Consider the following 144,179-nt stretch of genomic DNA (forward strand, 5'->3'; position numbering starts at 1 on the left):
TAATAGGCTGGGAAAGGAGTTCACTGATTAATTGTTGCCGTGTCAATGAGAGCACAGGGGCCCTGTCAAGGGTGGTGACTGAATCTCAGCTCTCTGAGCCACATCTTGTTACTAGCAGGACCATCCGTTTGCTTCAGAAGGTGGAGAAAATGGATTTGGATACCCTTTTAAAGATGGCTGGGTTTTTTTCTCCTTGTCTCTACAGTATATTGGAATTTCTCTCTCATGCTTACATCACTGTTCCTCAGTGACAGGCTGTGCCTTGTGTTTAAATGCTGCTTGTTGTTTCCCTGCTCATCTTTATATAAGAATAATATGGACTATATTGAAAGCCTGCTCTTAAAAAACAATTGCAAATGTTTTGATATTTCTCAGCTGTAGAAGTGTATATATATATATATATGAGTCTGTCTAATTAGAAACTTTTCTTTTGCTCTTTCATGGAATCTGTGTGTCTTTGCCTCATTTTCATATAAAGAAAAAGAGATGATTTGGTACTGGCAAAAATACTGTATTTTAGATCCTAAATAAGAAGTACTCTATATTTCCTTTTTGGATCATTCTAATTAAAATCATTGTATAAATTAATGAAAAATAAAAATCATGGTCAACAAATTTAAGGATTTTTACTCTAAGCAAAACATCTATTTATTTTACAGAGAATTTTTATTTAAGTAAACACAATTTTTTTACAAAATTTTTATTCATCCATTTGATATAGAACAATTTTTAAGAGAAACTCAGGGAGGCTCCATTAAATGAAATGCGTGTTTTCTAAGTAAAAAAAAAAAGTTCAAAGTAAAGGAAAAAAAAAAATAAAATAAATTACTTGAACCTACTTAGTGGTGCAGCATATCGTGTGCCAGTATTGCTTTAAGATGTTTACTCCAATGCGGTGAAAACCCATCTGAAATACTCTGCTCAGCTCTGGAGCCCTTAACACAAAGACCTTTAGGAAAAGGCCTGGAAGAGGGCCCAGGAAATGGTCAGAGGGCTTTTCCTATGAAAACAGACTGAGAGACTTGGGCTTGTTCAACCTTAAGACTCCAGGAAAACCTGACTGTGGCCTTACAGTACTTAAACATGGCTTATATGAAAGATGGGGACAGACTTTTTAGTAGGGCCTGTAGCAATAGGACAAGTGATGGTTTTCAACTCAAGAAGGGTAGATTCAGGCTAGATAGATTACATATAATTATATAAATTTATAATTAATTTATAATTCTTAATTTTGTACAACATGCTGACAAAAGTATTTCATACATGTTTAGGGTGTTCTATAGCTTAACAATGAAGTTCAGTTTAGTATTTAACTCACAAATGAGATTCTTCAGCCTTTCTGGTCAGGAATGATATATGTTTCCACTTAACTCATCTGGGGAGCTGACTACAGAGTCTAAGCCTATGTTCATTCTCCCCTGACCTGCATAAAGTGTAAACAAATAAAGGAGATAATGAGGATGTATGTTCATTACCTGTAAACTGGTATAAATTGCAGGGAGACTGAGTACCAAGTCTTCTTTCTTCTTTTCCTCTTTGCTAGTAAGTTTCTTTTAATTAATCATCACATAATTCTCATAGACTTTCCTTCTTTATTGATTTGGTTTCTAAATGTTGGTCTGGGAGTTGTACCTGGTAGAAAATTTTCTCTTCCTCAATGGACATTGCTCCAAGAGGTGGGAGATAGGGAATGGTAAACAAGGAATTGAGCCCTCTGTACCTTTCTCAGATTGCTACTCTGAGCAGTATTGCAAAAATTAACTTGAATAGGAGGCCTACTTGGGTGGTCCAGTGCATCAAGATAAATCTAAAATAATCAGGATCCAGTGAGTCAGTCACAGCTGTGCTTTCTGACTGCCAGTGACTTCTCATATGGCATGGATCTGGAAAGAGCAATCCAGGAAGTTGTCTCTAGAGATTCTTCAAAAACAAATTTTCCATATCTTTTTTCCCTACCCAAAGCAAAAGACTAACAATCTACAAATGGCATTAAAACTAGAAGAGAAATAATTTATGTTTGTCTATCACATAAACAAAATAATAAACCAATGTGCACTTGATCTGAACTTACGGGTTTTGGCTTATAATTCTGTCATTTTCATGACATCTACAGACTCTTATCTCTGAATTTTGTCCCACTACAGTTGTGCTGTGTGGGTATACCATGATCTGGTACACCATAACCACAATATCACATGTTTTATTTAATACTCCAGCCATTTGTTTGCTTAGTAGTGGCATTATTTTCTGGCAGTGGCAGTAAATACTGTATGGCCATTTTTCTGACAACTTGTCTGTTTATATAAATATTAAAAAATAAAAATTCAACAACCTAGGGCTAGAACTTTATTCTCTGTTTGATGTCTAGAGTGATAAGATAGTATTTATAGCTTGTTAGTACCTCTTATACATAAATTTCTCTTTGTGAGTTTTGAACAGCCTGCTGTTATTGCACTTCGCAATTTTCCTGAGTCTTGTATACTATATTATCTGCTATGAAAAATGTTACCTATGCACCACACAAAAATATTTGGTATTTGCTGTCACTCCAAGAATTTCTTCCATTCTAGCAGTGGAAAACTTTTTATTTGTAGAGACAAGTACATATTTTTTTTGGTGAGTCAATAAATAAGCAAAGATATCCATGTTTTTTTCTTTACAGTTACTAACAAGGCTACACAAGGTTACGTAGTTATTTATTTTAGTCATTCTATAACTTCCAGGTAACAACAAGCTTATCCTGTTTGTCTCTCATCTTAGAGTGAGAAGAACTTATTAATGGTCATAAACTTTAAGGCAGTTGGTCTCTTTTCATCTCTACCCTGTGCACTCTTGTTACACTCCAAGTCCTGGTACTGGGAAAGGAAGAATTCACTGTATCTATGGAGCTAAGGATTTATTGTTAATCCAGTTAATGTTTTAACAGACTAATAGTCAAAATTCTCTAACACAGAGAAGTCTTACAGTGTAAGAAGTTTTAGAGTGTAAATTGTTATAACAAAAAATCCCCACTCCAACACCCCAAAATTTCCTAGTACTTACCTGTACTTGCCCCTTCAGCGTTCTTCTAGCTCTTAAGGCGGAGACTTCCAGTTTTCTCAAGAAAAAATGTAGGTGGTGCTGTATTTTTAATGAGCTCTTACCTTCTGAAGGTTTCTGCTAGGAGAAGAGTGACATTAATGGTCCAGGTATCTTCCTTTTTAGTCCCAGGACCTTGCTTGTGTGTATTGTCATATGTTTCCCTGCCCCAGGCTGCTGCCTTCTGGCTGCTCCCAGGTGAGTGTGAGTACGGCCCTGCAGCCTGCTCAGGCTCAGCTTCCAGAGGCTCTTGTTTGCTGGGCAGACACCCCCTGGGTTTGTCAGATCCTTCTCACAGACACCGGCACAGATCTGGCTCAGGCAGGGCAAGCAGCGGGTATGTGGCCCCAAGGCAGGAGCTGACACCAGCCCAACCCAACTCGGTAAGCCCAGGCCAGTGCAGACCCTGGGTCACTTCGCTTGGAATGAAAAAAAGCCTTATTTATGCAGCAACAAAGAGCTTCAACCCCAGGAACTATTTTTAGATATTTTTTTTCCCTCTGCTGTGTTCTTTTCTGCTGTCACATGTCTTCATTCTCTTGAAGTGATCAAGGGCTTGACAAAACTGGATAATGTTGTGTGTAATAGGATGAGGAAATATTTTATTCAATTTTCAATTCAATACATCTTGTTAGTCTACATATCAATTTCCTGCAAAGGAGAAAACATTACTGGAGTGAGCTATTAGCTTTGCCTATTTATGCTGTACTGTCGGTAACTCCCTGAATGCTAATAGAAATATTTTAGTAAGTTCTGTCTGGATTCTTCTTTAAATCAGTTTTTGTCCTAAATATTTTGATGTTGATATTTCATTCAGTTCTGTTGCAGCTCTCTGCCCTGATGCTGTGAAGAGTTGCTCTTACAGTGCTTGTGGACCCAATTTGTCTCTTCTGTGATCTCTACCAGCTCTGAAAAAGCCTTGTAAGGTGACGTAGCCCACTCAGGTTTTTTCATGTCTTCTGCCAAATTATTTTTGCCTGTATATTTTGCCTTCATTTGTACTTGGCTGAGTTCATGATTTGATAGACTTTGGTTTTTTGAGTAGTACCCCGACTTTTTGGTCTCAAAAGGAAACTATAGGTTAGCATTTTATTGCATTTATTTTAATAATTCCTACATATAAACATTTTCATCATGTAATAAACTTAAATGACAGGCCTTTTTTCTTTTTGGTCACTGGTGGTTTTTTGCTTTAAGCATTCTGTACATTCTGGTTAAAACAAGCAAACAAAACTCAGAGCTTACCTAGCCTTTCTGGTAGAACTGCATCTATGAATATTTAGTCCCAAATAAAATATAATTGCTTTTCTCTACCCTTCCTTAGCTTGTGTATTTAATTCCAGAATGAGCAATATCCTTTTCCCTGAGGTCCTGTGTCTGGAAGTGTTGGTAAAATGGTAACTGTAGGTTGAACTGCAGAGTTACTCCTGGGAGTGAAAGACAGACCCAGTTCCTCAGTCTCAATGGTTTTATACTGGTGTAACTGTTTACTGCACACAGCTATAGTTGCAGTAGCAAGCTGCAGAGCTCTGCAGTGTATAGCAGACAAAAGTCCTGCTGTCAGGAGGGGGAGTGGAAGATGACAAGCAGGGTATGGAAAGAAGCTATAGCCAAGCTGAAAACAGGGTATCTTTTTACAATATAAAACAGTTACCAAAATGCCAGTTAAAAACTGTGCCACAATTATTGAACTGAGAAATCAACCCCGTATTCAGCATATGTGTCAGTGTCTGTGAACGTTCTTGGCAGAGTGCATTGACAGAAGTCAAAGCTTTCCACTGAAGTGAGGAGAGAGAAAACAAAGTGATTTCTAATCCCCATACAGCTTTTATGATTTGAATGAACTTGATTTTTTTCCCCTCCAATAAGCTTTTTATTTTCTGAATAAGAGTGTGAGGTTGCTTACACAGCCTTCGTTTCAAATAGTCTGGTGCCTGGGTCTCCTGTGGCGCATTGCCACAGAGGTGTACTTGCAGCAGATTAAGCCACACAGATCTGAATTTCATGATCTTTTACTGTTTGTCATCTCTAGCATTCTTCATTCAGAAACTGTTATGCTCCCCATGCATTCATTCCCTGATCTAAACATTGTCCCCTTGGTAGCACTGATGCAGGCAGTAGACTGAGTTGTCAGCACGGTTTACATCTCCATTAAGAAATACAGTTCTCTATTGCTGCTCAAGGTCAGCATACTCTTTATGAAAGATTTTACAAAGGGAACAAATGTCACCTGACAGAGAATATGAAGGCAGGTCATTTGCTGGAGTACACATTTTTAGAAGCTTGGGTATGAAAGTCTTAACCCTGTTCCATAAATTACATTGCAGAATGTTTTCAAAAATTACACCTTTTAATCTGACAAGGTTTTATAGAGAAACAAGTCTTTAAAGCACAACTTTATTTTTCTTTTAAATTTAAATAATAATGGCATTCATTGGTTAGCCTAATATTGGTAAATACTTAAGGACTGCAGCTTTGGGGCAGTAGAAATAGATATTTTAAAATTCTTGAAAAATATTAGTGTGCATTTCACTTGAAGCTCTAAAAATGACAGAAAGTAGGAATTACAATAATGCCTATGGAAAGGCAATATTCTCATCCTTAAACAAAAAGGAATCACTTCACTGTCATTATGAATCTACTCACCGTAGTCATAGAGACAAAGCTGTTAAAAAAACAAATTATAGAAATTCTGTTAGTAGAAGTCATAGTAGATTCATGTCTGAAATCCATTCTGAAAATGAAGGTTAAAAAGTGATAAAAGTAGATTTACTTAAGAAGCAATAATTTATTGAAGCTCTATTGCCTTGTGGGAAAAAATATATTTTCTTCTTATGAAAATGAAAGTTGTAGATACTGTTACAGTTAGAGAAAAGTTGAGACAGTCTAATTTTGGAGATCTACCATTTTTAACATTTTTATGCCCTGATTACTCTTTGACATGTTATCTTGTGAACAAACTGTTTTAAATAACTCTTACAGCTCTTAATAGGTTTGAGTATGGAAGACTAAAGTTGCTGGATTTGAGATGAATGAATACCAAATATTATAAGACTTCATTTAGTAAAATAACAAGATGCAGAAGGCCCAGAATGAGTTTCTTTCTTAGGAAAACTCTTCCATCCTTTTGTGACACTATTTTCAGTCTTGCAATGAGCAGTCTAAAAGAAGGGACTAATTTTGCTTCTTTGCGCACAACACTAGCCTGAAATCATGCCGACTGGCAGCTATAGCAGAAACTTACAAAATTAATCAAACTCAGTGATGAATTAGCAAAACTGCAGACCATCTAACCTGTAGGCACACAAAACTCAGGACAAACAGCTGTTCTGACATTTCTAGCTGGGAATCCTGCCCTCCACAAACATATTTCATGCTCAGACATGGTCTCTTGGCTGCTTGCACTCATCCCCATCTGTCAGGATGGCACTGTGCCCATACACAAGGTGGTATGTCAGCTTTGGTAGGGCATAGGTGCCAAGTAAATTCTGCTGTTTGCAAAGCTTTGCATGTGCTGGTTCTTCAGTAGGAAGCCTCTGCTCTGACACAGCAAGGCTCCCTCTCAATATGACTCCCTACACTTGATTACACCTGTTGACACTCCAGTAGCTAAGGAAGAAAACTTAAATAGTACATGCAGGAAAGATTGGTATGCAGGAATGGATTTAGGAATCTGTATTGCACATACACCTCCAGGTTCATCATTCTAGACTGGGGAGAAGAATATTGTCATAATTTATGTCATCATCATTAACACCTTCAATTCATGATTCCCCTGCCCCTCACCCCAAAAGGAAAGAATTCTAGTTTACAGCATGAACTCAGTCAAAAAAGAAAGTAAAACACGGTGGACAACAGTTGTTGAAGCAAGGAAAGAGAAACCTGTCTTTTCTGTCTTTTAGACTTTGTGGCGGTGAAACTGTGTTTACCACAATGGAATAATCCTTTCTTTATCCGAGTGCATGAACTATGAGGACAGAGAAAAGTCAGCCTGGGTATTGTGTTTCCGAAGTCTGTGAGCAGTCCATATATATGAGAAAGCAAGGAGTTTCCTTAGCAGTAAAGGACACATTCACATAGAAAGATAAGAAAATTCTGAGACTGCAGAGACTTTACTGTACCTTCCTCCTGTAATAGTTCACATAGCTGGTCTAGAGAAGAAGGCTACAGTGCCTTGGGGAAACTGAGATGTTCTGGGTTCAAATTACTCTTGAAATTATTTTCTTTGATGAAAATTTGAAAAAAAATGGAATTAAGTAAACTGTCCTTTTAAAGGACACCTCTATCTTTGAAAAACACTTCCTCTCATTCTCACATAAGTGGTTATTCATAACAGTCAGCAACATAAGTCTTCATCATTCCTTTTATATCTTGTATATTTTAAATTCACAGGAATGTTCCCTGTAACAACGATGAGACTTTTAGCAACTTTACCAGCTGCTCAAAATTCCTACTTGTCTTTTCTTTTCCTAGCTTGTTGCCATATAACTACTGTTTTATGTGTGACTCATCTCCCTGAGTTTCATTCTTTTCAATTTCTGCAGGTTGCATTGGAAAACTCACATAACGAGTTTTCAGGTATATTTACTCTTGTTTTTTCTAATACAAGAATCTATTTTACAGATACCTCTTTTATTTTAAAAACTGCTGATGTCCTGATTAGTCATAAACGTCTTTAAAGAGGATTTTAAAAGCTAGAAATATGCATAAATAGCTTGCCCTTCCAGAAACACACCCTTCTGTTTTATCTGTCTTTACTTTGTCCACCCTCTTACTGTAGTGAGATATTTCAGTTGAGTAACTCAGAAAGATTTAATCCAGAAGAACGAGACATAAAATGATTTTGTATTGTATTTTTCCCCTCCCTTGACATTAGGAGTATCCCTTTTTTTTTTTTCTTTTCTCAAATGTATTTTTCTAAGTGGTGTGGATTTTCCCTTCTGTTTGCATAATTTGGATTATATATATTCTTAGGCTTTATTTGTGGTGTATCAGAATAATTCCAAGCACTCATATTTTTCTAAATATTTCCCAGTCCTTTAATACAAAGCAGTGTTTTCCCATTTCTTTTTTCATTTTTTTCCTGTCCTACTAAGTTATCCTCCAGCACTATTTCATATTATTCTAACTAGATAGTGTATCATTCTACCTCACCTGCCCTACTACTCTCTTAGCGTCTTTGACAAATTATCACCATTACTTCCCTTCTAACTGTTCTTGTGCCATTCATCACCCATGACATTAAATAACTGCTCTTCTATCAAAATAATATACCTACATCATCTAACCAAGTGAATATTCAACCATTTTCTATTAGAAATGGCCTGAGACTGACATATCTGTCCCACCTGGCTATTCACAGATAAATGGATGAACTGAACTGTATTAAAAAGGAAAAAAAAAAAGGAAAAAAAAAGGTGTGAAGATTTTGGGTTCCAGTTAAACATTCCTAAAATGATTTAGTTTTCCAGGAAATTACAGTCCTTAGGTTCTTTAAACTAAAAAACTTCATCATGGAGTATGCTGTCACTGACAAAAAGTATTAAAGACATTTTAATTCACTGCTTTGCAATGTGAAAAAATTAACTTTCACTCTCTTTTTTGTGTGTATGTATGGCAGTATATTAATATTAGAAATGTTTGATCTATTGCAATACCACCAGTTTACACAAACTGATTTAAGGCAAGTTCATGCCCTATATGTAAAAGAGAATTAGCTAAAATGGAGGATTTCAGCACCACTTATTATTTGCATTACATTTAACTGCAATTTGAAAAAAAATTGGAAAAAAAATCTCTCCAAACTTTCCAAAGCTAGAAACATGAAGCCATGTTGGTCTTTTCAGCTGTGAAAAATTATAATGGTTTATGCTTTTTTATTATTTTATGAATTTAAAGGTTTGACGTTACATCCAGCATGTTTTATATATATATGTGTGTATATATATATATGTATATATATATTATACATTTTTATTCAATAAAGAAACAAGTTAATACAATCTGAAACTAATATAAATTAAAATATCTGGCCATTGCATTGAAATGCTAACATTAGATATTTAGTACTTTTAATAGGATAGTAAGTTGGGCTGTGAGTCTGTGAGTACTGAAATAAGAAATAGGTTTCTGTACTAAGAAAAAACATTTTAGGCTAACATTTTGAAAAGTGATGTTATAGCAAGTGTAGAGACCAGGTGTAAAAGGCTTTGCGACTCTCAGCACAGAGGATCGTGAAAATTAAGCACCCTTTATATTCTCTGTTACTGACATAGCATTTACCAGGCTGGCAGAAAGGGGGGAAATTGTGGTAGAACCTGTTCAAACCACACTTGTCCCAGGTTATCAGACCCAATCCTTAGCCATTAGTATAAAATTATGAATCTTGACTTCTGTTGGCTGAGTAGCATGCTTTGACAGAAATTTCCCTTCTCAAGGTTAATGTACAGTGACGGGATCTGAACATTCTTGATAATTCAGCTCCATTCAGGCTGAGCTGAACGTACTACTTTTATGTTACTAAATGGTAGAAAAGCTTTCTCAGTTCATGAGAGAAAGCTCTCCAGAAAAATGTCATAGATCTAAATTCCTATATCTTTTTCTGCATCCGTGATTATGGACTTATGCTGTCAACATGGTGGTTTTATGGGCTTGTCAAAGAACAGTCATCTGCCCAAAGCCATTTAAGGCAGAAAATGATATATATTGTTTGCATCATATTTACAGTATTTGTCTTATTTAGGCTTTTCATTTCATTTCAGTATAGGGTGTCACTGAAATGACGTATCATAACATTGACTTTAGGTTAGCTAAAATTCTTTTCTGATTGTAACTTTAACTTCTCCACTTTAAAAAATCAATATTTAACCTGTGCTGAGGCCTAATGATTATTTCCAAGAATCCTTATAAGAATACCTTATCTTTTTTCTATTCTGGTTTGAATCAGGCCAGTTTTTTAATTATACAGCATTTTAATGAAACTCATAAAATTCAAAAGCAAACTTTATGCATGCCTTTTGTGTGTTATTTTCCATGTACCGTCTCATAAATAATACTTCATTATTAATGACTTTATTCTTTTGAATTAAGGAAAAAAGACCAAAAAATATCCATTTTTCACAAAATAAAAAAGAATACATTTCATCACTGTTCTTTTTTCCTTTTTTTTTTTTTTCTCCTTTGTCAATAAAGAAGTGGTCCTCTAGAAAAGAAAATCTTAGCAATGTTTTTTTTAGGCATTGCTATTGAAGGCAATCATGATACCACACTGGGTTTTCATGTTCCTCTGTACATGGTGATACGGAGTTACGCAGCTATTATCAAAGCATGTGTCCTCTCTGTTGATAGTCTCTGGAAGCAGAATGGGTTATCTATGATTTCACTGATTTTTCTTCTAACAGATGTAAATGGAATGGCATTACTCAAAAAGCAGAGCTGATTACCCCTTGCTGTTTGCCATGATTGATCTCTAGAAGCAAAAGATGACTTTTCTTTCCCATCTTCATGTATGTGAAATGAGATCCCAATTAGTGGTGCATCACTGAGTGTGTGATAACGAACCTCTGTTTCCAGATGCACTTTGCAGTGTGTGAGAGGAGGGAAAGGCAGAGGTGGAGTTCCAGGCCATAGCCAGCTAACCTGTTGTTATCCAGCAGAAGAGAGCCTGCAGCCCCTTGTTTTTCTTCACATCCAGGTGAACCCCACCAACCTAAATGGGCAATCCATCAGTCATCTGTTCTGCCTAGCCAACTAACTGCTACAGGAGACAGCTAACTTTAGATACAAAGGAACAATGTCTGCTCTCTTCCCTATGGTGTTTGACATCTTGCCACACCTTCTCTGTTGAGGATTACATTTAGTGCAGGTAGCTCAGTTTGCGAGCTGCAGTGAGAGCTGCAGAGGGAACTCTGGATGTTGGGAGCCCCAGTCAAGAGGTAGTGAACTGATAATATTTTGCATAACATAAGGCATGGGGACTTGTGGCTCAGCCAGGTGAATGGACAATCAGAGGAGGCAGGACTTTCACCCTTAGACTGTGAGGGTATGAAGTCCATGGGGTTCCTCTGTTCGAGGTGCTTCCTCGGGGGCACCAGCTGGAGCTGTTACTGTGTTATTGCACCAGGAATAAATTAAGTCTTGAGACAACTGAGAGACTGCTGTGGGAAACCTGAGTTTGAGGCAATCAAGGAAAAGACCGGGTGTGCCTGAGTGTGGGGGGTGAACTGCGAAGGAGCCTCGGTCCCAGCTCAGGGGGTGGGAGTGTGACTGCCAGAGTGGCTTCTGGATGGTCAGACAGGGAGATTTCTCCAGCATCTCCTGTGCTATCCATTCTGTCAGACCCCTATTCCCTTCACCAGAACTGTCCTACTTCTTTCTTTCTCAAAAGAGTATTTTGCTGCTTTTGCTAAATGTATTCAGCATCATTCAAAATCTGTGACTTTTTTAAAAAAGACAATTTTCTGTTATTGGAAGAATTTTGAAAAATACCTCAACTATTAGACACTGAATTAAGAAGAGGAGAAGGCTTACAGTCATATATGTTATTGGGTCTTTTGTATTTAAGGGAGGTACCCCTTTTAATTCTCTGTTGCACCTCAACTAAGAAACTAGATTTGGGAAAAAGAAAACAAATTAAATGAAACCCAAACCAGAAACAAACAACCCATGCTTTCCTCATGTGGTTCCTGTTCCAGCATGCAAAACACACCCTTTTCAAAGCATCTGTCACATCTATACAGACAGATGAAGCCAGCCCAAATCCATTCTGCCCACCCTGCAAGCTGTCTGGCCTTACTCCAGCTCCCATCCAAAAACCATGTGGCTGTGGTGGAGCATCACTGAGCCTGGACTAATAAACCTGACCTCTCAGGAGCCAAGCACAGCACTATGGAGCTCTGAGGCTTCAGGCCAGGATGAGGTTGTCTGCTCAGAGCATGAACAGAATAGATTCAGGTCTGTCTGTGCTTGTGGTTAGAGACTCCTTTTGTGTTTCTCTGTTAGGTTCCTTTTCACATAAAAACCCACCCAAATAACAAAATTCCACTCTTTAACCCTTGGCATACCTTCATTCACATAATCTGGTGAGTATTTGTACTCATACATTGTTATTTACAGTCCAAGCAAGAAAACATCTGAAGCTAATTCTTATTTCAATCAAATCTGTAAATCATAAATACAGAAGTAACATACATGAGAAAAAAATTGCCTAACCATTCAAATAAAGCAGTAAAATAAGGAATGATAAAGGAGAAAATAGATGATTCTGTTCTTTACTTCTAATCTTTTTAAGAATGTAGTTGTTGGATCCCAATCTAGTAGTCTCACACATCTTCCCAAAATTCCTACATGCTCTCTACTCCCATACTGTGGGGCTAGAAAAACATCAGAATAATGGAGAGGTTCAGGAATTACAGGAGATTTTAATGAGTGATGGATATTCTCTGTAGATAAATAACTTTGAGAGCCCATAGGCCAGGACATGAGAAGTTCTTAGAGTTACTACTCTGCTTTAGTTTGGGATGGGTGATTTTTCATAGATATTACTACTCATAATAAATATGAGTTGAGGCTCTCATAATAGACAAGGATTCATTTCCAGACAGAATCCTTGCAGTTGTATTATATTGTATAGTTGTATTTTAACATCTTCACCAATCTGAGGAATCACATCAATAGTGTCAGTAAATTTTCCTGTTCACTCCAAGCATGGCAATTTTTTCTAATGGATTAAAGAGCTCTGTGTACTCTTAAGACACAGCTGTTGGCTGATGGCATGCCTTCCAAAATAATTATTTTTTATATGAATGGTGATTAAAATACTATCTTAAGACAGCACTTAAACTTAACCAAAGTTTATTTCCACAGTATTTTTGGAATATAATAGGAAATAAAAATTATTATTAAATAATTTATTAAATTTTGTTTTATATTCTATTAATACATTTATTAAATTAAATTTAAATATAATATAATATTATATAATATAAATAGTTATTTCCTAAAATATAGGAAATAATAAATCACATGATTTATTTTCTCTTTAATCTATTATCTTATTCTGGAATGCTATGAGAAAAAAAAATAAGTTTAGATCTTACTTATTAATTTTCTCCCTGAACAGAATACATACAAAATTTTAATGTCAGAGAAGAAAAACGAAAACATAAGAAAGGTGATTGAGACAGACCTGTTGGCAGGAATCTCAACATATCTAGAAAGTATAATCAGCTATATGGTTTGCTGTTTTGTGTAGTTCGTGCAACTGTGAGTAATAAAGTTAAATATGCAAAAGGCCTTTCACTTGTACGAAGGCCCTTTGACAAATCTCTTTAAGCTGAAAGAAGTAAAAAAACCTTTCATGTACTACTGAAAAGTCATAGAATTAGAACCAACTACTTCTGTCTTCCCAGCATGTGCTTGACAGAGGTCAGCGTCCTATCTGGGTACCACCAGGTTAGCACTGGCAAACTTCAGACAGACTGAAAGCAGCTCTAACTTCATCTGCATGCTGAGACACAGTTGGACCGTGGAAGTGTGCTGGACTTTCTGTCCTTCCACTGTAAAATTATTGAAGAAGGTGAGCATGTTTTACAGCAGCCTCAATTCCTATGTAGCCATTTGATTTGGGTCTCTGAAAGAATACAGGCAGGAAAGATTTGGTGTGGTACAAAAGTCTTTCCAAGCTTTGTCATCTACTTTATATAGTTAGTATAGAAAATAGTTTTAACTCTTACATTTTTCAACCCAGTGATGTGGAAAGCCAGTGATTTCTTACAATTGTCTTTCATAGAAATCTGTCCTCTCTTTGAATCCCTTGCTTTTGTTCACCATCCCATATCTGTAACCATAGCTGTCATGTGTTTCCACACCTGAAGGGCACCTGTAAACAACACTGTCATTCTGTATGACTTTTATTACAGGGTTAGAGAAACAAGAAAACAATAAATATATCAAGCAAGGGCTCCCTGAAGGAGGGAGTGTATGTTTCTTCTCTCATGTAGCACAGCAGACCTGTGAATACAGCTGATTTATAGAAAAACAGTATGTGGAAAACAAATTTTCTTGTTTTTACCTAAGGCTGTTTTCATCACAGATATTTGAATTATCTACTTGATACATGAAACAGGCTGTACAATTTGCAGAACTTGTAATTTGTTTCAATTAATGCAACCGTGTGGTTAGCAGTAATGACAGAGCAACAGAAGGAACTCTGTGACCTCAATTGTAACTTACAGTAGTTCTAAAGATTTGTTTTACACATTAAGAAATTAAATGAACTCAGATTATAACATGATTGGGTTGGATATAAATACCTTAATGAATATTTAGAAAGCTATGAATGAAAGTTGAGAGCTTGACTGATACATAATCACTATAAGGCTTGAAAAATGTTCATAGATGAATAACAGAGCTAAAGAATCACACTGGAAGTTTAGACTAATGAAGTTGAGGGTTTATCTTAAGGAAAAAAAGAAGTTTAATTTTTTTTTTTACAGATTCTAATGTTTATAAGTATAAGGCATCCTAAGGCCTGCAGGTTCATATTTCTACCCCTTTCATTAAACAAATTCTTTAGTGCTAAATGAAGATCTGTTTAGTGCAAATATTTTCAAAAAATTTTTATGGCATGAAGTAAGATAAACCTTTAGAAAGAGCCATTCAAGAGTAACTTATGTTGATCTTTGGCAGTTGTGGCTTGTAGACAGATCAATTTGATATGTAGGAAAAAATTTCAATATCAAAGTACACAACTAAATTAAATATTAAATATTTAATATTCAGAAGATGAAAAAATGCAGAAGTGCTAACCATAAACATATATACTGGAAGGGAATAAATGAAATTTTAAAAGCTTTTGTTGCTATCTCTAAAGCCTTCATAAATTGAAACACAGAGGAACAGGGGAGTTAGACAAATTATGAGAATATGTGCAAGGGTATCTTGGACAGAAAACTATTTCAGTTACCTTTTGAGCACCTTTCTTTTGTCAGCTTTAACATTAGAGCACTGGTGCTTAAATCTAATAAAAGGAAGAAATAAAAAAACCCACAACTTTTCAGAGAACAAGAATAAAGAAAATGTGGTAGTCAGCAACTGCAGGATCATGTCCAGGGAAGCTACAGTTTCTGGGAACCAGCATATAATACAAACGAGACATGTCCATGAAATCATTTATTCAGCATGGGAACAAACTCCTTCAGAGACAGAGCGCCCTGAACAAAGGCAGGGTGATGGGTTTTGAAGGACAGAACTCTTGAGGGTCTCCACCTTTGAGGGTGGAGTTCAGGGTCAGGGACCATTAGAAACACAACAAGGGAGAAAGCCCCAGGGACTCAAACCCAATCAGAACTCCTGGGCTACTCCTCCCAAGAGGTCTGAGGTGGGGTAACTTCATCTAGGGCTCACGCTGCCCATCCTTCAAAGCAGGAGGTCAAAATTTTCCTATCTGGCAAAACACCAAGCTTGCTAGCTTGGCTTACAGCCATGCCTCTCACGTTAACAATGCTTATCTGAAACTAAATATTTGCCTCCATGAGGCACCTCACAACAAGAAAATACCCAAGAATTGTAAAAAATGTTCTCTCAGTTAAAATAAGTAATCCTTTAAATTACATGAAGGATTATAAACCTTTCCTGAATTTCCTCGGACCCTTGACAGAGAGACCCAGATATGACTATTCAGCACCCATCAGGGTCAACACAAGACCCTTAATGAAATGCAAAGAGTTCACTGAAGGAATTGGTTGGAGGAATTAACTCAAGTTTTACTTTCAGTAGTTACAAAAATCATAGTGAATATTTTTTTTTTTTGGAGTTGGAAGGAATCATGGAATTGGTTGGCACATTTGTAATTATCTTTGAAGAAGAGAATCAGTTGATTCCCCGGAGAGGTAAAGAAAATGTTCCCACAGACATAAGCGATGTACTCTTGATAGAGCATAGTAGTTTTCTTCTGCCAGAAAATTCCTTCCAATATTTAGAGTGAGATGCATTCAGCAATCGTTCCTCTAGACACTGGCCTCTCCCCATGACTTAGCTTTGTGGTGTAGAGTGATGGAACCTGGACTGTAAAATGCATAAAGAATAAAATCCTGGGCAACACAAAACATGGAAACCAGAAAAAGAGTACAGATATGCTGTGAGGAGAATCTGATTGAAGACAGCCAAACTGCACAAATGCAATCCAGAAGAAGAAGTTCTCAAGGAATCCTCCCAGTTTGCAAAAATAAGAATTTGTGATGGAAAAGCAGCTGGAAGCCAAACACACTATCTTAGGGCAGCAAAAATAAATCCAGACACTTATTTAGAGACACTGGAATTGCTGTCCCTTAGGTCTTAAAATCCCAGAGTATATCAGACATTATTCACTACTCTAAACAGAATGTAAGATTCCAAATAAAATATTCTGGCAGACTGAATAAAATGAAGAGACCTGAATAGATGTTAGGATTAGTTTTAAGAAAATTCTCAGCCTACTCACAAGTTGGAACATAGAAATTGGACCCATTTTTAAAGTCTGAGATGTATTAATTATTAAAACTTCATATATCCCTCTTTTACCTCCTATTATAATAATTAAAGTGTACTAAATGAGATGGCGTTTTGTGAAGTTACATAAAAGAAAATTTTCAACAAAAGAGAGCCTTTTAAAGGCTGTTACTACTAAATGTGATTAAAGTCTGATTTCTTCCATCAGGACAGATGATGAGCAGCAAATTGCCTGCAGTACTTGCAAATTGAACAGAAAAACCTGCTTATTGACCACTTAAATTGTTTTAGAGCAGATTGATACATCTCAGTTATTTATGTGAAAAAATATCAAGAGAATAAGCCTCTCATTTACAAGAACTCCCAAGTGGTAACTGCCTGGAACACTGAAAATAATCACAATATCAATCCTCTACCCAACAGCATGTAGATTGGATACAAGCATCTCTCGAACAGCATAGCCAATAACAAGCAGCTTGAAAAGTGTAGCATAGAAGCAATTTTGAAAGTTAGGGTCAGAGTCTTCCACAGGAGCGTGGCTGAACATGAAAAACAAGCAACACTTTGGGGAGGCATGTTAGGTAAAACTGCAAATATATTTATAAAAACTAAGGAAGCATTTTGAGCAAAAATTTTCTGAAACCACAGGAAAGAAAGCACAGTCTTGGTCTTTTAAAATAAGAAAAAGATTAGGCTTGACACATTTCTGATTAGCACATTGGGAACTGATCCTCACTGTGTCATGACATAATGCTCAGCATTCCTAACACGTAAGAAAACTTCCTCATTCTACCATCTGCTACAAAGCTTATCAAGTATTGTATTATTAGCCAGCCTGCTAAAGGAATCATTGTTGTCCAGCAGAGAGAGAATTTATTAGTTCTTAAAGCTATATTTTTTCATTTAAACAAGTGCAGCAGCTGGTATTTGTCTAAAATTGCAACTCCAATTATTTTTGTCCTAATTAAAATACCTACACAAGGTACATAAGGAATGAACATCTGAAACATATTCCAAATATGTTATTATTTTACTGCTGAAAGATTTAGATTGATTTAGCCTCAAATACTAAAGTCCTCAATTAGTATGTAAATTGATAGACAGGTAGAGATAGATAGATAGATAGATAGATAGATAGATAGATAGATAGATAGATAGATAGATAGATAGATAGATAGAGAGATGATCTAATTGAACATGTTCCTCCTTATTGCCTATATTGGACTAGGTGGACTAGGTCCCTTCCAACTGAAACTAACCTATGATTGGATGAAAGGACAGATGGAAGGACAGAAGGACAGATGGACGGACAGACGGATGGATGGATGGATGGATGGATGGCTGGATGGCTGGATGGATGGATGGATGGCTGGATGGCTGGATGGCTGGATGGATGGCTGGATGGATGGCTGGATGGATGGCTGGATGGATGGCTGGATGGATGGGTGGGTGTGGCCTGATTGAAATCACTGCATCCACCTTCATGTCACTGGGAATATTTGGAGACCTTTCCAAAGAATTGTGGAAGACAACTTCTTTTCAAATGCCAGTGTGAGGAGTACTGTATGCATGGTACAGCTGCCTGGGGCCATACAAAAATGTTCCTTGGTATTGGCCTATAGCTTAAAGAATTTTAAGGAAGCCTAAAAATGCATCAGACAGTCCAACAACATTATCATGACCTGTGAAGATCTCTAGAAAACATTTATTTATAACAAGACCTCCTTTCAGCACTAAAGTTGTTCAGAATTTAAAAGACATAATACCTCAAATCTCTCAGACTCTTCAGCTCTGTCAAAGCTTTACAGAATGTCACTCCTGTACCATAAGGGCTTTACCATAATGTCTTCCTATCTGGAAAAATATCAATACTATTAGAATTCTTTCTATTACATAGAACAAATGCAGATAATAAACAGTAATGTGTGCTCAATAAGCCAGTATTTTTCCAAGACTTTGTATTGACTTTCTGTGGAAAAGCAAGGGAGCTACAGAGGTGACTTCTCTGAGAAGCTGTTAGATGCTTTCCTTATGCCTGAACCAAGGCTGTGACAATAGGTGACAGTGTTAGCACCTCTGGGATAATGTATTTAAAAAGGGGAAAAATGTCTGTGCAACAGCAGCTGGAGGAGATGTGTGAGAATATGTCAGAGAAACAGTCTGGCAGACACAGAGGTCAGTGAAGAAGGAGGGGAGGAAGTGCTCTAGAGATGCTAGAGCTGAAATACCCCATAGTCTGTGGTAAAGAACATGGTAAGACAGGCTGTGCCTGTGCAGCCCATGCTGCATGGTGGAAAGGAGATCCATTGGAAATGAACCAATGTAGCGTGTGGAGGACCCCACATGGGAGCAGGTGGATATCCAAAAGAGGCTGTGACCCTGCAGGAAGCCCATGCTGGAGCTGGAGCAGGCTCTTTACAGGACCTCTGGACCCATTAGAGGAGAAGCCCACACTGGGTCAGGTTTTCTGGCAGGACTTGTAACCCTGTAGGCGACCCCCATGCTGGAACAGTCTGTTCCTGGAGGACTGCACTCTGTGGAAGTGACACAGCCTGGAGCAGTCAATGAAAAACTGCAGCCCATTGGGAGTACTCCTGTTGGAGAAGTTCATGAAAGACTCATGAGTTACCCCATGGTGGAGCAGGGGAAGAGTGTCAGGAGGAAGGACCAATAGAGGCCAAGTGGGATGAACTGATCACAACCCTCATTCCCTGTCCTCCTGTGCTGCTCTGGGGAGAAGAGTTAGAGAAACAGGGAATGAATATGAGCCCAGGAAGAAAGGAGGAATGGGGAAAAGTGTTTAAAGATTAGTTTTTATTTCTGACTCCCTTATACTAACTTATATGGCAATAAGTTAAATTAATTTCCCCCAAGTTGAATCTGGTTTTGACTATGATGGTGACTGATTCTTGACCTCTCTCTGTCCTTATCTCAATTCATGACTCATGAGCCTTTCTCTATATTTTCTATCCGTGTCCAGATGAGGAAGTGACAGAACAGTTTTGGTGATCCAACACACCACATAACTCTTAGGATTTCTAGTGTCTGCACTGTTTGAATTATCACAGTCAGTCAAACAGTGGTCCAATAGGCCTGTGCAAGGACCTTTCCTCAGGACTGTGTAACTTGCAGTATGCAACTATTTAAACTCGTTTTTTTTTCCTTCTGAGCCTGAGAAAGTTCCTCTGCCAGTTACAAATTATAGGAAAAATAGGTTTATGTGAAAGATTCATTTTAAGTACATGGCAACATGTAAATTAGGACATGAAAGCTTTTCAGATAGAAACTATCTTTGGTCTTAATATCAAAAAAATTGCATTCTCCTCCCACCATGCCCCCACCCCAAGTGTTAGAGAAAAAACTTTATAAAAACTTTCCATAAATGTTTCTGTTGAAAATGTTTGCTATCATATCTTTGCTACAGAAAGGTACCATTTTAGTTTGTCATGTTCCTGCCTGGACATCCCCAGGGATGAGACCAATCCTTTTGTAAGTAGATGATCAGAAATAGGATTCATCTTATATAATTTCAGTCATCCAAATCTAGGGCAACTAGTCTAAGCTAACTGCCTAAGCTCCCTGTGCAAGATAGGAATAGAAAGCAAAAGGGGCACTGTGTTCCTTATCCCATCTCTCAGATGCTGTATTTGAGTGGGGTAAACCATCCACCAGCAATGCACAATTTCTTCAGGTAGCCAGCTGAGGGAGCATAGATTATTAGTTTAGACAACATAAATTAGCTCTCAAATCTCTCTGCAAATGAAAAGAGAGCTCAAACATATTTCATAGTCCTCACCTAAACACTAACAGTTATTAGCTCTTTAGTAGAATGGCTGACAAACTCAGTAGATTTCAGTGACTATGGCACTTGGTGCTTGTTCCTCCTCTGACTCCAGAAGGAATTGTCACAGATACTACGTTTTAATGGATTATCATTGTCGTGGTTTTAAACCAATAACTAAGAAAATTACTTATTTCTTGCTGTGAGATATGGATTAGAACAAGAGCAAAACAGGCATAAAACTTAAAAGGGAAAAAGAAAGAAAGTTTATTGACAAACTACAATAAGAACACCAGAATAAACTTCCAGAAAAACCTTTTCATCCCCTGTCTACCCACTATTCCCTTGTTCACATGACAAAAGAGACAAAACCTTTGGAACTTTGATGGTTAAAACAGTCCCAATTCTTGCTACAGTCTTTTCACCAGTCTTTATAGAGAAACAGAAGTTTCTTCCTGTTAATTTATGGAGTTTCTCACAAGAAAACTATTTTTCTTATAGTTTTCCATTGCTCTAATGTTAGCTGCCCAGAGCTGCTGTTATTAGAGCCCACTCCTCCCATTTTCACATCCCAAGTGTGTATGGGCCATGAGTCTAGGGATGGGATTTTTAAGGATAAGTTATTCAAAGGCAAAAAGTCTTCTTCATCTGTTTCCGTGAGCTTCACCAGAAAACAGTTTTCTCATTGCCTCTCAAGGCTTCAAATCTTCCAGCACTTCACTGTACCATAATTACTCTACTTTTTACTCAAAATTTACACTTTGAACACTCTATTCCTCCCTATATACTGTCATGAATTAAAGGAGCGTTTTCAAGACCTTATTGTCCATTTCCATAGTTTTAACAGAAAGATATTTCAGCTTAATTAAAGCATCTTCTTAATTCTCTACCTTTTCTTTTCTTTCCTGTCACTAGTAGTTTATAAAGTCTCTTTTCATGTTGATCACTCTCTTTTCTCTGTCTGGATAAAAAGATTAATCCGCAAGTCTCATCTGGGAAATGAAAGAGTTAAAATCTTGCCCAGGCTGTTGTAGGTAGTTCTGTGGCCTCGGCCGGTGCAGGAGCTGGAGCCGTCTGCGATGGAAAGTTCCTCATGGCTGCTCTGAAGAGCGTAGGCGCCGCGCCCAGCCCGCTGCAGGCCCAGAGCCCTTCTCCTTCTTCACTCAGCAGTCTCCAGTGAATCCAGCCACAGCAAAAAAACCTGCAGCCGAGCCAGAGATCGGCTCGGCCCGGCCCGGCCCGGAGCCCGGAGAAAACCCCCTCCACAGAGCCCGCATCCCCCGGCCGGGAGACGCTGGGCCCAGCCCAGTCCCCGCCCGGCCGCATGGCCTGGGCAGGGAACGGGAGGCCTGGAGCTCTGCCACCTTTCCCAGCCAGGAAACAAAGAGAACCAAGAGAGCTCTGGTTTTACACTTTAAGGTAGGGTTCACAAGTTGATCCCACTTTTCGATGGCCTAAACTGCTGTCAATTCTCAGCAATGACCGATAATTGGTCAGGAGAAAAGACGCCAGGCAGATCCCAGCAACTTAAACTTTCTTAAAGGTAAAGTAACTCCATGACAATCATAGATATCATTACTGTTGTATTCTATTTCCCAATCATTCCCAAATTTCTTTTAGAAAACTGAAATGTACTTCAAAGGGAAAAGGTGCTCTGAAGACACATATGACTGTCAGGAAAGGCAACCATATTTTATCATACCCCATTCCCCAAGCTATATGTAGCTGTAACTAAAGATAAAATTCAAAAGGAGAAAAGGAAGTTGAAAAAAAATCCTATTTACTTTCATCTCTGTAGTTTCAACCCAACCATTAGCTTTTATATGGGAACATATGGTCAGTATTTAATGAGAGAAGCCACTATTTCAGATGTCAGAGGAAAATGTAGAATCCCTTCTATAATACTCTTTTGTCAATGTAACTATTTTCAACTAATCTCATTCAGGAGAGTAGAGGAGAGGCAAGCATCTCTATTACTGAATGTCAACAAAACAGTATAGATGGAAAAAAAATGGTCTCATCATCTTAAACTGGTTCAAACTGCCCTTAATATTTCTATTTTGATTTTTGGAGCACATAAGATATACATTACTACATGTTGACTCTTTTGGTTGCTGATACTTATTAAGTTTAACTTATCACAGGTTACCGTGCTACACCTTGGGAAGCAGAACATGTAATAATTACACCTGCTGACAACAACATTGTGTCCTTTCCTGTAGAGCTGAAAGAGTTGGGAAGGCAAAGAATAATTGCATGTATCTTTATGTTCGATTGCTTAGGAACAATACTTTGACAAGGCCATTATTATTATTATTTTGAGGAATGAGTCCACGATTAGTAGATGAAAGTCAGAAAAAGAACACAAGAAACAGTTTATTCAACAGTACAGTAATGTTTCTGCTGAGTACTTTTGACAGAAATATATTTTACAATGTTTAGCTAAAAAATGTAATAAATATTAAGATGTGGCTGCAGAATTCTTTATGTTAAAATATTGCAAATTTCTTTTTTTCTGTATTTCTGTTACAAAACACATTTTTGTAATATTTAGTACAGCAGCACTGTATTCTAATTTTCAACTTTAAAAGGGAAAATTTATCTATGGCTCTGAAATGATAATAAATTAACATCCATATTTACTCTCCTTACGTTTTCAGCTGTAGCAATGTTACAGGTCATAAGTTCTTTCTGCCACTAATGCCTAATCATCCAGGTAATAATTTATCCTGGAATATTGTGGTGAACACACCCTATCCAATACATCATTGCTGCAGACCTGTCACATATTTTATACACTTGTTGAATGTTCAGTTCCCTGCCCTGTGTTTTCAAGCTCACTGAGGCATTAGGATACTCTTTTCTCCTTTTCTGTCCTCTAGAATTCTAACTCTTGAATACAAGAGATACAGAGCATGCTGTCATTATTGAGAATTTTCTTCAGTAGCTGCCTTTTGAGTCAGTGAGGGCAGACACAAGTGTCTGAGACAAAAGTATGCTTTTATGATTATTGAATAAAAATTATCTTTGATTTTTGTATAGTGTTTTTTGCTACTCTTATTAAGAATTATTGGTATTAAATCCTGTTCCTTTACATGTGGGAGAAGGGTTTTATTTATATGTAAAATCCTAAGGCTGCAGAATTCTGTTGCTTGCAGACACAACTACCAACAGTTTGGGAAAAGACAGATTTTGGGTTGAGATGCCTGTAGGAGTTTTCTCAATATGAATCTACTAGCAAGTGACTTCTGTGGTAAAAATTCTGAAAAATTTCCGCTATTTATTTCCAGGATGTAAATACATGAGAGAGTTCTTCAGGTATCAATTTGCTATCTAAATATGGCTCTGAATATGTGATTGTCACATGAGTTTGAAAATACATTTTTTTAAATCTGATTGATGTTGAGTATGACAATGCCTAAAGGCTGTATCACACCAAAAATACCAAAACTTATTTTTACAAACATGGGGCTTTTTTGTTCTTAACTGAGATCTGTGACAACACTTAGAGTATGTATAGAGAATGAATAGAACATCACTGGAATTTTCTACCAATTCCAAATTACGCATGTATCTACTAGCTTGAAAACCAAGTATCATTGCTCGGATTTCAAAGGTCCAATGCTGAAGCCATTTCTGGGCACCTTTTGACATCAACACTAAGGTAATTCCTTAACCATTATAACCAGTTGAATCAATTGTATGTTAAAAAAAACACCCCCAAAGACCCAAAGAAGAATCCAAACTCCAACCCAAATTAGCTTTCTAATGTGAACTGATGACAATATAATTTTCATTTTTTTCACCTACAGTACTTTGAAATCAAGAGTTCAGAAATTAGTAGTGTGATTTTATAGAGATATATCTGAGCCTTTTTATCTATAGCTTCATCCATAGTAGAACTGCCAGAATAAGTCCCCAAATTTTTTTCTGCTATAGATGTCTGCTCAGTTTGTGTGTGTGGTAATGCCTCATTCAAAGAATTTTTTTATCTGTTTGTAACGAAATCACAACACAATTCATTTATTAATCAGAACATGGTGGCATTTCCAGACACCAGTCAGGTATTTTGTTTCTTGTGTTTTAAATAGATTTGTGTTGAAGAATGTGAACTTCCCATCATTGTAATTGGAATGAAAAGCTTGTAACAGCAGGTGCTTTAATCTTGTTACAGACAAATAACAAATTTTAGAAGAAATTATATAATTACACTGATCAAATATATGAGAGGGATCCAACAGCTTAACAATTTTAATCTATCAAAATTACTGTATTAAAGTGATCAAGGAAAACAGCTTTTCTTGAGTAAATGAAGTCAGATAATAAAGAATAGTGGTTTTAATACGAGGTTTTATTCTTGCACTTTTCCGCATATTTTACTTAAAGTGTGTTTCTGAGTTTTATTAGCTTTGACTTTTAAATTAAATATGTATCTTCTACAGTGCAATCTTGAAAACTGCAAGTCTGTCACAGAACCTCTTTTCATTTCACAGTGTTTTCTAATTCAGAAATATTCATACATATTTAGTGTTATTAGCAGAATTATTTCCACCTACATTAAGAATCTCTTTGTTTCAGATCATTTGGATAGGCTGGATTTATTCTCCATGTAAAATTTTGTATCACAGTCAGTAGTTCTGAATCCTTTTTTTGGAGTAATTCATGAGTGCGATTAAGACCAAAATGTTCTATCACAAAACCTGAATATCTTCAATATGGCTCCATATTCTGGGAAGAATATGTGTTTCATGTGACTTTTAGTTCCTTTAGCTCATTTTCTATACCCTTTGAGGTATAAGACAATTATAGTGACTTAATTAAATAGAAAAGTATGCAATACAGAATTTATTACTTTATTTTCTGGTGGTGGCTACAGGTTATCCATCTCAAATCCCAAGTTCTTTTTTTTTTGTGTTTTTTCCCCCAATAAGTGATTATAGTTGATAAATGTAATTCAGAGCACATACTCTTGCCTCTTAATTCCAATAAGGCAATATATCTTTACATCAAATAAAAATGCACCAATTATATGACACAACCAGAGCTCTGGTAATACTAACCTTCTAAACCATCATAGATGTGGCATACAAATATATTTTCTCAGAAATATCAGTACACCAAATTTGAATAAGTCTTTCCTATCACTAGATGGCTGTGAAATAAAATTACAAGATTTCCTATCTGGAAAATAGTCTTATTAAAATTAACAGTGTGCTTAGAAGGGAGTCTAGAGGAACAATTGTCCTGTACTCTGAAGCATCTAAATCAAGATAGTCCATTTGATATCAATTTTGGTTTCCAACACCTGCTGTCAGTAAGAATACTTAAAATGACATTTTCCAGTGAAAAAATCAGAAAGTTTCAATAGCTTTTTAAAGAATTCAATAACTATTAGGAAATCTGTCTTCCATCCAAAGAGGGTAACATCATTGGATATATGATTGTTCTTGGTTCCTTAATTTGTTCAATGTTAGAAGAATTAAAAAGATATCTCAACAATAGATTTTTTTTAATTGATCTAATTTTAATGAAACATTCAACAGTTTCAAATGAACAGATATATTTTTAGAGTCGTGTGAACATGGAGAGTGAATAAAATATCTTTATATTATTAGTATAGTTGGTTCAAAAACTTTATTTCCATCCCACAGGAAATTCTGACATTGTAAAATTTATTTTTATTATTTGGATTGAAAAATGAAAGTGTAGATATTTCTTAATGTGGAGAAATTGGAAAAAAAAAATAGGCACTTGGACATTATTGCATGTCATTTTCATGTCTTTGCATTCCTATGTGATGTAATCCCTATAACACAAAATATCAAGTTCTAATAGCATAGTGAAATTAAATATAAAGTTCAAATAGAATATCTCTTTCCTGCTGAAGTACATGTGCATTACAAACCTAAAACTAAGAAGGCAATACTGATTTGTTTATTTTTAACAACCTTATACACAATACAGTGTATTTATTTAGGGGTGATTTAGTTCCCCTCATTTTGGAGTAAAATTTTGTTGAAATAGGCTGACTGCTGATACATTGTTTTCTCCAGATTTTTTCTTCTGATTTTTTTCTTTAAATTTTGAAACATTTTTCAGTTATTTAATATGATTATAGGATCACAAAAAGCATTTTTTTTATTGGTTAATTCTTCCAGTCAATCCATAAAAGCTGTTAATGTCAATTAAAGTTTTGCTATATGAATCTAACTCTTCTTCAGCAGACCTAGAAATATTTTTTTACATTTTCTACCAGTCCTAAAAAAAAAGCATTCAGTAGATTAAATAGTTTTTACAGAATTTTTAATGGATAATAATTTCCACAAAAAGTCACTTTAGGAAAAAGTAATTTTCTGTATGTAAAGTTGAAGGAAATTCCAAGAAAATTCAAGAGGTTTTTATTTTAAAAAGAAAAACTTCGCTTTTGACTCCTTATATCAAAAGTGACCTAAATCAATTTCAGAAAACGCTCACCTTTGCTCAGCTTTGCATTTTCAGCCTCGTGTATATTTTAGCTGAAAATATTTCTACTGTTCTACTTCTCAGTTATCTCCAAACAGTCTTAAAATAAAGAAGCTTAGTTTTCCTCCTTCTCATCTCACTTTCCCCCACACCTTGCTCAAACTGTTGATCGAACAATTTGGCTAAGGCTTTGCATAGCAACTGTGCCTCCAGTACCTGCAGCCACAGATGCAAACGCAACGCTCCCATTCCGCAGGATGAGGAGCTGATGGTATCCACAGACATGAACCTACTTGACAAGCACATCGTATTTACGCAGGAACTGATTGCAAAGTCCTTTGAGGCTAGTTTTCTTAGTTCTTTACTCAGTGTGGTTATCACTCTGACAAAGCAGTTGGGGGCTGCTGTAGTGTAAAATCAGACTGATTCATCCTACAGTTCTATTGCAGACCCTGCTTGTTTTTCCTGCCTGTGGTTTTGAATATAGTAGATGTAGGTTCAATTCCTTTTAGGAGTAACAGAATCTGGAATGTAAGTGTTGGATTTTGAGATGCTCTGACAGGGAATCAGCTCACATGTAATGATATATAAATGGAAGACTCTACATGTCTACACCTTAAAAGTTTAATCTCCTATTATCCTCACTGGTACCCTTAACAGTCTGTGTAGCCTAGAGCTGATCATGGCTATCTGCTTTCCTTAGGATGAGTTATATATGAGTTATATAAGAATTAATCTCCATGATTCCTTGGCTGTGCTGACTGCATTGTCTCTGCCTGTACTGGAGCTTAGGCTCCTGATTCATTTGCAGTACCTTTCCATCATGATGTGGAATGCAAATATATTTTCTCAGAAACACCAATAGTAGATGCTTGAATTGGAGCTGAATCCATGTTTCTCTTTCTCCCTTTCCATTACACCTTTTAAAGATCCCAGTAACAACCCCGTCAGTGCACTGGTCTGTAAGTAATACAAAGTGAGCAAACTGTTTTAAATTTTGCAGATTTTCAGGTCTGTGACTCTCCAAGATGAGAGCCATTTCTCTACATTTTGGAATGTAAAGTTAGACATAGATATAGACTATGCTTTTTCTAAACCAGTTTGTGAGACTATTCATAAAGTGAGGATTCTACTCTATTTGCATTACAATCACATTAGAACTGTCTTTGTAATTTTGTGCATCTTTAGCTCTGCCAGAATAGCTCCAATATCATTCTAGTAGTTTTAAAGCCAGTTCTGCTGATGCTTTTTCTTTTTTTTTGGTGTGTGTGTGCATGTGCTGGTTATTGTTCTTTCTTCCTTAGGAATATATATTTAAATTTCCCTGCTGCCTCACAGTTCCCACACAATGTTTGCTTGATTGCATATTCTTTGTGGCTTCATTTGGTTTGTCTCTCTAGTGGGAGGTCCTGCAAAAATTTTAATAGACCATCCTCCCCAGAGGAATTTATGGGTAATTTTCTTTGTCATCTGAAAGATTTATCACCAAAATATTAAACATGAATAGAAAACTGAACTAAATAAATCACAGCTTAATTCTATAGATGTATGCTGATTTATTTATATGTGGATACAGTACTCAGAGACCCCAGTTTTACTTCAGACCTGCTGACAGATACAGGAAGGCAGCAATTTCATCTCAGTGTAAGACTTTCATTCAGCTTACTATTGGTGCTAAGGTTCTTCCACAGTTTTTGATGAGGCATTTGGGTGCAGATGCAGAAAAGTTTGTGAGCTGTGCCTGTCTACAGTATTCAGACTATGTTAAGAACTTCATTTCACCAAAGCAACACTTAAAGGGTTGTTAGTGGGCCTCAGCAGGATAATCCAAACCACCTAAATCAGCAGTCTAGACTCTGTAAGTAGACAGTGGAGAGAAGTAAAACTCCTCTCAGGGTCTATGAGTACCTACTTTGGTTAGCAAACTATTTCTCTCCCTTGGATCCTTGGAGCTTACAAACCTACTCGTGTTACGATGTCCTGAGCAAGGGGCAACTTAGAGACAGCCAAAAAATAGGAGTCCCAGTCTGAGCTGAATGCTTGGAGTGCAATCCTTGCCTGGAACAGCTTATAACCTGAAGGTTTGTATGTAGGTTTGTTTTTTGGTTTTTTTTCCCCATGAAAAATTGTAGTAATGTGTAGTAAAACCACATCTTCGGTTTTCACTTTTTTTTTTTTTTTAAGTTGTAAAGTTTTTCAGTACATTGAACTATGAAAATAAGAGACGCTTATTACTTAGTAAGGCAATGTAAATGTTATTTTTCACTTCAGAAACAACAGCAAATGCTACTGTTTCCCTGAGCTTATTTCCATATTTTAATGTATATATCAAGGATTTTCTTATATCTGTCAGTCTTCTCTGTCAGATTTTGGACTCTCTCCTGCTCTGCATAGATAAGACTTGGAAGTTTCATTCAGTATTCAACATTCTTTTTACATTGCTTATTTTTCACTCACACAGAATAATGTACACAATGATTCTGACAAACTATTAACAGACATTTAAAAGCTTCTTTCTTGCTTACTGCTCCTCCTTGCATATCTCCTCTGTTTTAGTTGACTCTTTTCCTGGTATGTGTAAACTATACTTCAGACTCTTTCTCACAGCTAGTCATTGTTGGGATCTCAGATGTCAGACAACTCATTTTTGTTTAGAAATTTCGAGCCCAGACTCTGTTCATTTCCAAGCATGTTCCTGTAAATGATAACAAATTAGCATCATGCTCCAAAAAGCTCTACTGCTTGTCAATTTATTTTTAAAAAATATCTTCCAAATGTACTGTGAGATTTATTTTAACACTGTAAAAATAAATCCAACAACCATTATTACTATGATTTTTAAGAAGTAAAGATTTGATGCTACTGTCTTAAGAATTCATTTAAAGAGATATTATTTTGGACTATGTATTTCTTCTGAAAAGGAAAGTAAACACGATTGTATATAGTTCACAGCATGAGTACTAAAATATTCTGCAAACAATGAATGAAGCTCCCAAATTTTTTATGCTTGGTATTTTGCTTTTTAAATGCCAACATCACATCCAAAGTAGAATCCAGGTTTCTGCTTTCGCTATTTAGACACTTCCCTGTTATCATGGATTTAGCTCATCTTAAAAGGATGATCATGATTCTCAGTGGTGTTTGAGAGCTTGCAGTGGTGATTAACAAAAGCCCATTTCTATTCTGAAGTGCACTGAAGTATGTAATTAAACGTTATTCTTTTTCTCTGGATTGGAGCTGAGTTTTGAAATAAGAATGGCTTGATTGAAAACTCAGCTTTGTGAAATGGTTGAGTTCTCCCCCAGCTAAAGCCAAGTTCAAAAAGCTGATGATATAGTTAAAAGAGCCTGAGATTAAACTATTAATAGGAAGACCTTCATGCTTACACTGCCTTTAAATTCATCTGTAGTCCTAAAATTCATGACGGCTGCCCATTCATTTCAACTTGATATAAAAATATACAAATCCCTTTGATATGTTTATTTTCTTGATGGACAACAAGCTGAATATGAGCCAGGTATGCACCCTTGCAGCAAAGCAGGCCAACAGCCAGAGGTGCAGTAGGCAAAGCACTGCCAGCAGGCTGAAGTAGGCAGTCCTTCTCCTCTACTCAGCACTGATGAGATACATCTGGAGTCCTGAGCTTACAGCAGAAAAAAGGATGAACATACTGGATTGACTCCAGCCAAGGACCACAAAGATGATTAAGAATCTGAAGCATCTGTCATAATAGGTTTGGAGAGCTGGGGCTGTTCAGTCTGGAGAAGAGAAGCCTCTTAGGGCTTATGTGTTTAAAAATATCTTTGAGGACATTAAATAAAGTGGAACCAAACTCTCCTTTATGGTATCCAATGATCCAAGCATAAGAAGCAGTAGGCACAGTTTTAATTCCAACATGAAACCAAAACTTCAGGGTTTTTTTGGTGAATGTGGTCAAAATCTTGTAGAGGTTGCCCAGAGTGGTTGTGGAATCTACATCCTTGGAGATACTAAAAACCTTGACTGGACACCATCTGTAGGAACCCACTCTAGCTAATCCTTCTCTGAGTAGGGGTGTTGGCCTAGTCCAGTTGGCCCATCCACTGCTGACCTCAATGCCTCAATGATTCTATTTGTGGGTGATTCACAGACTAAAAGGATGAAAATAAGTTCCGTTGATTAGAGTAGTTCTAATGGCATTAGCTGTCCTGCTATGACAGATTTGACCCCCGAAATGAAATTACATGTTAAAAATACTTTCATATCTCAACAATTATTTTTGTCTTTTATTTTAGTATCCTTTCAAATTCTTTTATTTCAATTTTTAAAATCTCCTTTATCACAGAAAGCTTTGTGAGGAAATGATAGTATTCAGTCTTTAGAGGAAAAAAAGTATATTTTTCTACCTTAAGAACATCTTTGCAAAGAAGGTCTTTCCTGAGAAAAACTGTTAAAGCAAGTCATCCATGATGATAAGATAATCTTTTTACCTGTAAGAGAACAATAGATTGTTTAGTCCATAGTTTCTTTCATGCATGATACGAGCATTTTTGCTAGATTTCATGCACTCCTTGGGTCAAGTTACTAACATATGTATAGTTTAAATTATTAATCTCAGAGAACCACATGGGCTTAGCAAGCAGATTTACAAAAGTGCTCTTCAGAACAACAAAAATATTGCAGAAGACATAAATGCTGGTCTATTATCTCAGTAAACGGGAGGGAGTGAGGGAGGGAGGGAGGGAGGGAGGAAGGGAGGGAGGCAGGAAGGAAGGCAGGCAGGAAGGCAGGAAGGCAGGCAGGAAGGCAGGAAGGCAGGAAGGAAGGCAGGAAGGCAGGCAGGAAGGCAGGGAGGGAGGGAGGGAGGGAGGGAGGGAGGGAGGGAGGGAGGGAGGGAGGGAGGGAGGAAGGAAGGAAGGAAGGAAGGAAGGAAGGAAGGAAGGAAGGAAGGAAGGAAGGAAGGAAGGAAGGAAGGAAGGAAGGAAGGAAGGAAGGAAGGAAGGAAGGAAGGAAGGAAGGAAGGAAGGAAGGAAGGAAGGAAGGAAGGAAGGAAGGAAGGAAGGAAGGAAGGAAGGGAGGGAGGGAGGGAGGGAGGGAGGGAGGGAGGGAGGAAGGAAGGAAGGAAGGAAGGAAATATAAAATATTTTCTGTTGGCTACAGGTATAACCTTGGTGAAGAAGCTGGTATTAGGTCTCAGAGGTGTGGTAATGTTCCTTTAAAATATTGAATATTCAGAAGCAATAAATCAAGTTATATTTTATTAGTTTAAGTTCTTAGTGCATATAGACTCTGTCTCCTATTGACAAAAAAAAATTATGTCAGCAACATTCCTTAGAGGTGCCTATCTATCCATTTTCTTCTTTGTTCCTTGTGTTCAGGATTGGCAGTTCAATTGTTCAGGTTTGTGACAAGAGTCAGCCCCCTGAGCTCTAATTTCCATTAGTGGTTACTTCCAAAACATGTAAACTCCCTTTAACCTTAAGAATAGAGGAAAACAAACTTCAAATAGCAAGAGTGATGCACATCCATGACTGAATGCTTGGATGGAAGGATGAAATATGCAGAAATAAAGCAGAGCTTTCACATGTTACCATGATATGATTAAGAACATACCATAGTAAATAATATAGATTGAAGTGAAAGTGTATACATTTCAGAAATGTTGTATAGTTATCCTCCTGTTTATAGATACCAATGAATAGGGTGTGAACATAATTACATGAGCAACAATTTCGATAAGGTGATTTGTGTGATTCTGTAGTGGTGGAATTAATTTCAAAACTGATTCCTTGCCTAAGACTTGGTTTCCAAAAGATCCAATTTAATTTTTAATGAGTGATATCTCTGTCTTTTTTTTACAGGACAACTCTCAGAAATGTAAATGAAGTGTAATCTGACACAGTTTCATAAAATACCAGTAACAGTGTCAAACAGAATAGCTAGAAGACATCAAATCTTATTTTAGCTAAACATCATATCTAGAAGATTTCAGCCTTTCCAGTTTGATCACTTTTGGTTTTTTGCCTATGCAGCACTATGACTGTAGTTGTCTGAAAATTAAAAACCAGAATATTCAGCCTGTACCTACAGCCAGATATCAATTATTGATCTTTGTTAAGAAGAAAACAGAGATCAGTTCTGTAAAACTCTTCTAAACAATTTAAAAAATTGTCATCAATGTTTTTTCAAGATGTTATTATGGATCTTCACATCACCCAACTTAGCTTCCCATCTATTGATGAAAGATGAGGGGAAAGGACTGAAGGCTCTGCTCACACTGATACTGTGCCAGCCCCAAGGGTTGTGCCTGGCCATCTGTGCAGGTGATGGAGCTGCATGAGACAAGGAGAGTCTCCTGCTCATTGCTCCAGGGCTGCTCTCAGAAGGCAATTCACTTCAGAAGGGATCCATAGGTGTCAGTACCACCATCTGCAGTGAAGACAATTACAGCCAGACAAGGAGTGAAGCAAGGAGTATTGCAGGGCAGGATTACAAATCTGTATAAGCCTGTAAACTGCTTCTGTTCTGGACTGTCCTGGGGTAGAACTCCATCTCTTCTCACCTACCCCATGGTTAAGTCTGCTTGAATAAAATGACATGAGGGTTGAAGGGCATTTAGCTTGTAACTCCACTGTCAGTTGAATAATTTGTTTTACTTCTTTTCCTTGTAAACTCTGGTCTGACCTAAAGTGCACTTTTTTGTCTTGTCATAATATTTGAATGAGTCATTTCAGTGATTAATTCTATTATTTTTCTTCTCAGAATTAATTTCTGTTCTTCTGAGTCTGTTCCCTTTTTCAGGCTCTCAGAATCTCTTCCCATATCAAAATTTTGTGGCCCTGATATTTACACTTGGGTAAATACATGGACTGTGGATATTGAGGAATATAACTTTGTTTGTAAATTAACTTATGTAAATTTCAAAGAAAAATAACTTTTAAAAATAAACTAATTCTTAATTTAATCTTTTTGATTAATTTAACTAGGAGAAACTTTTTAAAAATGCAGCAAACTGCTTTATCTGTCTGCCTTAGCAAGAACATACAGCACAGTCATTTCCAATACTCTCTGCGTTTGTCAGCTCTTGTAACTTGCATCCTGGCCTGTCCTGACCTTTGCATGACAGGCAGTTAACAGCTTTCATTCCCACATCACCAGTACAGTTAGACGCTAGGCACCGTCTCATGGGATCTGGTCTGCTTCATCAGGACACACTCTTACTTTTTTCAGATTCTTGGAGGCCACTCAAAATAGTAAGTCCTTTTCTTAAACCCACAAAAGAAAGCTGTATTATTGGATAAATGGTGAACGTATCAGGTGGAGATTAAGAGGCCATATAATTTTGTCTTCCCTGTGCTGAAGAAATAATACCTACAAGAACGGAGTTCAATGATTTCCCTGGGGTACCATGGCTATACACAGATCCTAAACAAGGCTGTGACAGCTACTTAGCAGTCTAGTCCCACCTCCCCACTTCCCATATGTTGAATCTGTCCTTGAAAAGGACTTCCTCCAGATAAAGAGCAATTTGAACATCTTCGTGCATATACAAAACTCTGTTTATGTCAGTGTCCTAATTGCCAGAATATTAAGTCCACATGTTTAAAAACAAGTGAAACACAGAAAAAACCCCAAATATCCGAAATACTGTCTATCCCCTGTGGCATGCATTCACGCACCAGGGGAGAAACATTAACGGACAATCAGAGAATCCTCTAAGGTAGTGAAAGTACACTGAATGATCTATTTTCTTAGAAGAACTGCTGTGACAGTGGTTTTTGAATACCAGAATCAGAGAGTCAAAGAGGAAAGGCACGCTCTGCCTCGGTCCTTTGAGAAGTTCCAGGAATTCTTCCCTCTCTTATTTTCAGTTGCTTAAACCCACACTTCAAGGAATCTGCTGGACTTTGTTGTGTGCTTCTTGTCTACAAAGGTTTTTCTAGCTGGATTCTCAAAGCAGTGAATACAGTTGGGGTTTGCTAGCTCTAAACAAAGATCTTGATACCTGGTTGAACTATAAAAGATCTGGCACCTCTCCTCATAAAAGCCTCCTTGTATCATGTAGCTACTGAATTGCAGACAGAAATTTCTCACATTAGAGCTGGCAGGCAGCAAGGACCACCCCACTCTAAGGCTTGTACTCTTGAGAGCAGAAAGAGGGACACAAGTTCACCCAAGGTTTCTCTTACCTTTCATTTGGAAGAATCACTGTGTTTGTTGCTGTTTTAGTAAGAAATCTCTAGTGACATTTTAATTGTACTAAAAGGTTGTATATTTGTTGTTATTGTCTGTTGGCTTTCTTTTTTGGTTTTTTTTTTTTAATATTCTCATGTTAATTTGCTGCTGGTTAGAATAGAACTTATTAAGTCTTCCAGAAGGCTAATAGAGGATTCTAGTTTAATATCAATTATCAGCACAGCTCCACCCCTCCTTACATTTCATCATACTGCTAAAATAATGTTACATTCCCTCATGCTCTTCACTTTCCTTCTTTCCTTTCTCTTAACTGCTCTTAGTGGTTTTCCTTTCTGCTTTTTACTTTACATTTTCTCCCTCCAGTCAACCCCATGTTCTTAAAACTCCTTCTAGCTCATGTGAAAGAACCCATCTTCTCTTTCCTTCTTCACAGTCTAACCACCCTGGGCTAAATTTTCAGAAAAGTCAGGATATAGAGAAAGCAATGCACACTGAGAGATAACTTCTATTTCAATTTTTGTTTTAAAAATACTTATGTTTCTTATTTTTATCTGTTCCTGCAGCAAAGGGGTAATACTCTAAGCAGATTAAAACGATTGGGAAGATATGCCCAGGGACACAAATATTCATATTTTTCATTTGTGCCTAGCTCATCGCTCCTTATTCTGATTTTGTGCTCTGGTTTTGTATTCATGTTTTTATGACAAAACTGCACTATTATGAAACCAGAGATGCTCAAAAATGAACAGGTAAGCCTTTAAGAGCAATAGTACAGAAACGTTGTTTTGCCCAGGCACATGTCCACTCTCTGGGTGACAGTTTGCTGTACATGAATCCAATCACTCAGTTCCTTACTCTCCTGAGGTCTCAAGTTAAGAGTAGAGACGGTCGCTATTCACAACACTGTGAATTTCAGGAATATAATTTCAGGACAGCTGTCACAGTTCTTCCAAGGATTTTGTGTTAACATATGCTCTGCATGGAGACCACTGGTCTGTGGGAGCTCTGCTTTCCCAGTTAGAGGTAAATATGGGTACATGGTGAGAGAATGAGAAATACATAAGCTTTTCAAGACTGTGTAGACTGTGAAAAAAAATTCATCTCTGAATAAATTTCTGCCTGTATCCTGCCACTCTTGCATATGATTTTCATTTACAAGTTGTGTAATGTCTCATAGCGTCTCCTCAGCCTGATGTGATTATTCATAAATCAGTTCTGGTTGGAAAAAGTCTCCTTTTACACCTCTGTGAAATGCTACTGTGAGGTTTGGTTGAGAGGTTGGTCCCAGCAGTAACTTCAGGCTAGCCTGTTCCCTTCTGTAAAGATTGTAGAAAAACTAAAAGAAAGAGAAAGGATAGGAGTGAACAGTGGAAGAGAGGGAGAAGGTAAGAACTGTATGAGCCATTCTATCACTGAGAAAAATTCTTGTGGGATCATGGTCTTAAACATCTTAATCATGATGGAGCTTACAAAGCAAGTGAAGGTTGCAATGAAAATGTTTTTACCAAGTAAATTTGAATTCATAAATTCATATTTAATGTCTCACATCTGCCATTTGTTCTTTAAAATGTAATAGTGCCTACAAAGTCACTTGAAAGAACACGGTTCCCTTACACTATAAAAAATTATATGCACTCAACACCAAATGCTAGCATATGGTAAAAAACAGTAGAAATTGGAAACAATTATTTTATTAAGACAAATGTAAAGGGTGGCTGTCAAAAGACACTGTTTATAAACATTTTTAAGAATTTTATTCCTATCAGCACAGGGGAATTCCTTTATGATTTGGTCAGACAATAAAAATTGTATTCTCAGTCTTTATTCATTCACCACCAGCTTACTTTAGTTCACAGCTTAAAAAACTATTCACTACAATGAAGGGATTAAAGCTAGTAAGATATACTACTCACAGTAATTATATATTTCAAAGAATATCTTAATCTTGATATTGAACCCTATAACTGATATTTCCTCGTCTTTTTTAGGTACTCTTCTAAAGCTCTGGAATATAGCCTTTGTCCACTTGCACTCCACAAAATCATCACAAAAGTTTACTAAATAAGTAATATTAAAAATAAGTTAGTCCTAACGATTTGAATTCTTGTTTTTTCTCCCACAGCTCAAAACCAGGAACTTGCAAACATACAATGTTGGAAAATGCTGAAATGAATGCTCCAAAGTTGGAATATGCTGAAAGTAAAAAAAAACAAAAAATCCTGACACGAAAGATATATTAGAAAGCAAAGTTTCATGAAGGAAAATAGTGAGTGAATATGTCTCCAGTATGAGTATTTATAAACAGAAAATTAAAAACTTCAGCTGGTCTGTAGGTTATCCAGGACAAGCAAGAACATGGCTGAATTGCAGAATAGGGGAACGGGGGACTATGTTCTAGTAACATACAGTTCTTCAGACATATTTTAATCACTCCCTGAGTTATGTTTTTAGGTGTTTAAACACAAAGGTACTTATGCTAACAGAAGCTGCAAACTCTAAAAGCCTACATGTGTGATATAATGTGGATGTAAAAATCTAATTCGTCACTTTCTAAAATATCTATAATTTTGTATCCACCATTTCTCTCTAAAAGAAAACAACGCCACATATTCTAGAATGAGATTAAAAAATATGGGATATCTTTTTCTAAATTCCCACCTGTTCTTATATTTAATTTTCTTTCAATTCCACCAAATTCACGGAAGACTAACGGCCCTAGAAATGATAGAGTGGATTCATTTCTGGGAAGTTAACAGCTTATCAAGGGCAATATAAACAAAAGTGGCACAAGTTAGTGTTTCATAAAGCCACTTCGTGTATGTGTATGTCTCAAATCCCAAGAAATTTCTGAATCCTCACAGAGCATTGTGGTGCACTTGTTGCAAAATAAAACCAATTTGCTTAGCATGAATGTCTGCATTACAGATTCCAGAAATAGCCAAACACACTTATCTGTTCATTTACTGAGAACTCCTGTTGCATTACTGAAGCTGTTGCCCTCAGATAACAGTGGGAGTCAGATTGGTGGAATCAGTATGTGATTTCAGTTATAACAAAACTTGCAGTAAACTTTCAGATCAGACATTTTGTAATATTTTGGTTAATTTGACAAGGAGTAATGGCTTTAAATTGAAAGAGGGTAGGTTTAGATTAGATACTAGGAAGAAATTCTTTAGTGTGAGAGTGGTGAGGCACTGGCATAGGTTGCCCAGAAAAGTTACCGATACGCCATCCATGGAAGTGTTCAAGGCATAATTGGATGGGGCTTTGAGCAATCTGATTTAGTGGTAGGTGCTCCTGCCCACAGTAGGGGGGTTGGAACTGGGTGGTCTTTAACTCAAACCATTCTATGATTCTGATTCTAGGATCCTGTGCTATTTACATTCATGAAGGTATGTTTCAATCCTGATATTTAAAAAAATATATTTTTTCATAATCATTAAATGCTTCCTGTGATGCAATACAGAATATGCTCAAAAGTGTGAAGTACTGAAGCCATGTTCAAAAAACCCTTCTCTGATCACACTGCAGAGGCTTGATCTGCACTGGTCTATATGCATACCCGAAGTTTCCATATGAGTAGTATGCAAAGTTTCTGCCTGTCTCTCTACAACTTTAAAAGCAATGAAAAATAAAAAGACAAAGCTAACTGTGTTTTGATAATTTTCTTCTGTTTTCATTTTTTTCCTTTAGTCCGTGAGGTGATGGCCTGAAAAATAAAAAAAAATCCTGATCTGATACTTCTACCATCACATAATTTATTTTACTGCTGGTATTGTATTAGAAGGGTTTTAAATGCTTTATTACTAAGTTTCCAACCTTAAAGGATAGGATTCAAAACTATGGTGTTTCTGAAGCACTTTGAACACTGGAGAATATGTTACTCAGCTCCTATACAGCTTTGTTTAGAAGTCTGTCAAATGGCTCTGGAGAACAAATCAAAATACAAAAATTTTCTTTGAATGCCATTAAAATAATAGTTCCTGGGTATTATAAAAGAACTTCCCAGGTCTCTTAGAAATATAACTGAAATACAGTCATGGTAAATGATTTTAGGTGAGGTGAAAATTTAACCAAGCCTCCTCAGAATCAAATTGTAAGTGAATACTGCAAACACAGTATTATTCTCTTTTCTGAAATAGCCATTAGGATTGTATTACTCGAACTGTATTTACTTTTTCCTTAGAGAAAAAGAGGTGAATGACAATATTTGGATTAAACATAACATTACCAAGGCAATACATATACATTAATGAGATAGACAGGTAAATCAGCCAAATAATGTTGCTAACTGTGCTATTGGTTCAGAATAATCTTTCACCCTCACATAAACAGTGGAAGCCAGAACTATAAAAGAATTTAAAAGAAGGCAAAGGTTTTGCAGGATAGTAAAAGTCTGAACGTGATCAATCTGTTTCAACATGCTGGAGACTCTAACTGCAAATTTTGAAGGATGAGTGTAGCTGATAAATGACAAAAAAGATTAGTCTGAAATATTTACTATCTGTAGTGCTAACAGTCATTTCATCTATATTAATTGGCACAGTGTCTTCTGTGCCAGATGGTCTATTGCAGAGAGTGAACATTACCCTCGTGGATTTATCCAAATTATGTATTTGACGTTTGGATGAAAGCGTTTTGCTTTTTTTACTAGTTGAGCACAGAGAATTATGTCTATCATCTTTATGCTATTATTCTATACAGGTCATCAATAAATATACATACAAAGGTCTAACTGGGTTCTAAGCAAAGGCAGCTATGATGGATTTTGTTTGATAAAGCTCTAAAAACTTCAGTGTTATTACTATCAGTGCTTACCTCAGCTTTCAAATATAAATTCTGATGCCCTGTTGCTAAGGCAGTGAACAAATTCTAGAGAAGAAAGTCACTGGGAAGTGTAATACTTTACCATCTTCTCCAGATCTAGGTACCTTGGGGAAGACTGACTGGAATACTGCCATAAACATGCTGTGTTTTGGCCTAATGCCAATACAGGTGTTATAACTCCCTTCCCACTGAATATTGACTGCCCAAAGGTGATTTCTGTAGGGCTGTATCATCCACCAAGCACGGTGATGTGGCAGTTTAGCTCAGCTCCCTGACAGACTTCAGTCTCATCGCACTGGATCACTCATACCAAGAGCTAGTGTCCTTGGAGGGAGGTGGAAAGAAGGGACTGTGTAATTCAACAAAAACACATTAGGTAAGAAGTTGCCACAAGGATGGCTGCTACTCAAAGGACCAAGATACTCTCAGAAAGTCTAGGCTTTCACTCAGTATCTGAATAGAAGCCATATGGGAGTTGATAGTTTGTTAACTTTTTAATAGTCCATCAATAAACCCCAACAAACCAAAGTGACAGTTTATTTGCTATTATTTAACTAAAAGCTTCCAACACAGACTTTTTATTAATCACGGCATTAAAACATGGCACAGAATGTGTGAGATAAGGAGATCAAGGGCTGGAAGCTCCGTGCAGCTTAAAAGTGCGATAAAAGATGGAATCGTCTGTTCTACATGCATACATACATTCAAAGGATATACTGGGGACTATACAGAGAGAGAGTCACATTGAAAGTAAAGGGATGAGAAACTTAAAAATAGGGAGGGAGGTCAGTGGAAAGCAAGACAGAGAGCAGGATGTCTTCTGTCAAAGGAATCCAGTGAACACAAAGAAGAAGCTAAGTGCAAAATGAAAACAAAATAAAGCAAAGTGGAAGAACGAGAACAGCAAGAAGGAAGAAAAGAGAGTAGGAAGTCATGATATGGGCATATAGAATGGGAAGAGAATGAAAAATTCAAAGCTGAAGAGGAAATAAGCAAAGAAATGGCAACGATGTTTGCACTCGGTGCTTCTTTTTGCTCAATCTTTGCATGTCTTGGAAAAAAGTAATGCCAGAAGGCCAAAATCATCAGACAATTTGTCTAGCAAGGATTGTTCTTTGGAAGAAATATCAAATCCTGGCAATTAGATTTTGACCAAAGCACTCTCTTCACCAGGGAAACGGACTAGGGAGACATTCAGTCCTTCACAGTCCATTTTTATCTAAAATAAATCAATTACATTTTGGAATCACTATCAAAGTTTTCAGGAAAAGATTTTCCCTGTTCCTCCTACAGGTAGGTCTGTGATTACAATTCAAGTGTATGTGTGGGGTTCAAGCTGTGAATATTTAAATAAAACAGTCACTAAATAGCTATAACTTGCTGCTTTGTACCCTGGCTTATGCTTACCTCAGAACATTCACCTGCTGCAATAAAGGACATAGGCTGGAAGGAGGTCAGCAAAGTCCAGAAATGTGAATTAACATTAACTACCTGCTAAACAAAGTGATGATTCATGAGTGAAAAACAGGCGTGATTTTAAAGGTCACTAGACCCAGTTAAACTGCATGTCTAAGACTTGTGTATGTGGCACACACAATACGCAGATCTACCATAGGGGAATTCCTTAAGTATTCATTGGCATGAATAATTCTGATCTCGTTTAGCACATAGTCATACTAAATGACATAAAGAAAATGAGCTATAGTCTCAGATCCATAGTCAGTGGTTGTATTACGTAACTTCCACGTCTTGCAGAAATTCTGGCACTCTCTATAGCTTTAAACCCTCTTAGGAGATATGAACTATTTCAAGAGCCAATCTCTGAGAAAATTCACCTTTGCAGCCTAAGGCATAAGGAAGGCTCGCTCCTGGCAAAAGCATAGGTTTGTAATTTTACAGGATGCTCTCATTGGTCATTTTTGGATGGCTTTCAGACTGATGCATTAAGATGATTTTAGCCTTTATTCAGTAATGCTTTGTTATTTTGAGGTATTCATTTCTTCTTTTTTATTTTTTTTATTTTTTTATTGCTGCTTTTATCTCTGGCACTTAGAATGCCAAGACAGATCGCCTCAAGAAAAATAAAAGGCATTATTATATTCTGTCTCTATCCAACATTTGTGCTTTCAACACATAATAAATATTCAGATGTGTTTTATGTCATTAGCTAGAATGGGAAGTCTGTCACTGAGAAAAGGAAGACCTATTTAATAACAGCAGGGCCAAGCTTCCTTTAATATTATAGAACTAAGCAACTTGATATTTCATCATGGTCTTTAACAAAAGCCTAACAACCTAGTGTAGGACTGTTTTTGTCTGTGTGCTACTGGGCTATAATCTTAAGATATTTCTCTGAAATCTTCAGTACAATAATACACATGACATTCATCATTTTATGGGCTGCAGAATACTACCAGTGGATAGTCCATATACGCTTTCTAGAAATCCTCCTTTAATTTTGACTATCTTAACTGGAAGGGGGCAGCCAAGGCCACATCCAAGATGGGATGGTTATTTGCATTCCACTTCTCATCTGCTGGTAAGATCACAATACCTGTTCTTCTCTAAATAAAAAAGGAGAAGCCACTTTAATAGTGAACTCTGAAACAAAAGATAATGGAGGGTTTTCAAACCACAATGGTCTATTATTAATTACTTTACTTCTGTTCTTTTGTTTGGGGAAGCAGTATGGTCCGTCCACAGGCAACCAGGAATGTAGCATTAGTTCAGTTTTACACTACATGAGTCATTACCTCTTTCAGTAACTACATCTGTGAAGTGTAGATTTTGGTCATAGTAATCACTCCTTGAAAAAAGTATCTTGAAGTGCTTTGCAAAGAAAATTACATATCAATCTGTGTTAGGAATTTTTATTGTTCAAAAAATATGCAAATATATTCCAAGTCAAACATTGAATGGTACTGTTTTGCTGAACTTCACTGCAAATTTTCGTTAATTAATCCATGTATATGAAATATTTTATTTTAAAAATCAGTTGCAATTTAAAGTAATTAAACATTTTAAAATGTTAACATAGTTTCTTAGTAACTAGATACCATTCAATTATCATCCTTGAAAAATCACTTCATGATTGGTGACATTTTGTCTTTTCTTCTGCATTAACAAAACATGATTCATAGTTTTCTTTTGTCTTCTGATTACCACTATTAGTTCAGAAAAGAAAGTGAGTCAAATTATTTATTTTATTTGAAGCTTAATTCAGCATCAAGGTCATACTCAAAAGTGAGGCTACAAATTGAAATAGCAAGGTTTAAATGCAGTACATATTTTTTCTCATTATTTCACTGATATAAAAATACAATAAATTTTGATGTAAAAATACAGTAAATTGTACATTAATAGAAAAAACACAAAATATTTTCCCCACCTTTTTTTTTTTATCTTCTCTTCCTCTCTTCACCTGGCAAAATTCCTTTTGGATACGAGAAACTCAACTGTGTATATTTATCTCCCTGGAGAGAGACTGAAGGAAAAAAACATGTGACAGATGTTAGTCACATTGCTTAATGTACTACTGGAACACATTCAGAAACTATGGTGATGCTCATGATATAAATAATCTATATAGAAGAGAATCCTGAAACCATTCCTCTCAGAAAATGTTCATTAATTTCAATTAGGCTTTTACCTAGGTAACGATCACCTGGCCAGATTATCAGATTATAGGTATCATTATGCTATTTCGTAATATAAATAAATAAATAAATAAATATTAAAACATCCTTATGTTATTCCTAAACCTTGTTCTCAAATGTTTTCGACTTACTTTCTTCAAATAAGGTGAATTTACTAATCAAAATGTTCATGATAAATGGCAGCACCACAGGTAATAAAAGCTCTGTAAGTGGTATTAGCCAACAGCTAAATTAATAGCCAAAGTGCTTCTTATCAGTTTGTACTACCTGTTGGCCAGGATGTGATCAGCACTGTGGAATGGCTCTACTAGGTCAGTCAGAAACGATCACCCAGCTGGGGGTCATCTCTCTGCTCAGTCTTTGTCTGAGCTTATGGAACCTGTTTTCTCTTCTAATTTGTTTCTTCTCTAGATAGAAGAGTCTTAGCTTATTCTATATGCCTCAGTTTTGTCCCTTTTGGAAATAAATACTCATCTTTAATAATTACTGTTACTACAATTATTTTGCTAGTAATTTCAAATTCTGCTACATCCTTTTGAATATGGGGGAGCAATGGGAGAGAGGTCTGAACTATGTTTTAAAGGTGATTCATGATTTGCAAATGCAAATTATGTTGTTCACACGTTTGCTTTTTTTTTTGTTGTTTTTTTTGGTTTGTTTGTTTGTTTGCTTGTTTTTCCTAACAGTTACTACCATTTTATTTGAGTTTTTGCCTGTTATTCAGCATAGGACTGACATATTTGTGGAGCTAACTCTCATTATCTCAAGATTTTTCTTCTGAGAGGTAGCACTTAGCTTGGAGCTCATCATTTTATATGTGAATTTGTGTTTTTTTCCTCTTGTGCATCACTTTACATTTTTCTGCACTGCATTTCATCTGCCATTTTATTTTCCAATCAGCCTCATAAGTTTCTGCAGCAATTCTTCACAGTCAGTCTGCATTTTTCCTATTCTGAATAATTTAGTATTAACAGCAAGCTTTCCAAGCTCCCTACAAAATGCCTTTTCTAGGACTTACATGAAGTCATTGTAAAGCACAAGTCTCACCTCAGCCCCTTGCAAAACTCCACAGCAGCACAGAGTGATCCTTGGAGTGTTCTGCACAGGGCCAGGGGTTGAGCTCGATGATCATGATGGGTCCCTTCCAACTAAGGATATTCTAAGAGTGTATGATTTTCTTTAAAAGGCTTGAGAGATGGCATTGTCAAATACTTTGTAAATACAGCTAGACTGTATCAACTAAATCATTCTTCTTTTCATGTTTGATGACTTTGTCAAAAAAAAATACTAAAACATCCATGGCACAGAACTCTCCTCTATGTAAGGCATGCTGGTATCTCCAAGGAACTTTTCTTTTTCCAGATGCCCACTAATTTTGTTGTACATTTTGACTACAAATTTACCTAATACGGAAGTCAGAGAATCTAGCTACCCCAATCTTCCTAGAAAGTCTCTCATATACCATCTGCTGTGGATACATTGATGTGCTGAATGAATTCAAATGACATAGAGGGAATTCTGACCATATTTTACAGGAAGATTCCAGGCAATTTCCTGCCCAAGGTGAAATTTGACTATTTGCAGATAGGAATGCAGTAATAGGAACAACTCACTGAATATTTTGGTCAGGCAAATTGCAAAATACTACTGATATCATGACATCTTGAGTCTGAGCTATTTTTGAAAGAAAGTGGACATGATTAATTTATTTTGTGCTATGTCCAGTTCCCATACAGTCTCCACTTATGGTACTTAGCACACCAGCCAGAACCCACCTGTACAATTTTTTATTTAAGGGTTTATAGATAGTGCGATTGTGAAGGCCATGAAACAGGTATCTGGACATTTTACTGAGGCAAAATAATTTCTGGAGAGGTACTGAAGCAGGATTTCAAAGCTGAGTGTGCAGTCTAGAATGTCTAAGCAGCTGGCCAGAGCTTACATTCTGTTACTGAGTATTGTTCATGTGCTTATGAGCTATTTTAGATCCTTGTCCAACATCTGTTGCTTTTAGAGTGGGAAGAGAAAACCATGTTCTCCATCCTATTTCAGCATTTTACTCTCATTAAATACTATGGTCAAACCATGGTACATCAGGTATTTCCACTTTGAAGGCACAGCCTGAATGAGATATTTCATGTAAGCCCTCAGAAACGTAATTTTTTTTTCCATTAATAGAAGGAGGAGAGATGTTTGACACAGAAATACCCCCATTTATACAGATTTTGGTTTTTGTAGGAATTCCCGTTGAGTGTGCTGACATCTTGTGGCTGGATGGATATTTCAACAAGTCATGTGTATGCTGAGGGGAAGCAATTCCTGCACAGCATCTTGGGATCTCCTGCTCTTCTTGAAGTCTTCAGCCAAAGGCCCCACGCTGAGAAACATTTTGAATTTGACTACACAACATTGATTGTTTTTCTTCTTTCTCGGTTGGATTTCCTTATTTCACCTCAAGCCCCATAATTTTGGGGGAAAAATAAGTACATTTATTTTCTTCAAGTCACACAGTCATTAAATCTCTGTGCCCGAAACACGGACCAGAGCTGTATGGTAGCGATAGCAAGAATGCTGGCATGTGTTTGCCAGTGAACTGCTCTTCTTCTGGTTCTTGGCTTCCTTTTGTGACCAGATGTTAGCAGAAAGAGGGAATGTTGTGCTGTTTTTTTTCCACAACGTACAGGATGGACAGCTGTGCTCTAGTTCTTTGGGATTTTGTTTGTTCACTCTTTCTAAAAAATGTATCTCCCCCAAGCCCTTCTTTTCGCATCCATTTACAGTCTAAAGATTACTTCTGTCACTGGTGTCTTCTGGCTATTATGCTTCTGCACATTGCTCCTCCTTTGTCTCTGCAATCTCCTATCCACTGTATCTTTAAAAAAATCTGTCTTCTTTTACTAACTGTAGTTTTTGGTCCCCTGTTCAAATTTCTTCAGCAGAGAATTTGTTGTGCTTTTCTGCAACACCAGCAGCTGATTCCACAACAAAATTTACCAGCTTTCTGTCATCCTGCTGTGAGCGACAAGGTGAGGAGCAGAGCCTGTGAGAGTAACTTCAAGGGAAGCTGAAAAGCTGCTCAGGGGTGCTGCAAATATTATTTCCATGCTGAAGGCCCAACAGACAGGGCGACTACAGGTGTTCCCAGAGCAGATACTAACAGCAGGTAATACAGAATCTGTGGCTCTTCTGGGGTTAATAAGATGCTTCTGAGGACCAGGGTAGAGGTTCTGTGGGTAGCTGCTGCCTCAGGCATAAGGACTGGCATCCACTGTGCTCGGTGTGAGAGTTAGACACAGAGGCTCAATGTATACAATCTGTCTCCCCCTGTTTATGTTCATGATTCATCTGTGCCTACATACTTTCGTGAACAGTATGCTGCACTATGTTATTAAACACAAAACTGTGTACATAGCTTCTGGGATTTGTATGTACGTCTCATAAGAAGAAAGAAAGGGTTTCAGTGAAATCGTGTCCATATGGCAGGTCAGCATGCATTAGTCTCCACTTTTCTGATGTGCCTGTTCTGAAGAACCATTCAGAGAATTTATCTAGCCAGCACTACAGGAAATTTCCAAGCAGAAGAGGATATATCCACATATGTTTCATTAAGATTTGATGACATTTTCAAAAAGGTAGTGTATCAAAAACCAGAAGGCAATATGATCAAAGTATGTTCTATGTCCAGCATATTGTCAGTAAAGTGGAAAGCTTACAGACATCAATGTATTAAGTGTATTTATAACACATAGAGAAAATGGAAGAGAATTTAATGACTTGATAATCATTTTAGGCAAAAATGAATTATTATGACTGAAAATGAGAAAAATCTTAATATCTTCAGAAGACTTTTGCAACATAGATCTGTAGTTACACTGTCAGAAGTTATTTGGGAAAATTAGGATATTGAATTATTTGTGAGGTCAACACAAGAATGAATAAACAGATCTTGTAAAAAATGTACACATCCCAGAGAAATCGTTATAGCTCATAACACACTGAATTTGGGCACTTCCACTGCCAATAGATCATATGACTAAGGAATGCCTGTCTAACAGAAACATACAGTTAAGAGATGCAGACAGAAAACTAAAACTAGATCAGTTCTCTTGAATTGTTCTCTGCAGTAAATACTGTTCTTTTATTTTTTTTTTTCCTGGATATTTTGATGAGGAATAAATTTGAAAATAAATCTATTCTGGTTTATTTATTTTCAATAGCTGCATAGCTGTCAGGAGATTTAACCCGCATTGTATTTGTATAACCACAAACATTAACCCCATCTCAAGAACTTTCTCCAAATCCATAAATAAATTACATTTATTTAAAGATGTTTTAATAAGGTTTATGTGGGATAGAAGTCAAGCTTAGACACTGCAGATGCCTTTGTGCTGGAAAAAGAACTCTATGACCATTAAAATTATAGTTCTGAAAGTCTGTTTGTAGGCTTTTCTGCATAACTGCTATATTAAAGTTGCTATACTAAACCTTGTTCAGCTCTTTATTGTCAACTAAAAATATCTACTTCGCTTGTAACTCACAAACTATAAGAATAAGGAAATACATTTTCCCTTCTTCCTTTTGTTCATTTTACTTATACAATTTTTCCCATAAGTTGCTAGGAAACCTTAACAACTGGATACTTAAGAAAACAAAGATGTGGCCAAGCCGCAGGGAAGGAGGGCATCTAGTTGCAGTGGAGATATCTCTCTGAGGGAGGAGAATTGGGCAGGTAAAGGCGCGGGGGCAGCTGCTGGTCTCTCGCTCTCGGCATCGGAGGCCGGCTCAAGCTGTTGTTTGCTGTGGGGAGAATTCCCTGTCACCGCCGGAGCCCAGGCCTGTACCGCCTCGGCCTTCCCGGGGGTGAGCCCGTGCTCGTAAGAGCAGCCGTTGGACTGGGACGTTTTTATCACCCACCTCACTAAAAGAGGGACCTATCCCCATCTGCTCGGGTGCCGGGATCCTGAGCTCACTCCTCTGCCCTGCTGGGAGCCGGGTGCCGCTGTCCCGCCCCTGCTGCTTCTTCGGCGCTGCCCCGAGCTTTCGCTGCTCTGTAGCCCCGCACCCCCTGACTGCCGAGACATCCAGCCAGCCCAGCTTGCTGTTTCCGAGAGTCCTGAAGAGCACCGGGACCGGCTGCCCCAGGTGGGTTTGTGCAGCAAAGCCTCTCCTCCATCCTTTCCCGTCTGGGCTGAGCCGCCATTACCGCGTGTGGCCTCAGCCCGCGGCAGAGCGCCCCCTGGCGGCGCGGAGGAACCACCGCCCCCGCCCAGCCCGGCGGGAGCAGCAGCGCCCCCTGCCGGCCATGCCCGGAGCTGCAGCCAGGGGAAGGGTCACTGCGTCCTGTTCCGTTCGGGGCTGATGCCGGAGCTGCTGCTGTGTGTTTGCCTTATTAAAGTAAAGAACTGTTATTCCTATTCTCATGTCTTTGCCTGAGAGCCCCTTAATTTCAAAATTACAATAATTTGGAGGGAGGGGGTTTACATTTTCCAGTCCAAGGGAGGCTCCTGCCTTCCTCAGTAGATGCCTGTGTTTAAGACACTTGCCAATACTTCCTTGAGTATTTTTTTATTTTACTACATATTAATATTTAAAATAAGTTCTTCTAGCTCTGATCTCCTCAGTAAAAGAGAAGGAACTACCAGAGTGTCCAGCAGAGGCCACAAAGATGATGAAAGGTCTGGAGCATCTCTGTTATGAGGACAGCGGGGATTTTTAGTCTGGAGAAGGTGAGACTAAGAGGGGATCTCATCAATACATGCAAATATCTCAAAGGTGGGTGCCAAGAGGATGTGCCAGACTCATTGTTGTGGTGCCAGTGACAGGATGAGGAGCAATGGCAATAAACTGAAACACAAGAAGCTTCACCTCAACATGAGGGACAACTTCACTGAGCTTGGCAGAGCACTGGAACAGACTTCCCAGGGAGGTTGTGGAGTCTCCCTTTCCAGAGACATTCAAAACCCTCCTGGATATGTTCCTGGATCTCCAGAGGATCCTCCCAACCTTAACTATTCTGTGATTTTCTAAAGTCGTTAAGCATTGTGTATTTGATCTAAATGACACCATACAGTCTATCAATATTCATTTCAATGATTTTAAGCTTATTTTTGGAAAACATCAATCTAAAAAAAATAGTGGTTGAAGATTTCAGCGCAATTTCAGAAATTTCTGTTATTGTGAACAATTGCCTTGAGGTCATGTAGGCTATAGTGAAACCAGACACAGTCTAACTTGGGTCACACTTGGTGAGCTGTTCCTTATGATAATCCTGTTGCATTGGTGAAAGAATTTTACAAATATTTTCCTGGTGTTTTATAACCAACATTATTTAATGAAAGGATGACTCTTCCTACACTTAAAACAGTAATAAACATAAGCATTACCTTTATTCAAACAGACAGTTTTGGCTGCAGTATTCATTGTATTGCTTTTTATTCTGTGAATGAAATCCTAAAATGCTTCAGCTTCCACAAAATGCCAGGATTTTTTGTTCTGCTCTAACTGTGATCTGGTGTCATCAAAACCAAAGTTTCAAGTTAGATGTCACTGTGTCTTTCACATTTAATGAGTCTGCTGTAAAATCAAAATATTTTAAAACCCTCAAAGAACAGTTTCTTCAAACAAAAAACAGTAAAGAATAATTAAATAAGGGAAATTTGCTTGATATCCTTTTTTTATTATCCTTGATTTTCCCTACTCAATCTGCATAGCACCAGTCTCAGACTCTTCTAGACTCCTTCTGAAGTCTTCTTGCTACTTTTTCTCCACTGTAAAATGTAATTTCATGAGTGTCAAGGTCTTACTTGTGACTGTAACTGACTCTCCTGTCTCCAACATCCTCTACCTTGAGTATGCTCAGTAAGTCCCTCAGGGAAAGAAATGGGTCCCTTTCTACTCCCTTTTTAGCTCTTTTTTAACTGTTTTATTAAGATAAACATAATTATAAATGCATAATAAAGTAAATCAGCTGGTACTATCACAAAACCAAAACTCTAGAAGATACATTTCTTTGTTGGTTAGCAGCCATAAAAGAAAGCAGGATGCAGTCAGTATCTGGGCAGCCTTTGAGCACGTGGTGCATGTTCTTATCACTGTGTGTGCCAATACAGATTGAATAAGGAGGGATCTTTGGAAGCATCTTGTCTTTCAGAAGTACTCTGAGCTTCTCTTGCACTCTGGGCTGTCTTCTGGGTGTCAGTGCAACCTGATTTACTCAGAACACTAGTGAGACATGCTAAAAGAACTCAGTTTCCAAGCACAAGGCATATTTTAGAGGCATTATTTTCAAACCTCCACAGCTCAACCAAATCAAAACCAGTTTTTCCTGGAACACTCAAATGCACTGTTCTGAATAAGGTATAAGTATCTGCTAATTTCTAATTTTCTAGGTTCAGCTGATTCATCAGTACAGTTTTTCAGCGAGTAGTCATAAGGCAATTTATAACAGAAGTCAATTTCAGTCTACTTATATTCCAGAGAACTAAATTAATACAAACACTGCAGAAAAAAATAAACAAACTGCAGGTTTAGTCTAGGCTTGAAAAATTTTAATCGCCAAGGCAAAAATTTTAGGGAAGTATTAATGGAGAGGGGAAAAATATTTTTGAAAGCACTATTTAGGAACCTAATGTAAGAATATCATCTGTATCCAACATTAATTAGTTTGAAAACCAGTTACTTCAGTCAAACTATTTTTCTGGCACGCTAAAATGTATTGAAGTGTTGATAATAACAAAATTTGAAGTGGTTTTCTGACTAAAGAGTTTACAAAGGATTAATTGTAGTAATTCTACAAATACAAAACAGTTGTTTAAGCTTTTCAATTCATAAACCCAAACTTGTTCATTATAAACATTATTCCATGTTGGTACATCAGTGATATGTATGTCTGCCTAACAGTATATATGATAATATATATATGGCTGACTGACAAAATGGAAAAAAGTCTTACTTCTTCACAAAAATTCCTACACATAGGAATAGTAAAGTAGAGAAAAATTGTACTTGGATTTGCTCCTGGATATATTATGTCTCAACTTCCTTTCCTCTAGAAAATCAGGATAGAAAGCAAAGTAATTGTTCATGGGTTGGTCTTGGGTAGCTTCTAGACCAAACCCAGACAACCTTTTAACCTTCACAACCAAGATGAGATAGAAAATAAGATGGGAAAGCTAATAGGTTGACACGGACATCACTTACCAGTTGTCATCACACATTTGACTTGGGTAAAATTAATTTACTTTATTGACAAATAAAATCAATTTGGATTATAAGAATCAAAGACAAATATACATTTATGTTTGGAAGACAGGAAAGTTATTTTCTGAAAACACACATGAAATTAGATTCTATTTGTCCTGAATGAAAATCTTAGCTATGTATTTGATAACATCAGTAATCTCCCAGCTTGAAAAGCATATTTTTTTGCTTCAAAGTGTTCTGGAGATGCTTGTATGCTCCCCTTTTAGAAGCTGTCTTTGAAAAGAGCCATTCATTGGTCACCTTGGAAAATTTCTGAAAGTTTAAGGAAGGCACCCTTTCTCAAGAGTATTTTTACCAGGGAAATTGCAAGCACTTCAAGAACATGTGTGAGTATATTTTAGGTAGAACAATAGCCATCCCATAAATCCCTCTGAGATAAGGAGAAAAAGAAGCAGGTCTATCTCCATATACAGGAAACACAAACCACCATCTCATTCTTCTTGAGATGGCAGTGAAGTAGAAACAACCTCACAGAATGACAATTGAATTATATCCATTGAATGCAAATGACTCATTGGTGTCAGAACGATCTAAGAATGTTTCAAGGAACCTAAGGATGCGTGTGTACAGGATGGACCTTTCTCCTCTTGCTCTGCATGTAATCACTAGCCTTATGTATGTTCTGTCTGGAAATAGAAATTTCTTCCTTCTGGCTGCTGTAAAAACAATGTTGGAACTCTGCTTTCCCCTGAGATTCAGGAAATGGTAACAAACCTTTTCTGCTTGCTCTGAGGGACTCATATTTGAAGCAAGAGACAAGAGAGCTTTGAAAGCTGTTCCCAACTCACTGCTATTGGTCTCTGGCCTGGTACCAATGAAGGCCGTCTTTCTGTGACTGGATCAACTATCTTGGCATGGATTTTTGCCTTTGTGCCAGCTGGGAGTCACATTTCACTGTGCCTTGCACTTCATCTACACACTGGCAGAAGCCAGATTTCCCTGCAGGCTGCTTAACCACCTTGGCATGGCTTTTGTCCAAATGCTGGCTGGGAGCTGGTTCCTCTGTGGCCTTCTCAATTCTCTTGGCATGAGACAATTGCTCAGACACCAACTGAGAGCTCAGTTCCTGCAGCCTGCTGTTTCCATCTGCTGGTTCTGAGTGGCAACAAAAAAAGAGGGGCTATCCTTCAAACCACCTCAGATTTTTTTCTTTGGAATTTTCTGAGAGGAAATAAAACCAGTCCTCAGAGATAAAGAAACATTAGGTTAAACATTCTGTGAAACCTCTGTTCCAAAAAGAAATTGGAAGTTCAGCCCCTGCGTGTCTCAGTCAGTTCCACCTGGGCAATCAAACTACATCTGGCTGTAATTAATCTGCGAAAAAAAAAAAAAATGAAGGGTTGCCCTGTGGGATGCATCCACTTAGAAAATCCACAGTGATTTCTGTATGATATGCCTTTTACTTACAGATGTGTTCTAGGCTCTTGATCTTCAGTCCTGATCTCAGAATCTCTTTCCTTCATGCTTTTTGCAATCGCTGACTGGTTTGCTTGACTTCTACTAATTTCCTGATTCTTCAGTTCAATAACATTCTTAGATTCTGGACTATTGGAGAGTTATTTTTCCAGACTAGTAGAAAAAATATTTCCTTTTTTGCTTCACTATAAATAGGTCTGTCTAGTTTTTATTCAGCCTTAAGTGCTGAGTACGAATGTCCCTGTCTTAAGCTACATTCCCATGAAAGGATATTCTCTGGATACATAGAAAACTGGACATCACTTCCTGACAAATGTTGTTTAGTTTAGATTCTGTGTGAAGATCTCTCTCTATCTGCATGGAAATTGAAAATATTTATCTCTAACAAACTGGAACAAGGCTGAGAGAATTCACTGTTTTTGAAGCTTAATGCACCAACGTATCTGCAGTTTTACTAAATCCAAATGATGAAGAGTCCTGAATCAGACATGAGAAATCGTGACACTTCTTCTAAAAACTTATGACTAATAAGTGTTTATAAAAGCTGCATATCTCAATGTCCTTGGCATTTGGGAGGTGGGGATGTGGTGGGGGAGGAAGAAAAGTAAAGGGAATGCTGATTATTGGGAAAAAGCTTTACAACCTCCTTACTGGAAATCTTAGTAGGCAGATTGGAACATCACTACCACTCTCATACACCACCTAATAATACCCCATAAATGTGTTCAAACTTTTCTTACTTCTGTACTTAATTTTGACTTTGAGTAAGCATTTTGAAAATGTCTGAAGGGTAAAAGGAAGACACTAGACAATTCTAAAAAAATTATATTCCCTTGATTAACTTGTTAGGTCACATAGTCTTTGCCCATTGCTTGGCTTGTTTGATAGGAAGACACTGGTCTGCCTATTACATATTTTATAATTAAATAATAACTTTTTCCTAATAACTTTGAATGCATAAGAGCTACATATGGAGAGATAGTCACTTCCAAATGTACTTACAGTCTCTTGGCCCACAAGCCCAAAAGGTGAGTTCCTGACTTCATTTAAAGTTTTTTAATTTTTCCAGATTTCTTACAACAACCAGTCTGTTTAAGTACAAGGGCAGTGGCCTCTCTAGTTTCCTTCTGGACACAGTTGGAAACCCTGATAAAGCTGAGATAGTTTGACAGCAAAAGTCTTCCCCAAAAGAAACCAAGACCCCACAATAAATGGAAGGCAAAACAAAACCAAAATCCAATTAGAATAAAAGTCCTTCCCCAGGCTGTATTATTTTTACTGAACATCTCTTACAGGGCTACTTGAACAAAATGCATAATTTTATTTTTGCTCTTGCAGTGATGCTTTGCCACTCTTTCCTTCCAGTTCCCTACATGTCAGCCTCTACAGAATGCAGTTTTATTAAGATGGCTACAGAGACAGGTCAAAACAGCTTGCTTTTTGCTTTTGTGTTAATGGGTTCCTTCCACACATATTTTCACAGTTTTTCTAAAATGCTAAATTGTGTCATAATTCTGTTGAATTCTGAAATCATTCTGTTTTGAAGTGTAAAGATATGTGTAAATGCACTGTAAAAACTGACAAAAGTAGTACTTTGAAGGAAAAATAGAACATATTATTCTAAAATCACATTTTTAAAACATTCAACCAGGTTCTGACTTTTGGGATAGGTATATTCTGAAATATATATTCATCATTTAAATAAATGATATAGTGTATACAGAAAAGAGTACACTGAAAATACAATAGAAATAGCATAGTTTGACTGTCACTAGCGATCATTAATTCTGAAGGCACTTGACTGTCATGCTAGTACCAGTATGCTTTGCTATGTATAAATATAAGTAAGGGAACATTTGTAATTTTTTTTTTTTTTTTCAAAATCAATAATAAACAGAAACAAAGGAGAAAAACAACAGGTATTTCTGGTTAACATACAGAGACTTCCTCCATGTGCTTGGAAAGAGCATCTTTCTGAGTTGCAAACTCCTAGAGATCACAGCCCCTAAGAAGGAGCAGGCTGGACCCCTCTCCCCAAGGAGAGGGCACTAATCTGTGATGCCTGGAGGAGCCTGGACAGAGGAACAGGGCACCAGAACAGGAAGACTTCCAAAACATGCAAAGTCTTGGACATTGCCAAAGACAAAAACATCCAGCTCCCTACAAAAGGCTGCACTAGAGACAACTGAACAATTACTGAAACAACCCTCGACGTCACAGCCACTGCCAAACTACCTGTGGCAGGCAGCCTTCCTCCACCTTACTTTAGTAAGTATTTTTATAATTCTTAGTGGTAATCATGCCAGGATTAGTCCCTCAATATTTTAACTAGAAGAAACTAATTTCTTTCATTCTCTCATGTCTTGTTAAAATATTAACTTTTGGGGATTTAGGGAACCTCTCACAGATAATTTCCATAATACCTCTTGCTGGGATGGACCACATTAAAACTAATTTCTCTTTATGCTGCTATAAATCAACTTGCAAATGCAATTTAATGTTAAATTTTTAACCTTTTTAAAATACTCATGAGCCAATCATTTTAGATTAGCCAGCAGCACTTAAACAATCATTCTTCTTTCATTTATTACATTTTCCAATACAACAATACCTAAGGAGAAAAGAAGCACTATATTTATAGGTATACAAAAAGAGGTGTAATAGGAACCATTGAAATGTCTCATTCCAGCATCAGTGTTTTACAAAGTATTAAAAGTTATTGTTGTTTTTATTGCAAATAAATATAAAATTGTAGAAACCTTAAAAATAGTGTTTATAAAAGAACATGGATCACACATAGGTTTTTATTTCCATTGTTTTTTTCATACCTTTCTACAAAACTATGAGAAGAACTACATATATACTATGGGAAAACAAATATATCACTGTTTTCTAGGGAAACATCTGTCCCCTTTAACATGTCTATTGCTTTTTAGCAATCCAATCTTATGTTTATAGTGTTTTAATTAATAGAGAGCAATTAATGTCTTTAGAACTTTTTACATGTTATTGATTTTTAAAATATTTATTTACTACTTTTCTTACTGAGTATAAAATTTTAATGAAAATTCATCTGCCATGAATCTCCATTTTACTTGGTAGGAGAAGAAAAAAGTAATTGGAATTATAAAAAAACCCCTTGAGTTTGAATAGAAAAGCCCCCCCCATCTGTGGAATAGCTGTGCCAAAGCAATTTTTTCTGTGAGTAAAATGTTTAAAATCCCAGTAGGCCTCAAGTTCTTAAATGAAATTTAAGTTTCACAAAGACCTTTCCATGTTCTCAGGTGGGGGTGATTTCCAAATATATATATAGCTACTGTCAGATTAAGTTCTTAATGACTGAATTTTTCAGAAAGACTGCTAGGAATATCTTCAATGACATTCAGCAAATGCTTGTTAAGGAGATCCTTCAGATTCGGATCTAGCTATAAACTTTTTATACATGATCCTCAGTGCCCTAAGGGGATTCTTTGTGAGGTCAGAGTCTTAGCCAAAGTTATTTGAATACTTTCAAATTATATGCATTAAGTAGTAACTTGAAAACTTGACTACTTAAAGTAAGTGCTGTCAATTTTTATCTTAAATAATGGCCTATGATGTTCACATAGCTATTTTGCAACCAGTATTACATTAAAGCTGTGAAGTGTTCTTCACAAAGTCACATTTCATTCTAATTTGAGGCTCCTACTGTGAGCAGAATTGTTTGTTCACACTCTATTTATTTCCATAGTATTTGTAATAAACTAATTTCACTATCAGAACAGTCCAAGGTATCCAGTGATATGCCCTTTGGAATATAATTTTCCAATCATAAGAGGAAAGACCTGATTTTTAAAAAAAAATAATTAAATCTAGATCAAGTTTAGATCTAGTCCCTCCCAAGTTAGGAATAGCATTTTCAATTTGATTAACAAATTTTCAGAAGTTATCTCTTTGTCTGCTAATACATTTATTATGTTTGCATGTATATTTTTATTCTGAAAAGATGTGCATATTTCAGTATATTTTCACTGATATGACCAGTTTACTAAAGATGATCACAGAAGATATTTTAGTGATGTGCAGAGTTGGCTCAGTCATTAAAGAGGGCCTACAAGAAAGATGGAGAGAGACTTTTGACAAGGGAATGTAGTAATAGGACAGGGGGTAATGGTTACAAACTGAAAGAGAGTAGGTTTAGATTTTATGTATTGGGTAGAAATTCTTTATGGTGAGGGTGGCAAACACTGAAACAGAAAAGCTGCCCAGAAAAGCTGGGGATGCCCCATCCCTGGAAGTGTTCAAGGCCAAGCAGGATGGGGCTCTGAACAATCTCTTCTAATGAGAGATATCTCTGCCCATGGGAGGAGGGTCAGAACTAGATTTGGAGGGTGCTTTCCTACACAAACCATTCTATAATTCTATTCCATGATTCTGTGATTTATATATACTTATATATACTTATATATGTGATTTTATATACTTAACCAGTTGAGAAACAAAAGAATAAAGCTACTTATTTTGTCTTGTATATGCAATGAAGCCTACAAAAAGAAATAACCCTTCCTATTCATGAAGTTCTTTTGCACTTCTGATTTAATTTTATGACTTTCAGTTTATGTGTACTCTCAGATTATTATACTGTTCTCTCTCAAAAGACTTCACTGACTGATCTTACTTTATTTCAGTCCCATAAATTGACTCAGTACTATGCTTGTTTCATTCAGTAATCCATGTCAAGTTCTTGGTTGAGAAAGTTCTTAGCCTCAATTTCTGTTTCTCTGTGCTGATTAGAATCTGGGTTTATTTTATGCAAGCTCATATACCATAGCAGACAGACAGTCAAGTCCACTTCCAGATCTGGAATCTCCTCCATGCCTGGAGACTGACAGAAGCTGTTGATGAACACATTAAGGACTTTTATTTCCTTTAGAGCTCCTCACTCAAAGTGTCATCTTGTACATGAGGGTTAAGCATAAACCCAAAATATTTCTTCTAGCAAACTTTACTAATATAATAATTAAAAAAAGGCTGTTTAGCTCCTGCATTATAAAGGCAGGCATTCTAAATAACACAGTAGAAAGATATCTAATACTTGTAATGACATGTCTGCGTCAACTTTTAAACTTTTATCCACTGAATATATTTTGAGCTCTGAAGTGCATGTTTGTCTTAATTTTGTCTTTTGAACATTTCTCAAGAAAATGTACAGAAGATACATGGCACAGAGACCTTGAATTTCAACAGAAGAGCACTTTTAACATAGTTGATGGTGATGTCTATGAACTAAAAAAAGGAGTTATGTAACTGACAGGAAATTTAGGGAACAAGAACAAGGAAAGCACTGTGAATGTTCTTTAGGAAAATGAAACTGAAGTGTCATATCCTTTCATTTAGTAAAGTTTTATTCTATTAAATTTAATTATTTTTTCTTCAAGTTTTGATGAAAATGAGTTTGCTAAGAAGCTCTTTCTGATTTCAGGTGTAAATATGGAGTAACTAATTTACACTGATGACGTCTCCTTTATTTCCTGGACTGAAATAGAAACAGTTACAGACTAATTTTAATGTTTTTTGATTATTAAAATAAGGAAACATATTGTTACAAAAGAGACAAAACTCAGATGTCATCTTCTAGTGTCAAGTCAATATCTGTACTAAATTATGAGAAAGTTATGAGAAATTAGATTTATGCCATCCTTTTAAATCCCTAATTCCTCCCCAGCAGACCTGCACTCAAGATTGCTTTGGAGTCATGAATCCATGTTTATGGCTCTTACAGAACGAATTAATCTGACATTAATATTAAGAGATAAGTGATTATTCTTTGTGTTGTAGGTTCTAAAGGTTTGTTGTTGATGGCAACAAAGCTCTTCTTACACTGATACTGCTTTTGATATCAGTGACTGAGTGCCTGTTTACTTTAGTGGGTCAAAGGGCATTTACTGCTTGTGTAAATGCTATTTTAACTGTAGGACTCACTACCTGTATCTATGCGGCATTTTGGTATGAACTCACTGGGTGATGATAACCAGATTACACCTTTCACATGTTAATGCAAGTGGCCATACCAAATATGTGGCCAATATCCCCTCACACACACCCAAGGACCTATCCAGCATATCTCTATCAAAAAACAGTCTTTCATCTCTCTACTAAATTTCCTGCACAGCAATGCTGCCTAGTGCTGCACCAGGGACTTCAAAATAGGTCTGTTAGCAGAATTCATTCATCTATATCTATCACAAGAAATAAAATAAATATAATAGGTTTTTTTATTATATCCTTGACAATAATGGAAATAGAGACTATCCTAATAGCAAAGCTGCTTCTCTCTTCCTCTCAGGAGATGGCCTAGATTATCGCTTTTGTCTAGGCCAGTCTCCCCTTAGTTGAGAAAACCAGCACTGAGGGATCATTATAGACGGTCATCCTCAGCTGGTGCTAAGAGAGATGAACATGAAAAATCAGCCTCAATGGGGGACCTTCTTCAGAGCTTGTAAGGCTTTAAAACTCCCCCTCACTGGTTCATTTTTGTTTACTCAATTTTATCATGAGCAAAGAGATTCTAAACACAGAATATAAATAACTGAAACTTTTTTTTTTTAGGGTTTTATTGACTAGTAAACAGGGTATTATAATACTTTAGATCTAAGTTTTTCTATATGGTCATAATGTGGCAAAAGATATGGAACTAAAATTCCAAGTTGTAGGTGTGAAAACAATTTTTTTCAGTAGTTGTAATTCTGGTGTAGGTAATGATGAATGATGTACCTCTATACACATCCAGAAAATGTGAACCCTGTCACAGGTCCAAGAATTAGACAACAAGTTATTGGCACAGATGTAATGCAAATATCTGGTTTGAGAAAATGGACATGGCTTGGAGATTGACCAGCTGCTAGCGACCTTCACAAATAAGTATTTGACTGATGGTTGCAGAAACTCTTGACATGAAATTTTGGACAGTTCTCAAGATTCCCCCAGACAGCTCCTGCTCTGACTAATCTAATTTATGTGTTGATTAACACCCTGTGTAGGAACTCCCAGAGATTCACAGGTAGTTTCTGCTGCACAAATTGTACATAGATAATTGCAAATAGAAATCATTCCCAAAGATGAAGAAATTGCAAATTTCTAAATTGTTTTAAAGATTTTTGTGAGATTTTTTTTTCTGCAGTTAAAACATCTAATCACACATGCAGGGCAGTTACATTGTAGAACAGCTGGTTTATAAAACTTGAGTAGAACGGTGGTTTGGAGAGCCTCGATCAATCCAGCTGAAGATGTCACAAGAACCCTTGCAATGGTGGCTCCCATGACTGTCCCAACAGCAACTGACCATCCTGTCTGGGAGATCTGACCCTTCCTATAATTACTCTCTGCCAACAGCAGAGTAATAATTCCTTTGGAGGAAGCACTCTGTTGTTGTCTGTGCAAGAGTAGGTATGGGGCTGTGTTTTTTTCAGATGGGCTCTCCAAACAGGTGGCCATACACTGCTCAGCACCTCTGTCAGCAGGGAAATGACTCTGACCCTCTACACCCTCCTGAGTCTTGCATGTTGTATCATGAACAGTGCCTACCTACCATAGGTATAAAATATATGCCACCTACACAAAACTTCCCAGCCCTAAACTGCAGACAGTCAAGTAATTTTGTCTGTGGACAGGACATGAATTACGTTTGCATAGGCATGCCTCACTGCCGTTAGTCACACAGCTCTCCACCAAGAAGTTTAAGGCACTAAGGGTGCTTAATCAAAAATTAATATTCTATATGTGACAATGGCATTTTCAAATGCCTGAAGGGGATAGATTTTTTCACCGTGTTTTAAGGAAAAATGGAATTGAAGCTTAATTCCTGTCATGTGGCAATTAAGTGTGCTTTCAATTAGCTATGAGCTACTGCATTGTCAGGTACAGCCTGAACAGTATCCCAAATGCCTTTGGAAGCATTGTGTCATGCTGTAGCCTGCAGCAGGGTGTTGTGCAGGGCTGACAGGAAGCAATCCTAACTGCAGATTACTTTCAGTTTGCCTAACATTATCATAGGCATGAAGTTTTTCTTCTGTGATGAGATGATAAAACATTGGCTAAAAAATATCTTTGTACTCATGTTTCTGGCCACAGTTAGAAACACTGCTCCCTTTTGCTATTCCATGTGCAATTTCCATCCTTTAAGCACCCACTAAAGAAGATTGAAGGCCCCACTGCAAGAGCATGTGGCATTCCAAGGTCTAGTGTCAGGCATGCCTAACAGGATAACTCTTATGGCAAGGAAGTTCTCCTCTTATTCAAACAAACAAAAAAACAACAATAAAAAACCACACTATGGTAGATTTCCCAGAATGTAGCTTTCATGAGGCCTATCTCTGGTGGAGATACACTTTGTGTTACCAGTAGTGTCATTCTAACATGTCCTCCAGGCACTCCTCTAAAGGTGGCTGTAACAATGTGCCAAGGAGCTGGGAATCCTTAAGGAGTCTGAATACTTCAAACATGTTTATCCAAACAGAGACGAAATTTACACTGCTCACATAAGCAAAGTCATCATGCTCATGTTTATGGGTCACTTGGGTCTAAAGTCACATTACAGGCAGCAATGTGCCCCTGATCCTTTGTATCTCATGGGTGATATGCAACTGGCTGCCTTTCTCTCAGGCAAGTTTTAGTCTGAGGGGAAAATATTTTTTCCACAGTAGGCTTGTCTAAGATTGGCTTCTTTCTAACAAAAATCTTTGGAGAGCTTAAAAAAACAACTATCTCATCTTCCAGAAGTTATCAGATTCAGATGGGGTTAACAGCATAGAGCAGGCACAGTAATATAAACCCAGGGGAGACTCACAGTTCAGAAGTAAATGGCTATATTGGCAAATCTACGCATGACTGCAAGATGAGCTAATCCCTCACTAAAGGCCTATATCAGTCTCCTTCCCTGCCCCACACCAGATGGTACCAGCAGTGCTCTTGAGATCTTTGCCCAGAAAAAAAGGAGCTGGTCTGCCTTCACTGTGTGAAAAACAGCATGCCTGCAGTGGTTCTATATTTTGTCTCCATATTCTCTTTTATATTGTGAGTACCTCAAGCATAACAAATTAGTAATGAATTTAATTCTCCTGAAAGTGGAGTGGACATTTCAGTATTGGCTTGCTGGCTATTCCAGCTGTGCCATCATGTTCTTCTTGATTGAATTTAAATGTAAACTGAAGGGACTACTGAAATCATGAGAAGCTGCTCATGGAAGCCTAGACTAGCTGGTGTTGCTGCTACATGTTACCTTAGCAATCAGACCCCGTGACAAACAGTTCTGCATCTGATGGTTTGCAAAGACTGCTACACTGATATCTCTATTAGAGCTATTGCCACCTCTGTCACTGTTTTTCCCCAAATAGGGTTAATGCTGGAGGCTCAGAAGAGAGAATTTCTTCTGAGACTTTCACCTTACTGCAAAGTGTTAAACTCTACTGATCCATGCCTCTTGATTGCCAGAGCCTGCTTTACTGCACCAAGGAGCATTTCAATGCAACCATGAGACACGTCCCTTGTCACCAGGGAATTCCCAATTAACCTGTTTCAGCAACTCTTACAAAAAAGCTATATGCAGTCGATAGATTTTATCCTAATTAGAGGTGTCTTGACTGTTCCTGCAATTAGTGTTATACCTGCTGAACATGAACTGAGGCTTGGAAGTTATAACTGCACCAATAAATTTACATCTGTAAAGTGCATATCAGCTGTTGGTGGAAGGGAGGCACCTTTCAGAACACAACTTACTGGTTTGGACAAAGTGATTCTGTATGAAGCAAGAATACGGTCTAGAGGGTGACCTGTCTGTCACATTCCTAAGGTCTGCTTTTCTATCTACTAACTAACAATCAGCACTTCAGCAGGAAGGGCAGAGAGACACAAGTAATTCAAGCAGGCCTCTCAGAAGGTGTGAGAGCTTTTATAAATGAAGTCCATTTCAGATACAGAAAATGCCACAGATTTGAAGTAGGATATTTTTGTGATTGTTTTTAATTGACATTCAAAGGTACATATATACATTCAGTTCTGACACATTTATCTTCTTTTTTTGAATTATTCCTTTCTTCCCCTCCATCCCCTCCCCCAAACACCAAGTGCTATAATTTTTTTTTGTACAAGATTTTACAAGGAAAAGGAAAAAAAATCTGATGTTCAGAAAATACTCAGCTGAAGATCTCCAGGAACATAGTCTGTTTAAATGTGCCCTTGATATGAGAAACATTTTCCCAGAACAAAAAGGCACCACTCAATATTTGAAGGCCACCATCTCTATAAATAAGAGGCGAAGGAGGGGGTTAAGCAATAAAACTTTTGCGCACACAGTAAGGCAACAGGAGAGAAGAGGCAAGGAGAATCAGAGTGTCCACAGTTTCTTGAAGTTACAGTAAATGTCTGTGAGCAAGTAGGAAGATGCAGTGATGTTAATAAATGCTGTAACAATATCTTTGGTGAATACAGGGCTCTTTATCCTGATGATAATCAGGTTGCCATATTTTTCTCCACTTAGCTATCTGATCATGTTGTATAAAAGCAATATCTTTTTTTAATCTTCACTAGTTAAAATCCTGTTGGTTTAAAGACATCAGAAGTTGTTAAAACCAATCTTTTTTTTTTTTTTCCTAAATAAAATAATCATTGTATGATTCAGAATTCCTAAAGTTCTTTGAAGAATAAGAGCACTATATTTTTTAAAGGAATTAATACCTCTTCCTATATAGTGAAAATAGTTGTTTTTTCCCTTGACAGTCTGTATTCTGACAGCAGACCCTCAGTCTACCATCACCTCCTCACAAAGTCCCTATTCTCAGGCCATTCTTCGCTCAGTTCAGATCCTCATCTGTGCTCTGCCACTTATCTTAGGCCTAGGTGCACAAGAGAATTCAAGACCTAAAATATATTTGGTGGTGAATGGAACTGGACATCTAAGAAGGTGCAAAATGATCTAAAGTTAATTAGCAGCTGTTCACATCAATTTGAAAATTTTAACAAAAACTTTTCCATCTCTATTTGTGCTTCAATACAATCATGCTCACCTGTTTTTATTCATATTCCAATGGTTAAAATAATGATAATTAAAAATGCTGATAAGTTAATGACTAATTATTTCTAGAAAACCTTATAGTTAGCCATCAATGAAAAGGAACTAGGATGGGAACTGTGGGAAAGTCTGTGTAGAAAATTTATCACCAGTATTTTCATTATTTAGGAAAACATTCTACATACAAAATCTGATTATTATTTATGAATCTATCATTCATCCATTTCTTGTCTACTGTTTAAACAAGATAACTTTAATATATAGCTTTCTAAGCCATTGAATACAAGGAAATTTTTCAGCTTAATCCACAGTAAATTTTTAAAAGGCAAACTGACTCAATTTTCATATATAAATCTCTGTGCTTTAGGAAGTACCTTCCTTTATTCTGGCCTAAAATATTTTTTATTGTTTCTAGATGGTCCATACTCACTGATTCAAAATATCTAAAGGAAAAACCTGGAGCCTTCTTAATGTTTTTTTGCTTCATTACTTAGGACACCTGTAATTTATGAGAATGAGTAAATTAGTCCTAAAACTTACTCTGTTAAATTTTTATCTTTTGCAGGGATGGGACAGTGAATTTTGCTGCAGTGCATGGCCTTGCACAAAATCATGGTTACTACTGACATCCTGGAAATAATTTTGATAGTCTACTTTGCTCTGTATTCCTATCCCCTCTTTGGCCAAATACATAATTTGGAACAGGTTCCATTTGAGATTACTTCCAATGTGATTTTTCTTTTCCAAAAATTTGAAGCACCCTATGGAAATATGTTGTTTCTATGAATACATTTGCCAGAGAACTCCTTTTCTAAATTATTTCTGGGAAGTGAATAAATGAGGAAAAAAGGTCAATAGAACTAAATCTGTTTTACAACTGAGATGTATGTTTATCAGAAAATATTGCAGCATTTTTACAGATACAGTAATTAACAACATTTAATAATACTAATAGTTTCTGCATTTACTCTGTTGACTGAAATGAACTAAAAAAGGTATTATGTAATTATTTGCCTTATTGCAGAACATCTGCTAGAATACCAGAAACAACTGAGTAAACCAGGGACAGAATTTGTGGCTAATGGGATGGAGTCAGAGGCACGGTCAACTCTGAGACTGTCTCTTGCTCCACAGTGGGGGATAACACCCCTCATTATAAACCATCTCCTGACAATGTGCTTCCGTACAAATTCCATCAGTGTTTCCACCTATTTACTCTGGTCTGTGGAGGAACATGAGTTTATTTTCATTTGACAGCAGATCTTGAAAAAGAAGACCTTTAAAAAAATAGAGCAATAAGGATTTATTAAGTAATCAGTTTGAACAACCATGGATGAGCAATGATCCCTGCAATACAGATCTCCTAATTTTATACTTTTGATTGTAGTTCCAACCTGACTTTACGTCTGAGCAAAAGTAATCATTGAGAATATGAAAGAGTTCATTCAAATCATTCAGTTCTTCTGGAAAAATCAAACCATCAGGATCATACTTCTCAAATCAATAATGAGCTGAACTTCTCTGCCATTGTCTACACAATGGCCTTTTATTTTCTTGCAAGATACCTGTAATTCTCAAAAGCTGCTGCTATGCATTATCTTTTCTTGCTGATCAAAATACATACTGTACAGCATTTGCAGCTTTCAAAGATCAGGTCCCATTATAAAGGACTTTTTCCACTTTGTTCAACACATGACAGCATTTATTAAATCACAAAACAGCATTGTTAAAATAATATTAAGGGTATAAATACAAATGGAAAAACCCCATGAAATAGTGAATTTTTTTCCTTTCTGCATTATTCTTAACACACTAAGGTTTAAAAGTAATGCAGTCTTTAGGCACATAATGAGTTATTTCCTGTGCTAGACAGTAGCTATTATTACTTCAGGGATGTAGTAAGGGACTGAAATTATTTCACAGTATAACAGAAGTGTCAGTTGGAATCTCCTGCCTCAACCTGGGCTATCGCCAGCAGTGCACAGGGGCAGCTTTATCTGTGTCTGGCAGAGTCTTCAAGATGCCCAGGAGAGAGATTTCACAGCCTCTCTGTGCAACTTATAACAGTGAAGTACTGCCTACCTTGTGACTTTTTCCCCCCTCAATATCCAATCTTAGTTTTTCAAGCTGCAGATTGTTACCACTGTAACAATTATGTTGTTGAACATTGCTGCAAAGAGTTTGGCACTGTGATCATTTGAAAAAATCCAAACTAAACAAACCCCAACCAACCAAAAAGCAACCCTGATATATCTGCTCAGACAGCACAGAGTGAGCATGACCCTGAATAGGGGCACAAAAGTATGCTCTAGTGCTTTATATGTTGGCATGTCCTTTTTTTGGTGGGCAGAACAGGAAAGAATCCCTGAGAATTCAATCTTGTTCGGCTTTTCTTTCCCCAGAAAATTGTGAATTATTACTCAAAAGTAAGCACATTTATGACAGTTTAGTTAGGGAACTCACAACACTTAAAGTTTTCAAAAGATAAACATCAATTACTAAATAATAACAGTACTGTTGCGATGCAGGGCATTAATAATGAGAGATGTTAAAAAATGATTCTGGAGTAAGAAGGTCTTCAAGCAAACATAAGACTTGGTCTCTACTTAAAAAGAATATTTATTTATGTATTAGATATAATAATACCATATTTAAAGGAACATTAAAAATGCCTGAAATTCCTTTTGAGCCTCGAGGAGAATGAAATGTATTGTATAAGCTAAAATCTAGCATTACTAGATATTCCTTGTGTTAAAAGTGAATATTTAACATCCTTGCATTTCTTCTCGTTTTTCTGTTAAACAGTTCAGAAATCTAATTTAACACACAAGTTCCAAGTAATAAAGAGAAAAAATATGCACTTGCCTATTTTTAGCTATGAAACAGACTATTTCATTTGTGAATAAACTGCAGCACACTAAAGCAAGTTATAAATTCCTTAAGAACTTGATAATTTAAAGGAAACTAACTGCAGAAGATGAGACCTATGCAAATGTCTTAGCTGGAATACAATACCAGTAGCATAGTGCTGAAATCTGTAGAGATCACAACAGAAAACATGAAGTGTGAAAGGAAGCCTTTGGGACTTGCAAAACAATATGTTAAAATATTCTGAAGTTATAAATAGCACCCCAGTTTATTGAAAGGGGACTCCAGAGATTGTAGAGGAGGATGAATCAACATTGTTGGCCTCTTTTCCAAAATCTGCTAGCCTGCTCTATTGGAAAGCACAATACTCCTTCATTAATAATTTTTTTATAGCTATAATGCTTTATACATAGAGAGGGAAATGAAAGGTGTAGAAATTCAAACACATAAGTATCTATATAAAGTAAAGGTCAGATGGAAAACTCAGTTATTATAGTTGAACTTCACATATTTGTTAGTTTATAAATACATTTATCAAATATAGGTGTGAATCTGGAGAATTAATCTGGATGATGGATGTAAGGCCGCAAAACTCATGCAACAAGGCTCTTTTAAAAGAGCTTACAGTTGTTCATGTACTCTTAGATGCATAGACAAATACTGACAAGATATTCTCAAGAGGTCAAAACAACAACAAAAAAATACATCACTGTCAGCGTTAGAAAATCAGAGCACTTTGTAAAAAGGTTTGCCATTACATTCAATCAGCATAAAACATTCTACAAAGCATTAACTTAACACATTCAACCTCACAAACTCCAAGCCCAGGGAATTTTAAATTACCTAAAAATTCAGAGAAGAAGAAACAGAAAAAAACAAACACAGCTACAATTCCCATTTCCAATGGTGTTCAGCTGACACAAATTCCAAAAGGAGGTCGGATCAAGACGTGCTTGCATTGTTTTCTGCTTTAAATACCCTTGGCCCTGCTGGGCCCTTCCCCCATGTGGGGCTTCTGGTCATTTGGCCACTCAGGAGCTGGGTTAGAGGTTCCTGGGCCGAATGTGGAGCATTGCCTATGGTACGCCAGGGATTGGCAGCCACTCCAGGCTGGGATACTGGCCCTGGGGCTGGGGTGCACAGGGCAGGGCACTGCCTGGCCAGGGCAAGGCCTGACCTGCACCTTCCCCTACACGTTAAATGTTTAGAGCCAGCAATTCTTCCAGTCTCTCACCATGGAAGAGGTAATCCTACAGTGGAAAAAGTAAACCCCCATCGCCCTGTGCAAGAACCATCAAGAACTCTTTTTTGAGATTCCTTAGAAAAGCACAAAATGGAGTCACTTTTTGGTGACTGTGTAACTAGGACATTTTACAAAGTGTGATTAAAACTGCACAAAGACTTTTAATAAAAGCTAGATACCTTGTGGTGTGAAATTTTGCAAAATTTTAGTCCTCTGAATTGGATTATGTCACTTATATTGTGGTTTTTCATTTGCTTTTATTTTTTTAATTGCCTTCAGGTTGTTTTTGATGTTTAAATTTACTACAAATGTAAGATTGAAAAGTTAGTGTGATGGAAAGATTTTGCATATCAACTTCATAATATGAAACTCTGCATGAACCTTGTGTTATTTATGTACAACTGTGCATAAGCAGCACATAAGAGTTTATGTTCAGCTCCTGTTGCACAGGAAATGGTATTCAATCCCTGGTACAGAAATGTTTGTCTGTTATAGCTTCTAGCATTTAAAATTTTTACTGCCCAAAGGTTTTAACTCTTCTCTTCCATATAGAAATATAATTGGTAATTGCCTTGAAAGAAAATCTCTGGGAGCCATTTTTCATTTCATGGATAATTCAGAAGTCCAGTGATTTTAGTACCAGTGGGGTTTTCTTCAGTGTGTTTGTACTCTTATCCCCAAGGTGTTCCAACTGGTAGGCTGAATATTTAATTCCCAAGCATGCATTTCTGTATGCATACTGACTTCTTTGATTATGAATTTCGGAGAGAACCTTGTTGAGGGCTGGCTTGGCAGACTATATAAATTATTATTGGTAAAGCCTTCACACCAGCTGTTTGTGTTTTTTTCCTATCACGTCCTGCTCCCCACCGTGGGTGTCTGTCTCTGAAGTACTCTGCCTCTCATGCCTTCCCTGGTGGAGAGCTCACTCTCTGACCAGGCACTGGGCTGCTCTGCCTCTTCACAGACTGAACCCTCCACCCTCCCTGCCTCATTTGTAGAAATGGTTGATGTTTTTGTCATCTTAAGCACCCTTGAGGGATTTTCAAGGATACAGAGGTGCTGTAGCTTCACATACTACCTTAACACAGCTGGTCCCTGATAAGCCACTTTTCAAGTGTGGCAACAGCAGATCTTGCTAAAGAACCAGGCTCTGAGCTTGAGCACCTCCTTAGATTTTACTGGTTTGAATTTGTTTGTCATAAAACCCTGGAATTTTCTCAAACACCGCTGTGTGCATCAATACAATAACAACAGCATTCTTACCACAGTACCGAAGCCAGACATATTCCCTTTTTACTCCAATACAAAGCAGCTCTAGCACCTTCAAAATGTTGCTGAAGAGAACACAATTGTTTAGCAGTAGTGAAAGATAGCTAAAACACAAGCACAAGAGAAAGAGTAAAGTGTATTATAAAACATGTCATGCTGTTAGTTTAGAAAAAACCCAATCAAATCCAAACAATGCAGACTGAATTTCTTTTTACTGAATTGCACTATTTGTTTTGTTCCTTTCAATTACTGCACAAAGCTTTGGTTAGACATAGTGTTGTAAGACATTCATGCTAATTTTTCAAAATCTTTTCCACAGCCTGATTTCTTCAGTGAATTGTTCACTTTTTTCAGAGGTAACAATAAGCATAGATTAAAAAGTAGCAAGGGGTATATACATGCAGAAACAGGATAAAGTTTGTGAGAAAGCTTACAGGCAGAAAATGCTTGCCATGTGTGATAAGAAAATCCTGAAAAATCGTTTTGATGAACCAAAAGTTACAATGGTGTTGGTCTTAATTTGTTTCTATCGTCTCTTCCAGATTTCTGGTGTAAAACTGGACCTTGTTAGTTTCTTTATTTACAGTCACATTTTCTATTACGGATATTTAGGTCTGGTAGTATTTAATGAGCTGCCGTCTGTCTGGCAGAATTCCTTAGGAAGAACAGCTTCCTAAGGAATGGAGAGAAACAGAGCCACAGCATCTGCAGTGTCTGAGGAGGCTTTCTTTAATGAGGTGTTTGTCACTATCCACTGACTTTATAAGTCTCCTTCATACTCAAGAGATTGTCTGAAAATCAATAGAAATGGAATTAAGAGAAGAATAGAAAGAGAGAAGGGTGGAGAAGGGGAAGACAACAAAGCCCTATAAGAAAAGAGGGCTCTGGATTTTAAACTGACAGGGCTTGAACTGCTTCCCAGAAGAGCTCAAACTCCTGGGCTGCTCTGCAGGCAGGGATTCACCAGTCCTGCCACTAGGGATCAACCTCTCAGGGACAATTGGTCGTCAGGCATAGACTGGATGTCTCAAGTGAATTGAGTTTCACCTACTGCAACTGGATCCAGGTGGATCCATCCACAGGCATGTGATTGCTTATTGCTGCTGAGCTTTATATCTTAGAAACCAGTCCCTGCTTGCACAGGACCTATATTTTTACAGTCCCATATTAAGTGATGGCTAAATGCAGTCTTGCAAGATCTTTATTCTTGATATCAGCTATCTGAGCCATGGCCTGAGCTCCAGGCTTTGAGCCTATTTCACGTTTATGTACTGCCTGCTCACATTCCTCCTAGTCTCTGTACAAAGCTTTATTGGTGTTTTAGTCGTGTAGAAGGTATAATAGTTTTATGACTGTATGTTGGTTTGAGGTAAAGTGCTAGTGAGTATAACACGTGAAAGTTGGAGGTCTACTCTTTTTAAATTTTGAAGACTTATTTCCAACATCGTTGAAAGGGAGGTAAAGTTTTATTTAATAGTAAAAAGGAATAAATGAAAAAGTCTGTGATTAGTATTTATCAAAGCCAACACCATATATTTTTTCTGCAATCTGGCAAAGTTTTAGAAATAAAGTAACACCAGTGATAAGTGATTTTGCATTTTTTACCTATCTTGAATCTTGTGTCCATGATAAGTCCACTTAAACCAATTGCTGACATAAATGCTGCTAAGTAGAATTAATAAAATGTGCTAACATTTTGGTTAAAAAAATATTATACATATGCCTCATTTAAATTTAAATACATGATGATTCAGATAAGTGCCATACATCACATGATCAATTTTCTGCCAAACCTTTTTGGAAAGGCAATTAGGCTTGTCAATCAATATGAATATAAAAATATCAATACTGTATCTGCTGTTTCACAGATATACTGTGTATGGAACAGTGGCTGAACAACACTTACTTCAGGGAACTGTGATAGTACTGAATTTTAAAAGACTAAACAGATGAACTGGGAAGTTTTAGTTTCTTATCTAAAAGATAAGATTTGAAGTATATTTTCCATGACCAAAAGGAAGAAAAACATGAGAAGAAATCATAAAATATATCAATATTCTTCATGAAATTTGGTAAGTTTCCTCAAACTTACACATGCTGCTATTAATATAACTCCTTAATTTGAATGTAGTTTAAACTGCTTAGTCTATCAGATGCCATTACTGAAGTACCCATACAGTGTCTTCCATAGTAAAGAATGTATTCTCCAAATCTCCTATGCTTTAGAGCAAACAAGAACTGAATATTTTTATTGCACATAGAAATGTTGTGTTGGAGTTTATTATTTGAAGTGATGGCTTCTGAAACTGCTTGAGAAGATAAATATAAAAGTCTAGAGGAAACATCTCTGCCATCAAAAAAGTTAAAGTAAGGACATGTAAAGAGTATAACTAGTGCTGATAAACAAAAAGACTGAAGATTTTGTCCTGTATAAGTCATAACCTTGATACTAACAGGCAGTCACAACATTAATTCAATGACTAATGCAATGACATTTCTATTTTTTCCATATGTCTTGTTGCCACTGAATGCACAACATAGATGTGGAGCTGTTATGCATACCAAGCTTTTTCATTCTCAAAATGTCACAGTTACATATGAACTTTCTACTTTCCTGTCTGGTAAGTAGTCTACTTAATTTTCATGTCCTGTAGTTCCAAGAAACAGAAGATGCAGATACTATTTGTCTCTTTCAAACGTGTATTCCATTTGTACATTGATATCCATGTTACAAAACAGTATAGAACTTGGGTTTTTTCTAAAAAAAAGGAAATTCTTATTTTTTTATAGTGGTAATCTGACGTTTTAAGAGTAACCAGCTTCCACTTCTTTTGGAACATGGGGTCCACCCCCATCAAAATTTTATAATCCTTAGGAAAATCTTCCTGAGCCCTATTTCCTGTTACAGAAAGCACAGTACTTATATCATCTGGCACTACTACAGACTAAAACAAGAAGTGCTCACCAAAATATGTATGTGAGCAGGAAATACATCATTCCTCTGCAGCAGTGTTTGGTGGCAATGCTCACAAGCTAAATATCATTTGAACTGCCAGTAGGCATACACTTCTTACGACCATAGTTATAAGATATTTTTAAGCAAAATAAACAATAGCTGAACATGCATTCCCTGAAGTTTAGAGAGGAGCCCAAATAATAATTTGCATTTTCAAAATGATAATTGTTTGTAAGTTTTGGAAGAGGAGGTACTGTGTAATCACTACTTAGTTTTGTGATGAAAATAGGCATATTTATAAAGGAATTAGAATATATTAATTGGGGCAGCAGAGCCTGAACTATGCAAGGGTTCCTGTTGCTCCTATGTCATTGTTCATGTACAATCCCAACTGTATCTAGATATATTTGTTTTCTGCTCAGGGGAGAGTCCTGTGATCACATTAATGAGCCAAATTACATATACAAAGCACAAATCTATATTGCCATATATTGGCAACTAGAGAAGCTGGATTCAAAACTAGAGATACTGGATATCCTTTTGTCTGCATTGTAGAATTATTTTGCTGTTTGGATTTTTTTTTTTTTTTTGCTTTGTTTTGATTTTCCTAGGGCTAGAGCTAACTCTCTGTATGACAGAATCTGGACATTATCTTCAAGATAGATCATTGCAGGGAATTTATTTTTCAGTATTTTGAACAGAGAACATATTGAGATGATAATTGCACATTATGGCATGAATTGTGCTCTTGATTGAGCTAAATCTCAGTCACATGGTTCCCAGACTGCACCAGTTGGTCTGGGTATCAGGGGTACTTATTGGGAGTGCTCTGTTTACATGTATAGCCACTGTGACTTTATGCAGATTGAGTGCCACAGGTTGTGACAGTCATGGCCACTAAAGATCATCCTCTAGAGCTCAGAGGATCTGGCATATCTGAGGGGGGCTCCCACCTTACGTAAATAAACTGTATCAGTGGTGTATTGAGCTGTCACTGGCCAATACTACCAGTTTAGCAAAATTCATTATTCACTTTGTGCACTTGCAGACCCGGTCCAAGTGCTCACGTGTACTCCTGCAGAACAGGACATCAAGGTGTGTTGGAAAGTTTTTAGGGTCTGCTATGAGAAGAGAGTTGGCATAGCTTTGTGGTGTCTCAGAAACATCAAACAAGGAGCCACGTAGTTCTGAAATGCAGGCTAATTTTTCAACTGTTGTTTAGGTTTTTTTTTATATATATATACTATCCAGGACAGTAGAAATTTCTGTAGCCAAAAGTAATGGACAGGTACACTAGCATTAATGTAAACTTTTACAGCAAAATTACTTGAATCAATATCTCTCTCCAGTTTCTAAACCCTTATAAATTTCTTCCAGGTTACTTAAACAGTAATGAAAACAGTTTGTTCTCAGGCAAGTTTAATTAACTAATGAAGTCATAACCAAGAAGTATTGACTTCGTTCCTGGGCCAACTGCAAACATATTTGAAGAGATTTCAAAGCTGAAGACCAATTGAAAATCCAAGTTGGAATATTGTTTCCTTATTTCAACTCATTAAATTATTTTTCAGGCTTTTCTTTAAGTAATTTTAAGCTTCACCCATGTTCACAACTCTTAAGTTTTTTTCAAATGTGATTGATACAATGCTTACTCCTTCTTCTTTATCATGACTTAAATATTTCAGAAATAAGCTCAAGTAACTCCCTGTTACTACCTCCTGAATGGCTTAACATCAGTTTTATAAATGACTGCAATATTTGTCCAACAAAAAGAAATTTTGATCCACATAGATTTTGGAAATCCATACAATAGCAAAAGTCCATAAACAGTAATGAAAGGGAGCACATACATTATCTCACAAAAGTGCACAGACCTATAAATGTCATAATTAGACTCCCAAGGGAGTAGGAGAGATATAAACAAATTAGCAGGTCCTAGAGCAAGTGCAAAAACATTTCTCACTTTTTTTCTTTTAGGCAGACTAACAGCAAGATTGTTTTAAAGCCTTGGGCAAAATAATTGAAAATAGGCCCATAAGTGAGAGGTTATGCAATAGTCCTGGAAGAGCCTTCAGTCTGTGTTATGAATCATTCAAGTACCAAAAAAAAAAAAAAATTAGTCTCCAGTCAAATAGAAAGGAAGAACTGATCTTCTAGCTTTAAAAAAATACAGGAAGATGAAAAGGAAGAAATGTGAAGGCTATTCATGGTACCAAGGGCACTTAGTGCATTTATTTAATTCCTCTCAGGCCTCAGACATCATCAGTTGCAACTTTTGTGTATATGGCATTAAGGATTGCAGTCTGAGTTAAAGATGTGAATCTAAGCTTCATTGGCTAAACCATATTGAATCCATGTATTTGATTTAATCAAATTTAGTGAAAAGCATGAACTTAATTCCCTAAATTAAAGCCACTTCACACACTATTTAAGTTTAGTACGTTACTGTATTTTCCTCAGACAGAATACAGAGTCAGTGTTACTACATCAAAAAATTAATTTATAACACCAAGTTTGTCTTTCAACTAAATGGTTTTCATTCAACGCAGAAAGGATCATCCTAGCAATGTCATTTTGCAATTTTTCTGCTTCTGTTGTGGTTAACATTTCAACCTGTGCAGAATAAAGAGCATCTGTTTTTAAGACTTTATAACATTTTTTGCTAGTGTATCTTTAATTTTCATTTCATTTACAGTAAATATGTCAACTTACCATATGTCAACCAACCTACCATAAAACCTCATGTTTTTTTGAATGCATCCTCTATTCATTTTTAGCTCCATTTCACTTTTAGCTTTTTAGCTGTCTCTTTCAAGACAGTCATTCTAAGCCATCATGAAAATGATTTTACTGAGGACCTAATGAGGACCCCACTTTTCACTCATGATCCTATAGATAGATCTTTTATAGATAGATCCTGTAGATAGATCTTTTATAGATAAATGCTTAGAGTAGTGTAGGGACACCCTGAAGGTTTGCTCAGCTCAGCAAAAGTTGAATGCCACATAGAGCTGCTCATCCTTCTCCACAGCTCAGACCTACTCTAAAGCTGCAGCCATGATTCACAGCAGAGCTCAGATGTGGTAAAATCAGACACAGTGAAACAACAAGAGGTGAATTCCCTCTATTATTCCAATGGACTTCAATTTTCACTGGTCACTGGCTGAATTAACAGATGCACTACAGTAAGAAGCAATTCCTTGCACACTGAGCATGGCTCCATGTGTCTACTTATGCCCCCATGTCTAGGCATTTCACAGGGAAAAGGAGAGTCAACAGGTTTTCCCCTTCCACTTTTAAAATGTTTTCAGAGCATTTCAGCTTATCCTTATATTTCACTTGCATCATTTTTTATTGGTGTTGGATTTTTTTAGTGTAATCAAACTAATTTTAAATATGTCTTGTTTTGGATTTGGGAATTATCTTTTAACATTTATACAACATATTTTAAATAAATGAGCATGAAAAGTCATTGTTAAAAAAAGGTGAAACTTCATTAAACATACATTCTCTGTTTGAGAAATTGCTGTGTTGCTAAATCACTCTCTGAAAGTGTTGCTTCCCTTGATGCTTTCTGGGAAGATTTGACAGGATGTTGGAAGCAACGCAGTTGTCCTGTAAATCAGCAATGATATATTTCTTACAATATCTATGTGAGCCTGAGGGGACAAAAGACATTCCATATTTCTTCCTTTAATGTTTCCAGAGTAGTTATTGTGCCTGTGGAACTGGTTACAACACTGTATCAATACTCAGAGGAAGAGCATTATATTTTGAGATATTGGCAAGGGTATTTTGAATAAGGCCTGATATATAAATATATATATATATATATATATATATATATATTTATGTGTGTATGTATATATATGTGTGCATGTATATATATGTGTGTGTGTATATGTGTATATATAAGGATTAACTGTAGCTTGCAAATTAGATTGGTCATAAAAAAAATTAATGAAGCAAGAAAGCATCTAAATTATCTTATAAAATAAGTGCAGTGATTATACAATAAAGCCTTATGCTTGTTGAACTTGATCTCTCCAACCATGATGTTAGGTTGTCTGAAATAGGCTGTGTCTTACTTTGAATTTACTGCCAATACCAGAGAATGTAAAGGCAATGAGATCACATATCCCTAAATTTAAAACTGCCTGGGTTTTCTGCCTCCTTATATACTAGAAATATACCACCAATTAGGTTATTTCAGAAAGTATTTTAGGAAACAAAGATTTATGTCTATTCGTCCTGACTAATATTTTTTTTCTAGGCGTTTGCTATAGAATCATGATACAGGACAACACTGTATGAAAATGAGTATAAGCTGTTAGACTACCCAATGGCACAAGGATGTTTTTTCTGGGTTTTCATGTAGCACAGCACTAAGTCTCTTAAGTTGTCTCCATTGCTTAAAATAGCTTGTCAGAAAACAGAAAACTCAGATAGCCATAGGTTACTGCAGATGAGACCTTTAGATGATTCTAGCTTTGAGCATATGAGGTGAATATGATCAGTTATTTTGTAGGCAGCTGTTTCTGTCCCTGTGCCTTCAAGCTCTACCCAGCTGGCTGAGATGTGAACAGAAACCCCAAGGGGTGCAATTTTTGAAATGGATCCAAAGCAGCTTGGCTCATGCCATGCTTCATGTAAGTTTTATTTTTTATCATGATGACATAAGTTAAAAATAGTTGAGAAGTTTGTACTGTTCATGAAATAGCAAATAGTCTGGGTTTCTAGCTGTCAAAATTAGACAAACTAAATTAGTCTGACAGTTGTGTTCCTACTGTCATTCTTGTGTGAACTGGTACTGCTGGGGTGAACTGATAGTGATACAGGAAAAACAACTTGCATATTGCTAGACAATGCCACAAAAAAGGGATGTGTTGACAAATTGATACACAGTAGTCTTCAGAAAGTGGTCACCTCAAGGCTTTTGGATTCATAAAATTGAAAGCAGCTTTGGAAACAATAGTGAAAAAAATTTAGAGGGGTCTGTGTTTCTTTCGTTCTTTTGTTAATTCATTCTTTCTTTTTGTCCTTCCCTTTTTTTTTAATATCAGAATTAATTCCAGCTTAGTATTCACTTCACTTTTTAATAAATATATCATAAGTGAAAAGTGCTAGTCAGTAAAAAATTCAGGAAAAATGCAATTGGCAAGGAAAGACACTTGAATTAGGAGAAAAAATCTTTCAGCTGCCAAAAGTAGAAAATTTTAATTAGTAATTTGATTTTTGTGTTCTGCTTTTTTTTTAATTTCTTTTGATTCCCAGCTAGTTTTGATTTGTGCATAAAACCCTAATCATCAGAAATTAGAGCATATAAAGGGTATTTTTCATTTCTCTTACCTTTCGATATTCTGTAGTACATTTTTTGTGGTTTCTTTAGCACACGACTTTTGGTTAACTTCCCGAGTATGTCCTCACAACAAAGTGAGATGATAACCACTACATGTCTCCCAGTCTGCTGGGTGATGGATCTGAGAGTGTGTATCCAGGTCTGGGGTTCACAGGCAGAGGGGAACGTGCAGCAAATCGGCTGGAGAGCAACTGCCCCATCTGCAGCCTACCCAGTCACTGAAAAGACAGAATCAAAGCTTGAAGCTTCCCCAGCTCCATTTATACACTAAATTTCTGACTGCCATTTAACCACTATGGTATGTTTTTTAGTTCCAGAATTTTTAATTCACACAAACACCCTTAGGTTTATAACCAGTTCTCTCTAACTCATTGCTTGATTTCAGGCAGCTCATGAAATCTTATGGGGTCTTAGTTTAGGCATCTTTTAAACAGAAATAGCTAGGCAGTAGTTATTTCAAGATGAAAATAGTGGCTTTAAAATGTTTTGACTCCTTAGAATAAACAGATTGCTGAAAAGATTAAGCCATAATGTTATTTTGCTTCTGCTGGCCTCCTGCAGTATTAGTAAAATCAAATATATGTTTTTGCTTGTACTGAAAGATTCTAAATATACAGTTTAGGAAGAATGGGAGAAATATCCCTGCATATTATTATTGAAAAATGATAGAAACTCTCACTCTATCATTTGGTAAGTGAAAGCCAACGAATTAATCTGAGACACAAAGCAACCATACACATATAATCAAATAATGAAAGCCTGCCAGAAATTTTGTAAAATCTAACTGTTCTTTGAGTTTAGCTGGAATGATTCCATTTCCTTGACTTTGTTCTTCAGCTGGAAGAAAACTATGGGAGTTCTAAGCTTCATTCTGAAAATGCTGACAGCAGTTTAAGACACTATTAGGTTTTTGCTATAGCTGTATAATATTTATTTGTTCTTCTCTCCACTAAATAAAAGAAATAACGTGGCTCAGTCCTATACGTTTTACTCTGTAGACCCCTTTAAAAATCCACAAAACAAGCTTGTTGACAATGTATTCTTTCTGTGAAGTATTCTTACTCATTAATAACTGATGGATTTATAGGAAGCTAATCATAAAAGGTAATAGCTAATGTACTAATGTAAGATTTGAAAGATTTTGGATGCCAAAGTAATACTAGTTCATTGAACACATAAAGATAAAGCAGGGTAGGTTATTAATTGGGAAGTATAAATCTTAGTAAAGTTTATTGACTGAGTCATCTGTATTCCTCTCTTTGTTACTTTTCCCTCTCTTTCTGCAGAAATATTAGAATGAAAAGGAAAAGAGGAATAGTTATGTTTTATCTGGAATTCTGCATCTACCTGAAGCCTGTTCTTCCTTCCATATGAGATGTTGTTATGTTGGTGTCTTTACATGACAGGGCAAACTCTGTTCTTCCATGGATTTTGTGAAGAGCATCTCTAATGGTGTCTGGGCCTTTCAGGAGAGTGGACGGAAATCCTGCAAGTCCTGGAACACCCTTACTCAGCTGCTTGTTAGAATGTATTGGAAGAGTGACTAAATCAGAAACAGAACTGAGTCCTCAAAATTCTTCTTTTAAAAATTGGTTGACCAATTTTAAACAAATTTTTGGCTCTATTTTTAACAGAAACATATCATAGAAACTGTAAGTACACTCCAAGAGTATAGATGTTTTGGGGGGTTGTTTTTTTTTGTTTTGGGGTTTGTTTGTTTGCTTTGTGGTTTGGTGTTTTTTTGTTAGTAATTTAAAATGAAATTAAATCTTTCAGAAATCCACAAAAGGTCCATATGAGTGACCATTTTGGTGCAACAAACAACAGGATGCTGGGCTGCATCAATGAGGGCATCACCACCAGATACAGAGAAGTAATTATCCCACTTTACTCAATGCTTTCCTGGTCAGGCCTGGCATAATTTCCTCAGTTTTGGTTCCCACTATAAATAAAGGAAAAAGAGTGTGGACAGGCTGTAGAGGATCCAGAGAATGACCACAAAGATTATCAAAGGATGAAGCCTGACAATGTGAGGAAAGAGGCTGAGAGATCTGGGTTTATTCAGCCTTGAGAGTAAAAGGCTTAGGGAAGAACTTATAACCATGTTCCTGTATGTAAACAGCAGCTAAAAAGACGGAAATTCCCTTTTTACAAGGAATCACAGAGAAAATATGAGGGGTCATGGGTACAGTTTACTCCTGGGAAAATTGTGGTCAAACAAAATAGGAATTTTTTTCACAAAGAGAACAAACACTGGAATAATCTCCCCAGGAAAGCAATGGATTTCCTAGTGTTGGACACTAAAGATTTAGAGAAAATGGTGCTGGGCCATCTTCTCTAGACTGTGATTTTGCTGAGAAGAATTAGACTAGATAACACTTGAGGTGCCCTTCCAACCTAGTATTCTACAACTCCATGAATGCAAGCCACCAGATTCAGCTCTGCCAGGACTGTGATCTTGTGCTCTGTTTCTCTGAACTGCTTGCATTCCCAGAGCAGGCTACAGCTGTCTATTTGTACTCCTAGTCCATCACATGACCTGAAATGGCTGTCAGACCTAGTTTCCAAGCCTGTATTTGTCAGGATTGCAGTCCCTGGACTCCACATTGAGAATCTGCCTTTTTCACCACAGGGCATCACTGAAGTTTAGCATCTGGTCTCAGCAGCAATGACAAGGTTATTTTGTGGTCAGACTTCTTTCATTCAATTTATTTAAATCAATAGTATTTTAGAAAGGGCATAAAAGGAGGATAATTCCTGGATGTCTCTGTATCATAGGCCCGGGCTCTTACAGAATATTTGATCTCTCTTTTCCTTGCTGGAATGACATTGCTGTGGGGTGCAAGCACACAAGCAGATTTCTGAAGAAGTTCAGAGAGTACCAGTCCTGTGTGACACACATCTGGTTCTGCAATTCACAAGCAAGGAACAGCTGTCTGGGGAGATGGTAATCAGCTGCAGACTTGGCTGTAGTGACCTGGAAGTGGTGGAGCTCAGAGTACTAAGGGGAGTGACAAAAAAGAGTAAGAATACTGACCTTGGACTTCAGGCAAGTATCCTTAAGTGTGTTCAGGAAACATCTTGGTAGGATCCTGTGTGAGGACACTGCCTCAATGAATTCCAAAAATGGAAAGTGGAAGTAGCTACAGAGAAATAATTTAGAACCATTACCTAGGTGCTTAGGAAGTGCTAGGAAAGCTAAAACTCATAGAGATGCAATGCCAGCAAGGAAAATAAAAAGCAGCAAGAAAATACTGTTGTGGTTACAACAGCAGCAAAACACTGAAAAGGAAAGTATGGAAGGGGGAAGGTGATGTAGAGGCAAGGCATACAAACTAGACTGACTTACTCACTGTTTTTGTTTCTTAAACTTTTACCTCACTAGTCATCAACAGGGTCTCCCAGATTCCTGTGATTAACAAAGTTTGAAGGAGAAGAAAAAATTAGCAGTAGATGAGAATCAAAACTGGTGTTATTTGGAAAAACCTCCATCTATACACACCCTTAGGTCAGGCTGCACCCCAGGCTACTAAGAAAACAGACCAATATCCTTGCACAACTGCTTTGTGTTGCCTTCGCAGAGAGTAACAGAGAGTAGGGAGATTCTTGATGAATGAAGGAAAACACTCATTTTCAAAAAGGACCAAAAAACAAAATATGGTGAACTACAGGCCATTGAACTTTATTTTGTCTCTGGGAAAATCATGAAGTCCTTATATATCACATCTCTATGCATATGAAGGAGAAGAAGAAGGTGGCTCTGTTGTTAAGGGTAAATCATGTCTGACCAACCTGATTGCTTCTGTGATAGAAAGACTGGGTTCATACGTGAAGGAAGAATGAGGGATGTTATTATATAACTTCAGCAAGACTTTCAACATTGCCTTCTCCCATGTTCTTAAACAAGATTTAGGACACTAAAGACTTGGTGAGTGAACACCCAGTGGGTAAAACTCTAGTAGGACAATCAGACTCAAAAGGCAGATGTTAATGTGTTGTGGTCATATTGGAGACGGATAACAAATGGCATCCCAGAGAGCTCTAACCTGGGAACTGCTCTGCTTAATATCTGACAGTGGTCTGGAAAAGGCAGTGGAGTGTGCCCTCATCACCTTTGGAGATGCTATCGAATTGATTAGACTAGTCCATGGGCTTGACAGCAGAGCTGTATGAATGGGTTGATAAGAACTTTATGAAATTGAACAGGGACAAATGTACAGACCTGCACATGAAACGGAAGAAGCCCTACAGTGGCAGAGTCTGGGGACAGATTAGCTGGTGAGCCACTCTGTGAAATAAGGCCCTGGGGTCTTGTCAAACAGCTGGTTGAAAATGAACCATCAGTATGTCCTGGCAGAAAATAAATCCAACAGCCTTCTGGGCTGTATTAATATGAACAGAGCTAGTAGTTCAAGGGGAGAGGTTTTCTTCCTCCATTCACTACTTATTAGATTGCACCTGGAATACAGTATCCAGTTTTGGCCCTGCAAAACAATATAGAAATTTACAAGCTGTAGTAAGTTCATCAAAGGATGACAAAAATAGGTTGAAGTTGTGAGCCTGTCCTGCTTAGCCTGGAGAAGAAAGTTCTTCTCCAGGCTAAACTGGAGAAAAAGAAAAATGGATAAAGTGTACAGATGCCCCTCCCAGGTCTGATGAGGAGGTTATAGAAAAGACAGAGCTAGGCTCTGCACAGTGGTACATGGAAAGTCGATAAGAGACAAGGGGTGTAAATTAAAATAAGGTTTACGTTGCATACAAGACAAACTTTTTCTGCAGAAGCAAAGGGTGGAAGCTTGGTAGCAAGCAGGTTAACCAGAGAAGTTGTGCAGTCTCAGTCCATCCCCTGAGGTTTTCAAGACTCAGGGGTATAAAATTCTGAGCAACCTGGTCTGACTACAGAGATCACATTGTTTTGAGCAGGAAGTTGGATTAGGAATATCCACAGACACTTTCCACTCAAAATTATCACAAGGTCATATTCTATGATTCCATAAACCTAATACAAAAAACTGCTTGTATGTCTTGGTCTGCATGTCCCTCCAGCATAGTCATGCTTCCTCCCCTCGAATATCCTAGTGTATTTGGATTTCCCATACTCTCTTTTTCAGTGCCTTTTGTCCTTTGTGTTAAATTAGACTGTGTTCCTCTTCCACATCTAGCTTTTCATATAGAATTATCCTCTTTGACTTTTTCTTCCTGCTGGCATCTCAAACCTGATGCATGTAAACCCCAAGGAAAAAAACATTATTTCAGCAGTGGGGATTAACTACCATCCCTAGTGTCTTTAGTTCTTGCAGGAGGTCTACTTTATCTTACCATCTTAATTGAGGCTGCTAGCAATATGAAGCCCATAAAGATACATAAAATATTTTAAACTTTAAAATATTACACAAATATAATGCTATAACTTCTCTTTCTAATCGTTGACATTATCACTATGCACACCAACACGTGCAAAGACAGTCTGCTAAAATGGGTGACCTGATTAAGCGCTTCCTGATTGAACACAGTGCTCCATATAAGCAAGCCTTCGATTGTGCTTCTGCATGCTGGGGGAATGATCTAAAAAAAGACATTCAAGGAGAAAAGAACAGGAAAAATCTTAATGTAGAGATATGGAATATGAACTATATGTTTCTATCTAAAATAAGAGGAGCAGAAATACCATTCTCCATGTTAATAAGTTTGCTTCATTTGCATGTTGCAAAATCTTCTTCATTAATGGCTCTTTAAAGACCTTAATTATACAACATTTACTACTAAATACAAAATTTACTTAGGAAAGTGGAAGCAGCTACTAATATCTTTGAGAGCAGGTAGAGACATGGTATCAGTTGAATTTGTAAGTGGACTGGGGCATTAGAACTCTGAAAAGGTTGGATGGCTGCTCTAAGGAGCATCTGAGCACCCTGGGTTTGTCTAGTTTGGAGAAAAGGATGTTGAGTGGTGACCTCAGTGCTCTGTATGGCTTCTTGAAGAGGGGAGGTGGAGAGGGAGGTGTGGAGCTCTTCCCCCTGGGATCCAGTGACAGGAATTGCTCAAAGCTGCATCAGAGGAGGTATGGACTGAACTACTTTACTGAGAAGATGGTCAAACACCGAATACCTAGAAAAGTGGTTTATACCTCAACCCTGCCATCATTTAAGAGGCATATGGACAATGCCCTTAACACCATGCATTAACATTTGGTCAGCCATGACATGGTCAGGCAGTTGAACAAGATGATGGCTGTAGATCCCTTCCAGCTGAAATATTGTAGGGTAATGTAGTTTAATTTTGGTTTTGTCTGTCTTCACAATCAACTGATTAAGCTTTCTGACCAGACTGCATTTTTTATGATGCACTATGGCTCTGTGATGCCAGTGAATCACTGAACAGGCAGCTTGTATGGGAATTGAGACCACAGAAGAAAATGGAGATACAAACCTAATCAGACATGCCTCCCATAAATCATTACAATGAAAAGAGTTTATTTTTTTCAGGTAAAACTGGATATATTTAGGCCATCCATTCCAATGGCAATTAGTGCCTCTCAAACCTCACCTCCTGCCCCTGCAAAGTAATTTTTGTTTTTTATTTGCTTTAATAATTTGATTAGTGACCTCTGAGCTGTGCATTCAGTTAACATCATAAATAAAATTATGTTTTGAGCAATATATAGGTAAAAAATCAGTTTTGGTTCTCCTTACCTTCCTCTTCCAAGAAAATTGTTTTCTAGCCTTTTCTGATTCATTTTTACTGTTGTGGTTTTCTTCCTTTTAAAGAGGCAGTGTGAGTGCATTAACAGCGCTCACTCACCATTTAAGAATGTGACAGTGACTTGCACTATATTTGGTGTTCTACTCAACTGCACATAGCAATAGATACTTCACAGTATTTCACACAGATTTTGAGGTAATTGTGTGTTTTGAAGCAGGAGCAACCATACCAAATATGCTGAGGTTTGGCCTGCATGTGGGTTGTGTTATCTCTGTCATGGAAATGCAGGAACAGGTTGTTCCATTCCTTTGGCATGGGTGAGCAATGACACAATATTCACATCTTGAAACTCAAACCCACACAGATCACTAATCTTAATTCTCAGGCACTTATGACTTTACTGCATGATAAAGGAAGAACAAGAGGGGAAAATTCTCAGCTGATAAACAATTAACTGCTATAGTCTAAACCTATTTAAGGCTCACTGATGAAAGCAATGACAATAGGCCAGTAACAGTTTCATGTATTTCAATCCATAAAGGATGAAATCTGTTGTTTTATGAATATTAGCATTTAACATTATGAATAGTTCACAGCATGCCCATCTGGGTCTAACATTCTCTATATTTAAATATCATTCAGCAGTTATGAAACTGTCTGAAAATGTTCTTCTCCTGCTGCTTCTTTAAATGCATTTATTTCTTGCTTCTTTTATTGATTTTTCAAAATATCACTACTATGCCTCTATATCATGTCTTATTATACGTAGAAGCATTTGGAAAGCAGCTTCTTTTTGAGTACTATTTGTTCTGTGTTTTCGAGATTCATAAAACTAACTAGTTTTTGTTTAAGTCTGAAATTTTTTTAATGGTATGCATCTAGATCCTCAGTTTTTCCAGCTCAGGATATGTGATCTCCATCTCTTAAACAGACTCTTGAGGAAAGGAACTTGGCAGACTCTTAAAACCAGAAAAAGAAATTGTGATTACCTAGCCTGATTTTCTACACAAATGTCATTTAATGATTTCACTTTAAGTGAGAATAAATCTCCTAAGGAGAAAATTAGTCTTCATGTTCATATTTTAAGCAATATACTGACAAGTGATCTTTGCAAACTTTTCCAGTAGTTAATTTCTGAACTTTAAAATATGCAAAATTTTTGTGGCTTCAATTTCCAGACACTGGGTTTTGTTATAATTTGTTTTACTAGACTGAAAAACCTTCTTTTATCTCATAGCTTTTCCTGTGGCAATACCAGGAGAGAAATTCAGAGAATCTAACTTAGTCCACATGCAACTCTAGATGCAAATCCTCTCTAGATTTCTTCTTTTTGAACAGTTTTTCTCTGTGTTCCCTCTCAACTCCTTGTGCATCCCCAGTGTACATGCTGGCAGTATAGTGTGAGAAAGAGAAAAGGCTTTATCACTGTTCAAGCACTGCTCAGCAACAGTTTAAATACCCCATGGTATCAGCACTGCCTCAGTCACAGATCCAAAACATAGCCTAGCAGTATGAGCTCCTCTATAGATAATTAACTCTCCCAGTCAAAACCAGCCTATCTAGGAATTGCCAATGTTATTCAGATCATATTCTGATGTGTGTATATATATACACATATACCTTTTAGAAAGAGTATTTGCTCTCTATAAAACATGATGAATGACTAGGAATAAAAGGGTAGGAAGTGTGGCAACTGGGCAGAGCATCAAATGAAGTCCAGATAGCAAAGTGTATAAAGGTTTATAGGAAGAAAGATTTCTATATTTAAACTATAAGTGGCAGTGAAACCAAAGAGAGGATGTTCCAATATGTATCAAGTAAGGGTGAATGAGAGATGATGGGAAGTTGATTGGGGAGCTCCATTTTTACTGAAAAGGTCAGCTGTGGTCAGATGGTTAACATGATTACCATCAGTAGTGTTCAAGAATTGGGAGGCAATGAGCAAATATTAGGTCTGATATTACTTAGATAGGTGAGATGACATCAACTCATTTGGGTGTGACAATAGTTAGGCCAAGGAAAAGGATCCTGTGCCTATATTGTTTGAGTGCATGTGGCAGTAGCTGTGAATACCAACCAATCTGGGGCTCATACTGTATTCAGCAGCAGATTTAAGAATGTGCTGAGTAGCACTGCCCATGAATTAGCAAGTAATTGCAAGTAAGTGCTGCCACATTTCTTTGGCCTTTAAAAAAAAATGCTTAAATGAATAGTACCTTGGTCAAAGTAGGAGCAACATTTAGACCGGTGTTTAGATCTCAATTAATTTATTTTCAGTTAAATAGTTCCTGACGAGCCTAGTTGAAGGCGTAGGTAGTATTATAAAAAGTAAAGAATATTTTTTATTCTGTATCTAAAACTTTAGAATTGCAAGTTTTCAAATTCCAAAATCCAAAATAGATCAGGAACAGTTTCTCTGTGCTGAGGTTGGTATTGTCCATTCAAACCCATATAAGTGGCATTATTGTGTGTAAGTATCATCTATATAAAGCAGTCTTCTGATTCACAGCTGAAAAGAGAGGAGCAGGAGGGAATTTTATTTTTAGAGACTATATTATTGATCCAATTGATTTTAGAACAGCTTTCATAGCTTGGCAGAAGTCAGACAGCACTTAACAGAATACTGTCACTAGCATTCATAGGATGATACAATGCTTTTTTTGATAAACTCCTGTTTAAAACTTTTAGACAAAGGTCCCTGAAATCACGTATCATGGTTTCTTTCAGATATTGTTCCTGCAACATTTCCCTCTATCCACAGCATTTGCTTCTTCCCCTTTTTTCCTCCATGAGCACTTCACTGCAATGGCACTCTGTCCTTGTCTTTGCCCTTCTCTTCACTTAGTTCTTCCAGTGCTCCAGAAGACATCCTTCCTCTGCCCACACACTTTGCCAGATTTATGGCGATAGCCATTTCTAAAGGTCAGCTACCTTTCAGCATATGTAGTGTTATGCTCAAAATCTTGTAAATTGCACAGAGGAAGAAGTAAAAATTAAAAAGAAAAAAAAATATGTGTATGTATATATATATATATATATATATGTATATATTTCCATTAATTTATTGTTTGTATTATGGAAATCTTAATAATTTAGACATTATTAGTCTAGCTCTAATTGTTGAAAAAAGAACAAAAATGAAGTTAAAATGGTTTTACACAGTTTTTACTCCTGTTCCTGGTGTTATGCTCACCCTTCTGCTCCTCTGAATCCTAATATTGCTGGGGTCCTAATAATTAAGTCTACTAAGGTTGAGGGCTGGGAGGTGTTATGGAAAGCCAGTAGCATGCGGGCTTCTTTGCCAGGAGTAATGAAATGCTAATGGTTTCTTCCTCCTTCAGTGGTCACTATGAGTCAATTAGATATATTTGCTTAAATGTTTTTATATCCTTCTCTTTACTCATTGGTTTCCATACCACATTACCCCCAAACTTACTACATATGTTGCCTTTTCTGTATGTTTGATACCACTTCTTTTTCCTCCTTCTTATCTGTAAAACCAGTTTTGTCCAGCTCCATGTTTGCATCTCCATAACTCAGTGTTGGTCAGTAGCTTAGTGCCATGGGGTCCCCAGTACTAAAGCTGTTCTCCATCTCTCACCATCCCTGTCCCACATTGCTTCATGCCACATGAATATATGCCACATGGCACACCTATATCTTTAGTTCTCAGACTTCTGATCTTGTCTATCTTTTCTATGTTACACAAAATAATTGCTTATTACTGTTATTGGTATAAAAGTGATTGAACCACCTAAAGATGAGCCCCAGCAATTCCCTTGGTTCAAAAGGTGAGATGGAGATCTGGTCCAAATGACTCCTCACAAAGGGTTTCACACTCAGTGGGGCTGAGGATCTGCTGGGAGGGGAATGTACAGCGTGTCCCTTTGTCTGAATCCTTAATTTGAGATCCTTGGCCCTCTGCCATTGTGCTCTTGTTCTCTGGGTTTGTAGAAGTGAGATTTTGATGAGCTAAAGGATCCCTGGTGATGGACCTGGGAGCAAACTGGAAACATCCAGGACAGACTCCTGCCACCTGCCATTGTGCCTCTGTTTTTTTGTAGGTGTGGAGATGAGTTTTATCATATAACCTTAAAAAAAATATAACTGCCCCCTGATTGACAAGATAAACTGCCATCATAGCAAAACAAAGAGAAACAAAGATGCAAGTAGGTCATGCTACTCATAATGTGTCTGCTGTAATACAGGACTATCTGGGACTGTTAACTATCTGGCTATCAGCTGATATAGCAGGTGACACTTCAGAGTCACTGGCTCTAGGCCACATAAGTCACAGTGGCACATCTGGAAACTGTACTGCCATATTTTCAAGAATACTTACACTTGGTTGGTTAAAAGTGTCTCAAATGGGTGAAAAATCAGACTTAAAATTATACATCTCAATTGCTGGTTGGTGGGAATTTGTGGAAAAAAAGTATATACTCAATTAGACTGACTCTATGAAATCTTGGGACATCACCTTGAAAATATAGGGTTATTTGCCTGTATAGTGTAATGCATAGCTTAGTGCTATTCATTCCTACTCATTTCTCAGTCCCAGGTAGGGGCAGTTTCTTTTACTTGGCTCTCCATCCCCAACCAGAGAGAAGTATCTGGCCACAGCATCAATTTGCTTACTGATATCAAAAGGGGCAACAGGTTATAGGGAACAGAAATGGTTCTGTCTAGGCTCCTGATTAATAAGAAATTGTTTGAATTGTTTGGGGGAAAATCTGCTCTAATTTTCTGCTCTATACATGGAAAAAGATGCTTCATTCTACCTTGTGGTAAAAGGCGGGGATGGAGAGAAGTTAGAGGGAGGAGTTTTTTCTTTATTGCTCTGGGAAATGTTAATTATTCATTGCCCTTTGGAATACAAAATTGTAACTAAGCAAAAGAGATTTGAGCAGGAAAATCTGAGAAACATTCACACTTCCTTTTTTGAACTGAAAAGCCCCAGTGTTCATTTATGATGATATTATGAGCTGCAGTGAGGTTCTTAAACATCATTAATCAGTACAGATGGCTACAAACCCATTAAATCTTTTAAGCACCTGTTTGCTTATCAAATGCTCACATGGTAAGCTACCCTCTGGTTCACATAAGTACATTAGTTTTAGAACATCTAATTACCTCACAATAACTGTACTTGTGCTAATTACCTGTCCCCTGAAAGAAAAAAGTGAACCTATTGAGTAGTGGGGGTGGCTGGAACTTAAAACAGAGCTTCTAGACTGAGCATCAGGGTTGGAAGACTACTTGTAAAATGTTTGTCTTATTTCTGGTAAGCTTAGTTCAATTCCACAATGAGCACCTAAGTGAAATAGTTTGATTTTTGGAGGTTTTTTTTGCCATCAGTCACAAGAGAACTCTACCACACATAATTTATCACAATTTGTCTCTTTTGAAGAGAGCTTCAGGATAGAAATAGCATAAAGACCAAATGATTTCTTACTCAAATGTGTTGCACCATCCTTGAGAATGTGGTGTTAGACAAAAATTGCAATCTCTTGTCATACTTCAAGTCTTATTAGTATGAAGCTCTGTGCCACGGCACACATGAGAGTCCTCACATTCCCAGAAGTATTTAGAGGCAATAGCATTTATTCCCAAAGTAATAGCCTTCCTTTTTGGGATAGTAGGGTTTATTCCATCCTGCAGAATGGTTAAATTAATTAAAGAAATGGACAAACAAACAAAGATATGATCTAGTAAGTGTGGTGAGAGGGTTATTTCACTAAGAAATTTCTGTGCCATATATATGAACTTCTAATAGAGGCATAGAAATATTCTTTATCTGTGTAAATCTGTATATAATTTTTGCTAGGTCTATATATATTTCTATAATCTCGGAGTGTAGCCCACAATTTTCTGATAAACTTCCCTAAATCCAGATCCAGTCTGAAGGACTGTGTTCTGGTGACATACTACAGAAAGAATCCATGTGAGCAATCAGATGTCATCTTGACAATATTGAATACTGATCAGCTTTCTTCATAAATTATTTCCCAAATGTCTGTATACAGTCACTGTACATATTTCATATAATCATATCAGAGAAAGCACACTAAAACTATGACTAGAGCATTAGCACAGTTACATGCTGTGAACTAGAAAAGCGGTAACTTCAAAATATATATATCACAGCCATACCATAACAGTAACCCAAGCCAAATTCCATCTATAAGCTTTGAACTGAGTTTGATTAACTAAAAGAAATAGAAAAATTCTGTAATAAGTTTCTGCTTTGTTTCCTGAAATAGCTTTATATGCGACAAGATTCAGAAATTGGAAGACTGAGATATGGTCACAGTGCTGTACAGTCATTTTACTGATGTTAATCAACAGAAATTTGAACAGTGTCTGCAAAACCCAGAATTGTTTTGAAGGCAGTATTTATCTACCCATCCTCATCTTTATTTATCTGGATACCAACTACTCCCCTTTCATTTGGAATGCACTCTGGACTGATTGTCAAGATGTCAGTTTGTTCTAAAGGACCTGATAGACATCATCATCAAAAAAGGTGATTTGCAAAAATCTCAAACGTCTACTACAGGTTTATTGGCTCTAATGTGATTCTTCTCAATCTGGTATAGCCTGAATGATGTTACAAAGGTTGATATCAAAGGCTGATCGAAGTTTTCCAGAGTTCTGGGGAAGTAGCTCACTGAAATATGTGCTGTGGAAGAGAATGTTTAAAGAGATAGATTGAGTTAAAACATAGGTGGTGAATTAAAATTACTTTCAAACACATCTCAAAAAGGACTAAATTGTGCACAAGTACAAAATAATGTCAGCACCCTAATTATAAGACACTCCTATTTTATTCCTGTTAATATTAGATCCCAGAGAATCTTTGTTAAGAAGATACTAAGCTCAGAGTGTTGAACAATTATTTATGAAGTCAAAGGGAGTTTGGGTGGAAGCTCAATCTTTTGTGAACTCTCCAGTCTCTCCTAGGCATTCAGCATTAAAAAGTACATTACTTTATGTCCTTCACTGTCTCACTCTCAGACAGAATAAAATTAAGGGGTTTGATTAGAAACTTATGCATTGACCCTAGTAAATCAAAGGCTCTGCCTTGGAGGTAAATCTCATTCCCAGAAATCCATGACAAGTATTGTTGTTTAGTTATATGTATACCATAATCTGACTTTGAAAAGTACTTGCAAGTGAAAGGAAAGCTGTCTTTTCAACCCCTTAAATCGGTGACAGTTCAACTAATGGGCCAGTTAATTAACTAATGGGTGTGAAATACAGGCCTTCTCCAGAGGTAAAACAGATTAAATATACCATTTAATTGCCTAGTAAGGATTGACACAGTTTACAGGTGGGATTCGCCCAAAGTTTCCACAAATGGAAATATGAGCAAGTATAAAAAAGGAAAAAACGGGAGATATAATCATTCTTCTAAAACACTAATTTACTTCTTCTTAATAAAATGTGCTATAAGAATAACAATTACTGCCAAGTGTGATGACAATTAACCTAAGTTTTTTAAAAGAGGGGATTTTTTAAGAAGAAAAGGCTGGGCTTTCAAAACCTTGTAACCTGGTTGGAGATTTTTATACAGTAAAAGTATATTATCTAACACAAATGAGATATCAGAATTATCAGCCATAGCCTATGAAATTGATAATAATTTTTCACCTATATCTGCTTTGAACTGCAGTATTTTTGCATTAGTATGCAAGATTCCAAGTGCTGCCTCCTCACCCTGACTCCAAAATGTATTATTACATTTTAAAAATAAGGTTTTTTGTGAACTGACAATAGTCTACCAAGATTCAGTGAATATCCCCAAATTTGTCATTGAGAGGAATACACCTGGTGCAGGTAGCTCAATTGGCAGTGCAAGAAGCAAACTGAGATGCAGATTGAGCTCTGGGTGGGACCCCAAGACAAGAGGCTGTGAACTGACTCTATTTCTTCCACTGTAGCATTCTTCTTCCAACTGCATCGTTCTTTAGCCCAGTCATATTACTTTCCTGCTGCTTTCAAGTGATATTGCAATTATATTATGTAAGACTCACTTTCCTCCAACTTGAAATTTGACACACACACCTTTTTACATTCTCTGGACTGATTTTACATCCACCTGGGCTGGCCACTCTGAAATTTTCATTGGCTGCCTAAATTCTAGAGGATATTATAAAATCTGCATGAAGATTAATAATAATTTTATTATTGCCATAATAAAAGCCCAACACAGGAACCACAAAGCTATTGTCTTGCAATGTAGATCTGTTTTGGTGATAGACAGACTTTTCAGTTTGAGCTGGCTGCTTTCTTCAGAATGCAAGCTTTTGTTAAAAACAAAACCATATTTCAAGTTTCAGGTCTTCTGTGTTTTGGTAGCATAGAATTAGGTGTTTTTATTTTAGAGTAGTGCATATGCTAAGACTTGTTATGAATTCACTGTTTCCTCTTATTTTGTCTTGGGTGCAGAAAGTCCAGATTAATGCCTTTGATAGTAGGTTTCAACCAAATATCTCCTTAGCCCTTCTTATTTTAAAAAAAAATTGACTGGTAAGATATTCATGCTTGATTCAATGAAGATGTGTTAAAACCTTTTTTGGAGAGATTACCAAACATAATTCAGAATTTAAGAAGTTGTTTTAAAAAAGCTTCTCATCTGGTTTCAAGCTAACCTTAGAAGTATAAATCAGTCAGAAGGGCCTTTGTGGGATTTATAACAAGGCAGCCTAAAATAATGTTGTGAAGACAAGTTAAATAATAACTCTTAACTGGCTTCAAAAAATCTCAGGTATTTGCTATCAAAAAGAAACAGTTTCCTTCAAGATAGTTAAAGACTTAAATTTTACACGGCCTTTAGAAATTACTCTACAAAATTATCCATCTTGCACCAGCAAGAGTTTTCTTAAGAACTGATTATCTCTTTGACCATGATAAAGGCCCTTTTGAATTTAGGCTTATGTAACATCTTTGGTGGAATTTCGCTTTCAAACCTCAACACACATTTTAGTTATGGATGACAGCACTAACAGGACTGCATGGCAGACTTTAAGGAAAATTTAAATATATAACACATCACTGCAAATGGTTGGAACATTTTCACCTCTATGATATTTTTGTAAAATACACTAGTGAAAGCCCTCGTGTTCCCTAAGGATAAAACTGTTCCTATGCAAATTTCATCTAAAAAGATTTTTATTCAAAAAGAACACCTTGTTGAGAAGAGTAGGATGTAGGTTACTGTCTGAATTAGTGCCTTGGATGTTAAGAATAGAGATTTGCATTAGGATGGAAAGGCTCTGTTGTGCCATAAATACAGCAACGACCCACAGTTAGGATCAATGCATGTCCACCTGAGAAACTGGGTTGCAAAACCTGATTAATGTAAACAATAGTAAAAGGATATATATATAAAAAATATATATCACTAATTTAGATAGATTTTATTTCTAAAATGCTGTATTTGGGTTTGCATATTTTTTAATCAAGCATTGTCAAACAAAGACACCAGGTATAAATGACTGATGAGATCTCAGATCATCAAATATTGAAATGTTTCTACAACAAGAGTTATTGCAAGTAATGAGTGTAAAAGCACTCATAAAATTCAGCTTGCTTTGTCATCCTTTTCCAATTCAGCTTCACCACATCTAATAAACCAAAATTACTACTATTCCACTGTATTGAATAAAATGTTGATGTAATGAAAAAGTGTCCAGTCCTGTTCTGACTAATGTCATTGAAAGGTTTCAAGTCAAGACCATAAACAAAATGGAGAATGTGTTTCTTAAAATATAGATTTATTGAGAAGTTCAAATGAAAATGGTGTCTCTGAAGTACGTAACTCATACAACACCAAAATTCATTTTAAAAAAAGTATTTTCTTTTTAAAACATTTTTCCAGGCTATTCAATATGAAAGGACAGAAGATACAGTCTCCTCTGCAGAGGATTTCTGATTAAGTAGAGCAAATAGATGTCATACCAGTGAAAGAAAAGGCTAAAGGATCCCGATTCATTCCACCTATCTCCAGGCATTCCACTTAAAAGCATAGGTAATGGATGCTCCCTGTGTACTCAGCAAGGAGAGAGGAATTTCCACGGGGAAGTTCAGATCATAGACAAGGTATTTTCCTCCAGGGATGCCTCTCTGTCTCATCAATATCATAAATAAAGAAACTACGGCAACCAAGAGCCTAATTTAGGAATGTCTGCAGGTGCCTAAAATCAGAGAAGAGTAAGTTGATTCAGGATAGGAGATAATGGATATTCACTTAGAGAAAAGTGCTGTACAGATGGAAATAAATAAAGATATTTATTTATAATAACATCTTCATTCATGTTGCAAGGTAGCATGTCACATGTTTCACAAATGCTATGAATTGTCAAATATTACAAGCCCAATTTTAAAGAGAGCATGACCAGTACGAAAACATATGCAAATATAGGTCCTATATGACAACAGTTTGTAGTCTTACTGCTGGATGTACAGTGTATTCACATCTCGTAGGATGAAAGGATTTTGAAAGCTGCTCCACATTAAGCACTACAGTCTTTTATGGCAGAGTGACTGCAACAGCTGATAAAGAAAGACTGTCTGATGCTCTCTACCTATAATTCTGTAAGGTGTTCTACACAGTCCCACACGACATCCTTATCTTCAAATTGGAGAAACATGAATCTGAAGGGTGAGCTGTTGGGTGGATAAGGAATTGACTGGATGGACACAGCCAGACCATTGTGATCAATGGCTCTGTGTCCAGGAGGAGGCTGTGATGAGTGTGCTACCCAGGGCTCTGTCTCTGGTGATCTTTAACATCTTTATCAATGACACAGACAATGAGACCAAGTGTACCCTCAACAAGTTTGCACATTATATGGAGCTGCTACAAGTTGACACAGGAGAAGGAAGGGATGCTAGAAAATCTTGAGCTGGATCCATGAGAAACTAATGAGGTTCAACAAGTTTCAAGTGCAAAGTGCTGCTTCTGGGGCAGGGGAATTCCAGACATGAGTATAGCCTGGGAGCAGAACTTACTGAGAGCAGCTCTGTGGAGCATGACTTGGGGGATCTGGTGGATGAAAATCTGGTCATGAGACAACAATGAGCACTCACGCCCCAGAAAATCAAGTGTCCTGGCCTGCCTCAAAAGCATCAGGTCAGCAGTTCAAGGGAGGTGATTCTGGTCCTCTGCTCCACTCTCTCCCACCTGGAAGACTGTATCCTTGTCTGGAGATTTTAGCACAAAATGAACTTAGACCTGTTAGAGTTGGTCTGCAAGAGGGTCATGAAGACACAAGAGGGCTGGAGCACCTCTCCTAGAAAGAGGAGAGAGCTAAGGTTCTTCAGACACGAGAGAAGAAGACTCTAGAGAGATTTCATTGTAGCCTTCCAGTAATTGAAGAGAGCTTACAAAACACTGCGAGCAGTTTTGTACAAGGACATGTAGTGATAGGGCAAGGAGAACGAGAGGTTTAAACCATATGTTTGGAAGAGAAGGTTAGTGAGGCAGTAGAAAGAGGCTGTCCAGAAGAGCTGAGGATGTTCCATCCTTGGAAAATTTCAAGGTCAGGGCTGGATGGGTCTTTTAGCAACCTGGTCTGGTGGAAAGTGTCTCTGCCATAACAGATGTTACAACTAGATGATCTCTAAGTTCCCTTCCAACACAAATAATCCTGTAATTTTGTGATTTTATGATATTACTTGGGGGTATGAAAAATTATAGTCTTTTCACTAGAGAAGCTTGTGTAATATTGTTTCATTAAAAATCTTTGTCCAGGTGTATAATAATATCCCCAGAATCCATGTGAAGGAAGGGGAAGGACTGTTGCTGCCCTTTCCCTCCCCTCAAAGCTCAGGTTTCTACCTTGCAATGATTTATTGCATATATGTGGTTGCTATGCTTTTTTCTCAAATTATTTATCTTTTCCCTTGCTTCTATCTCTCTGTTCCATATGATTTATTGCGTCACTGGCTTCCCGGTATTGCTAATGCCGCCAGAAACATCCTAATTAAAGGACTGAATCATGAACAGAAAAGCAAAGTGGAAAATGAAGGAGATTTTCTAGCCCTGCATCCATAAACGTTGTGGACAGGCTATTTCCCTACAAATATTTATACCATCACTCCCTAAACTTTCAAGAAGTAATTATTTCTCCTACTTTTGAATAATTGTCCTTTCTTAGGAACCAGATTATCCCCAGGTATTAATTAATGTGATAACACCAAAGATGGATTTTTTTTTCCCCTAGGTTTTTAAAATATATTTGAATAGAAAGATATTTGGGATGTTTCTTTTTTTAAAACATGTATTAGGAAAGCCCTAACGCTCTACTGAGTTGTTATTTTCATTAGCCTTTAAATAAAATAAAGACTCTACATGCATTTCTCCTTTAACCTGTGTGAACACACACACATGCACATACTTAAACGTGTGTACTACACTAATAGATAGCAGGTATAATATTGATACAATAGAATAGTTCAAGGAGATAGTTACCTTAGAAAAAGCATTTTGTGGAACATACTCTTTTTACGCTTTTTAATGGCCTAATTTTATAAATATCTCTTGCCTTCACCTGTGCTTTTCATCATTTCCATCACTGAAGCATCAGTGTGTTTTTACTGAGAAATGCATTTGGACCAACATATCACTTAAACAAGAAGAATATGTAGCTAATTGATTTTATGTTGCCATTCTAGCTGCAGAAACACATTCATTTTAACACCACTAATGCCAAAATACATTCAGCCAAAACTTGCAGCTGCCTCTTGTTGCTTAAATGGCACAGAAAGATTGTGGTAGACTATGCAGTTTTCTACTTCCAAGTAGCACAACCATTAATGCTTAATACAAACAACGAGTCGAAGAGGTGAATAAAATAATAAAAGAATAAATCCGCATTGGATTAGGAAACATGTTTTAGTTTCCTATATTGCTTTCCCATTTTTTATTGTGAGCCAATTGCACACATTCATGTTTTGTGTATGGATGATAATCTTGGAAAAAAAGAGTTCTAATCTATCTATATTTAAAAGTTTTTGGTGACTTCCAGGTGTCACCTCTTTGGAATTTCTCTTCCCACACAAAATGGAAGAAAATAGATAAGTCTGCAGAGAAAGTCATGGAGGAAAGTAAGAAAAGAAAGAAAGAAAGATAGAAAGAGGATGATTACTGCAAAACACAAGACTATAAAAGGTTCTGAAAAACACTTGTGAATCTTGAGAAACATAAATTACTCAAAGACACAATAGTAGATCCTGTCTGTGTTTGGGGAGATTTATCAAAACCAAATGAGAAAAATGTTTTCTAAAATTTTGTCTCCACATGAAAATTCTTCTAATGAAGGGGTAGAAGATTCTGTTTACAATAATCTCCTGCATAAAATGAGGACACTGAGATCATTTCCTTTTTTCATCTTTAGGAAAGAAGATTCTCAGCATCCTGTAACAGTTTTTGCTGGTTTTACACTATTTTAGTCCTATACATTTACCAGTTGCCAGAAGTAAGGATAATGATGTGTTGAGATGATATTAAGGCTTCTCCTTATCCTGCTGCATTCCACTGAAAAGCAAGTGTAATCACATTTAAGGAAATACTTGATAGAAATTCAGTAAAATAAGATTGAGTCTATTTGTCTGACCTGGCTTAAAATTCAATACAGGAAATATAACATTTATCCCTTAAAATGGTGTTTTACTTTTGTCAGCTTTTGCCTTTAATCCATAGCTGATGATTTCTTGTTTGCCTGTCTTCATTTAACAGACTACGGTCTCTGCTTATGGCTTTACAGAATGTAGGAGCTTGTTGAGTGAATTTATATGTGAGATAAATTTTGAAAAATTGATCCAGAATACTTAGCTGATTTGGTTTTAGTTGCTAAAAATGCTACAATAATTTAATACTTTGGCACTGTAATTATTTTTAGCTCAAAGAACAGTTTCCTTGTAGAGAAATAGGGTTTCCATGAGCTCTGTGCTGCATAAACTCTAGATTCTTCTCATGGAGTAATCTTGCAGAGCATTATGGAGATGGGAATTGACTGGTTCTCTGCTTCCATAGGTGTGCAGAATTTGGCTGCAAGCAGCTCTGCCTGTGAGACAAAGATAGACAGATGATAGATTAGATAGATAGATAGATAGATAGATAGATAGATAGATAGATAGATAGATAGATAGATAGATAGATACAGATAGAAAGAATTATAGAACTGTAGAATCATAGAATTGTAGAATCATAGAATCATAGAACCAAGGATAGATAGGCCCTGGTTTACAAAATTCTTTGGGAAGTAGTCCTTCAGGGCTGGAAGCTCAGCAGAGGTTCTATTTTGGAATTCTGAGACATTAGACTTTGGCCTATTTAGGTTGAGACAGGTTCTTGGGAGGAAATGATGAAGGTCAAAGGAATCCAGGAAACCTTGAAAATGTTCAAGAAGAAAATCTAAAAGCTACAGGAGCAGGCCATACCTGTGTGCAAAAAGATGATCTGGCAGGGAAGAGGAGAAGCCTGGGTGAACAAAGAGATGTGGCTCAAACTCAGGAAAAAAAGGAGAGTGTATCACCTTTAGAAGAAGAGGCAGGCAACTCAGGAATACCAGCAGGATGTTGTGAGATTATGCAGGGAGAAAATTAAAAGTACTAAAGCACAACTAGAACTTTCTCTGGTTACTATCATAAAAGACAATAAAAAAGTAATATTAATATTTTTGCAAAAAAATGAGGGCAAAGGAGGATCTCCATCCTTTATTGTATATATGGGTAAACATAGTGACAAAGAGTGAGGAAAAGGCTAAGGTGCATAATGCTTTCTTCATCTCAGTGTTTAACAGAAAGACCAGTTGTTCTATAAGCACACAGCTAATTGAGCTGGAAGATGGGGACCAGAATGAAAACCTCCATAATCTAAAGTGAAAAGGTCAGTGACACAATGTGCTACTTACACACGCACAGGTCTATGGGATCAGACTAGATCCACCCAAGGGCTGGACAAGGGTGGCTGAAAAGCTGCTGCAAAAGCACTTGGGGGTGCTGGTCAATAGACAGCTGAACATGAGCCAGGGTGTGCCCAGGTGGCCAGGAGGGCTGATGGCATCCTGGCCTGGGTCAGCGACAGTGTGGCCAGTGACTGCACCCCTGTACTCAGCACTTGTGAAATCACACCCCAAACCCTCAGTGTTCAGTGTTGAGCCCCTCATGACAAGGAAGATATTGAGGTGCTGGAGCATGTCCAGGGAAGGGCAGTGGAGCTGGTGAAGGATCTGGAGCACAAGTCTGATGAGGAGCAGCTGAGGGAGCTGGGGGTGTTTAGCCTGAAGAAAAGAGGGCTCAGGGGGGAACTTACTGTTCTCTACAACTGCCTGAAAAGAGACTGTAGCCAGGCAGAGGTTGGTCTCTTCTGCCAAGGAGCAGGAGATGGGACACGAGGAAATGTCCTCAAGTTCTGACAGGGGAAATTTAGGCTGAATATGAGGAAAAATTTCTTCACTGAATGGATGTTAAGAATTGAAAGAGACTGCCCAGGGAAGTGGTTAAGTCATGATTCTTGAAGATACTTAAAAGATGTGTGGATGTGGTACTTAAGGGTCTAATTTAGTGGTGGACTTGGCAGTGCCATGTTAATGGCTGGTCTTGATGATCTTAAAGGTCTTTTCTAATCTAAATGATTCTATGGTTCTATGGTTCAATAGATAGATAGATATATAAAGGCACATTGACATTTCAGCAAAAACTTGTCTTAAAGCACATAATATAATCTGTGACTGAAAGAAGTAGCATGACTGAAGTGAAATACTTTTCAAACCATTTTTTTCTCTCTCCATTCACACAGACATTGACTGAAATGTGCATAGATGCTTGTTCTGAAAGCATAGGAGAAATACCTGCTCCCAGTGAAACTGTGGCATAAACTTCTACCACTAATAGAGGAGGAAATTAATATGAAATCAACTGAGCACTCCACATACATGAATGCATGTCCTTTTGTTGGTGCCTCAGGGTCTGCTGTCACATTCTTTCAAACAGCTGTTCACCTGCAAAGTGCTATGTGCAGAGCCCAAACTTTTTCAGGTACTAACGTGCTATGTGCAGAGCCCAAACTTTTTCAGATACTAATATTTTTAGAAATTGAACAAATAACACTGGGAGACTAAGATTATACACAGTAAAATAACATGATTAAAAGAAGTCATAACTTGCAACCGTGTAACAAATGATTATCCAGCTGTAAAATATTTGCTATATAGACAGAACTATAAGTGAACATAATATGTCTTATTCTGACATGACATTCCAGGGATGTGTTAGCATTTTACCAGCATTGTGAAATGCCACCATAACATGGAAAACATGAAATTATTCCACAGCAAAATGATTTAACAGAATAACAACAAAAATAAAAATAGGGGATAGTCACAATGCTTGGCAAACCTGCAGTCTCCTAAAACCAGCCTCCAGCAGTTCTGCAGTGCCATATATACAACAATACCATAAATAAAGGTAATTATCCAAATGATGTTATAAAGCTAAGTCAAAGATGGTCTTGTGGAGAACTTACTTGTAATTAAATTGGGGAAAAACCTGTAGAATCATGTAGGAAGGAAATAACAATTTTTCCTCCATTTTTTAGGCTATTATTCTGTATTAAAATCTCTACTACAGTGCAAGAATTATGTTCAAAACTGACCATTTGCTTTCAAAAACCAAATCTTTTTTTAAGAGCACGAGATTTTATATGTAGCTGGAGTCTATGTTGCTGTCTAATCATAAAGCACACAGCAGTATTTTTGAATGACAGCTAACCAATTCAAGGTAAAACCATAGCAAAGACAAAGCCATTAACAAAAGCTCTCAGGTTAACTACAGTTTCTTACTTCTGTGAAAATAACAGACTACTCTACTTGACTGGTATTTTATGCTAAATAAGAGGAGCTGAGTCATATACCATGTCTTCTCATGGTGAAAGCATGCTCTTTAAGGTTTCTAATTCAGTTTTGTCCTTCATCTATTGCTTGAGAAGTGTCAGGAGGGTGAAAAATAACAATTCTTTTACTGGTGGGATTTTTTGATGGTGCAATATTTTGGTGAACTTTCTCCCTTCCCCTTCAGGTTCATACTGGAGATGGGGTGGAAGTGCGACATAAAGAGGACGTCTGATGTCTGCAATTGCTGCTGTATGGTTTCTCTAAAGACCCCAAACTAATCCTCAAGCAAAATGTGTGGCTTCTAAGAGTAATGAAATTTGCTGGTCTGCAGTTGCTCACTCCTGCTTTGGTAAGGGATAATTTAGTTATATACTTCCATGAATAAAATTAATGTTAGTCAAAATTCACCTGTAAATAGTTCTGTATATCTCCATTGTCTTGGAATTGTCTTCAAATAACACACTTTGAGACTGAAATACCAATAGTTTTTCCTGCTTTACTGTCTTCATTCTTAGAACAGCTTTTAAGGATTAAGATTTCTTTGCTAGAACAGTTTCCATCTCTTATCCTTGAAACCTTGAAATTATGTTCATCTTGGTTTAGGTTGATAATCTTTGTCCTTTATTAATTTTTAACTCCAGACTGTTGTAGTTTAAGGGCTTGCGATCTGAAGAAGTTACGGAAAGCTAGTAGACCCCTCTCTGTTAAGATAGCAAGGCCCCTTGCAATTAGCCAATAGCACCTAGGTGTGACGTATGTAAATGGGAGTAACACAGTGAACCTAGGCTATAAATGTCAAATTCCCCTAGAATAAATCGCCGTATTCGCCATCCATCACATTGGTGTTGTGGGATGTGGGCTGAGGATAGCCGCCCGTGCGGGAGCTGGCCGGGGCGCCTACCTTGCTTGAAACCCAACACCAGACAACATTGAACCCCAGTGTACCTAATCTACCCCTTGTCTTTGTAGCTCTTTAGAACTTGAACTGAACTGAATGGAATAGACAAATTACTTCCAGGCATGATTCTCTTGGTTACAATGGAGGTACAGAAATGATGAACTTGCCTTCATAAGAAATAATGGTGCAGATACGAGCATTGTTTTCCCAAGCATCTGCAACGCTGGGATAGTTATAGAATAGCATAACATCTCTAATGAGCAAATCTCAGATTTATGTGATCACAGATGAAAAGGGGATACCAGCAGCATAACTGCTTCATGTCTGCCTCCACAGTCTGCTGTTCTGGTGACTGGTTGAATGGCCCATGAAACAAATCCTCATCACCCCACATTTCAGCCAGCCTGAAATGAACCATCTCAAATCTTTTTACTCTGGTATTACATATTGAGCATGGTGAAGTTCCAGGAGCTGACACCTAAAATGTTTAGCAAATCTTGATATGGGAACTGACTCCAGTAGAAAGGCAGGATGAATGGCTGTCCAGTTTAAATCTACTGTTACGTACGTATCCAGCTTTAAGGATTCTCTGTGACTGCCAATACTCCTTTACAGTTTACTTTTCTGCCAGATGCAGACCTATAGCATTTGTTAAGGAGACACATTCCGTGTGGCACAGGGCACTACATTTAGACAGAGATGTCAATAATTGGATCCATGTTTCCTGTGGTGGTTTTTCTTTCTTGTGTCTTTTGAAACGGATAAAATTGGTTGACTTTATATGGGATTACTTTGGATTGCATTACCACTTTGATTTTGGCTTATTTTCCCTGCCAGCAGGGTTATCAATTGTGATTGCAGGCTAGGTAATAATTATTGGGATTTTTAAGAACTATTAAATTGCTAGTGCCAAAAGTTACCACGTAGTGGTATCTTAGATACCAGAGCCATTTGACTGCACTTAGCATAGTATATCCCTCTGGGATTTTATGATGTGGTAACAGTTGGCAATTTGTGACTTACTGATAGTGACAATTGGGTGTATGAAACCATAAATCCATTTAGCAATAGCATGCCTGTTGCACATTATTCTAGCAACATGAAATGAACACAGCTGTGCACTGGTAAACAATGCTTAAAAACAATAGAAAACATGGAAGGTGACTTCTAAGATAAAAATGTAACTGTCAATAAAAAATAATGACAGGGTTATATTTTCTGCAGCTTGAAAACTATTGTTTTCAAGAATATTTGAGATTATGTACCAGCTAAGATCTTCATTATAAGCATGCTTGAATGGATAGGCTTTAATTAATAATTCACGTTCCAAAAAAATCAATTTTGTTCACCCAGAAACTCATCAGAAATCTCAGAGAAATCCTTCAAATAATTTTGTCTGAGGAAAAAACATAATTTTAGAAATACTAGAGTAGTCTGGACATTTTGAAAATTATGATTATTACATATTATATATATATTTCATAGGTGTATATTGACCTTCTTATAAAGATGAATTAGATTTACACTTCCATTTTGGTACTATTAATAAAACAAGACTGTTGTGGTAGTGTACTTCAAATACAGAAGAAATTCACCTTCAGAAGTAGTACAGAACAGGAAAGAACAAACAGAAAAAACAGATTGAATAGAATGATTTCATTTGGAAGGTACCTACAGTGATTATCTAGTCCAACTGCCTTACCACTTCAGGGATGACTACAGGTTATTAGCAATAATTAATTAATTAATTAATTAGTCATAGTGATTAATTAGTAATTTATAATATTAAAGCATTTTATTGAGGGCCTTGTTCAAATGCCTCAAACATTGAATTAATTTGCGGAATTGACTATGTAAAGAGGATATTTTTTCTTTCTATACACTTGTACAGGGTCTGACTGAGGTAGTTCACAGCCCTCACAGGGCAGTGCTTTGCTGTGGTAAGTGGAAAAGTGTTGATAACACACCAGTGTTCCAGCAACTGCCAAGCAATGCTGTCCCTCTGACATTCCTTCCCCCTTTAAGGGGAGTGGGCAAGCTCCTGGGAGGGGACACAGCTGACCCAGATTAACCAAAGGCATATTCTATACTGTGTGATATCAGCTCAGGTATAAAAGCTAAGGGAGAGGGGAGGAAGCAGGGGGAATTCATGATTCATCAGTATTTACCTTCCAGAGAAACCACTACAGGTACTGAGGCCCTACTTCCCAGGAAGTGCCTGAACATCACTTGCTGATGGGAAGTAGAGATTGACTTTTCCCTTTGCTTATGTGTAAACAGAACTCTCTGTTGTTTCTTTCTTTCACTGTAATAAACTGTTTTATCTCACCCTCTGTTTTTTCTCCACTTTATTCTCTCCTCTGTGCAACTGGGAAAGGGTGTGATGGAGCGGCTTAGTAGGCAACTTTCCCACAGCCAAGGTCAATCCACTATGGTAATTTTGGCACCCAGACAGAGACAGGCAGCAATATTTTGGAGGAGGAAAAAGAGACCTGCACATGCTAGAAGAAGACAACAATGTTAACTGAGACATCATTTTCCTGTGAGACTGTTGGGTTTCTTTCCACATGAGACAGTTCTCCACAAAAGTCTCCAGCATGGTTCCAATCTCATGAGAAGCAGTCCTCCCAAAACTTCTGCAATGTGAGTCTCCCACCACTGGCACGCTGGTCCTCCCAAAACTGCTGTGGTGTGGGTCACTTTTCCACAGGTTGCAGTCCCCCAAGGACAGGCTGCTCCAGCCTGGGAGCAGGGCCCTGTGTCTCCACCAGGACCTCAGCCTCCTCCAGGCATCCACCCACTCTGGTGTGAACACCTCCCCCAGGGGCTGTGGGTGTATCTCTACATTCCCCATGGATCCCTGGGCTGCAGGGGCACAGCTGCTTCACCATGATCTCACCATGGCCTGCAGAGGAATCTCAGCTCCGGTGCCTGGAGCACCTCCTGCCCTCCTCGACTGACCTGGTGTCACCATGTTGTTCTGTCCATATGGTCTCATCTCCTCCTCTTCTCTGCCTGGAATCAAAACTGCGCTGCCACCTTTGTTTAGATTTCCTCCTAAATCTGTTATCACAGAGGTGTTACCATCATCTCTCATTGGCCCAGTTTTGGCCAGCAGTGTGTCCATCTCCAGAGCCATCAGGGATTGGCTCTGCCGGACACGGTGAAAGCTTCCAGCAGCTTCTCACAGAAGCCACCTCTGTGGTCCCCCTGCTACCAAAAACCAGGCTGTGCAAAACCAACACAACACTTAATGCTACATTATATAACCAGATTTAGTTTGAACAAATAGGAATCTTTTTTTTAAAGATGAGCGATAGTATGCCAGCAGTGCAGTCCCTTTACCTTCTGGAAGGCTTCAAGAGTTGGGGTTATGTAGTCAGGGAGAAATAATGGATTTCATCTGAGTATCTGGATTTGAAAAACCAGTTATTTTGTCACCCTAGGGTTATAAATATTGCATCAATGTACATATAAATAATAATCTAAACATATGTACAAAATATGTATAATAAATATAAATATAATAATATAATAAATGTACTAGATATCATATCATAGCATATCATATCATGATATTTACAGTGATCTTTGGGAGATTTCTAAATGTGAAATGTACAAGAGGGGACATAATAAGAGACTGGTACTGGTGAGAACCAGGGAGGTAACATTAAATCACTAGGAACAGAATCACCTCAGTCAAGTTTCATTTTTTATCACATAAGCAGGATTGTGTTAAATATGTAAGCAAAGATTTCTGCAAAATCAGAGGGAGGGAGAATCAGCCAACTGCACTGATAAACACATGGGCTGTCATAGCATTTACAATAAACCCAAATTACTACAAGTCAAAGTTACACAGGGATTACATTGATATTTGTATTGACATGTTGATGAAATAATATTAATTACCTATTTTTTTAAATCAATCTGAGCTGAAAAATCTGAGGATTTTGCTTTGGGATTTAAAACAAGAAGCAGTCCTTATTGTAATTTCTTACAATATTTAAACACATTCAGTAAGACTATGATGTCAAAGTGCAGTATGAAGCTGCAGGGAAAACAAAACACAAGTAGATTAACTCATCTTTGTATTCACCTGTGCTTTTTAATAATTTGTAAAGGACAAGGTGTATTCTAACCTATGTCAGGCTTTCTAGGTTTCCTGAATCCATTGCCTTGCAGAATCCCAAGTTCATCAGTAATGACCAGAACTTTCACAAGAGTTATTATTACAAATATTGTCATGCAACCAAATATTCTGGAGAGTCTGAGAAAAGAAAATTGCTGTTTTTCCCTTTATTTGCTTATGGGACAATTCCCTGGAGACAGGACAGATTTTATAGGGATTCATTTCTACCAATCCAGAAATTAAACAGGAACCCAGATTGTCAGTGAACTTTCCAAATCACATGTGAAAATAATAATTCGGTTCAGTATGAAAATTTTTTAAAGTCTGATATGGCAGCATACTGCATTTTATTTCCATCTAGTTATTTTTCTGCTTTGGATTACATATATAAAATCTGTTCAAGGTCACATATATCTGGTGAGCTCAATGAACAGTTCATAATATTCATCCATTACAGAGTACAACATAAAATTGGGATTATTTTACACTACTAAGTAGCTTTTTTAGGAAAATGACCTGAACTATTTTAGGTCAAGGTTGAAAGTATCAGCAAATTATAGACTTGTTAGACATTCTAGTCACATGTACTCTTACATTTTTGACAACCTCAAAAAACTTGCCACATATACCTGAACGCACTGTGTGAAGGAAAAAATTCTTGCTGCATTAGTGAATATTGTATTCTCCTTAGGCCAAGCAGACCATATATATATATGTATAATGATTCTACTAAAACTGTTTTTCAGAAATCATGTTATAAGCCACTCAAAGTAATTTTTATTTTTTATGAAAATACAGATATATTTCCAAAAATGTGGAACTAAGTCATGTTTCCACAGTGAAAACTTACACGAAAGATGTACATCTGAAAAAAAAGGCACAGATAAAGAGAAAAAAAATAGTCAGAGAGGGATACTTTAAGTTATGTTTTTGTGTTACTTCTAAAGAGGGAGGTAAGCACCATAATATCAGGGATTCAAATGTTCTACTGTTTCCATATAAAGTATAATGCAGAGCCCTGGGCTGGAATCACAGGATCCATACACAACACACAGAAAAGTCCATAGGTGATGGAACTGTCCCCAGAGCAACGAGGCTGATGAAAGGGGGTCTGCTTACAGCCATCCAGCAGGCACATGCTGACAACAGCATAGTGTCTTAACAGTTGTCCAGCTTTATATAGGCTTACTTGTCTAATGGTTGCATCTCCTTCTGATCCCTCTTTCAAAGGAATGCAGCTGAGATTATTCCTTTTTTCCTGAAACCTCAGATGGACCTACCCATCTAAAACACAGCAGGCACTGAGTGGCAGTGATAGCTTTGCAGAGCTTGTACATTATACTTTATCAGTTGAAACATTATCCCAAAATAGGTGAGATCTAAGTTCATTTCCCCCTTCTGTTTGAAGGAATTGAACCCAACGTTCCTCAGTGCCCTCCCCAGCAGGCTGCCCACAACCCCAATACAGTGAGTCAGCAGCCCTCTTCAGAGCTGTTGAGCTCTGTAGAGAAGGATGCACAACTTTCCCAGTAAAAGAAGCAAACTGAAAATAGTGACAACTTTGTTCAAAAATTATAGAGGGCACCCAGGAAGAGCCAGAATCTAGATGCTGCTGTTAGGTGTGTTTGGTCCACATTTTACCCAATGATTGTCCCAGGAGCCTTCCATGAAATTACTGAATCAATATTAACTTGAGTGATAATTCCATTGCTCAATGCTGAGGGAAGAAAATTTTGATTTTAATGAATGCTGTTATAAATGTCAACAAATAAATTATTAAATACTTGTATGAGAAATTAAACAAACAGCTTTGTTGTTTTTCTAGAGGGATCTGCACAGCTGCAACTTGGCTCAGGGTGTCTTTTTGAACTGATGCACTACTGCTTTTTGATGATACTTTCAAAAGTTCATGGCATTCTGTCATTACAGAACTTGCTTAAAGAGGCAAGTACAGTACATCAGTGATATTGTAACACATAGAATAGGCAAAGAATATATTCTTGCACTTCTTTTAAAAAGACTTTCTTCTTCTCCAATCCATTCACAAAAAAATCCAGTAGCACTGCAGAAATTTATACAGAGCAGGAAGAACAGAAATCCCAAAGCACATTCCAATTATAAACATGTTATTTATATTTTATGGGCAAAAAGGTTTATTTCCACAAGCACATTGTTTTCCTTTATCTGTGTGCTTCCTTTAATGCTGTCAATAACCCAGTATGCAGCTGGTTTCTGCTCATAGATTTTTTAGAAGATAATAGAAATAAGCATGCACAGTAGATAGAACTATTTATGGGTAACATAAAAATGCCTGCTCTTCATCAAGATTTCTGCTTGCTAATTAACTGGAAAAATTTGGCATGATATTTTTCTAGTATTTTAAAATAAATATTAAAATATATTAACATGAAAAATAAAAATAACTTCTTAGTTAAAGATATAATTAAATGCTAGATTTACATTTATGTTTTAAGGTGCACAAAAGGTGTACTTATTCACGCCTTGAAGGAGTATTTTAATATCTATACAATTTAAGTATTAAATTGTTCAGCAAGCTGCAATATCTATCATAATGCTAGCCAAATTAAAATGTTTTGGGGAAGGAAAAATACCACCTAAATTTATAAAGGTAATAAATAGGAGGAAGATGCTGAACTAATTTGATGCACTTCAATTTCCATGTGTTGTATGATAGTTTGTAAAAAATGTCTCCTTTCTTCCTTGAAAGTTAAGAATCTCATTATGGGGTGAGCAACTTGGTAACACTTAAAAGGAAGATTATAAGAAGGCTTCTTCATCAATAAGTAAATTCATCAGCTGTAAGAAAAGCTGTGAATATTTTTTCACTCTACTGGTCAAGACAGAATAATTTGCCAATGTAATTTCCCTACTTTTCTGTGCTATTTTTGGACAATTGTATCTCTCTCCTTGTTCCCTAAAGAATACCAGAAGAAGGATCACATCACAAATGGGAAGGAGATAAATCTGCTTAAATATATGTCTGGCTGCATTCCATCCATACAGCTTCTCAAATGTCTGAAGTAGTAAACACCAGGCTGAGATGCATACAAAGTTATCTAATGATCCAGTTTTATAGCAGCTATATATACTGAAATCCCACTCAGATGAGTGTGTCTGGCTTGGGCCTCCACAGATGGCCCTTTTGGGATTCAAATTCACCTCTCTCTTGCCTCAGTTTTTTTTTTTTTTTAGAATTGTACACTAGAAAATCTGGGACATTTGGCTTGAGGAAGGTTTTTCCATATAAATTAGAATACTTCTCAAAGTCACAATACCCTCCAGTTCATGGCTCCTGTCAAATATTCTCTTATCGTAGACATTGCAAAGCTTTACAGTAAGCGATTCTTTTTAATTAAAATTTCTAAGCATCAGACTAATAGGTTTCAGAGTAATATACTGACAGTGTCTCAAGAGCAAACATCCTAATGTCTTATAACATGAAATCAAATATGCTTATGAAAAACATCTTATGGACCATAGAAAAATATCTTGGAGGCCAGAAGCCCCTACCAACTCTGTGCTTCATCATATAAGTCTGAAGAGAGAACTAACTTTTGTCATGGTGAATATGAAGTGGGTGACCAGAAGCTTGAAAATAGACAGTGTAATAATTTCTAGTTCTCTGAAGGTTTATCCACTAGAATATTGTTTGCCTACTGTGTTTATAAATGAGCCATTACCAATAAGTGAGGTGGGGTTTTGCTAAGTTACAGGGCAGTAGATATGCCAATTTAATGTAATTCAATGAAATTTAACTGTGAAATATGTGTCTATTATTTTGAAAACCATAATGAATTTTTAGATAGAGTGAAGCTTTGAGTAGAAACCAAAGAAGCTGCCTGCATTGGTTCTCTGATATTTGGAAAAAAAAAGAATTGCAAGATTATGACATTAAGTACAGAGGAAGTTGAAAGTTTAAAGTGTTGTTAAAGTCAAAATTTAAGCAAATAGCACAGAATGGAACTGATGAAGCAAAATCCAAATTTTACATTGAAGTTTGCAATCATATTTCAACAATATGACCATGACCTGTTGAACATGTGATCATCTGTTCCTAAATGTGAGGATTCTTTAGATCACTTAAGTTTCAAAAGCATAGTTATGGACTTATTAAACTTTAAAAATACTAAGTACATGTAGTAGTGACAACACTGAATGATTTATTGCTATATAAATTTCAGCCTGAACTGCTGTACCCTTTTGCTTAGAAATACATTCTGATTTGATGTGCAGCAGTAATTTTCTTTGCGTGGAATTTGTCATTTGCCAGACAGCTTTGCTTTTGAGTCCCAAGTGGATTTTCATCTATGTGATACATGTTTGCTTACAAGAAGCATTGGTTCAAAAGTGCCAACTATTACAATGGATTGGTTTGTCTAGATCCAAACTGCAACTCAAATTTGTAAACCCTTTGCTATTGAAAACTCTCTATAGCTGCTTGCTGCTTTTTGTTTATTATTAGAAAAACCAGTGGTTTCATTTAAGAACAGAAAGATTTTCTTATATTTTTTCTAAAAAACTTTAAAATCTGTAAATTGAATAATTTTTTTTCCCTGAAAAAATCAAATCTGGGTTTGAAGTTGGATAACTTGTTTTGAAGACATTCAGCCTCAGAGTTTGATACATACATTTTTTCTTATGTTACTAATATAGAAAAAAATTATGGTTTTAGTAAAATGTTTATTATTTGTATTTTAATACCAATTATTTAATTTGAAAAATCAGTAATTTTAATCACAGAAAACTGTGTGAATGGATATTGTCATGTTCTCTAGTTTCCCTGAGTATGGGAACTCTTACCTTTATATTAGTTTAGTTTAACATTAATTTCTTAATAACAAGGTAGAATGATCAATTCAGAAAAAGAAATAAATGACAGATTTGTAATCATGTCATGTTAAAAAAAATAAAAGAAAAAAGATAATTGTAATTTTTAATTTTAAAGATTCTAGATCCAAGACAAAAAGTGTTTCTTTTTTTAAGATTACCAAATAAGAAAAATGTCATAGCATGTGGCATTAAATTTAAGACAGTTGTAAGAAACATGGGGGGAAAAACAGCTTGTTTAGTATACCATGTGTGATATACGCACCTAAGGAAACAAAACCAAAATATTGGAAAAATCCTAAAAGTGAATGTTTTCCAGTCATGATATATTACCTCTTACGTTTGTGATTCCACTTGCCAGCTAAATGGACTTCCATGTGCTTTTTGTAGATAAAGAAATATTATCAGTAAAAACCAAAAATGTTTGTTAACTGCTGAGACCAAATCACAAATTATGTAAATTCAGATAATGTCTAAATTCCCAAATAACAGACAGTAAGAACAAAAATAAGAAATTTACTCTGCCACTATAGACTGTATTTATAACCTACACCATACATCAAGGCCAGATCCTGTACATACACAGTTACAGGTAGCATTTTATTCAATCATTTCTCCAGCAGTGAGGGTTATTGATTGTGTTATGAAAAAGTTTTTATCAAAGGCTGCCAAAGCAGTTCTAATAAGTTTTTCTTTGCTTTGGTTTTCTTAATTCACTTTGAGCTACATACTTCAAGAAAAGCAGAAGCAGAGGTTTTATGACTGGTTTATAAACTTCTGAAATGATATAGTTGTTATAGGAGAAAGAACAATACAAAACTTATTTCAGTACCATGAGCAGAGCTATTACAATAAATATTTGAAAATTTTCTACTATAATTGCTAAAGCTTGGAAATGCACTTCCGTGGTTTCATAAATTACGTTATCATTTTTGTGTATTAATTGTTATAAAATAGGTTACAATGCATGTTCTAATAATAAAACTTCTAAGGAATGAAATTGCACTTCAATAAAACCCAATTCCTTTTATGCTGTCATAAATGCATCATTTTTAACCTTTTCAAAGATTTATAAAAGGGACTTGCAAAAATAAAATGACCACACAAATCATAACAAAAATTTCCTAAGCTAAATATAGTTTCAGTTTCTTCAAGTTTCATTCAGGAAACCTGGAATTTCTAATATACATGGGAAATATACTCCAAATGCAGCTTCTAGAATACAATAAAAATGTGTTTATTCGTTTTAAAGAATTATTTTCATATGTTTTAACAAAGCTGCCCAGTCCTGGGAGTAGCTTTGAACTAGAATGATCCTTAAATTCGAAGTCTGACATCTCAGTTATCCCCAAAGGCAGCCTGAATTTCTTCTCTGTTCAATATGCAATCTATACTTCAGTTAATTATAAAAGTTTTCTTTAGAGCACATGATGCTGCATTCTCCTGGGATGCCTTTGTAACCATCCTCTGTGTGTGACCTCCTCTCCCAGGGTGCTGGCAAAGACCAGCGGGTCGGTGGTGACAGAGATGTTGCACCGAGATAGACAAGGTGTGGTTTGGAGTGTGGGTACAAAGTGCGTGGAATGCCATGGAATGCCAGAGCCCACCTGCTCTGAGACCTTATGAGAAACAGGCTGCTGGTGTGTTTGTGTGCTGCAGGCAGGAGCGTGTTTGGAACCACGTGTGCAATAGCAGAGGAGGTTCTGATAAGACTGCCTATTACTGGATAAAAAAATAAAATCTGAGCTCCTTTTTCATAAGTTGTGTAATGAATTTGTACTAAACTGCGTTGAACACTGCAGTCTAAGTTTTTTAATGCTAAGAAAGAGAAATCTAATAACTCACACTACCAAAGCACTTTTTATTTTATGTATTTTATTTGATATTTATTTTAATGTTATGAAGCCAGAAATTGGGTAGCTTTCTAACAACTAAAATCAGTTGAATTTAACAAGGCCCATGATCCTTTCATAGTATAGAGAACATTATTTTCAGACTATATTCATATTACTAAATTTTAAGTTTTTAATAAATTCCAAATTTTCATATATTTTTGTTTTTTTTTTAAGAACAGTGGAATTTCCAGGTTATCTGTTTGACAAGATATTCCACAGAGGTGGATATGGGAAACTGTTCTGAGTGTTACAGTGTGCCCCTTGGGAAAGCAAGAGCTACATTTTAGGAGTGATGTGGCCTTGTTCTCTCACATGATAGAAGGAAAGCACTGTTTGATCAAGGATAGGAAAAGTCACTGATCTCCACATTTTCAGGTCTTCCTAACTCTATCATTTACTTCTCACTCTTAATTTGTGCAGGCGTAAGCACCACTGAATGTGCAAATCAGAGGAGAACTAACTATAACAGTTACATTTTAAAATATTTTCAGCAGATATGATTTCAGAGCAATCTGACAGAATGTTTTTTTGTGTACTAATGCAAACTTTCCCTAAGGATAGGGTACTTAGATGAAGCAGTAATTGTTAAATTTTCTTCCTTTCCTCCGTAATCTGTAATGGTTACTGTGTAAGAAACAATATCAAGGGTTCAGATCACAATGTCAATATTATATAGATGTTAATATACTTACTCTTAAGAACCCTTTACTTCACTACACATAAAATCTCTCTATTATTGTGACCATATATCTATTTTCTCATCTAGGATATTTTTAATAAGTTCATTATACTAATATTATCAACAAGTACAGAACAAAAAGCAGCTAAAAATGTGAATTCACACTCCAGAAGCAGATAATTTGCTTTTTATTTTCACCTCCACTTGTTTTGATGTCTAACTTTTAAAAATTTGAGCCAATTTGGTTTACAGGCAAATAAAAACCTACTTAGCTGTAGACTAAAATTTAATTTGACGTAATTTTATGTACAGTCAAATAATTAGAACTCAAAGATATCTTAAAATGCTTTTTCATCTGCTTTAAAAAATTGAGGTAAGCTAAAATATCATTGACTTAAATACATGCATAAAATATATAACAGCAATCAGTGGATCATTTATGGATATAAAAATAATCGAGGCTCAAAAATGCTCTAATATCTATTTTATGTGTAGTGATTTAGTTTTTACATTGATCAATGTATTTTAAATAAGCTGACAAATAAGGTGTTGACTCATTAACAACCTTACATCTAGTGTAAATACTTAATTTTTCAGGTCCATGGAATGAAATACATGATGATTCAAAGACCAAAACTTTGTTCTATCCTTCAGATTGTCAGTATTCTTCATGGATACTAATTTTTCATATCTTTGACTCCCAAGACATGATAGGACCAATACCTCAGTTTGTAATTTATTATATCATTCCCAAGGAGAAGATTTTGCAGGAATAATTAAGTAACAGAATTCTCCCCCATCTGAGACCTATTTGGTCACAATGGAAGAGATTAAATAATGTGAAGACAAGAGAAATTGAAGATGAATGTCCTATAATTTCAGAGATGGCCAGAGTTACATAGATAAGCTAGATTTTGCTCACAGAACATGCATAAATTTAGGACCTTTGAAATTATTGTCTTGATAAAACAATAGTTTAATTGTTAAAGCTGAACATCTTTTTTATTCTCATTAAGTGCTGGGTATGTAACAGAATTACTAGCTGGAAGGGCTGAGGGCCATCAGCAAAGAGGGAGTAACAGCATAACAGAACAATACAGAAACAGCTCCTTTCTGATACCAAACTGAATTTTACTGAGGTTGCGAGGAAGACAAGTTGACCAGATGTTCCCCAAGATTTACTTGTAAACAAGTAGATAATATCTTGATTTTCACAATTTAAACATACCCAAGATCTTAAAAAATATCATAGCTTGCATATCACCAAACACTGTGAATAATAAAATGTATGTTTTCCATGGAGACATGCTGACATGGGACACTGCTGAATAGTTTGGTACCCAATCTCACATTCCATCACTCCTGCTGCAGTTGGCTTTGTAAAGACTCCTGCAGCAAACTCTCTCACAAAGGGCACATGGGGAAGGAAAATCAAAGTGCATGATGGGAAAGAAAAATCATGTTGATTACTTTTGAAGACCATGGATTACTTTTGTAATATTCTGAAAGTTGTTCAGTTCAGATTTTAGAGAAAACAGAGAAGCTGTGTTAGAAACAGGGATCAGAATCCGAGTCACATCTTCCTTGTTAGGGCCTCCTTTTATCTACAGTCATGCCTGTCTTTGCTTGCTTTCTGTCTGTTCCCAGAAATATTATATGTATTACTGCAGTGACATGCTTTAAGCTGTAGATGTGATTTCTTCACTTTTTTTGGTGAATTTGTTGCTATGAAATTAGTTATGGAGATAGATAAGAGATGAATTAGGTTTATGAGAGAAATAAACAGGAAATTCTGATAGTAAATACTATAGAGCTTACAAAGTGTAACACTATCACCAATGCTTCATCCATGAGAGCAGAAGCTAGATGTTAGCCTTCCTGGAATATTTGTAAGATTACTTTTGACTAATGTGCTGAAGAAGGAGGCAGCAGTTAATTTCCTTTGGAGCTTCCAAGAGCCTCTCTACACTTACCACATACTATGGGCTGCAGTCACACTTGAAGTTGGCAGCTTAAGGAACACAGCCTTACAACAATATTGTTTGTTAGCACAGTCGATCATGTGATAGAACAGCTGGGAGATTTAGCAGTACCTAGCAGTATGAGAAACAACAACAACAATAAAAGACAAAAATAGTCACTAGGAGCGAAGGCTGCACTTGAGACACTGTAGCTTCATTCCCATGAGCTGTTGCCAGCTGCACCCTATTTTCCCAATATGAAACTTGGCAGCAAAAAGGGTCTCTGTTTTAGATTTCTGTTGAGTCTTTTGTGCTTATTTAAAACCATCCTGCTTAAAAGACTAACTGTGTAGTGGAGGATAATAATCAACAGGGTTTTGCTACTGAAACAGTATTACATGACTCTAGAGATCTTTAACTCACATGTCAGAAGATAAATTGAAGAGATAGCAAGACTAGTGTCTCTAGATTTCCTGTTCCCTCAGATGAGAGTAGAAAAATCTCTTCTACTGCACTCTGGTGTTTAGGCCCACTTAATGTGAGGAGAAGAAAAAGAAAAAAACAGCAATAACAAAATAATTAAGAAAAAATCAGAAAACCAAATCAAACTCAAACAAATCAAACTGACAAGTTTTGATAGCTCTGCAGTTACCTCTTCATCCCAATTGCCTAGAATAAAGAAGAAGAAATAGAATGTGTGTCTTATTCAGTTTTTGATCTTCTTGCCCATACAGTCAAAAATTGGAATGAAAATGGCTGTATTTTTTTTCTTTTTCAGAAAGATATGATAAAATATAGTTTCATCTCGTTTAAGAATTTTTGTCTGTATGTAGCACAAAAGATTAACATTCTGTAAAGCATCATTATTACCTCACCATTAAATATTTTTGGTACAGTGCTCATACACATACATGGGAAAGCTATATACAGCTCCTACAAAAGGGATCTCAACCACTCAAACACACAGCATAAACCCATTTCAAGTACTTTTTTGGTTAGGAAGGAGCACCATTTTGGAACTGAAAAATCTTTAGGTAAGACCACTGGTGAATTCTTCAAAAAAATAATTACACTAATGGAAAACTGTTGCTGTTGGACACGAAAGGAGCCACACAGACACAGCTTGAGGTGTGGTGAAAGAAAAGAGACCTTTATTTTCTTCTCTCAGTATTTATAAGTTTCTGACCATGGCCAGGGATTAGATAGTCAGGATAACACCTTCCCAACCACACTGGCAATGAGAAATGTCCATCAAAAGACGTGTATCAGAAGGAATGTACACATATCTATGTTTACAGTTACTGTCCTGGGAAAGTCTTTAGAAACTATGTCATCAAGATAGAAAAACTGAGTTTTCAGGGCGACATCTCACCCTTTGTGTTTTTTTTTCTTTAAAAAAAAAAAAAGAAAAATGAACAAAGAAGCTAACAGCATTCTAAACAATCAAAAGGAAAAGTAATAGGAAAAATAAACAGTGCTTCATGCAATCAGAAGGCTGTAGTTTCAGGGTGATAGAAAACAAGCAGGATGAAAAAGTAATGTCAGGAATTTTGTAAGGCATGCAAATAGAAAGAAAGGTCACATGTTGATATTTCTAAAATACACCTAACACTGATGTCTGGAACTTTCTTCTTTGATTTTTTCTCTACTTTGAGAAAACTAGCTCTTCAGTTTTGAGGACAGCACTGAATATCTCAATCTCTTTGATTTGTCATGATTTCAAATTCACATTCAGGACGACTGTATCTGATATTCTAGTGCTGATTATCTATTTGATAGGATTAAGGGACAGTTTGGGGTGTAAAGACAGAAAAAAGTAATAATACCGTGGTATGATGTAAAGAATTATTCTTCTCATCCTAAAACGTTATTGAAACAAGTCTGATGATTGTTATTAAACAAGTCATCACCATTTTAACTGTTCCACCTTAAAATTTAATATGATTAATATATTTTTAAAAAGGCATCAGAAGGTGTAAACTATCCATTTGCCTAATTTTAGAATTGTTTTAATTTTTGTCATAAATGTTTTCAATGTCACGGTAGTGATTCTGTTCTTCAGCCTTCAAGAAGCAAATACACCTCTTAGAAGTCTTCAGTCATATCTGCCATTCTCATGCAGATACTTCAGTATTTTACAACATCTCAAATCACACTAACTACCTTTTGTTTAGTGAGCTGAATTTTCTGTGATAGCATGATGTACAGGAAAATGGGGGAAAGGAATAATACTATTAAAAAAAAATGATAGCAGGATTTTCCTTTAAAGAAAAAAGGATAAAAGTATCTTCATAACTTAGTGCAATAACTAGTGCAATCCAACTTTTTTATAGGTTGCCTTAAAACTTCTGAAAAAATAATATACTTGAAGGAAAATATTCTATTAATTATGTATGGTAGTTAGGTGCATGTTTTTATGTCTGAAATTTTTCCAGTAATACTTTATATTGAAAAGACAAGGTTCCATGCCCTCAACTGTGTATGAAGTTTCAAGCAAAGAGAGAGCACTGAAACAAGTGAGCAGTTGGCTGAATTCCTTGGGTATTACAGTTCACCATTAGCTGAAAGCTAGAGCAAAGAGAAGTCATTTGGAACTCTCTCTAGGTCTAGGCATGGTTATAGGTGAGTATGTTTCTGTTTCAAGTGAGTTCCAGAGTGCCTGGTTTTCCATCTCTGATGATTTTTTTCCTATGAGATAGCCACCTCCAATGTGATAGGAAGTCAAGCCTAAAATTTTTTTAGGATAACTTCAGGTTTTATAGTGTGGTTAGCATTTTGAACTTTACATGCATGCCTTAGAACACTGCACACACTGCATAGCCCAGGTGGAACAGAGACAGGATTGTCTCTCTCCTTAAACTCATACAGGAGGAGTCAGATAAATCAGACTGAAAAAAGGAGCTCTCTGGACAGATCCTGATACAGTTCTCAGTGAAAACAACAAAAGGATTCACAGGAGTTGAATCAGGCCACCAGTAGAAGGAAGTAAAGCATTAAAAATAAGGATTAAATATATCACAGGGTCAAAGCAGAAATGTGGGAGATGTAGGCATTCAGCAAGGCCTCCCACATACCACTGGGATACTTTGACACTGATTGGACGTGAACCCTGATCTGGCTGAGAAGTTTAGTACATTGCCAGTGAAACAGGAAATGTTTCCCTCCACTACTTGTTACAATAGGGGCTTTAATTGGATTGAATTTCAGCCAGCTGGGTGGCATCCAGGCCTCAACTCTGCCAGACTGAAAAGAGCCTGAATAAAAAACACTATATGGGTCAAACAAAAATATGTACAACCTCAGAAGTTCCTCAGATCTCCAGCTATGGAGAAAAAGACTTTGGAAGAGAATAAGTTTCAGGATTGAACCCTATGGGATTCTCTTCCAGTCCAATTTGCCTGAGGTAGAAGGAGGTTAACTAACAGTGTCCTACAGTTTAGACTTGAGATAAAAAAAACATCAATTTGTGAGTGGCATTTTACCAGGTCTCACAGTGGTGTCAACAGAACTTTATATCTAAATGTTATCAGAGATCAGGTTCCATTGCCAAGATGCACAAGCTTCAATATAGCTGTCCTGGCAAAAGATCAGTTGTCATTTGGGTTGTTTTCTTTACTTTTGCCAGGATTTGCTCTCAAACACCTGAGGGTCATCCGAGAAGCTTAAGGTTTCCTCATGTTGTATTCTCATTATCTTCTCATCATCATTTCTCAGAAATGGCAGACTAAACACCAGGTACTGTCCGGAAAAGACTAAAGTTATAAGGAATTTCAATCATTGCAAAAAGTCTTCTGAAAAGATGCATAAATAGATTTCATGCTTAAATAAAGGACATGGCAAGCGAAGGTGGACAGCATGGATAAATAGTGAGTGGACTCTATTCTGCTACCCAGTGGGCATTAAAATCCTGGTTGTCAGCTGCTGAAGACTGTATGGAGATTCAGGACCAGTGCATTTTACCAGTTAATATTTAATTCTTGTGGGATTTTTTTGTGTAGACTCTTGTTTAACAGAGCATTTAAGCAGGTGGCTAAAATTTAACAAATATGCATTGTCACAGTTTGGAAAACACAATGCAGTGCAGTATATAGATTGAAGTCCTTTACTGAAAGGCCATATTTCTATACATGTAACACAGAACTTTGGATAGCATGAAACCACCCTGAAAGTTCAGATATTACCAGTTCATACTGTGTGCTGGGATAGTGTAGCATTTTTGTTAGGTATTTAGTGGGTTCAGTGCTTGACTCTTGAAAAATTTGATTTTACCAGATGTGGAAATACTAAACTGAGAGACTGAACCCCTACATCCTGACACCCTTGACCGGTGTTGGCAGCAGCCCACCCTGTCCAACACCAGCACCACAGGCTGAACTGATGTCGGGTACACTTCTCTGTGATCCCACCACCTCTGGGGGACACAAGGGGAAGTTCAACTCTTACATTTAAGATATACCATTGGCTGCATCATTGGCTGTTCCTTGCAGATGATCTGGACACCTCGAGTCCCTGGCAGTCCCCTGAAGCCATGGCACTGCTTGTGCTCTTGCTCCAACAACTCACCAGTGGTTGGGTGAGTCACCATATGTATGCATTGTTGCTCATCTTTCCTACTGACTCAATAAAAATGTGTTTTATAATGTGTGATCAGGATATTATAGGGATTTTGTGAGAGAGGTGGGACAAGTTAAAGACATTTCAAAGCATGATTTATTCTTCTTCTTCTACAGTCCCATGAAGGAGTAAGTGCGTCTTCACCTTATTCACCACGTGTTCTTGGTCCGTGGTCACAAGACCACAGGTGACATGGGTTTTTGAAGGTTGATTAGCCAATAAACTTCTGCAACAAAAGAATGTTTCTCCTTTTACACCAATAGCTAATTATTTTGTTTTATACGTCTTTGCCACAGTGCAGACTTTCTTAACCAATCATATAATGACACACAAAACTATGTGTTATACCTTAAACTTCTTATTACCCTTAAAACTACTTCTGCATCTTAACTTTAAAACCTTGAAACTTTCCACGATTCAGCTTAATGTCTTTCTTTCTGCAAACTCTCATTCTTGCTTATGGCTTTAAATCTGGAAGCCTTTTCCAAGGTCTCAAGTTTATAAACCCTGTGTTTATATCTGAGCTTGCATTCACAAGATCTTGAGAACTTTCTGTACTTGGGATTCCTACAGATCTATTTCTTTTGAGGCCACAGAGATGTTTTTACTTTGTTTAACAATAAGGTTCTACTATCAGTTTGATATTGTCATGTTAAATCACTAAGAGAATTTCTCAGGTATCTGTCATAATTGTTCCTGGGCACCAAAACATACATGCACAAGTTTTGTACATATCTTTCAGTTTGTAAATATTTTGGGTGCAGTTTACCTATGCATTCAGATTTACAAATGCTTCTACTCTATGATTTCCATGGCTGTTATAAGCTTCATTGATGATGGGATGAGAACTGCAGACTAAAGCAGAATGAATGCCAAGGCCTCTCTGCCGGATATGACAGGAGGACTAACTTTGCAATGTAACGCTACATATTTTAGCTTGTCACTTTGTTAGTGTAATTTTATCCTAGAAATTTTGCATTTTAATGGAAATACTGAATTTCAAAATGACATGTCTATCTGCCTATAGTTGCATTTTCAAAACAAATAATAAAGATATGTGGGGTTTTTCAATATGGTGCGAGATTTTGCTATAAGACTCCCACTTTCATGTTCTGAATAGAAGACAAAAGTGACTGTCTTGAAGTGAATGGTTATAAAAATATACATTGGAAAATGCACTAAATAAACATTGTAACATCACTTTTTCTTGGAAATGATGCTTTTCTGCATTCAAGGTTGTGAAAACAATGAGAGATATTTTATTGCAGATTGCAATCATTGCTACAGGTCTATTCATGCTAAAGAATTTTATTAATGGCTGGCTGGTGAAAAATCAGCTTGCATGTCCATGATGCTACTGAGCACACAATCAGCTAATCAATTCAATAACAGCAACACCTATCAAAAAGACTCCAACACCAAAACTCCCCACAATAACAGCAACACCTATCAAAAAGACTCCAACACCAAAACTCCCCACAAACTCACTCAAAATTCTGTCATATTGAACAGCATTGTTGTTTTAGTCTAGAGAGGATTAATGCATGAAAGACAGTGATGTAAGAGCATATGTCCTAAACACAAGAGCAAAAGAGAATCCTTTCCCTATTACATCTCTTTTAATATAAATTATTTTGTTCCCCTCCAAAGTTTGCCTGATATAAAATACTAAAAGAAAATAGGATTGCTGCAGGGATTTTAATTCTGTTTGCTATACAGATTTACACAAAGAAATTATATCTTTATGGGAGTGGGAATGATAAGAAAATCTGATACAAAATATTTTTGGGGAGTTTTTGATGTTTTTCAGAAGTATTGGAAGTTTCCAGAAGTCATTTTACATATATGGAGCATGAATAGAAGGCCTCAAAAGAGTATGATTATTAAGTGTCATGAGATCATGTAATGCTCAATAATATCATTGCGCATTTAGATTGAAAATAAGTTTCTCAAAAATGTTTTTTACTCAATATCCCAGCTGAATTGCTCCTATAAAATAAATAAGCAACTATTTATTTCCAGCAGGTAGTGGGAAGACTAAAACAAAACAAAACATCAAAACATGGACATTTTTACTACATTGACAGACAAATACTTTGTGGTGGTTTATGTAAGCTGATGAATATCAAGGTATATATGCAGTCCTATAGATTGAATTAAATAGCTAAAATCCTCCAAATTTCAATGCACTTTATACCTTCCATGTGCACCCTACTGAGAAAAAAAAATAAACAAACAACTCATTCCTTGGAAATGCATGTGAGTAACTAAAACTGTATACATGTCTTGGAATCAGGCAGTGGCTTAACTTAGTGTTGGCTTAATTTCCTCTTCCTCCTTTACAGATTCACAGAATATTCTGAGTTGGAAGGGACCCACAAGCATCATCAGTAAAGATTCTTTGCTGAATAAAGCGCTTGCATTTTTCAGCTCTTGAGTCATCCACCTCACTGTTTTGTCACTTCCATTTCCCAGCAATTACCATCCCAAATGACTTTTTCTCTCATTTATGTTTTATCAGTCACCTATCCCAGATGATTTCTTACTCTCATTGTGGAGTACACCAAGAACTGGGATTTTTTTGTTATGTTCTGTTTCCTTGCTTTTTTTTGCCTCTCTTTTCCTTCATATCAAAACATGGTTTGAGGCAGTATCATGATGGAACTCTGGTATTTTTGCCTGGTGAGGATTTTACCTGAAAAAGTCAGTGCACTTCTGCTTCCAGTGTACCAATCCAGGTCAGCTGGAAATTAGGCATGTGGCTTGGGTCTGACATGTGCGCCATTCATACTCCTTGCAACCAGGAAGAACCCAGAAGCAGAATCTCCAGGCAGATTCCATAAGTAAGTCTGTTAATTGAGTGTTTGAGCACTGCATACCCCACTTGTTGAACACAGGTGTGAGGCTATACTCTTTTTCAATTCCCCCACCCTATTGTTTTTTTCCAGATGTTTGGTACATACTCACACAGGCAGACTATGAATTGGGGATATAACTTGCAACAGATGCAAAATTGTTTACTCCAGACTCCTTTGTTTCCTTGTTTTGCTTCAGTTAAATCTTAGAGATTATTTTTGTTTTACCTAATTTTGCCGACATCAAAAGCTGCTGTTGTGAAAAAAAGGCATTTATTGCAATTCTAGTGTTACAATTAAGAATCTACTTAAATGCAATGTTAAATCACATAAGTCCCTAAGGGAATGGTTATGGATTAATTTTTAAATGTACATGAAAGACAAGCATCTTGGAAATTTGAATGTATTTTTACTGCATTTTCATACAGCATTTATTTATCTGCCTGCTCAACAGTGCCTTTTATCAATTTCACCAGGCACAAAGAAGAAAACTAACAGTGAAAGATTAGAAGGCTCTCTAGAGTGAAAATAATAAAAGAAAATAGCTTCTTAGATTATCTTACATTCCTTTCATTGTTACTAGAAGATAAGGATACTTGTGCATCTACTGCTTTTATCACCTTAATAAATAAATAAATAAATAAATAAATAAATAATGTTTCACAATCACTTGCAGCACGCTCAGACTTCTGCCATAAGAAAATGCTTTAAAAATCTACATGCAAATATATATTTTTTGCAATAACTTAGTAAAATTCTTTCTGGTTGCATTCAGAAATAGCCAACGTCTCTTAAAATGTGTGATGACTACCTATACTTGAAGTATTTGCTCATGTGAACAGCATTTTCATCTCTATTTTCTCACTTCAGGAAGGTGAGTCTGCCTGTGCTGTTCAGTTTAAGTTTTTTTTGCACCAAATGTATAAAGGCTTATTTTGCATGCTTTACTTTACAAAACACGTGCATATGATTTAGCACAGACCTTGTGCATTTTATTTAGTGTTGTGTCGGGTTGTTTTTCATGTGGTGAGTTTTTAATTGTTGCTTTTTAAAATTATCCTGCAGGCTACAAATAGTAAAGCTTCCAGGGACTGTTTCCACCAGTTTTTATTAAAAGTGTCAAAATGCCTAAGACATATATAATTTAATGTGACATATCTCATTTACTTTTACAGAATAATAGTTTTTTAACATTTGAAACTTTGGTTATAAATTTTACCCTTTATTTCTTAAAACTAAATCAAAATTCTGCTGCAAAATAAGTCCAGTTAGTGAAAGAAACCAGATGTTTCATAAGTTGTAATTGATAGCAAAATCATTCTCAAAACTTTCATGTAGTTTCTATTAAGAAAAATAATTTTTCATAATCAAGCATAACTTCTGCTGTGCGGGAAGTCTGGCTTTCAGACCTAGCTGGGAATATCTTTGTGCTATTATTAGCAGTGAAATGCTGCTTTAAACAGCTCCAAAAGTGTAGGATCCTTTTGAGTGGTTCAGGTAAATAATTATTATAAGTTTAAAATGGGAAAATTTTTAATGTTATTTGAAGGAGACAGAAGAGACAGCGTGTGCCATTTTGAAAACATCCCAGTATACCAGTAATGAACATAATGTGCAATTGAAACATGCCAATTCAAGTACTCCTGATTTGCAGTAATACACATACCCAATGTAATAGCGTAATTATTGCTATCTCAGCAGCAACAGAAGATTTGACTTGTCCTTTCCATTTTTTTTTTAAAATTTTTTTTATTTTTTATTTTTACTTTTTAATTTTTCTGGGAGGGCTTCTAAGTCAATAACTTTAAATCTGGTGTACAAACCTGTGACCTTGGAGCAATTTCATTAAGATACCAGGCTTTCTGTTTTGGAGCTACAATCCATAGTGTAACATACTTGTTTTGCCAGTCCATCACACAGAACTATGAATGTATACTAAACTGGAGGTGTTTAAGTATCTTACTAGACACGCAGAAAAACCAGTTGTTTCACAGAATATAACTCACAATATATGTTTAATAAGTTTTTATTATACTTTTAGATAATAGGACATGATTAAGATGAAGGTTAATCCTAGTGTTATATCTCCTGTATCTTCCATTATTACTAATTTTGCTTTTTCACACTCTCTAAAACTCTGCTTTCAAATGGTACTTAGTACTTCTTTCATGGAAATCAATGAAAATTGTCCCACTCTGTATCCTAAGATTTAATTATTAATAGCCACATAAAAAAACCCTCCTTATGATGTTGATTTAAAAAGAATGAACCTCAGTAACATGCAAATGGAAAAGACACTGGCTTTGGAAGATCTGAGTGCTCTTATAGTTTATACTTGAACTTCCACTTTGAAGTTAAGAGTCACTATGGCTTTGTACCAGCAAACCTGAAATCTAGAAAATCTTCACATCTGCATTTAAAGCTAATGATATGTAGTCAGCTGTTGTCAATGTAAAATGAAGAACCATAATTTTGGAATTGTATCTGCTAAACACTCCACAAAGCTTTAAGACATTAAGATTTCTCATGAAACCTCTGCAGAAAATGCTTTACCATTGAAACATCAGATGCTGTCTTCTGTTTCTTTAACACATACATACTTCTAAATTTGTGGTTTGGTGAGTTTTACCTTAAATAATCCAAATTTATTTTCCTACACATCTAAGATATGTTTACATGTATCATTCATGTGGCTTTGATGCCCATCTCCCATAAATATATAAGGAGAGGAAAGAGAGCCCTCCTTGCTTCTTCTGTAACTTTGAGACAGGATAGTAAAAGAACAGACTGTCATGGTCACTGAATGTTTTTTATATGATTTGCAACATTGCACTTGTCTCTGGAAGAGTCAGTTTCAGGATAAAACATAAGAGAGTTCTGCCGTCAAAACAGCTAATTCATCAAGAAATTTACTTTTTAAAAAAGTTTTTTTTCTGTTAGCTTGGGTCAGATATGGACATTTTTATATGGTTAGTAAAAATTCAGGAAGGAGATTTTTCCCATGAAAAAATCATGTTCTTCTCTTGTCATAATTATGACTTTGTATTGAATCTTTTTTTCTTAATAGTCCCCTAAGAGTCTGGGTATTCCCATAGTTTTTGCATTCTGATAATTTCTGTTATTTCAAAAAATAAACTAAAACCCAAAGTATCTTTATAAGCAATTTAATCTTTGTTTTGTGCATTTAAATTGCATCCAGAGAACTTCTGAACTGGTAATATAAATTTAGATTTGAATTTTAGGAAGATGAATGTGAGCCAAATTCCTTACCAAGCTCTAATGTTCCATAAAATATACTTTTCCTTCAATGCCATATCCTATGGCCTTTTAATGACTTGTCTCTGTAGCCTCTGATATTAAATTTGAACTCTATATATTCTCATAGTGCGCTAGCATGTGTCTATCCAGTTAAACTACCAAAAGCTCCTGCAATCTCTGATAAAACACAAAACAGAAAACTAAAACAAAAACTAGCATTTTTGTAGGGGACCTGCAAATATCTCTGCCTCCTTCTGAAGCCAAAGAGAGCAGAAATTCCTAAAAGACACCTCCAGAAAAAAGTGTGTTACAGAATAGGAGAATCATGGAATAAACTGGGTTGGAAAAGGTCTTTGAGATCATCACATGCACCATATGTAAGAACAGCACCACGTCAACTGGACTGTAGCTCTGAGTGCCACATCCAGTCTTAAACACTGCCAGGAACGGTGACTCCACCACCTCCCTGGGCAGCCCATTTCTGTGAAGACTTTCTTCCTTCAACCTAAATCTGCCCTGGCACACTTAAGCCTGTGTTGTGTCCTACTGCTAGTTGCATGGGAGAAGAGACCTACTGTCACCTGTATCCTTTAAGGGAGTTGTGGAGAGTGGTAAGATCTCCCCTGAGCGTCCTTTTCTCCAGATTGAACAGCTCCATCTTCCTCAGCTGCTCCTCATTTGTGTTCCAAATCCTTTACCAGCTTTGTTGGTAAAGCTTTGTTGGTAAAGCTTTGTTGTCCATCTATGGATACATTCCATCATCTCAATGTTCTTCCTAAACTGGGGGACCCAGAACTGGACACAGCACTCCAGGTGGAGCCTCACCTGTGCCACATACTGGGGAAGAATGACCTCCCCACTCCTGCTGGCCACACAATTCCTGAAAGGCCATTGGCTTTCTTAGCCACATGGCCAGTGCACCCACGTGGCCATGTGTTGTGAGTGTTTTAAAGGCAAGGGGTAGAAAAAAACAAGTAAAAAGGTCGTGTTTAAAATCTTGTGGCTTCAGAAAAATATTTGTTCACAATCCTCATGATCTTCTTCAATGATATAGAAATTCACATTAACTGCCCTCAGTCCCAACCATAATGGATTTTCAGACACAATTAAAATTAACTTTGTCCTTTAGGTTTTTAAAATAAGATTGAAGATATTTATGTACCTTTTATTTTTGACACTGGAAAAAAAATGCATTCAAGTAGAAAATGCTTGACAGGGAATTATTATTTGCACTATGCTGAATACAAGAGAGGAGATGTCTGCGTGTGGGATGCAAGTGAAGACAGTTATAAAAGGAGCGCTACAAATAGAAATAAAACCAGTGTAGCATCAGAAGTAAAAGGTTACTGTCTCTTAATGGTGTGAAGGAAGTGGGATGACTAAGAAAATAAGAGCTTACAGGCAAAAGGAGAGAATGAAGGACAACGGCAAAGCAAATGCACTGGGCAGTGAGGCAGTTAGCCCAAAGGAAAGGTGCATGCTGGTTCCTGTCCTGCTGTTCACCTGCTGCATCCCCCAGAAGAAGCAAAGAACATACCAGGAGAGGTACTGTCTGAGGAGGGGAAATACTCTTACTTGTGTCAAAGGACAAGGCACAGTATTGTGGCAAGTCCTGCAGACTGTTCAGCTGTTTGTTCAGAGACTGTGAGACCTCTCCTTATCCTATTTCCTCTCCAAAACCATAGCTGTCTGCTGTCTGATAATTTCTTCTGGAAGGGAGGCACGGAGGCCTGTCTGCTTCAGAGAGTGCCAGTACCACTAAAACTGCCTTGGCACACATATCACATACCCAGCTTGGTGTGAGAGGCTGCAGAGGCGGATCTCTGCAGACATTTTGGGGTGCACAGGTGTGGGTGAAGGGGCAGGTCTGGCCTTGACCCCGCAAGGCAGCGCACTGCCCCACTCATCCCACCTCCCTGGAGCCAGAATTCCTGCCTGGCAGTGGCTGCCAACCATGGGCATACCAAAGGTCCTCACCTGCACCTTGAGCCTCCAGCTCAGCTCCTAATTGGGCAAATGACCAGAAATTCCACCAGGGGAAAAGACCAGGAAGGCCAGGAAGCATTTAGAGCTGAATATGAGGCAAATACATTTCTTCACCCTACATCCTCCTAGACTTTCTATGGGCTCAACACTGCTGGATCCTGGGAGTTTGTAGCTGTATCTGTTCTTTTCTATATATTTTCTGTCTTTCTTGCTTTCTCTTTCTTCTATTTCCCTCTTCTCAGAATTTTTGAGTAACTTCAAAAACTTTGAGTAAAATCAAAAAGTTTAGAATTTGCTAAGTTGAATGGGTTAATTTAATGCTTTGTGGAAGTGTTTCATGTTGTTTGAATGCTGCTCTAAACGTTTTTCCAAAGTTGTCTGATTTACTAAAATTGCCAGTAAAGTATTTTTTGTTCTTTTGACCTCTTAAGAATATCTTGTTGGTATTTCTCTTGTGTGTCTAACTCAAAGTAAATGAATTAAAAAAGGCCCTTTTAAAAGCCTTGTTGAGTGAGTTGTTTGGGGCCTTACCTATGGAAAGAGCTTACCTATTTCCCCAAAATTGTGATGCAAAATTCAAACAACAAAAGTAAGTGAATGACAGCTGCAGTAAATACCACACAATGCAAACTGCACTGTTCTTGAATAAAAACTGTGGAAAATGTAAAATGCTGAAAGCTAGGAAATTCAAAGTTAACATGCTCAGCCTATTCTTAAGTTACTTGCTGTTAAATAATCACAATATCATTACCACTAGGAGTGCCATGGGCAAATTTAATCAATCAAAGTCGCAGAAAAGCTTTGAAACAATCTAATCAGTCCAAGGCTTCCACTGTAACATTTCCACTACAGGCTTCAAATGTAAATTATTTCCTTTCTATAAAGTAATATTCACTCCTGCTTTCGTCTTATAAAGCCTACGGGGCAGGACAAAGAAAAAAAAAAACTGTATTATTTGAAATACAGACTAATAAAGTGTGTGACTCTAACATCTTGACAGCCTAAGTCACAAAATAAGCAGAAAAGAGAGGGAGAAAAAAAGAGATGAAGATATATAGCAGACTTGCCTGGGATATGTACATTATGGAATACCTGGAGTAATATTAAAGAAAATAGAAATCCTGTTTCTATTAGAGGTGGCTGATGAATTGAAATCATATCTCTCTAAAGAGGAAATCTTTAAAAAATATTTTTATTTTTCAATTTATGCATCCTTGTTTCTTAGCTGAAATTCACTTTCTAAACAGTGGCTGTGAAAATTTGAGTGGCATGAGAAGAGCCAAACTAAGGTATTTTTACTCAAAAACATATTAAAATATATTACTGGCATGTTTCCTCATAAAAATGTAAGTTTTGTCAAGAAATTTGACTGATCACATAAAATGAAAAAAAAATTGCTTGTGGGAGATGTGGGTTTGAGTCCAGCAGGTAGGTCTGCTGAATAAGAATGAAGGACAGAATCACCATTTTATTTTCAAAAAAGACAATTTAAAGCTTTGTTGAGGATTTAATTATCACTATACTTGATCTTGTCCCTGAAGGAGAAAACAGATGTAGCTTATATGAGTCTGATAAATTGTCCCTGAAGACAACAGGCAGAGTGCAGAGGGTTGGTTAATCTACAGAGAGGTTTACTTTACTGTCTTGTCTCCAAGATCATTCTTTCCTGAAAACACTGACCTCTTGACTTGGCCTTCTCAAAAGCTTTCCTTCAAATTTAACTTTTCTTGTGGCATAAACTAGTTTTTGCTGGACTGGTAGCAGCGTGACTGTGTTAACCATCTTTCCTCCTCTTAAAGCGTTTTTCTCCAGTGGCCATTAACATACCAATTTGTAATTAAAATAATGAGAACCAATTCACCACCAAATAACATTTTATGGGGTTTAAAATGGAGATGAAATCTAGGAATGGAGAGACAGGACAATGTGAGTGAGAAAATCAAGAGATTAAAGCTGTGTGAAATAGCGGTAAACAAATGTCTATGTTTCAAACAGTTGGAGTCTTTTCCACTGTCTGAGGAAAAGTGATACAACCAAGAAAGACAGATGACAGAATATAAATTTTTATGAGTTTTATTTCCTTTTTTTCTGTGAACATTGCCAGATAGATACTAGAATTACGAATTAAAAATTCATTGACAGAGGAAAATGTGTTTTACATTGGCCAGGAGTTACATCCAGAATTGCTGCATATCAGATGTTGCATCACAATGAAATGTCAGCATCAGTAGCTGCAATAAGCTGCAATAAGTCTGTTGCATGTGAGTGTGTGCCTGTATTCACATCCAAATCAGAGCTGCCAAACTAAAATCAAGCCTGAGTCCAGCCAACCTTGAGACACGGCTCAGGTCTTGGAGGGAAACAACTCAGTTTGTGCATGTCAGTTTAGGCCATTACGATGTGGACCTAGATGTAGTGTGCTTTTCCTGTTGCTGGGAAACCCTACTGTAGCTCTTGAAATCCACTTTTCCTTGGATAGAACAAGTAAGACAGGTGTTCTTAGTCACACTGGCCTCTTCCTTTGTAGCAGTGGTCCACAGGCTGGTGCTCTTGAAGAGCACTTAGGTGGCAGGCCTATCACGACCAGGCTTGGATATGCAGATGGGTCTCAGAGCACTATGAGATTATGCCCATTGGGCATTTGAGGAGCTGTTTGCCTCTCAACAACTCAATATGTCTTTGGTAAGAGCAAATCTTATTAGGTGCTGTGGTGCTGGAAATATCAAAGAAATTACACTGTGAATAGCAAGGGGAATTTTGAAGGCAGCTGTGGCAGCTTGCAGGTAGATATACTTTCAGTGGAATTGTGAAGAAACTGACTGGTTTGGTTTATGCTTTTAGAATAGAATGAAATTAAAGTAACCATCTTAAACAGTTTTGGACAAGTTGTCCAATCTGCCACCACCTATTCCTCATGCCTTCACACAAAGGTCCCCATGAGATTTGGCAGCCAAGTCAGAAATGGAATCCCATGCAGAAGGACCATGCTCCAGAGACAGGAAGGAGATGTTACAGAGCTTATTAAAGGATAGAACACATTGAAGCAGGTAGAATATACAGGTTAGGCTGTTTATGAGTGCACAGATCCAGGATGAAAATTATAGACAGACTTTTGTTATATCAAATGTATGGATTATTTTAATTAATCGGCTCATACCTCTGTGTTAAATTTTATTATTTTCTCAGGGAGAAACTGTATGATGTGACAATGTGATGAACACTGCTCAGGTAGATTCTTTCTTCCATCTTACTGCACAGAAGACTGTGTAAAATGAAGTATCTCCTTTTATTAGGGGTTTGATTTTATTTTTCTTTTTAATATGTTTTTACCAATTTTTCTTGAACACATGTATTGTTATGCACTCATTAGGGCACTGTCAGAAGGCATACTTTTTATGCCTTGGATACTAGTATGTGGTCAAGATAAACACATTTCAGACTGGCCATGAACCAGTAAAAGGAGAAAATTCCGGAGAGAAAAAGAGGCAAGCAAGTGTTCTGAAATAGGTATATCAGAAAGTTTTAGTTGCAGGTCTTCTAGTTAGAAAATACTGGCAAACACACAAAAAACCCCCAAAGTTTAAGGAAAGATAATTTTGTCAAACAATATATTATTATTCTGTGGAATGCAGGACACCTGCCAGGACAGTAATGATATATGAAGAGGATAAATATAAAAACAGGAAAGACTCTAATCAGGATACAGAATTTTCAGGCACAGCTAGCAGCTAGGAAGGTAAGAACTCTTTTCTCTCTTCTGGATTTCCTCCTTCCAGTGAGGTTTCCAGTGCTGGCCAGTGTCAGATTTGTGCTACAGAATTTTTGAATCAGGAGTCAGATGGAAGATAATTTTTATGTGTGTTGTGATCTGCTCTGTTTTGCTACTCTGAATATAGGCTTCTATTTTTTATTTTTCAGATTTTCCTTGCTTTTGAGATCTCCACTACAGTTTTACTGACTCAGCTTTAAGTCTGCACCCAATACTTTCCCTTCTTGTGTTTTTACCTTTTTTGAGGGGGATTGCTTTCCATTACTGTGAGCCTATTTCAGTTCTTCCTCTCTGCTTTCTGCATTGTTTGTGTCCTTTTCCTCTTTGTTTATTTGCAGGTCCTACTTATCTGAGGCTCCAAGCATGAACCAGAGCAGGTGAAAGATTACTATTACCTTCTCTCTATATTATCTATATTACTTTACTAACTGCTAGATTATGAACTGCTATAATTAGGCAATAGACAAAGATGTCCAGGAGACTGTGTAAAGTATCAAATACTTTCTTGTTAAAGGAAACCATCAAGTCCTTTTCTAATTCTTACAAATGTCTTGTCTGCCTTCACCAGAGCTGTCACAATTTATAGATTATATCTAAGTGTCCCAGCCAGAACAAGATTTTCATCTATTTTACATATATTTTACATAATTTTACATAAAACTTCACTTTTACATATAATTTGCTATATCAGGTATTATCTCCCATGCCTTTAATTCTGTGCCCGAAGGCTTAATAAGTGAAAAAGATACCCTTTATGCCATTCATTATCCAGAATGCCATTATGACACCCACTATTTGTAGCAGTGCTTTGTTGTGTGAGAGCTAAAATTAGCAATGACACTTTGCTTGTCAGTAGTGCTTAACTGCTGGGCTAAAGTGTTCTTAAAAGAGAACTCAATGGAATTCACTTCCATTGCAGGTCAAGATAAGAGGGAGACTCACCACCATGCTGCAAATCTTGTTATGCACAATTATTTTATTTTATTTTATTTTATTTTATTTTATTTTATTTTATTTTATTTTATTTTATTTTATTTTATTTTATTTTATTTTTCATGTTCTATTTGAATAAAGTCTGTGTTCCAGGAAGAGAATGAATGCCCTGATGCCTCAGTAGCTAGGAAAGGTGTCACTGAAATCAGTGGGGTTTATGCCACCCAACTCCTGGCCAGACAGGTTAGAACATAATGAGACTTCACATGTTTGTTTTCCTCCTCTGCCCCAACTCCCACAGAAGATGAAAGTGCATAGATGCACACTAAGAATTAAGAGATATAAATGATACCAGCCAGTGATTTTTGATTCATCTAGGTGACAAAAAAGCTGCAAGGTGTTTAGATCAATAAAAAAATATCAATTAAATGACTAAGATATCACAGATGGCCAGATCAATTAAGGACAATCAATTAAATATCTAAGAGAACACAGGTGGGATGGATACATTAATAGTGCAAATAAATCAAATATTCAGGATGCTTGGGAGGAATATAACCTGAGAAGATAATCATGAGGTAAGTGTCAGTGGGTGTAGTGTTTGGAGTGATGACTGTGTGGAATCTGGTGCATCTGTGGGAGTGTGTTATGCTCCCTGCTCTACTCCATGGAGTTATTGCTTCTACATTTTTGACATGCTATCATTCAGCTCTCCTGACAGCCTTAGATATGCTGCCGTTGATTTTTGCCCTTGGTGAGGTTTTAACTTTGAAAACCTGTAAATATGGAGAACTTCAATATCAGTTTTCAGAGACCATGTGAGTTTATAACAAATGGTAGAATTAGCATTTGTCAAAAAAAGTTTATTTTGTTTTAGGTTCTCTCTCATATGAATCAAATTACTCATGTGTAATTGTCTGCTTTCTTTGTAAATCTACACACTCCCTTTGTTTATGTGGAGGGGTGCATTTATATATAGAAAACTAAAATGCAAGAAGATGTCTGGATTATGTGAGAGCTGATGCCCTTCAGGAGTCACTCTTACACATAATTCAGGTCATAATTCTTCATACTGGTACAGAGGTCATAATTTTGCACAACCAACAAATTTAAATGGAAGAGCATGGCTTGATTTTTATTTTTGAAGAACTTGTATCCTTTCACAAATCTTATGTTTCCTTCTCAAACAAAACCCTACCAGCAGCACTCCAAATGTAACTTCTGTAAGAACCTCAGTTTCTAATTTGAGTTTCACCCTGTTTTTCTTCAAATATCTGCAGCACTGTAACTTTACATGACATTGTTTAGTCTTGAATAAAAATGCTTGTACATTTAAATCCAGATAAACACAATAAATGTAAGATCCATGTGTCTCCATATGGTTTGTCTGATCCTCCTGATGCAGGGTGAAATTATTTGAGAGCCCCAATAAAGTGATTGGTGTATTTCTAAATGCCAGAATATTAATAATGGGCATGCCTCTGCATTGACACAAAAGAGCAACTTTTAAATGACTAGTGATCCTGTGCCAGCAAATTCAAATAATCTGATGTCTGCAAAGATGGACAGTGGAAACTGAAAAATAAGAACAGCATGACTTCTGGTGGTAAAATAATGGGAAACTTAAGGAAATTTTTGTGAGAGTCAATGAGAATATTTAGGAAACTTTGCTTACTGCTTGGGATGGGATAAGGGAGGAAGCTGGCTCTTCTTGTGCAGTTTCTAAGTAATCACTTCACTATGAATAAAATACATCACATTCAAACTGTCATCATGGGAACATTGATTACTGCAGTTTTCTCAGAAAAATTCAGGACTTACAGTGGTGATGTTCTTTGTATAAAGTAGAATGGAAGCAAATTAACTACATTCAGCCCTGTGGCCCTATTCTCTGTCAGAGGGATATTTTTTATTATTTTTTATTTCCCATCCAAGTGGACAGGACCTTTCCAGATGTATTATAAAGCAGTATTTGAACACTACTTCAGTAAAAGATGAACCAATTGAGACAGAGCACTGACATATTGCCCTGCTGAATTTAAAAGTTCAGAAAAGTTAAAATTTGTGGTTGCTTTCTCATTTCCTTTTACATTCTCTGAAGAAATACTGCTATAAAACAGTTCCATACTTTTCTCCTAACTACCTATATCTACTATAAGAAATCTTTTCTGGATAGTGTTGAAGATAATTGCTAAGATACAGTGATAAACCCTTGCAGTCCTGCTCTGTTCTTGTCCAATCTGACTTTTTGCCATTTATTTAACAGTAGTTATATAGCCTTGACATTTTCAAAGCTCTATACGAGCACAAACTAATTAATCTTTAGTTTGCCTTTGAGGTAGGTGAGTCAGTATTCTCTTTTTTTTCCCAGATATTACAGTCAGAGCAGAGGAAGTACATGAATAGCCTGAAGTCCTACAGAAAATTGGTGTCAAACCCAACATTTTAACTTGGGCCCTTTTGGAAGAGAGGGTGCTTAACCCTGGAAGGTTTCCACTTTCCCAAGGCAACTTTCAGTGTGCTGGGTTATATTTGCATTATTGACTGAAATAACTAATCTGATCACAGACTGAAGTTCTGCAGCTGTTTTTCTACAGTATCTGTCGTGCACATTTGAAGGGACACCGAAGATAATAGTTGTATGAAAGCCCTCTTTTGATACTCTGTTTCTACACTGGATGCTATCACTTGCTTATGTACAGAATTGAACCCAACATCTGCATTCTCCTCATTCGCTCTCCTCGTACTGAGCGATAAAGGAAGGCTCAATTCAGCAGCTGCTGCTTCTCTTGTCATTATGTTGCAAACAATAAAGAAATTATGCTCATATTGGTTACTTTAATTCTACACATTCTTCTCTGCAGACAAAGAAACATTGTTAGAATGATGCATTACACATTCCATTCAATATTTAAGAATGCATACCCATAAAATAACACCTGCTCTGTCTCATTCTGTCCCCGTTTAAAATCCGGCGATGCTTTCTGACTTTCTGACTCTGCCCCTGTCCAGTCTGGTTTCATAATGACTGTACTGAAGAGAAGCCTCAGAGAATCTTTAAGTACACTAGTCAATAAAAGAATACTTCTAGTACCTCACATCTTCATTGAATAATAATGATATAGATTGTATATTGCTGCAAAATTATCTCAAGATTTTAATCTGAAAACAACAAAACTCAGTTTTGTTATTCAGAGGTCAAGTGTCTGTACATTTAGGATAAGGCTGAATAAAGGATCTTCAGTCCTACATTAGATATTCTCACTATATTCTTGCCAAGGAGTGTATGCATATCTATACCTATACCTATACCTATACCTATACCTATACCTATACCTATACCTATACCTATACATATACATATACATATACATATACATATATATAGCCATACAGATAGATAGATAACTATATCTCTGCTTGGAAAAAGGTGAGGACTACTTCACTTCTGTAGTACTATTATGCTAATAATTTTAAAAAACCTTTTAGAAACTTGGCAAGAGTGGTCAAGTTCTGGCACTTTACATTGTGCTAATTTGTCTGGATACCAACACAATATCTCATTTTACTTCTTTATTTTTTTCTCTCTATCCTAGAACTGTTATACAGCCTGATATAGGCCCTTCAAACTAAGAAAGTCTTCTAAAATTCTGTCCTATATTAATCATCATAGAGAGCTCTTTGAAATGATATATTTAGACCATGAAAGCACCCTACGTCTTTAAAACCTATGATCCAAATGTATTTAGAAAATGTGAATGGTGTTTTCTCATATGGAAATTACATTTAGCAGCTGATATTCTGATTCCAGAATTTCCTGTGTGTAGTAGTACATAGTCCTGAAGTATTCTTATTAAAATGTCTTCAAGTATTCTTACTAAAATTATTTGGATTACCAACAAAAATAAGTTTTTAAACTCAACAGTTGAAATTTATCTATTTAACCGGCACAGTTAGGTAATAAACCAGTCTCTGACAGATGAACAGACTTTTCCCTTTGCTTTAAAGTCTCTGATTGTTTCTTTTTATTTCGATTTTCTTTGAAATCTCCTGCCAAAATGCACAGGGAGTAAAAATTCATACATGTAATTCTTCATCTGAATTATCTTTTGAGTGTAAGCAAGCTTCCATGGAAACTCAGTTTCATTCTTACAGAAGTTAATGTTTCTTGATAATGAACTGTGAAATAAAAAGTGATTGGATACAATACATCAAGGAATAAAGACACCATGCCTGTACTGCTCTCCAGCTCCCTAGGAGGAATATCTCTGAAGTCTAAGATAAGAAATGCTTTCAGCAGTTGCAAGACAAATAGTCTTCCTAGTCTGTACTCAAGGTCAAATTTCCTCTGTTCCTAGTTTTCTTTCTTAATTCTCATTTTTAGTAAGATTAAAATGTTTTGTCAACAAATAGTCTTGATACCTTTAAGGTAAATGAAATCTGGTTTTCAGTGTTCAGTGATTTTCTTTCTTCTTTCAAAATGACTAGTGAAGTGCACAAAAGCTAGATGTGAAGTTACAGTCCAGTCACCAAGAATCTGTTCACTTTTTTGTAAGCCAAGGAGTATTTTGCATTGCCTAATTTTTGAACTGAAAGTCATCCTTCATTTTGGGAATATCAGCTGGTTCTGAGGGTGGATTACAGAGCCATGAGTGAGAGAGACACTTCTGAGTTCATGAACCTCTTGGTTCTTCATCCAAGAGGAAAAAGAGAAGTGTCAGGGAGAGGAACTTGCTGGAGGGCATAGTGGAATCTCTCAGAATTGGTTCAAGATACTGCTCTGGGTTTGATTTTTTTGTTGAGTTTTTAGTGGTGTTTAGGTTTTTTGTTTGGCTACTGTGGTCTTTTTTTTTTCTTTTTGCAGCTGGCTCTAGTTACTGACCTGCTGGAACATCCCTGCTTACAAAAACAGTTTTTTATTGGTCAGTTACTGGGTCCAGCAGTAATCCCCATCCCCTCTCCTCTCTGGATCTGGAACGTGGAGACTGACTGAGAGGGAGTGTCATATGGAGAGTAAGGAGCTTCTTCTCACACATGTACTCAACACTGTTTGGAAGAGAAAACTGAAACTGTGTTTGCCATATGAGTGACCTAGAAAGAATTTACTTTAGCCTTTATCACAAGACATGAACCAGAGAACATCAAATGAAATTAATAGAATGTCTTTAGAGACATTTAGAGACTAGGATAAAAATTAAATATGTTTTCAATGAGAACAAAATATAACTATGTAACTCATTGTCAGGAATACTGTAAAATGTGCCAGATTCAAAACAATTTCTTAAGATTACTCAATCTAAAGACATAACCTTAAGGAAATCAATCTGAAGACTAAGTTGTTAAGGAATTACCAATGCTCATTCTGCAAATTTAATTTATTTCCAAAGCACCCACTTTGGTCTCTCATCAGAGAAAGCATATGGGATACAAGCCTCTATCTAACTGCTTCCTATATACCTATTCTAGTCCTTACCACTGTGACTAATTAAGTGAAAAAACGTGACTCAAGGAAGCAACAGAATTATATCTAAATATATTCGTCTTATAAAGTTTGAGATAAAATTGGCAGTGTGTCATACTGAGATTTATCCTTAAATTCTCATTGTGTACTTTCTGTCATGAATTGTCCAGTTCTAAAGCTGGGAAGTCCAGTGTTCCTTTTGTCAGACAGTCCAGAATGGATCACCATATTACAGAATAAGAACCAAGCAGGGCTTCTAATAGTCTTTGTAGTCAAAGTAAGCTTTGTAGGAAACCATTTTTTGCTGACAATCTGTTTTTAAAATACAGATTCACTGGTGATGAGACCAAGTTTTTCCTTTTGAAATAAGTTCTACTCCAAAATTCCTTGAGAGAATGAGTGTAGACAGGAAAGGTTAATATCTCTGATGCTCATAGGTTTGAAGATTGCTGCATTTCACAGGTGCTTGGCTCATCTTTAGCCAGAACAGTATTGTCTATTGCATCTGTATCTCATTGCCTCTTTCTGTTTCTGCTACTTTTTCTTTCCTTTGTACAAAATCCTTCCCAAAAACAGTCTCTGGCAGGATACAGAGTTAGGTCCTGCTGTGGTTTTATCCCAGCCAGCAACTAAGCTGCACAGACACTCACTCACTTCTGCTTCAATGGGATGTGAGGGAGAATCAGATAAATTAAAGTGAGCAAACTTGTGGGTTGAGATATTTAATAGGAAAAGCAAAAGCCATTTGCATAAGCAAAGCAAACAAAGGAATTTACTCACCATGTCCCACGGGCAGACAAGGCTCCAGTGGGTGTAATGGTGACCTGGGAACACAAATGCCATCACTTTGAGCTTTCCTTCCTTTCTTCTTCTTCTTCTTCTTCTTCTTCTTCTTCCTCCAGCTTTATATGCTGAACATGACACCATATGGTATGGAATATCCCCTGGCTGAGTTAGGGTCAGCTGTACCAGTGTCACCTCCCAAATCCTTGTACCCACCCACTGGTGGGGTGATGTGAGAATCAGAAAGAGCCTTGACTCTGTAAACACTGCTCAGCAATACTGAAAATATCTCTGCATTATCAATATTTTTTTTCAGCACAAATCCAAAACATAACCCACACCAGCTACTGTGAAGAATATTAACTCTACACCAGCCAAAACCAGGATAGCTCTTTTGCCCTTCACTCAGATGTTCATGCTCTAACACAATTATTTTTAAGGACTAGAGGTTAATAACATAGCCAGTTATGAAAAGAAATAGTTGTGAAAGCAAAGGTAAAGTATCAATCTCCACAATACTTCTGCTATCCTAAAACCTCATATATTGCTTCCAAATAAAATCCAGAAAACTGGAACTGTTACTTAACATATTAACAAAGGAGCAAGTGCTCATTCTGTTTTCCCAAAGATTAGAAATATTTTTTGTTCATCTACTTGTTTTTATTTAGCTTAGGAACATCCTACTTTCCAGCCAATAAAAGTGAACCCCTCCAGTCTGTTGTTATCTGGGATTACGCAAAACAGGAATAGTACTGGGAATCTGTTTAATGGTGGTTTGTTTGAGACATTTTCTGGGAATTTTTTATGGTAAAGATTTAAGTTATTTCAAATTTTAAAATTGCAAAACTTTCCAAGGGATGAAGTTAGTCCTACTGTCATTAGAAAAATGTCAGGAATGTTGATAAGGTGGATTTGATCCAAAACTGTCAGAATGCTTATACAAATGCAAGGCTTCTTTCAACAAATTAGTTGTTCAATAGCTAATAGTTCAATAGTTCAATAGCTAATTTCCTTTTTGCATTTAAACCCCTCATACATCTTTATATCTCCCTGTGCTCCTGAGTTTATGGATCTATGTTAGGCATAGGTTTGACATTTTTGCCCAGGCTGATATACTGATAATGCCCTTTATATGGATACTGTTATATAAAAGAGCAGTTATGCATATTGGTATATATTGGGGAAAAAATTGGTCTGAGAGTAAGAGTGATAAACGCAGGGTTTTTTTTTTTATTTTAACAGCATTTTTAGCACTATAATATTTATGCTAGTATTCATACATCCTTATATTTATGCATAGACTGAACCTGAACTGTATATAGTTCAATAAAATTTTCTCTTTTTTTTCTAAAATTTTAGTTTCCTGTGTACACACTGTAAATGTCTTGGTCAAGGCCCAATCACTTCAAGGACTTTAAATGTCTATGGTAAGACAACTGTACTGTATCTTACAGTATTGTGCTGTTAGAACAAGATGGAAAGTCAAACCCAACAAAACTGCATCCACACATTCCAGTGCTGCCTTGGACTTATAATTTATAGTTTGTACTAAAGATTATATTTATAGCAATTAATCTGCCACGTTCTCATGTAAATTTGTGGATAAATTCAAAGTCTTTGTAAAGTCATGTCATGTGACTGTGCTATGGGAGATTTTTAAGATGTTTCTGGGTTCACAGTGAGGGTATTTATCTTTTTGGTAATATCTAACATTATTTCTATATATTTCTATATAAAATATATACATATATATGTCTATTTATAGATTATCTCAAATTACCCTTTCAGAATTTTGTCTATTTAACATTGAATTGTAAGAAGGTTCTAAATTCTCTATTCAAGTGCTGGTTATGTTTGAGAAGAAGGGACATGGAAGATGCATTATTATCTTCTCCAGCACTTTTTATGGAAGCTGTGAGAATATGAATCACAAAAAAAAGCAACCATCTCAGTTTGGAAGGTTGGACCAAAGCTATTTCTATGCCAGTTTTCTGGTATGGTGAATGCAAGCAGATGCCCAGTAAAGACTACAGAAACAGGGAAAAAAAAAAAAAAAATATTTTCTATATATTCTCCTAGTCTCCAACCATTCATAGACTGGGAACATAGAGGTTTGGTGGGGTGTGGCTTCTCTTTAATGCCTCAGAGTAGTCACCTAAAAAAATCGAAAAGGAACCTGAAGCAAAAGACACCTTGCTCGGATAGGGTTTTTAGCACTTATTTTAGGTGCCTAAAAATGTATAATGAAAATTTTATCAAAATACTATTGGCTATACTTGAATCTTCTCCTTTTGTTTCTTGTGTCATTTTATTTATTATCAGTTTCACAGGGTTTCTGGAGAAAAAGGACCTAACGCCTTATTCAGCAGCAGAAAATACTATAAACCCTGAATGTTTCCCTTCTATTCTTTAACTGTTTTAATGATTACTTCACCACTTTTGAAACATGCTTAAGCACATTGTCGAGGCAGTTTCATAAAGAGTAGAGGAAAACAGTAGTAGGAAAAATAAAACCACAGCAATACCTAATGGCATGTACTAATTTTTAGAATCATACAGCCATATTATGCAGGACCACAAATAAAATTCTTATTTAATAGACCTTCCATGGAATTTCCCTTTTGAAATGTTTGAGTATCTCCCTTCTTGACTAGAAGGAGATGAATATGACTGTCTCTAACAAGGGAAAACAGAAATAAGTAAGATTAAAATTAATCTCTCTTCATGCCAAGGGTCTGTTAAAAGGGCATTTCTTGCTTATTAAAGGAAGTGGAAATAAAACTTGCAAACATGTATTAAGAAATATATATGTTAAAAATATCTAAATTTAAATAAAGCACTACTTTAAGGCTCTCAAAAATTTAACTCAAAATAGAACATTATAGATCAAAAGAAATGAAGATGTTCATGTTGCTAAATACATTACACAAAATTAAGGAGGAAAATTCTAAAACTTGATGGGGTTTGCTCTTGGATATTTAGAAATTCCTGAATTACTGGAAGAAGCTCACTATTGTGGTGATTTCTAGACATGGAAGAGTCCTTCAGAGTATCCATGTTGTGTTCCATCACATCAGCAACTTGATATCTTTTCATTTTCTGACACCAGAACACTACTAATTGTGCGCCAAATTATTCAATTACTTAAAGAATCACAGATTTATTTATGTTGGAACAGACTAGTGAGATCTTTGAGTCCAAGCTTTGACCACCACTTGTTAATTAGGCCATGGCACTAATTTTGATGTCCAGTCATTTCCTGAACACCTCTATGATTGGTGAGAGCACCACCTCCCTGGGAAGTCCATTCCAATGTTTAACAACACTCTGCAATTAAGAAATTCCTTCTGATGTCCTGAACCTCTCATACCTCTCATGAAGGCTATGTTGTCTCATCTTGTCACCACTTGCCTGGGAGAAGAGACCACCTGGTTACAACCTCCTTTCAGGTGGTTGTAAAGAATAAGAAGATTCTCTGAGCCTCCTTTTCTCCAGGTTAAAACCACCAGCTCCCTCAGCTGCTCCTCACAAGGCCTGTGCTCCCAACTGTTTCCTGTTTTACTGCCTTTCTCTGCACATGCTCCAGTACCTCAATGTCTTTCTTGAAGTGAGGGGCCCAGGACCTTGCAAACAACAATGAAGGTACTTCAAAGTAAAGGCAAAGTTTTAATTGATAAAGTGCTTTTTCAACTCAAGTAGATTCTCAGTCATTCATTGAACTGCATGTCATACTAGACATTAGTTATTCTTGCTCAGACATAAATACCTACAATAGTTTGTTTCAAGGAGTGCCTTATTCATTATGTTCATTATGGCTCTAAAGCACATAGAAATGCTCCTCATTATGTGTCCAGAGCTTGCCATTGCTTTGAAAGATAAGAAGGAAGGACTACTGAACCGACACAATTGCACCCTTCATACTGACTGCCAGATTGGAGACCTGGAGAACATTGTCAGTGGTTGAACTTTCCCAAAATATCTGATATCAGCATCAGATGTCTCCTCTCCATCCTATCCTCCCTCTACCTGGATAAATAAGGTACTACAGTGGAGCAAAGGGCAGTAAGGAATTTCATTTTTTTCTCAGCTTGATCTTTGAGTAAATGAGTAATATAAGTAAATCACATAGGCACTTCTCGTGCCAGCTGCCCATCTGTGGAACTGAGAAAATAGTCTTCTTTCTAAAGTGACTTTAAAATATGCTGCAAAGATGTAAACCCATAATATTCTGTGTGTTTTTTAACAATTCTGATTTGAAAATATTTTAAAATACCACAGTAATTGATCCCTTAGAAATTTCCCAGATCAATTAAAGGAGCTTAAAAACCTTAGGATGTATATCAACTTCTCTGCCCTGACAATGAAACTAGCACAAGAGTATTTTGACTTTTACTTACCAAATGAAAGCAATTAGTTAATAAGACTGGAGCAGAGATAATGAGGAATTAAACATCTCCTTTCAGATTCGCTCTGGGAAGTGTTGTTTCCTTCCTATATTAGATTATTTTCCTTCTCCATCCCTATTGACCTTTGGGCCACACAACCAAACATTCTGCCTTCAGGCTCTGCCTCCAGCCACTCTCCTTTTATTAAATTGTGAAACTTTCTGCTGCTGCT

This window comes from Pseudopodoces humilis, chromosome 5 (assembly GCF_049639895.1).
Source record: "Pseudopodoces humilis isolate 2021_Gansu_Grassland_sample_001 chromosome 5, ASM4963989v1, whole genome shotgun sequence".
Classification (NCBI taxonomy): domain Eukaryota; kingdom Metazoa; phylum Chordata; class Aves; order Passeriformes; family Paridae; genus Pseudopodoces; species Pseudopodoces humilis.